This window comes from Paramormyrops kingsleyae, chromosome 12 (assembly GCF_048594095.1).
Source record: "Paramormyrops kingsleyae isolate MSU_618 chromosome 12, PKINGS_0.4, whole genome shotgun sequence".
NCBI classification, from domain to species: Eukaryota; Metazoa; Chordata; class Actinopteri; order Osteoglossiformes; family Mormyridae; genus Paramormyrops; species Paramormyrops kingsleyae.
This window is the reverse complement of record NC_132808.1, coordinates 32,825,619-32,930,952: the sequence shown is the minus strand read 5'-3', so window position 1 is coordinate 32,930,952 and position 105,334 is coordinate 32,825,619. Positions and strand designations below refer to the sequence as shown.

The 105,334-nt window shown below is 47.9% G+C and overlaps 1 protein-coding gene across 3 annotated transcripts; it reads left to right on the top strand.

Annotated features, from left to right (window-relative positions):
• Positions 1–2,832: 2,832 nt before the first annotated feature.
• Positions 2,833–103,118, top strand: LOC111853953 (transcription factor COE3-like). 3 transcript variants are annotated; one of them, XM_023831427.2, is made up of 17 exons: positions 2,834–2,991; positions 3,473–3,591; positions 16,448–16,604; positions 20,680–20,743; positions 21,964–22,019; positions 24,733–24,806; positions 29,303–29,371; positions 70,925–71,006; positions 71,305–71,422; positions 73,500–73,630; positions 74,056–74,182; positions 83,791–83,879; positions 91,774–91,839; positions 92,077–92,251; positions 95,160–95,345; positions 96,713–96,802; positions 99,115–103,118. In XM_023831427.2, exons 1-17 carry the CDS (start codon positions 2,914–2,916, stop codon positions 99,144–99,146), a joined length of 1,713 nt encoding a protein of 570 aa, XP_023687195.1. In that variant the 5' UTR covers positions 2,834–2,913; the 3' UTR covers positions 99,147–103,118. The 3 variants fall into 3 exon arrangements, with proteins under 3 accessions (XP_023687198.1, XP_023687195.1, XP_023687194.1); XM_023831426.2 differs by having other exon boundaries at positions 2,835–2,991; positions 73,497–73,630; XM_023831430.2 differs by lacking the exon at positions 96,713–96,802 and having other exon boundaries at positions 2,833–2,991; positions 73,497–73,630.
• Positions 103,119–105,334: the final 2,216 nt, after the last annotated feature.

The window sequence follows — 105,334 nt, the reverse complement described above, 5'->3', positions numbered from 1 at the left end:
GCTTTGATGGGTATACGGGACCTGGCCTGCCTCCTCGGTTGTGCCAGGAGCTTTTGCCAGGAGATTCCGGTTGCAGTAGGCGGATTACAAGCAGCGCTGGGGTATATCGGGAATTAGGATTGCTGTATAATTGAAAGTGATACACCACTAGGTGTGTGTGTAGCTGCCCCCATATGATTGTCTGTCCCCTCCGCAGGAGCGCGGCGCATGCCATAACATCCGCAGGTCTTAGTTTCTGCTGCGCGCTGTCGATTTAGTCAATTATTTGTGCTTTAGGGCATGTTTGTAAGCCTGTCCATCACCCTTTCGGGACGACCAGGCTCTCACTGCTGACAACGTTGGTATTTACCTGCGAAACGCGTGTGAATGGATGCTAGAATCGTGATTCTGGGTTTTAAATATAGAAGATTATTGAGGAATCCACACACAGAGTTTGTGCAAAAAAAAACCAAAAAAAACATGAGTAAACATCGTTCTTGTTGAATTTCCTTACTAAGTTTAAAGTTTTATACGGCAGCCTAACCTAATAAATTTAACACGGATATTTTTTTCATTAAGAATTCAAGCATACTTTAAGTAACATGATTACAATCTCATTAATAGCAATTATAATAATAATAATAATAATAATTATTATTATTATTAGTAGTATTCTTCATTTTCTTCTTATTATTATTATATTCATACGCCCGTCAAACCTATAATTGGGTTTACAGAATCTAATTTTACAGAAATACGCAACAATAGCTGGGAGTTAGAGATGCGCTATGAGTTATAATGCTCTTTATAGTTTTCATATTTTTATATTGATATTTCAGTATTAGTGTTTGCTATAAAATATACCAAGTGTATATATGCGATGATAATTATTTTCTGAATTACCTTAGTCTAATGTTACGTCGTAAATGCAGTGTGTGATTACATAGCTTTTGTACGCGAAACGTCTTCTTTCATTTGTTAAAATAAAACTGACACTCCAAAAAAATACTGCTGTCCAACAATTAAAAACACGTAGATAAAAAAAAACAAGGAGAATATATAGATTTACATATTTTATTCGCGAGTTTCACGTTTACACGTAGGGCAAATAATTTGCATCTGTCAGAAAATGATCCATTATAAGGATCTACTACAATATTTTATGCATTCGGCAACAGCTGAAGGAAACTATACATTAGCCTCGGTATAAAAACAAAAAGATACACAACGTTCCAGTGGAAATTGACGTACTTCTTAAATTTTTAATTTGTGAATTTTTGAACAACACGCTTCCGATTTCGCGCAACACTTAACAAAATCGGTAAATGAAACTTTGCGTTAATTAGAACCTGAGTCTGTTTAAACCCAATTTGATACTGGCTAATTTAAGAAAGGGAATTGCGCTTAAATCCATTTCTTTCAGGCGTTTTCCACGATATTCCTGTGGGACCACTTTTGAGCTGCAAAGTCGGTAAGACTACAGCTTTATAAATATTTAATCTGGGTTTCATTTCAGTTTTTCTAATTAAGGATAAAATATTGCCCTTGATGAGATACTACTTCGTATCGAGTCAGTTTCATGATATTTGTTTTCTGGCAAGTCAGAATAACTGGAAGTTTATAATTTTAAATATCCTAAATGTAATTGTTAATGGGTAAATACGTATTTGCGTTATCTAATAATAATAATAATAATAATAATAATAATAATAATAATAATAATAATAATGTAACCGTGCTAATGAAATAAATATGACATATATAATAATACAATGTGTTATTTATTATTAAAAGTAAAGTACAAGAAATACAGAGAAAAATGTAGCGATGTCAGTTGTCAGTTGCAATAGGATATAACGGGCTCTTTCAGGTAAATGTCTAAATAGGTAATTGCTCTTATTGATTGTCACTTTATACCTGACCTCTGAAATCTTCGTGTTTTGTACAGCGGCCGGTGACTTCATTATATTGACGGCAAAACACAGCGCATGGTAACGCTAAAATAAACTAGCTGTTTTGTACATATACATCAGCCAGTTAGATGTCATTAAACATATTTGTAGTGGTAAATTCTATCTGCATTTATGTCCAAACAATTTCAAGTATCTCTGCACGAGCGGCATTGATATAGTCTACTCCAGACCCCGGCGTTGAACATGTCAGCAGAGAGTTACTGTATTAAAATTCACGATGGCAACAGAAAACGGGACCGTATTCGGTTCCGTCAGATATTCCATCGTGACACATGATAATGGCACTAAAATACTTTGGATTTTACCGGTTTGTAAAATAATCGATTTGCAATAGTCCAAACAGCAGCTGCATGATGCAAAGGAATATCATAAACGTTTTGTAAAGCGGCATCACCCCGACCATAATTTTCAGAATCAGCGACTAATAGTCCTCATTTGTTACTTATAAGCAATGCTGATTGTTTATTTACCACAAACATCTTTCTCCCCCATATACTGTTAATTTGTGCAATCATTTGCCTGCCACAACACGTAGGCTACTATATTCCCGTTTCCTGATTTCTCATCGGTTAGAACGTTTGTGAATAAAATGTTTTCTGTAGCCTAGAGTTTTATGCAAATTTTGGTATATAACATTTAGACTGGTCTTCCTTACTGTGGCATTAAACACTGGAATTGAGCTCCTGTACAAACGTACGCTTTTTGCAGAGCCATTTACAGTTTTCCTGCTGCACAGATCTGAAATTTTTTGCGGCGAATTTAAAAAATGACGCAAGCAGTGACTCTATCCAATGGGTAACGAGGGGCGTGGATTATATTAAAATATTTTTGCCTTTTAAGGATTTTTCTCCGCCTTTGCCAAGTCCATGCTTGTCCCCCCCGAGAGCCAAGAGCCTCCGAACCCGAGAGAAGGTGCGCTCCGCTGGGACAGAGGAGACATAAAGAGACGGGGAGGGAGGGAATGAGATTTCTTGCTACCCAATCCCCCTTTTCCCCAGGGACACCAAGCCTTCCCTGGTCCATCCCTGCCTCTTGTTTGGTAATCATTTCATTTTACTCCTTTTTGAAGCAGTCGCCTGTTTTATCCCAGTTTTCATTTCACAATCCCGTGCGCGTATGTTCGCCTTCTTCTTCTGAGCAAGTTCGCCTTCTCTCCTCTTTTTCCCGTCAACGAAAAGGTCTTCAAGATCCCGGCTGATGAACGTCCGTTGAGATGCTTTACGGTTCTAACACTTGCCTTTTCTCCCCCCTCATTTAACTTGAGAACGGTTAATCTTGAGTGCACTGAACTTGGTTTGGGATCTAAAATAAAGACGAAAACCCAGAGGGATACAGAGCTCGTCTTTGGATAAGGACCTCGCTTGCTTTCCCTTGTTGCACTTCGGGGAAGATTTTTTACCCCCTTTCAGCTGGTTTTGTTAATCCAGGTGGCCTTGTTTTGAGATTGAAGGAGGATTATTTAGTTTGAATTGGTGTTAAGGAAGAGATCCCCGAAGGCTCTTTTCATGTTCTCCATCCAGGACAGCCTCCCGCGGGGAGCCTTGACCATGAAAGAAGAGCCCCTTACCAGCGGCATGACGCCGGTCCGTTCGTGGATGCAGAGTGCGGGGATACTGGATGCGAACACGGCGGCACAGAGGTAAACGCAGGCGGGCAGCGCTTCGTGGGGCTACGGAAGAAACAATGCAAACTATACTGTCCAAATACACGGTGATGCATCCATGCGTGGTTACGTATGACATTAGGTAGAGGGAGTGTTATTCCCCGTTACGCGTATTATCATATTGCGTTTTTAAATGTGACCAAAATGAGAGAATGAGAGAAATCCTGAATTTAAATATGCAAAAGTGAGTAAGCGAATAATTTTGTTACCCGGGCAAAAACGTTTGCGATCGGCGATTTTTTTTTTCATAAATGCAAATAAATCAAAAAAAGTGGGAAGTCGCCCCTTCAGTATCTTCGAGTCTGTTCGCGCATTTTAATCCTCGGCCGTCGCGTCTGCAACAAATGCGCGAACCGCAAACGCGATCGATGCACTTGGTGGATGCAGAGTTACTTTGGCGTGACAGGCGACGGAAACGCCTTTTGAACGTGTTTCGTGAAAAGTCCTCGTACTTCACCCAAAGGCGGGCATGCCTATGGATAATGTCGCGGTTAATCTCCTAAACTGGGTCCGACGCGTGTTCTCGAAGCTGGCGGGCTGGAGACTTAGACACCGGGCGTGTTTAAGTTGGCAGCACGCTGTTAAATGTCTGCAGCACCCAAAGCCAAAATCACCGCCACTTCCCAGGAACAAAAGTAATTCCAGACCGTTATCCTTTCCCACACGATCAAAAACAAAACAAACCGTCAAGTGGGCCTATTATATTCCATGAAGTAGAAAAAAAGTTAACCGAGGAAATAGTTGCATCCATATTTCTTAATCTGAGGTTATTTTAAATCCATGTACCCTGTGTGTTTGTACATAACATATGTTATGTATAAATAAAGTATACCAGTTGTAACGACAATAATAAATAAATACAAATATTATGATAAATTATTTTAGATGAACTTATTAATGTGATCCATTAAAAGCGCTATTTTATGTATTATGTTTTACTGTATTTCAAATAGCAAACAATTTACAGAAAACAATTTAGATAGCTTTTGTATATTAAACATTATCCTCACCACCGTACACTTAAGATGAATTATTGGAATGATCGTATTCAAGTTCACGATTTTAATAAGATGCTAATAAATAATAAAATATTACAAATATAACACAACTAATTATTACTACCAATATAAATAATGCGTATAGTAATAATAATTGTTATTATAAACTTACATTGACACGAAAGGATGCTTTATTTACGGGGCTTTAAAGTTTAAAGTTGCACTTAAACATAATTTAAAAGTAATACCCTACAGCGGTAAAAACGCGGATGTTTAAAGTTTAATGCACCGCGCGGAAATGCAGAGATTTTCGTGCGTGTAACTAATTCGTAAATATATAATAACGTCTCTAAAGTGCACGTGATATATATACGTTATCATTCGCATTTGTGCTTCCTTAGACAATATTTTCTTTATAGAAATCCTGTAACATACGACTTCATGTCATGTGTCTGTCCATGAATTATTAAAGCAAACGTTACAAACGTTATCTATTGGATATATATATATATATATATATATATATATATATATATATATATATATATATATTTTTTAAATGCATTTGTTTATCAGAAAGTTAACAATACTGCGGTTGTATATTTGGAATCATTTTCAGTGTGAGTTTTTACTATTGCAAAACTTTTTTTTCTTAGCAGTCAATATTTTTGCGATGTATACATTTTTTCGTAGTTCATGCATGTCATCTTATTATTGTAATTCAGTAATTCAGGTCTGAGGGTAGAGCCGACATCCATCTATCTGAATATGTGGGAAAAACTGCGTTTGATGGTCAGTGTATTGTGATGCATTTTACTTTAGTGACGCGGGCAAACTTTCCCTCCTTTATAAGATTTAAAAACGTGCATATTAATTTTATTTGCGAGTTTTTGAGCTCTTCGTGTTTAATATTGCCCCTCCTCCCATCTAAGGCATTATCGGGGTATCCAGGATTATATGCTAGAGCGATGCAAGGTCAAGAGCGCGCAGCTCTGATATACCCCATTCTGCCCTAATTTCAAACCGAACCGACGGCTTTTCTTCAGGAGAGACTTCAGTCATGGAGACTGGGTTAGCTTGGGGGACAGGGGTGCAACTAGGCGAGTGCTGGTTAAGGACACTGACCGATAACGTGGAAGGTTAGCGGGTCACATCCTAGGAGAGGTGCTGCTGTGGTCCTGAAAGGGATATCTCGTAACTTATAAAAAGTCCAGCTGCATAAATGTGAACATTTATAAGATTCATTCTATAATAATAATGATGTTGATGATGATGATGATGAACATGAGACTGTGTAGCACTTGCCAGGATGCATCTCACACTGAGATACCCACAGCTGGGCTGGGTTTAACTCTCATTGACCAGAGAGGGACCCAATGTCTGCGTGGTTAGACAGGTGCCGGGGCTAAAACACCACCCTGTGAAGCGTCGGGCTCCCTGGCCGCTCGACGTCATTGCCGTCACCATCAACCAGGATCGCGGCCGCTTTCTACAGCCGGCGTACCAGGCCGGCACCCTTAAAAAAAAAACACGCCGATGGTTTCCTGTCATGCCGCAGTGAGACGGAACACGGTGGGGAACTTGCTCGTGTGGCCTCTGCCTTAGCGGCAGGCAGCTGTGAGAGATATTGATCGGGATTTGGGGGGGGGGGGCGTTGGTGACCAGAGGTGACAGGAGGAAATGGGACAGGCTGCGACATGACCAGAGGAGACTGGGAGATGAAAAGTAGGGCTGTGGGCTCATTTACAGACTTTGGGAGTGATCTAGCTGGGGATGACATGACAAACAAACAAGGAAGTGTAAGAACGCAGCCCTGCCTTTGTCTCTCCATGCCACCTAGCTGTGTGTTTCATGCAGAACTGTCCCTGCTGAACTCGTTTGTGCTGCACGACTCACGTTATGACCAAACGGCCCCCTTCCTGAGCAGCAGCCCCAAAAACCGGGTGGTAGGACTGTTCCGCTGCCTCTCACTCGAGAGATTCCAGCACATGGAGGGGGTCAGACGTCGCATTTCAAGTGCCCGCGATTGTGGGGGGGCAGAGGTGTCGCACGCCCTTATAACAGAAAATACCAAGTGTTACTGACGCGCGTTTCAGATTCACACTCGTTAATGCGGCCTGTGAAGTGGATTCTGTGCAGAATTATACGTCGCACTGAACGTTTCATGTACACACACCTCAGATCAGTCTGCATGGCTGACAGTTTCTGGGCGTGAAATATTAATACCTGTATGGGGTTATGTTATTATTTGTATCACTGAAAAGCATTTTTTTTGTTTTTCTTTAAATGGTTATTTATGAGAAAACTGATTTTAATCATTTTAAGGCCAAGCAGAAATATTAATGAGGATGTTATGAAATCTCACTCCCTCTAAGATTAAAATGCGATTTCTTTTCTGTTGCACCTCAGAATATCTGTCTGTCTGAAATGCCGTGTGCCTGCTGGAATGATAACTTTGTTTTTCTGTAGACACACAGAGTAGATGACCTGTTTACAAGGTTCGTATGAGAGTTATGTGGTATTTAGATTTGAATAATTGCTGTGTAATCCATGCAGGTCATCGGAAACCGCGTACAATCATTTATATTTAAGGAAACCCTTTTTGGCAAATTCCTTATAAATAAACAAGGAAAATGCTGATTGCGGGGGTGATTCTAAGAGCAGGACTCTGTCTGCCCCGTATTACAAACCCACTAACGTGATGTACTTCAAAAATACCATCTTAGCTTACTAATTATATCCCGTCTTGATTAATCTGGTTTGAAGTCTTGCCAGAACTTTAAATGAATAAACTGTTGATGCCATGAAAATATAACCAATTAAATTAATAAAAAAAAAAGAATAATGACACTGTGGTTGAAAAAATGTACATTTCTGAAGTGGACACAGCCCGGTTCTGAATGTCAGCTGCTGAAAGCACTTTGGAGTTGTTATGGATATAGCTGTTGGTTATATGGTTATAGATACGTACCAAGCCTGCAAAGTGAGTCCTGGGATTCAGTGCCGTGTGAGAGCAGCAGGCTCAGGGGGGGGGGGGGGGGGGCAGACTTGTCTCTCTCCCTCTATCATTTGCAGATTTTTATTTTACCCCTTACAGGACGACAGCGACAGTCTCTTGTTCCCCAGTGTCCCCGAGGCTGCCCCAGACTAGTCCTCTACTCCCCTCCAAGTTAGTTAACTTTTTTAACTAGATCCGTTCGACCGACGCAGCTGGTGAGCAGACTTCACTAGCCCCCCCGCAGCCACATTCCCGGGCTGAGGTCACGCGGATTGTGTCATTTCTGTCGTTGGTTTGCACATGTGGTGAGTAAAAGAAAGCACAGGGATACCTGTGCCTCGGGTAGCACTAGTGAGGCAGGGTGGGGGAGTAGAGCACCTGCAGTCAACCCCCCCATTCCCCAGCCCTCCGTGAGTCTGTCCCCGGCTGGGGCTGGCGTGAATTAACTAAAAAATGTGCTCTGCAGGCTTTGTGTTCCCCGTCACGATCGTTCAATGTGGCGGTACTACTGTGACGTGCGCCCGCTGGCAGGGAGCTAGGATCGCCTTCGCCCCCACATGGCTCAAACCTCCACGCCGTCCCCCCAAACCCTGCTGGGCAGAAGACGGCCTTCGGAATCTTTTCGCGAGACTCTCTCGGTTATTAAACACTCGTTTTTCATAAACACGTTTGTCATCTTTGAACGTGACTTGATTCCCGGTGTTTTGCTGTCGTTTGTTTGTGAAAATTGAACCCTGGTCTTTCCTCACCTGTTACCGCCAGCGTCACGATTCAGCATTTATGTGAAAGTCCTATTACTTTACCTGTCGCCCATAGTCACCACAAAATGATTTTTGGAAATTATCGTGGAACCAAACATGTAGGAACATCTGATGTTCGACCAATAGTTGACCAACGAATTTTATCAGCATTTTTTACTAACAGAATTGGAGCTGGCATGGTTGTTCACTTGCGCTTTTTTCCTTTTGTGAAAATTAAAGGCGAACGTTACAGTGGTTAGATCGTATTACCCGCGTAACTGCCTCCGAACATGGCTCATTAAGCCCAAACCTTGAACGTCTCTGGAGAAATCTGAATAAGAGGAAAACTATCGCGGAAACAAACGTGTTGGGCAGCTGCCGAGAGGCCCGTCCTGCCCGGGTAGAGGAGAGCGCCCCCGGTGGAAAAGCCCGGCAGACCCTGATCTCTGAGACGCCAGATCGGGACGAGAGTTTTGCTTACAGCTGCCGAGGGATGCAGGCGATTAGCCGACGTCTGCGAGGCGGCCTCGCTCCCTGACCCCATTAGTGGCGTACAGGTGATCGGCTAATGCTTTCAGCTGTGGCCTGCTAATTACGAGTGCCGGCTCTCGCACGGTGGCTGGGCCGGGCGGGGTGCCGGGCTGAGACCAGCAGGTGTGCCTGTGACGCACTGGGACGGCGCGTCGGAGGGAAAATCACAAGCGAGGAAATGCTGGAAACGTGGGCCACAGACGCAATGCAGAAGGACCTGTTTTCCCAGCATGCATTTCCTGTTATTGACATTATTATTATACAGTACTTATGATCTGTGTTTTGTGTCAATTTGTGTTTAGTGGAGGGATTTTCATTGCATAGGGAAACTAACCATTTACTTATGAAAAATAAACTTTTCAGTCTTGAATCATATTATTATTATTATTATTATTATTATTATTATTAGCTTTGTATGTCAGTATGATAAGAGCAGGGACTTCGTTTTAATCTCTTTGGCACCATGCGTGACTCCATTTAGATTGTTAATGCTTGGATCATCGCTGCCAAATTCAGCCTTTCTCTAATTTCTCGTCAGCCGGCCTCAGTTACATCCCCTTCCAGGTCATCAGGGAGTTTTTCTTTGCCGCTAATTGATATCGGTTTGACTCCTTGACCGTTCGGTGGGATCGCAGGCCCTTTGCATAACCCCGAGAAATTCCGGAAACGCTCCCGACTCGGAACAGAGCTTTTAACGTGGACACGCTATGCCTGATTGAGAGAGAATGCGCTTTGCTTGGCATATGACGCCTGATTCCTGAATCCTGATAGTTGGTAGCGTTCGGCTGTAATTTGCCCCGTGAGCTACGTTAAATCATTACACGTTGCTAAAAACGGCGTATGTGTCTCACCGCAATTACTAACAAATTAGACATTAGCTGGAAGCATTTAGCAACAATTCGTAATAACCTTCTATGATTACAGGAGCCGTGTGTCATGATTCTGATTCCGGAAAGCTGGGAGATGCCTCTGCTGTGTATATGCATGTGCAGGGATGCAGGGACCCTGTGTTTTATGTGTATGTGTATGACCCTGTAAGTGGCAGACGGCTGCTACTGTGTCTGCATGTATCTGTCTACAGTTAGAATTTAAATATTTAAAACCAAACTAAGGTTCTCACCGTGCTTCTCGAATGTTTCTCACCCATTCTAGAACTCTTATGCTCATTTGCACCAATCATTGACGATAATTAAACTCATAAATGACTATATGTCTATTATTCAAGCTGTAACTTGGCGGTGCCAAGACTTCAGAAGGGTGAATTAGAGTCGGCGCGTTTAAAACTTCTCGTCCTTTATGATCCTTTTAAGATGGAAAAATAAAAGATAAGATAGAAAATGAATGCCCCCCCCCCCACCTAGCTTTGGATGCCCAGCGGAATTGCATAGATAAATTACTGCCACCCCACAAAGAAATGACCAGAAATGATAAAATAAGATAGAATCTCCATATATTTCAAGCATCCAGATTATTTGTCATCTCATCATATAAGGATACATGTGCGCACACATTTGTGTACTATTATGCATCGTAGTATATATACATTATATCTAGTATATATGTATTTTATCTAGTATGTACGCAGTACATCAGGTGAAGGATCACCTTTGATATTGCCACGAAGCTGCCTGCCGTATCCTCGTCTCTGGGCTGAGGGTAAGTAGGCGCTCTATGAAACAGCCCACTCTGCTCCTCGTAGCTAACAGGTACCGCGGGCCTAATTCCGGCTCCCTGTGCCGACTGCCAGCAGTCGACAATCGCAGATGGCACTAAATAGCCAACAAATGGCTGTAAAAGTAGTTTGAAGATGAGAATCCAATTAGGGACAGGCTGCTTTGGACATGGGGCGGTTTGCTTGCTAGGTATGATTCCTGTGCAGGCTTGTTGGCTTCAATCATACCTTCAAGTTCCTTTATGAGTTATGCTTGTGAAGGTAAATGTAAGAGGAAAAGTGCTGGGGACAGACAAAATGACTCCCGCAAGTTAGCGTGCAAGGAATATTTAATCTGCGTGCCCGCGTATGTGCCGCACCCACAGAGATGCCAGTTTTAAAGGTCCGTCTCTAACGCAGAGCCCGGTAAATGCCAGTCGCAGGCATGTGCTGTCTGTGGTCTCCTGCCATTTCTTCCAGTTCCAGCTTGGCCACTCTTCCCGATTAATAATCTGCCTGGTGTCCGTTCGGTCGTGTAGTTCCAGCCAAAACCAGCGGTTGTGCAAGCGAGTAACGAGAAGAAAAAAAATAACTGCGTGCTTCTGGTTTCTTTTAGGGTGGCGAGTTGATGAGATGGCTGTGGCATCTCAGATGGGTTTGGTTTGGAACGAGATGCCTGCAGACAGCCATGGAGATACAACAAAAAAACATATAATAGCCATTGATTTAAATTATAACGCTATATGTAATGTATGGATATTGAATGATTTGGGTTTGTTAGCCAGCTGAGTGTTACGATAATGTGTTGAAATTGGGGGAAAGTGCAGCTGGACCCCCCCGTCTCTTCCTTTCGGGCCCCAGGCCCCTTTGGTCTGTTAAAAAAAGCACAGTATGCTGTTTCTGAGAGAGAGGAACATTTCGAGGCTCGGAGAGCGAAGTGAGTAGCTGGTTGCTGCTAACGCTGTAAACCCTGCCGCTTCCCAGGGGAAGGAACAGCGGGGGGTAGAATGTGAACGGGGTCCGCACGCCTGACGCCTGATTCCCGTTCTGTTTCCCAGGACCGGCTCTGTCAACTGCCTCGTAGCAGAGGGATATAAAATCCTGCTGGTCGATCCGGGGCTGGCGAGCAGGCCATTAGGCTAAAACAGCAAGTTTAACGTTCGCCAAATGCGGCCTTCACAATCAGAATCAACGTTATTCGTGTATAGTTGGTCACAATAACGTAAAATAAAGTAAATTACAAAAATAACAAAGAGTATTAACATAAAGCAACAAACAACCAGCAGTATAGAGCACATACACATAAGCAAAATCTGATATACTTTAATTTATATGTACCTCATATACCTTACTTTATATGTATCTTCTATACCTTACCTTATATATACCTGCTATACCTTACATTATATGTATCTCATATACCTTAATCTATATATATCTCCTATACCTTACTTATGCAGCAGCATCGCGGTACAAAGTTCCTCTTTCGCTAGTGTTCAGGTATCATGCAGATCACAGGCTTGTTGACAGGTGCCAGTCACTATGGACCAGGGGCCTAAAAGAACGGGACAGAATTTTTAAAAGTTGCCCCGGAGCTGTTTATAATTCATCATAATCATTATTTTATTGGCTTGTCTATCTGCCTGGCAGGATGGCATTAGCTAGCATCTGTGTTTGAATGCTAAACAGGAGGCCAAAGAGCCGCCGCACCGATGAAGACAGATGTCGAAATGTGTGCCAACCCGACTACACAGGGCCGAGACAGATGACCCATTTCTGATTTCGAGGTGAAAGAAATGTCTGCAAGATTAAAAAATAAATACCCCCCCCCCCAACAGGAATTTGGTCAATTTGAACGCGAGAGTGTGACCCACCATAGAATTTCTGCTGATGAGATCTTAAAATAATTAAGCAATTAAGCCTTATATTTTTGCTTGCGATTAACTGATAATCTATACTTTCTGGGCAAATTGCCCCCGACAGGAAAATCAAGTTTAACGCAATCGTTCTGTAACACGGTTTTGAGTGATTTCGGCACACCCAGGAAACAAAGCTATCAATGTTTGCATCAGGATTTTAGAAACATCTGCAACTCACGGCTAGAAAATGTCTCGCACAGATAAAACGGTCTAGAGAAATTATAAGACAAGGAAAAAAGGAAATTATCCTGCAGGATAAACAATTCTCCTCCCCCCAGTTGAGCTATTTAAAGCGTCGGTGTCTAGAGAAGAGGCTTCAGCAAGTGTCGAGGAAACGGGGGCTTTCGTTTCCTATTTTGAACCGCGGCGTCTCTAGTGACATCACGGCGGTCTCGGAAGAGGTCTCCCCGGCCATTCCCGGGATTTGGGTTACAAAACAGAGCCACCGCACTCTCTCCGAGCTGCCGTCCCGGTACGCAGCCTCGTCTGCATTCGGCGGTGAGCACGTGGCCCGGGCGACACCCTCTTTCCGCTTGTTAGCTCTCGTTACGCGCCGGATAAGCGCTAAACGAAGTGAGGCCAGGGTGCCCGCAGCCCGCCAAATATATGCGGGACTAATGGCGTGGCTCGTCGTAAACACCGCCCCCCCCCCCGCATATCGCCTGCGCATAACTTATATCTCCCTCACATTCGACCGTGCAATTAGCAGGTAAGAAATTTGGGGAGGGTGGTTGTTTCCTGCTAACTGTCCCACTATAACTTCTCATGTATTTGCTGGAGCCCCAGGGTCAAGCACCTCCCCCAGGGTGGATTTCTGGGGCTTGATTTACCCCCCCTTGGCGCCGTGCTGAAAGGCCGGGTCGCCGACCCCTAAGCGCCGTGTCCGTGTTAACGCTGTTTCCGTTTCCCGGCTCGTTCATTCTCTCAGAACAAGAGTACCGGTGATGTTAAAGACTCTCTCGCCGTGGCCACTCCACCCCCCCCCCCCCGGCTGATTAATAGGGGGGGGCGTAACTGTCCAGCGGCCGTGACAGTTCCGCCTGAACGACCCTCAGCCCCTTAAAGCTCACACTGATCGCTCGGTGCATGAAGGAGGCACCAAAAAAATAAATAATCAATCACATGAATAATTATCCTCAAACTTGATGTCTGTTCTGACAAATATAACTGACAAACCGACCATCGGGTCTCATAGTTCAATGACTACTTATTACAAAAGATGCAATATTATAACAACAACAAAACTGGCTAATAATAATAATAATAATAATAATAAAAAATAAAACTCATCTGGAAAAGTAGGTTGCAGGCAGATCAAATGACAGAATGGCAATTATAGTAATTGTATGACAATGATGATTATTGTTATGGCGGATGACTTGATATTATTGTTGTTGTTTTGTTGTTGTGTTTGTTGATTTATACACGCGTAGCGGGAGGCGTGAATCGGCCCCCAGTGTTCTCGCGGTTCCTCACAGCAGCAGGCCCCCCGGCTCGTCGCAGGACCCTTGCGGGACCCTTAACCTGCATCACCGTCGCTATTGGCCACGCTGAATTACAGCTTCCGGGGAATATGCCCGACTTGTTTCCTGATAAACTTCATTTCATTCTTAAGGCATAGATCCCCTTTAACATAATGTGACATATACATTCATACATGCTTTAAAAAACATTAATAGTTCTTGGCTGGGAATTATTTTTCAACGTATTTTTTTTTTTGTAGATTATTACTTTGTTCATTACTATACAGAACTGTTTATAGACCTTAAAAGGGAGGAAGGACCAATCAGGAATTTTCAGGTTTTTTTTTTTTAACTCCCACATGTCAGAGATGTAGTTGTTTTATTTATTTATCGTTTGCTGTGTGTTGGCCTCTGATTTAATGAGGGCCCCCATATACAAATATAGAAATATCAATTCTGTTTTTATTTAACTGAGTGCAGCACGCAAACCGGCTGACTCACCCATGTATAAATCGACGTGTCCACTATTAAGATAATTAAAATATAAAGCTAACAAGCTTTCGGTGTCGTCCGACTCGACCAGGAGAAAATCTTGGTGAGGGCAGGCAGGTCCTGATGGACAGACTTTTCTGCCGCATGAAATATATCACCGATAGTCTGGGAATTGGTTGGGGGCGGGTTGGTTCTGGAATAGCTAGTTATGTTTAGCGTTATGACACCACATTTGTTTTTGCTGAGGTGACCGGGTACCAGTTTATGGTTCGAGTGTGTGCTTTTTTCTGCAAGTCCGTGCACAAAAATTGACAGCAAGGAAACAAACGGTCAACACTTAAAGGGGATCTCAGACATCCCAGGATGTGAGCGGAATGCCAACAGAGGGAAATGGGAAAATAGGGCGACCTGCCCTTTTATCCTGTGTCTGTAGCACTTTTACTGAAGCACCACACACACACATTATCCTACTATATCACAGAATTTTATTGCGCTACAAATTATTCAGTGTTAAATTATTATTATTATTATTCTTTTTTACTCTTTTGGACAAGTAGAGATATCCGTAACAACATTTTAGATTGCTGCGAAATAACTCACTGGGCAGTCTTCATTCTGAGGATCCTCACTGAGATCACCCCCCCATCTCAGTGTAAATCTGAACCTCAATAGAAAAATCATCCTTTGTCTTAGTTCCCTCAGAACCTCCACTTCAGGAATTAGCTTTCAACAGAATGGGTTACAAATGAGGTACTAAGCATTTGTAATAGGGGTTGAGAAAGGTCAGCGCGGTATTAATAATGCATCTGGGGAATATGTCCACCAACACAGACAGATTTCAGACATCTCTCCAAATAACAAATACTTCTTCTGCTGCAGGAAAACAGAAGGTTAAACTGGCAGAGTTTTTAAAACAATATAGCAATAAATATCTGATTTAAAACAGACAGGTAAAACACAGATTCCTACAACTGTATGGCTTCTTTACGGAATTTGTGGAAGAAATATGTGTTTGAGACGCTGGATGGGTTTTTGGATGCGATCGTCGTGGAAAGTAAGTGCTATTGTGCAGCCTGAATGAAGGACGGCTTTACTGAATTTCTCATTATTTAACCTGTTTTTAAGTGCCTGCAATTTAAGTAGCTTCAATTTAAGCACCTTGAATTTAAGCACCTTGAATTTAAGTGCCTTGAATTTAAGCGCGTTTAATTATGCATTTTGTAATTGCTGCTGTACATCACACGTGTTCTCTGGGAACCTCCGAAAATAACGTTAGGGGCATATTTAGCGACTCCACATAAACCCAGGGAACACGAACGCTAGCCATCGATTCACTTGTCGTTGGGCTGTTTGTGAGAGGACAGCAATTTACACCCGGGAAAAACTGCCCAGAGGGTCGACTGCTTCTGTTTCTGTTTCCACTTTGTCACCTGACGGGCGCAGGAATGGCCAGGCTCCCATGCTGGTCTGGAGGGTTTGGCGGCGGCTAACGGCCTTTCGGAGAAATCCACGGAAAAAGTCAGGAAGAGGGACTATTGATTTAGCGGGCCGCAGACAGGCGGGGAGTTCAGAGGAATTCACGATGGAGGCAGCCGGTGACTGGGGGCTGGGGGCCGGGGAGGGGGTGGGTAGCTGTTTGTAGCTTGTGGCACCTGCTCTGCGGCTAAATGGGAGCCCTCCATCTCTGTCAGCCTCCAGGCTGCTCAATCGATGGCGGAAAAGAGCGGGAAAAGTCAGGATGGAGGGTTTTTTCCGACGGCCCCGGTGCACGGGAGGCAGAGTGGGATTGATCGACAGGCACGTGGGGGTGTGGTGCGGGGGGGGGGGGGGGGGGTGGTCTGGCAGAGGCCTACGCACTAGCGTCCTGCATCCCTCGCGACAGACGGTGACCCCTGGGGCCACAGCTGAGCCAAATGTCAACATTGCTGCAGCAAGAGAGTAGAGGAAGGGAGGAAAAAAAAACAAAACAGCACGCAAAAGCGGATAGGAGGGGCCACATCGCTCACGCCGTGTCTCTCTCTCTCTCTCCTCCCAACGCAGCGGAGTGGCACTGGCACGTGCCCACTATGAGAAGCAGCCGCCCTCCAACCTGCGCAAGTCCAACTTCTTCCACTTCGTGCTGGCGCTGTACGACCGGCAGGGCCAGCCCGTGGAGATCGAGCGGACCTCCTACGTGGACTTCGTGGAGAAGGACAAGGTCAGGTGTGCCATGTCCATCACAGCGGGAAGCTAAATCATCAGAGCGGGGCTCACTCCAGCCTGTGTCTGTGGATTGGGGGGGTGATGTCAGACTGTTGGCACACCTCCACTCCAACCCCCCCTCCCCCCCCCCCGAAGCCATCCCTTTCTCTTGTTTTCGGAGCAGATAATTCTGTTTCTCCTTGGGCCTCTTTTGCGGGATGTGGGGGGCCCTCCAAACAAGGACCCCCCCCCCCCCAGCTAAATGTTTATGGTATCTACACTCTGCTTTTGAGTATGCACACCTAGTATGCACAGTACAGAACAACATCTGATGCTGATATTGTCTTCTGGGTAAATTAAACACATACAGGTGCCTCTTGAACTCCTCGACAGGGCTATATTACTGGAAACCTCTAGTAAGGTGAAAACATATCAAGTCGAATATGAATATGATATGAAAAATACATTAATATATAAATAACTACTGTCACTGAATAAGTAGTTACTATAACTAGCTAAATACCAGTAATTGAAAAGTAATAAATGAATAAGTTTTTTTGTATCATTAAATGTACAGTACTGTTTGGATAAATAGAGAAAAACACTGTATGATACTTCGTTAAACAACGTATGAGACGTTTCTCCTTATGATCGCTACACAGACTGGAAGCGAGGCCAGGCGGACGCTAACATCTCCCAGCAGCAATAGAAAGTATCGTACAGCATATATAGCCCAGGAAAAGATCAAAATTGAAAGTTTGATGAGTACTGAATGTGCACCGCTGTTGGCCATCGTAAGGTGGAAATATCACAAGCGGCACCATGGTAAAGTGAGGAGCATCTGTAATTACGGAGTTTCATCTCTCATTACTTAGATCACGGTAATTTTTATAAGCAGTTTTCCTGTATTCATCAGCTTGATCATGACAAAGCGAAGAAGGAAAAATAGTATCTGTACATATATATCTAAATATTTACACAAACAAATGTGATTCACTGGACTTTAATAAGCGGAAGAAGCAATTAAATTAAAAGACTGAAATTAAATGACATTTGAATAACATTTATTTGGTCTATAGCAAATATTTAAAATTACATAGAAGTGTTAACTTCACATTTAAATAGCCTATTGCTGAGATAGTATAATTTAAAACTTTGCTTTCTTTATGGTGGAATAAGATAAACGGTTTCATTGACATCAGAGACAGAGAATTCATCCGTTTGGTCCTTTCATCCATTACATGCAATTTTTAAAGCTAGCCCTAGTGGGCGCTAGGTAACCCACAGCCCCAAAATGCTAATACCTGATACTTGGCAGGCGACTGCTGGACATCCAAATAGTGCAGTACTCCCGTTTAAGCTGGAGTCACTGTGTCTTTTAGCTAGGACTGTGTCACCACTGCTGATACCCAATTGTCCTGGTGATGGTAACTTAACAGGCATCTTAATTTTATGTTTGTATTTTTTGGTATAATATGGCCCTTCACATTTAAATTAACACACAAGTTCACTCATTCACGAAATTACACGATGGCATCGACATACCTCCGATTTTAATGACTCGGAAATGTGCGCTTAATGAAATGTTTCTACTCAACCCTTTGTTGACATGCACCATTGTTGTAGCATAATGAAGTGTAGTCATGGTGTCGCGCACAGCATTTAATGCGTTTCCTAGGCTAAGCCTCGCCGCGTACCGTCGACCGACGCGTGATGGGGGGGGGGGTGTCTTTTTGAGCGTTTTTAAGCAGCCTGTCAATAGGAGTACTTGAGAACACAATTTCAAAAAGTTCGAAGCTGGTTGACCCGCATCATGTCTGTCAGCTCTGGAACATCTGCACGCAACATTTGCGATTAATATTCCGCACTTTTGCGCAGGGGGACGTCATTTTAGGTAAATAGGCGCACGCAGACGTGCACGAGCACCAAAGGGCTGTCGGTTTACGGAACACGGGTCCATTTGACGTATTACTGGAGAAACATGTGTTTTTACTGATCCTTACATTCCCAGCCCAATTTTTTTTTTGAAGAACTGTCATTGTCGGTACCAAATGTATAATATAATTTGAGTTTTAAAACTGTTTATAATTCTTCAGAAAATGAAATACAGAGAATTATCTCTGCACTCATTCTTTTTTTGTTTTATAAGTAACCGGTTGAGGACTTATTTAAATACCGGAGACATTAACCTCCCCGGATAGCCTTTTTCAGATATGTTTTGTTTACCTGTTTGAACGAGAGCCGGGTTTGTTTTAGTATGAGGTTATGGATGGATAACTTTGCTGGAGGATAGGCGGGCCTCAAGCCAGCTGGCAACGCCTCAGTCCACCACCGTCCCTGCCAACTCACCTCCGGCTCGACCTCTGCGCTCCCTTCCACTCCGCCTGAGGTGTCTGCCAGAGCAGAATGGAAGAGTTGGCACAGAGCTCCGGAGGGGAGCAGTGGAAGGGGGGGACATGTGGGGGGGGGGGGGTGATCGGCTGTCCAGGAGTGCGCTCTGGTGCCCATTTGGGGACGTATTCACCCCCCCCACCGAAGCTGAGCCGGTTGTAGGAAAATCGGCCCATGCATCGAAACGTACATCTGTGTGCATTTAACTGGATTTAGTGACGGCTTTGCTTTCGGTCCATGCGAACATGAAGTTTGTTTCCTTTCACATTCCCCACAGCTTTAACCAAAAAAAAAAAAGGGAGCGTTGGGCAATAGGATGGAACAGCTGGCTTTCAGCGCAGCGATGAGGGAAAATGCGAGATTCCACTGCTGATCTTGCCGAGCACCAGAGCCTCGGAAGTGGCCCTGTATTAAGTGTACCTATGCGGTGCTTAATCCTCCCCTCAGTTTACAGTGGGGGGGGGGTGGTGATGAAAAAAAGCGTTGTGTTTTACACGGAACGTAAGGTGCAGCTGCAAAGTCGTTTAGGTGCAGCTGCGGAGTAACGGACTTCTGGTGGAACGGAAACATCTCCTCATGTTGTGCTCCCCTTCCTGAATGAAAAACTAGCTAAATGTTGAGCAAAAACGTTAAGTATGGCGTGTCAAGGAGGAGGGACTGAGAACCACTGAGTGTGTGGTGAGTGGGGGGCTGGCTGCTGGGGATGTGCAAGCAGCCTGTCTCACACCGGCCGTGTGTCGCTGAGCACGTCCATCCTTGTGGGATTTTTTTTTTCAAGGTACCAACAGCTGTTAGGCTGCAAGAAGCAGACCGGAGCGTTTCCTTTGGGTGCCGTTCGGTTAAAATGCCACCCCAGCAACTCCATTCCCCCCCACCCACCACCACTACCACCACCCCCTCTTTTAAACCTCCCACAGCCTTATGTAGTTCAAATTTTCATACAAGACACCAAATTTCTGGACTTTAAATGAAATCGGATGGATCAGTGATGAGCACACAACTGGTTTGCACCCAGATTAACAAGACTCACCGCACATTTTCAGCACAGGGTTCAGGGGAACAGATTGCTCTTTAGGAGGCTGGGCATAGACGTTCCGCTAAGGAAAGAGGTGCTTTAACATGACAGCTGCAACACTAATGTGCCGACCTGCACACACTCCTATCGGCAAACAACAGCGACCGCGTCCCGGCCGCTGATAAATCTCGCTGATTACGGCAAGGTTATTGCTGCCTTTATCATACTGATGGGATATCAGCGGGTGTGACACCAAAAAGTACCCCGGCACCCCCCTCCCCCCGAGATTTATTTTACTCCACATCTCCCTTGAGCGGGTGGGCTAAGGAATCCGCAGAGTTGTACATGTGAGATTCCGCCCGATCCTTCTCCCACTTGCTGTTCCGGAAAGTGCTGCCTGACCTCATACTTCTGCACTCCCTGACATGCCCCTGAACATGCTGGCCAGCGGTCATTAATCCCGGCTGTCTCCCCAAGGCACCCCGGGCGGGCTTCGGGGGCGGCAGACCAGCGCCTCCCCTGGGATTAGGAGCGGGGCTGCAGCTGGGAGGAGCTAAGGCTGGACCATCCGCCTGCCTGAACCTTTCCCCAATCCCGCTAGCTCGGCGCTCAGTCATGGCCCCAAGGGCCCCCTTCCCTTAAGCCGGTGGGTTTTAAAAGACTGTCCCGTTTTTGTGTCTAACAGGAGTACAACGGAGAGAAGACCAACAATGGGATACACTACAGGCTACAGCTCCTCTACAGCAACGGTAAGGCGGCCCTGACCTGCGGCCATTAACCAATCCCATCCTCCCTGTTTCAGAAGGGGCGTGGCTACAGGATGACACTGTGTGAATCAGACAAGTAGCAACAATGTAACTTTATGTTAGAAACACAAACCTTATTATTCTTATAGGAGAAATATCTTTAAGAATAAAATACTCTAGGAGATTAATATATGACATAGATAAATATGATAAAAAAAATAATAGGAATCCAGCAGAGCTGGTGCTTGGTCCTCTAATAAAATGCCAAAGGTATGCAAGAAAGTAATTCTGACTGACTACATCCATTCAATCAGTGTTTCTCAACGCTGGCCTTGGGGACCCCCTCAAACAATCCACATTTTCGCTCCCTTCCAGCTCCCGGCACACCTGTACTTGGCATTTGGTGTTTTTGATTGTTCAGGTTCAGAGCTGGGAGGAAGCAAAAATGTGAACTGGCTGGGGGTCCCCAAGGACTGGGCTGACAGACACTGTGTTAGATGGGCTTGGGTCCTCATGGCTCATTTTCACTGCGGCCCGATCCATCAGCAGCCTTAAGATAACCTCAACGGTGTGACGTTTCGTGTTGGTTGAGGGGTGGAGGGGGGAAGCAGACTGGGGAAAACTGAGATGTCTGTGTTAGCAGTGGGGGCTCGGGGGGGCAGCAGTGGACATATACACAGAAAACCGCCCTCATGGTTTACCGGAATATGTCTGGCGGTATATCAGCAAGGGCCCTGGCTTCGTGCGGACGGCCTCCCTCCACGGTCTGCCCCAAAGCGGGTCCCCGGCCCGGACGTGCTCACCATCACTCCCCGTGCCCCAGTTTAGCTGCATTAGTGCACTAATGGAGAACGGCAATAGTGATTGATTCCTAATTCGTTTTTAAATTTTAATATCTTGTTATCCTAAAGGGATAGACAACAGGGGGTGGGGGTTCTGGCATCCATGATTCAGGCGGGGACACTGTAAATAATTAATTCCGGCTGAGATTTGTTTGTTTTTGCTTGTGGTGGTGGTGGTGGGGGGGAGGCAGTTACTATAAGCTTGCATGCCTGACAAGTGTTACAGAAAACACAAGTGTACTACTGGGACAGATGCAGTAAGGGAGCGGGTCTCTGGGAAATGACACCCCCCTGCTTTCTTTGCTGCAGTTTGGGTCAATGCTGGGGGGCAGCTCCCCTCGCTAACTTCTGCTGATGCAAGGTCCCTGTTTTCACCCTCAGGAATCAGGACAGAGCAAGACCTGTATGTGCGGTTGATAGACTCCATGACCAAACAGGTGAGAATTTCCTCCCACCCCCCATCTGTGTCCTCGGGGGCCAGGGTGGCCTTACCTTCTGGGATGCTCGGTGCTAAGGGACCAGGCGAGGGTGTCAGGAGGCTCCGGAGACAGCTGTTCTCTCAACGAACTATCTTAGAGTTCACCTAACTCCCGAGATTTAACTGTGAAGGTTACAAGCGCTCCGCATCCAGGGAATGCCGGATTTCCATTTTAGACTGGGAAAAACGAGCAGATCCGTAATATTCCTGAGGTTTCGCGCAGTCAAAACAATCAAGATGCTCAAAGCAATTCACAGAAGTGTCCTGGAACATATCGATTCTGCATGCCGTCTGTAATGAAATACTCATTTAGTCTCCTTCTCTCTTTAAGCCACATAAAAATAAGACAAATTAATAGCCTTTCTTATGCTTTTTAAAATAGTTTGATATTTTTTTAAGAGCATGACCCCTGGAATTGAAGTACCGCTATGCTTTCAGAAAAAAGGGTAAAGATTTGTACCTTTGCTTGTCACTGGGGCTGTACCTGCCACTTATACCCTTAGCTGCAGGTAAATGTACCTTTTAAGGTACAGAAATGGACTTCGATGAACATTTCCGAACCATTGATGGTACATAAATGCTGTTTGTACCTTTGGGATGTTCTTCAGAGTCCATTTCCGTACCTTTAAAGGTTATAGCCCCAGTGACGAGCAAAGGTAACATTTTTACCCTTTTTTATCCATGTCAATTTAATGGAATGTAGATTCTACCAGTGACTTGGAGTCGGCCCCTCCTGATGTTGTCGACCCCCCCTGCAGTACACAGACCCCCCCTTTCTGTCACCCACCCCGGGTCAGCGGTCGATATGGAAACCTCCTGCCCAACAAAGCAGCAGCCTGTAAGACTGATCAATAACCCCTAATGTAGCCTCAGAGGTAGCAGGCTGGAGACAGTGATCCAAACAGCAGCCAGAGTGAAACAACAACATCAACAAAGAGAGCTGCAGGCTGCCGAATACAGACGGGGCGACGCTGCGCCGAGGATGATATGCCACACCGGACCTGCATCACGCAGCTTTTCCAACACCCTCCTCAACTCTGGTCATGTGGTCAGGTCATGTGATCGGGTCATGTGATCTGACCTGTTGCCCCTGTAGCAGATTAATCTGGGTTTCCTGGCACACTTTTGCATAAAAATGAAGCGGGATGCATTTTCTTCCCGTTTCCATATTTACTCTCTTAACACGTTAATTTATTGCGTAAAATGTATCCATATAATCGATTTTGTGGTGTCAGTAATCGATGGGCCCCTCCGAGTTGCTTGTGCACCCTGTTTGTGGCAGGGGAACGGCCCTTGGCCTCGTGCTGGAGCTCAGGCCCGACCGCCGGTCCGACCCGGGGTGAGGACGCCCAGCTGGGTCTCAGCGTGCCTCTTGGCTTATTGGAGAGCAGGTGTGCTGAGAGGACCCTGATTACCGCTCCTGCCGGGACACTCAGGAAATCAGGGACTTCTTAGGGCTGCCACGTGACACTGCCCCCCCCCACCCCACATCTCTCCATGTTTTCACGCCTCTACTCGAGCCCTTCGGGTCGCTCTTATTCTGCTGACCGGCTATGAAAATACGTCAGAGCAGATCTTGGCAGTTGTGATCTTTTGTGGGGAGGGGGGGGGGGGTCACAGAGCAGAGAGATCACTCACTTTACAGCCTGCAGTTTCCATAATGTGTAATTATCAATTAAGTCTGTTTGGGAAAAAATCGTAAAAACGTGACCCTGTGCACACACCCGGACTGAGTCGGCACACATGACGTCAAGTCTCGGGCCGGTATCAGGTCCGGACACGAGGTGGTTCATAGCTCTGATTCATGGTGCTGGCCACCCTCACAGACCCCGGCAGAGAGAGACGTTAAGAGGCCTCAGCGTCCCCCCCTTCCAAGGACCGAGCTCCCTGGACGTAGCTAAAATCACTTCGTTTGCCTCATACTTGACCACATTTCCAAGGCATATTAAAGACGGTTCGTAAACAGCAGCGATCTGACAGGCATCTCTACGGACAAACGTTTACCCAGACCTCGACTGACGATGCCCCATTTGACGCTCCGGTGTTTTACGCAAAGATCCAGACCGTACGTCCTTGAACGGTACCACCGTTACTTATATATAAATATCGACCAATCGCCTTTGACTTCTCGCCCCCCCGCCACCGCCAGCATTGGAAGTTGTTAATAAAAGAGGAGAGGCCTTCACTGCAACGGGAATCAATAATGCAAAAGCCGCTGTTATCCTAAAAGTATTGTCCCGCTGGGTATCCAGTCCAGCCCCCAACGACCAAATGACCATTAAGGGGGATGGAGCAGGGGCTATACCGATGGCCGCGATCCCATAACTCAGGGTACGAGCAGCCGTGATCAGAATGGAGTGAGTGTGGGACTCTTTCTCTCCCGGTAATACAAAGTAGTCTTCCCTCCCTCGTTAGTTGGGTGATGGATGGTGTGCAATTGGACCCGGCTGAGGGCAGCTGACCATCAGGACAGCGTCCCGGAGGGTGGGGAGAGGAAGAGGACCCCGCAGAGGGAGGAGGGACCGTCACCGGGTCCCTGTCCAAGTCCCCCGTCCAGCGCCAACCCTCCTTGTCGTTTTCAGACGTGTCAGATGGCAGCTGGGGTGTAGTGGAGGGATGAACGTGAAGTTGGAAGGGCAGGTTGGGTGCATCACTGTCGCCTCTCTTTGCAGGCCATCTTGTACGAGGGCCAAGACAAGAACCCAGAGATGTGCCGTGTGCTTCTCACCCACGAGATCATGTGCAGGTGGGTGTCTCCCCGCCACACCGCCTTGTCTGACCTCTGACCTTTTCCACCTCTGCATCGGCGTTTGACTCAGGGCGAGCTGCGGGGTCGCGGGCGGAATAAGCACGGTGAGCTCATGAGTAACGCTGACTCAGACAGAGCTCTGTTTGCGGTGCGTCAAACCCTATCAAGACCAGATCGTAATGCGTCTTTAAACCGCAAGTAGGAAGTATCTAGAGTCCCATAAATGTCATTATAATTTTAACAAATAAAATATAACATTTAGGATGTCTAAAATACTGCCCCATTAGTATTATAAGACATCGGACAGTCATATAAAAATAGCACTAATTACAGCATTTAGCGTTTATCGTGGGGGACTAGATCTCATACACACACACACCGATATGCACATGCACGTGCACACACACACACACACACACACACACACACACACAATCATCCTCCTTTACATTCTGACCCAATCAGTTCCCTCCCTGTGCTGCTTGTGTACCAGTCCTGACCCAATTCGGTATCGTGTGTATTTGCACATGGCTGACCTTACAGTTCTGCTGGGGGGGCAGGTGACATGTGGTCAGGAAGGGGTCACGGGGACCCCCCTTGTTAATGGCATCACGCTGGGGGTCGTCTTGCAGCATGCAGTGCAATTACCAGGTCCCTGAGGGCATGCTTACTGGGTGGGGGAAGGTGGGGGGGGGGGGGCGGGGGGTTAGTGGTCCTGCATTGGTCCCATGTTAATAATGCATAAAAGGGGTGTGGGGCTACTAATGAGGGTGGGGGTAGAGATCTGGGGGCTATTGGGTCAGCAGTGCTCCCTTTCTGCTCTTACCTTATCCTGAAAGATCAGGACGCTGTGGTGCTGGACCCAGAATCCCAGTTTGCGATCTGAGCGTACTCCGGGTCCCAGTGAAGGGTATGTGGATGTGAACTGGGCAACTGTAACAGGCTCCTGCTAAGGCAGAATATCCTTATTTTTTTAAGGCCCTTTTATTTAGAAATATTACATGGATGGGAGCCAGCACTAAGACTGATTTAATGATTAAAGCTCTGCGCCGATAAAATGGCTCAGCCCTGCCCAGTAATGAGAAGAAAATGATTAGCTAAATAATCATGGTCAGCTAAAGGCGACGGAGGGAGCATCTCGAATCCGCTGCAACGAATGAACCGCTGACCGGGCCGTGCTCTCGCAGTCCCGGTGCTGACCAAAGACTCCCCCTGCCTACCTGACGGGAGTTACGGTCACATGGCATTAGTGACCGCGCAGACGAGGCCGCTTAATTCGCGGGTGGCCCTCAGCGTGCGCGGGGACGGGGCCCGGTGTCCTCGCTCTCACCGCCCCCCTCTATCGCCCCCTGCAGGCCCTCCGGGGCGGTGCGTAGCGGCCCTCCTCCCGCTGCGTTTCGTCCTTGTGACAGCCGGTTGGCATGGTGCAAAACAGGGGCGGGCGGGCGGGCACAGGGCGGTCGCCACGGGCGAGGGTGGCATGGATTGCGAAAGGCCGGCTGCCAGGCTGGCCCAGGGCACGCCGAGAGGGGCTGCCGTCCGAGCTGCGCGGCCAGCCAGCCAGAGCCGAATGCTGCATCTCATTAGCTTTGGCTAAGGCCTCCGGCTAGGAGTTTGGCTAATTACACCGCTCGCTCTCCCAAAAACAAGCACCGCTTTGAAATCGGCTTCACCGCTCCAAGAGCCTGTAGATGAGGGTCTCCTAAACCGTGCCTTAAAAGTGCGTCAAAGTGACGCGGAGGCACTAGGTGCGTCCTGGATTGCGATTTGGAACAGAACCCTTCAATTATGACCCTCAAAGCTTGTGATATGACCAGGGACAAGGCTGGAATCGCTGACCGAATTCCTAGAAGGGCTTTTTTGTCACATTTTCATAAAGATCTGAAAGGCCATTTTGGCTCCTCTGCAGCTCACGCTAAGGACCAGGGGCCCGGGGACCAGCTACCCATCCCCCCCCAGCTCTCAACAGAACATCTGCCTGTTGCCTGGGACTCGGGTCTGGAGGAGCGTGTTTGCCTTCGTTATCTGGCCCGGGTGTGAGCCTAGCCTGGCCCCGGGGGGCAATGCCATTAGGAGAGCATTATGCACGTACCGTCAAGATTTGTTTTTGTGTTTCGAGGGGGCCCCGGGTCCCCCGAGGCCCCCAGGCGGGCTCCGAGGGTCCTGTTTGTTTATAACACCCTCTCTCGCCGACTGTGGAGGCTGTCACCACAACGCTGCTGCTGGGCTTCCAAAGCTAATTGGTCTCCTGGAACCAGCGCTAATGGTCGGTGCGGCCGGGGGAATACATTACTGCCGTGAGATCTATGGCGACGGTCACGCACTCGCGGACAGGAAGGAAAACAAAAACAATGGCCGGTCGTTACCCTCCGAGACCCGCTGGCGTTTTAAATGAAGTGTAATGTATTTATTCGTACATTGGGGGCCAGCGTTGAGAGCTCTGCGCAAGCACGCGCGTTAAAAACCCCGTAAGACTTTATCAATTAAAAAATGCAAAGCAGCTTAATATTATAGCACCGGACTGACAGTGGTGACTAGGAATGGGATTTAACAATTGTTTAATGTTTCCTCCCTCAGTCTGAAATCGTGTGGCATCGGTAACCCTAAATTGCCCGTAGTGTGCGTGTGTCCTACGATGGATTGGCATCTCATCCGGGGCACCCCGTGTCTTGCCCCAGTGCATTCTGGGATAGGCCCTGACTCATTGTCGGTGCAGAAGTGGTTATGGAAAACGGATGGATAAACCGAACAAAATTTTAAAATAAATAAGCATAAGATGGCCAAAACTATAGAAACACTTTCAACTTTTTAAGATTGTAAAACTTTTCAACTGTTGCTCCAGTTATTTATTTGATCGTCCAATTTGTGATATTTGTAACATTCTTTTATTGTTTATAAATATTATCGCCAGTATTTGTGTTGTAATTTTTAAAGTATAAGCCGAAAAAATGCTAGGTGTTTCTACAATTTTGGCGATTAGTATATAATTTAAAAAAGGTTACAAATAAAGTAGCGTAAAAGAATGGCACAGTTTAAGAAACAATTTGAAATATGGAGAGGGTGTGGCACTAATAACCACGATAATCACATGGAGAGGGTGTGTCACTAATAACCACGATAATCACATGGAGAGGGTGTGGCACTAATAACCACCATAATCACATGGAGAGGGTGTGGCACTAATAACCACGATAATCACATGGAGAGGGTGTGGCACTAATAACCACCATAATCACATGGAGAGGGTGTGGCACTAATAACCACCATAATCACATGGAAAGGCACTCTGATGCAGCAGAGCACACCTGTGATGACCTACACCGATATGTTATTATTATAGGGAAAATATCCCACTGATTGTCTGAGGGAGTTGGTCTGCAGGACGACTACGTAAGGAGAAGTGTAAATCCCAGAGAACGAAGGATTTGGGGATAAAGGGCAAGTTATTTTGGTGTGGGGTCTGCTTTAGCGCTTGGGAGCTAGAGAAGAAGGTGTTGCAAATACAGGCAGTGCCAGAAGGAAATGTGTAGCAGGGGATTATGGGTGGAGCAGACAGAGTAGATGGCAGCGAGTTACCGTGAGGTGATAAACCTGCTGCCGGCATGCCCAAGCTGGCTCCTGGCTGCTCTGCGAGGGGGTGCTGGTGGGGGCTGGAGGCAGGGCTCTGTGATGCCTGAGGTGGCAGAAGAGTCCGTACCCGCTGCTTTGAGATGAGGCTTTCCGGCCTGTGTGTGTGACCACTGTGTCACGCCAGGTTAGCGTGTGTGTGCGTGTGCCCGTGTGTGTGCGTGTGTGCCACATGCCACCACACTCGCAGCCGGGTGGGGGCCGTGGCCTCAGCCAGCCTGTCTCTGGCTCGGCGAGTGACCTTGGCCAGACCCGGCCCAGCTGGAGTGCTGGTTGCGGGCGGGGGCGGGGCGTGAGAGAGCAGCGTGGCGCCGGGTCCGAGCGGCTGCCGTGGCGGCGTGGCACAATGCCGCGCCGCCGGGTCTCCTGCCCCCCCCCCCGCCTAATGTCACGTGGGAGTGGCCTCAGCGAGGCGCCGGAGAGCTTCACACGGCCGACGTGAACGAGCTGCGTATGTCAGACGTCTCTGGTTTCACACTGCATTTTAACATTAAAACGCACGCTGGGTCACCCCCCCCCCCCCCCCGCAAAAAAGCAACGGTAAATGTCACACACACGCACACCTTTAATACAATTATTTTATTTTACACAATACATTAATTATTTTATAAAAAAAAAAATAAACATTTATGGGGTCCCAACCAGGGTGTCACAGGCTTCATGCTCGCTGTGATCTACTGTATATATGGTTATGGATGGATGGATGGATGGATGGATGATGGATGGAGTGATAGCATGAATATGTACCATGACATAGTGACGTACTACGCGGTACTCGGTACTGACACCTGCAGATTCTGCCGTGGTCATGTGACCCGTGTGAAATCATGTGACCTGCGTGCCTGATGGACGTATCTCTATTTCAGTCGGTGCTGTGACAAGAAGAGCTGCGGGAACCGGAATGAGACCCCTTCCGACCCGGTTATCATCGACAGGTGAGTCCTCCATGCCAGCCACCCATTGGGGGGTTCCCATGTACCTGTTTAGTGCCAGCCACTGGGGGGGGTCTGTTCTGAGAGCGTTGTGGGTCACTGGGAGACATGTTTAATGATGGTGACCTTACTCCATGTTTCTGTGCAAACCCCTTTATCATACAGAACGTCTCGCTGTCTTTTCTGAAACTCGTTCAGAGCGGCAGGCTCATCTGTGATATTCACCCACTCAGATCAGTACATGCAAAAAACGTGGAGCCCCCACCTTGTTTATGAGGCCATGCCTGTTGCTTCATAAGAGAGCGGGGTCATTGGCATCTGACTGCGGGTATGTCTGGGGGGGGGGGGGGGGGACAGAGATGTTCGTCCATGGCGGATATAGAGGATATGCCACTTGTGTCTGGTGTGTGTATGTGTGTGTGTGTGGATTATGTTTACATTACATTTTGGGGACCCAATATTCCTCACAATGTAATAAAAACTTGTTATTTTGACGTTGTGGGGACCATTTTCCGGGTCGCCACAAAGATCTGTGAATGCAATCAAAAAACTAAAAGTGTCAAATGTCTGGTATTTTGTTTGGTTACTTATGGTTAAGATTTGGGCTGGTTATGTTGAGATTAGAATTTCCCCAATAGAAATGGAAGGAGAGTCCCCACAAAGATATAATTACAAACCTGTATGTGTGTGTGTGTGCGTACTGGGTGGCTGGGGGTGCAGCCTGACCCCACCCTAACAACTAAGCCGGCAGCGTGTCAGGGCCTGGGGTCTTGCCTTTTAGCATTTCATCACCCCCCGCCACACACACTCCCCCCACCCCCCCCGATAACTCCTCCCATTTGGCTGCTGTCAGGCTGGCTGGGGCACAGCGTCCTCTTCCAGAAGGACGGCGCCCCCCCCGGGGTGCTGGGGGTCATTATCAAATCCTTGTTGGCTCGTTAGCCGTGCCTTGGAGACTGTCCAGGGCGCGGCAGAGAGGAGCCGGAAGCCATGACCCTCCCTTCACGCTTGGGCCGCTGCCGTAAGCCCCGTCCCCCCTACCCCCCCCAAACTCGCCCAAAAATGTCCTCTCACCTCCCACTGCCATGGCATGGCTCCGGTCGGCACTCTGGACCAGGTCACCTTTCAGCTTGAGTCTCTCTGCAACAAGCGGAACCGTTCGCAGACGTGTGCCGGCGCCTCAGATCGGACCCAAGTTCCACTCGAATCGGACCCGACTTCCACGCCTGGATTTACAGCTCTGCTTTTCTGTGACACACGTTGTGTTTCATCACCAGAGACGAGACCGTTTTCACTAATAATGGCGAGTGGAGTGTGCAGTACTAACAATGGCAGGAAATTCTGGAGTAATCAAACATTGGATTTCCAAGAATCAGGGGTGTCACTGAGGCTGATTTGGGGGGGCTTGGGCTATTTAAATGTTCCTTGGCCACCCCAAATAAATGTACACTTATTAGTTGAAATTAGTTGAAATAGTGTTCATTCATTTTCATTAAAATCAGAACCCCATCCTAGCAAAGGCTCAGCCCCCCCCCCCCCCTTTATAAATCTCTAGTTATGTTCCTGCCAGAAATTCAGCATTCATTAAACCCGCTCTTTCAGTTCCGTGTCCACCCTGCCCTTTCTCTATCCTGTCATTCCCTCTCGGGGGGGGGGGGGGCTATTGGCCCCACCCACATGGGGGTGGCGGCGGGGGTGGTGATTTAGGGTCGGCTCGCCCATGCGGCGGCATCTTAGCTCCCTATTAGGAGGGCTGGTATTTATGACCCCCCCCCCCCATTGCCTGCGTTCCCACCCTGTGGTTCCTTTAAACCAACAGATAAATCAGGCTGGGGCGGAGGACGCCATCGCAGCACCCGATGCAAATTATGGCCGTCACTCGTCTCCGTAAAGCGGCTAATGACTGGAATTCATCGCCGCCCTCGCCCGTGCAGATCCTGCCGTATAAATCAGCGCCCGCGTCCGCGTCCCATCTCCGCGCTCCGCATCGCCTAGCCCCCCCCCCCCTCGCCTGGCTAATGCGGGGGGGCCGACTCGACTTCCGCCGTGTGTCCGGATTGATTTAACGCTTTGTGGCGCTGACCCCCCGAGAAGTCGGAGATCTTCTTTGAATGATGGCTGCAATTAGGACCTCGGGCAAACGCGGGGAAAGTGGGCAGAGGCGGCGAGAACGTTCCGGACCCCCCCCCGATAGCGCTCCACTTAACGGCTCTTGCTGTCCCCCCATGCCTTTACAAATAGGGGTGACGCTCCGCCCCCCTTACGGATCAGCGGACGAGCATCCGATGCCGGTTATCAGCCTGTACGTGCAGGTGGACAGACAGCGGGTGGGGCGGTTCATAATGGGTTAAAGCACCCCCCCCCACCACACACAATAAAGCACCAAGCTGGTCGTTTAAATGTCTCCCCCCCATTTAGGCTGGAATTCTGCCGAGCCAAGGCGAAATACGACAATGGCCTGGGTGACATATTACTGGCCGGGGTTTAAAACAGGTGTTATTACAAGCTAATATTGCAATTAGCTCACCCGGCGAGCTCCTCGGCAGGGCTGTAAATTTTCTGGCACCGTCAGGGCTTAACTGGGGCCCTTGTCTAATTGCCCCTACACAGACCTACCCCCCTCCCTGGATAAGACCCCCCCACACACACCTTTTCCTAGAAGAAGGCTCTTTGCTCCATTGTAGTGATTCACAGGAAGGCGGCGTGAACGTGATCAGCCCATAACTTCCTCCCTAATAGCTCAAGACCCTCTGGTGAATTTGGACTGGGTGAGGGAACATACCTGCTCACTAGCCCCACCCTGCTGGTTGACTCTCGCTACCGCAATCTGTCCGGCGTATAGCTTCTCCTTCACGGCCAAAAGGAGGCATGAGGATTGGGAGGGTGGAGGGCCTGGCCATCTTCTGGACTTCCAGAAGATGAAAGAAGAGATAACAGCACCGATCCAGATATGCTAACGCTAATCATAGTTTAAGAGCAATCAAAATATTGCCCCTCAGGGCAAAGACTGAATATAGCCATTAAAAAAATAATTTCCCCTAGGCTTGGGAGATCTACAAGGCCGGAATGATCATGAAGCAAAGGAGGAAGAATGAAGAGATAGACAGATTGAATGGATGAGTACGATTGAGACAGCCGTGGTTGGTTAGGGTTAAACCAGAGGCGTGGGGTGGGGGTTTTGTAGGGGTACTAAGCTCTCTGGACCCTTACCAGCAATACCACCTATTGATCGGGAGGCCACTGCTTTGGAGCCAGCTAGATTAAGAGTATAGATTTGCAATAAAGGGAGCACATTACTCAGAAGCCCAGTTAAAATTGAAGCAAAAAATGATATCCTGAATGAGGTGGGATGAGTCAGGCCATGGGTGAGGCGGGGGGGGATGGTCAGAGCTGGCCGGGGCAGGGGGTGCATTGCATTGTGGGTAGACATTACAGCAGGGAGGACCACCTCGGTTCATGGGGAATCCAGTCAGGAGTACGTGCACAAGGTTACGGGCGTGTATGGGAAGCGTGGAAAGCTTGGGCATTTGGATCTCCTCTGCTAGAGGGCTGCAGAACCCTCTGGAAGGTCACCGCTCCTAAGAGCCAGCGTGAAAAATGATGTGGGGAAGGAAGGGAGTTTCCAGCGGCCCGTAAGACACGATACGAAACTGAACCCTGACCCGCTCGGTGCTGGAGGGGCCCACACCTCTGAGTAAACGCACCTGGCTTCCACCCGGACAACACCAGGGAGGGATCCCAGCTCACTGCTCCCTCTGGTGTAACCGTTCATTCCGTCTTGTTAGGTCACGGTCAGATGACACGTTTGTCACAGGGCCACTGCATTCCCTGCGTTCGCCACCAGGGACAAACTGCCACGGTGGAGCCACCAGCATAGCTGGAATAGTGATCGGTTGCGGGGTGATGCAGTGAGGGGCCTCTTCCCGGCTGATGTTAAGTTTGGTGACAGTGCCAACAGACATGCGGGAGTGCAAGCAGAAATGCGCACGCACACACATGCACACGTGCAGAAGCGTCCTAGAGCAGGGATGAGTCAAAGCAAGAGGAAGCGAGGAACCGCATGGGGTTTGTGTGTTATCCCATGGCACAGGATATCGTGTAACGCGGGCTGGAGCGTGTTGCATTATGGGTAGGGATCGCAGCACAGTTGCTTACTGAGTGAAAGCAGTTCTTGGAGGGTGTATGTGCACGAGGAACGACCTTCACGGACGGCACATGCAGTGGGAGTGGGGCGGGGGGGGGGGGGGGGGGGTTAGTAAGATATACCGGCTGGTATTGTGTGGTTTATCCCCATTCCTCCTTCAGGGGGTGTCCAGTTTCAGCTTCCAAACAGACCTCCAAATAGAAAAACCGTTACAACCGCAAGTCCTCATCGGGCCCATATCGAATGATCACCTTCGGGGATGGACAGACGAGTAAATAAGGGTACCTACTGAAATCACCTCCCGTCACTGCAAACACTGGGAGTCTCCTGGCTTAAATATAAACCAGGCTGTTTCAGCAGCTTCCCCGGGGCCGGATCTGACCCCTTTCGTTATTTGTTCGTCCTCGATCGCAAATCTCGATGTTCCCAAACTGCTCTCGTCCCCCTGCTTTTAATTTGGTACATTCCATTCAAATGCAAAATAATGTTTATTTGAATGATACCAAGGTGGAATTAATTTTATCTTTAGGTGGCTCCCCGTGTCCGCAGGTGTGATTCACAGGTGAGAGGTGCTCATCCGTCGAGCCATATCAGGTGACAGGATCGGATCAACGGTCTGCGTATATTTTCGGTTACAGTAGATTTTATTCCAAGGCCGTTTGTGTTTGTTCAGGTGTCTTAACATATAATATCAGCAAGAGTGAGTTGAGCCCGGATTCTTTATACTCAGACAAGGTGCATCTAATGTAGGTGCTAATCAATAAGTCTTAAATCAATTAATTAAAAGAAGTGATTTTACCTAAATTAAACACACTTCTTTATTGTGAGCTTGCAGTATAAACTATTACGATATTAACTGAGCAGAGGTATATAAAGAAATTCAATATTCAACAATTTACTATCATATACGCAGGAAATGGTAATTTATGCTGGGCAATGAAAATCTTACTATGCACTTCCTACTGATTACCAGTAAACAAGAATACTGCTTCAATAAGACAATAAATACAAGTACAATTATGACAATAAATACATACACACAGTGCAATGTAAACATCGAATCCATCTTATATATACAGTATATATATATATATATATATATATATATATATATATATATATATATATATATATATAAAATACATAATGCATGCATGTAATTCAGATATTATGAGGCTTGGTTGAAACCTTAAAGCTAATTGGACGAGCCCTTTTAAAATCAAGGTGAGCATTTTAATGTTTTAATGCGGTTCATTGGACACTGCTGATCCAATCAGAAGGAGAGGACACCGGGGGGGGCAGCTGTTTGGTTTGGGCAGATGAGTGGACCATCGAGTCGATTAGCCTACGGCGGGGGTAATTCCGAGGGGGTGTGGGTGATGAAGGGGCTGTTTAACTGGGTTTAACGTGATTCAGGTTATGACGGGTCATGTTCTGTCTGTGCTTTATCACAAATTATGCACTTTAGTTATGCACTTCAGTTCAATGCTGAATAAATCTGTATTCCAGGCGACTGTGACACTGAGCGCATATGGAAAGTGCTTCAGTCCTCGTAGGCACTTGAAAGTTACCACTTTTCGGAAAGATCTTGGCAGTGTGGAGACGTACTCATGTCACGCTTACCGATTACACCAGTGATGGCTTCCGCAACTCAGGCTTTAGCCGTGTGGCGGCTAATGGACTGGGTGGTGCTAGCGGCTAATCGTAAGCCGCCAATCGGTAGGAGCCAAAGCTGCCATTTCCGTAAACCTCGGTCAAGAGCAGCTACACAGGGCACCTCTAGGGGGCGCTGTTGGGGAGATGTAATCTGTGGGGCAAATGTGGTAGTTCTGGGTTCTGGGATGGTTCCAATAGAAGAAAAAAAAACAAACTTCACTGGAGGTCGGGCCTTTGAGAAGGACCAGGGATTTTCTCACCGGGGCGAAACACCAGAGTCGCCACGCTCAGCTCCACGTGCCACGTGAACGGGATGCCAATGAGATTCCGGCTCGGATTTTTCTGGGAGCTCACGGGCAAGCCGGCAAGGAGGCCTGTGCAAGACACTGCTGGCATGACGAAAATCCCCCTCTCCCCCGTTTCCGTGAGAGAAAAGATATCGATCCTCTGTGGTGATCCTGCTGTCAGCATATTGCTTGCTCCTAGGGTGTTCAAAGTGCAGGTTCTGGGTGGGGGTGCAATCCGCAACTGTAAACATGCGGTAGGCCGAGGTGACTGGGCTCCGGTGCTCGGCTGGGTGTCTTCACACCCCCCGACCTCTCTGCCATGTCCCCCCTGCACACGCTGTGCCCTATTTGGTGGGGGGGGGGGGGCTTGCTCAGTGAAAGCCCATCTCCTACCCCATCCATGGGAAGCTGTGAGCGTGGCAACCTGGCGCCCCAGCTCCCTAATTACCCCCCCACACCCTTATCCCCCCCCGTTCTCTTCTCAATCACACTGAGGCGTTTGTACAAATTAAGAATTCTGAGAAATCCTCCCCCCCCCATCTTAATCAGGAGCGAGTGCGGTGCGGATAATTGCGCACAGGCGGGCGGTGGGCCCAAACCCCTCCTGAAGGGTGGGTGGGCAACATTCCCAACTGGCTACCCTTGGCTGGGGCACAATGATCTAGATGGTTCCGCGTGGTTCTAGAGGGTTCTATAGGTTATCCTTCTCAGTAATCTCGATGATTTGGACGGTTCTGGATGGTTTGCATTTGGTAAGTTCCGTGCTGATGGCCTGGATGGTTCCGTAAGATTCTGGAAGGCATTTTTGTTGGGTATTTTCCATGGTGTCGTTTTTTTTTCTTTCTTTTTTTTTGCTCGGACTTATGAGCACACTGCTGATAGCCGCTGTCTTTAGTCTTTTGATGGGAGAATCCAGGCCCGGTGCAGGTGGTCCCGGAGGAACCAATTGTGTGGGTTTTTTAAAATGCCCGGCTGTGTCTGTCCATCTCCGCCAATGAAAAGGAGATTCTCAGCAGCTCTATAAATGACCGGGGCTCATTCCTCACCGGCTGGTCGCCTTCCGCTCCGGCTCCTTGTGTATTCCTGACAGATCCCGTGCAGTCTAAAGCCCCACACCCGTTCTGCCGCCTAACCAGTTTCCCCCTGCCACCGCCCCCCCCCTATTTTGTTGGCTTGAGGTGATGTTCAGTACCCCCTGCTTCCTGTGCTCCTCTGGGTATAGCACTCACACACACACACACACACACACACACAAACACAGAGCTGTACTCATATCTTTGTGGGGACCATTCAGTTCTATGGGCAAAACCCTAATTCCAACAATGACAGCCTTATCCAGCCCTAACCTTAACCGTAATTAACCAAACAAACAAAAGTCTTTTGACTTTTTTAGGTTTTTGATTGCAGTCACAGGTTTTTTATAAATCTGAATTTCCACTTTTGGGCACTGAAAAAATGGTCCCCACAATGTAATCTATACCCACCAAACTACCCCCCCCCCCCCCCCCGAAAAGTGTGGTTCGCGCCATGGACACGGCAAGCTCAGGCTGGCCAGGCCTGAGGTGGTGAGATAGGGGAGGGGCCAGTGGTCGGCCAGTGGGGGGTTGGGGGTGCAGACAAAGAAAGAGGAGCAGATTAAGAGAGTATTGATTTTGATATAAAACCCCCGCAATGCGATATGAGCGATGCCACAGTGCGTCGGTAGTGGAGGTTCGGGGCCTGGTTACATCACCCACGACAATTAGGTTAGACTGGCAGCCATCAGTGACCGAAGCCAGCAGAGCCCCGATCCGTGCAGAAAGAGGCACTTTGAGAGAGATAACAGGAGAAGGGGCTATAATGGGCCTTTTTAGTCCTTTATTGTGGGGGGGTATACCCCCCCCATGGGTTTTACTGCAATGTAAAAACTGTCCCTCTCTCGCTCTCTTTGGATTCAAGATCAGGTCACATGCTCCCCTCTAACTGGGGGGGCCTTCTGTCCTGGTCTCTAACTGAGGCTTGCAGAAATAGCCCCCCACCCACCCCCATCATCCGTGCCGCGGACGACATCAACAGGGATGTCTCGACGAAATGATAATCCCCCCCATCCCCCCACCCCCCGCTCGCCATGAAGGTGGCCCCAAGCAGAAGAAACGTGATTAAGGTGCCTTTAAGGAAATGAGTGGAAAGGGAGGCGTTGATTTTTCTTCAGGAGGAGCATCTCAGGATTTGTGGCTGAGCTAGAAGTCGCTGTCGGTCAGAGCCCCGGTGACAGCGGGGTAAACAGACAGAGACGAGGCGTTCTCGGGGCGTTCTCGGGGCGTTCTCTTGGCGTTCTCGGGGCGTTCTCGGGCCGTTCCCGTGGCGTTCTCGGGGCGTTCCCGGGCCGTTCTCGGGGCGTTCTCGGGGCATTCTCTCTTTGCCCGCCCTGCCCTATCGCCGGCCACCACTCGGCCTGCTCGCATCATCTATATTTGATGTTGACCCTATAGCTTTGGCCATCTTCTCCCAGGAAGCGCGCACACACAGACACACACAGACACACACACACACACACACACACACATACACACAGACACAGCCATACGAGCACACAACGAGGGCTATCTGTCTCCTTGTCTACATTTTCACCCCCCCTACACACACACACACACACACACACACACACACAGGCGGACACACACTCACAACACAAATCAATACCAATTTATAATTCAGGATTGCTGGAGTTCGGTTTTTGGTGCAGACCGACTTCCAGCCTTCATAAATATTACAGTGATATTGACTGGGTCCGAATGAATTGGAGATTTTTTTGTTCCCTGTTCTTTCCCTTTCCTTGTTTCAGGGTGCTGGGCAATAAAGTCTGCGTTTATTTATTCCCTTTGAGTCTGAGATGAGAGGCCTAACTGGATACAAATTTGATCCCTGGAATGAAATAAACTAGGTAATAGGTGACAGAGAAAGGGGATGGCGGAGGACCTTGGAAAGCCAGCCAGCGTTTGCCTAAGTGGTACGATCCATCCGTATGCCCCCCCTCCCAGGACTGCTTCCGAGGTGGGGCGGTCCGCATGGACGTCCGCGATGGGTGAAAGCACACTGCTGGGCTGCGGGGGGTGTTGGCGTCTCTGTAACGCCGCATGCATGGCGGCCTGTGATCATGGCCACAACGCGCGTGGAAAGGAGGGTGTCGGATAAGGAAAAGATTGACATGGGCACTGAGGGTGTGGGCCAGACATAATGAGCTAAGGATTAAGTTAAACGTTTATTTTAAATCAGGACTATCTAGTCCAGAGATCTTCAGAAATAGTGCTTGGCTTTTGTCCTGTCGGGTCAGGTGGGCTTGGAAAGTCTGGCGAGGGTCTCTCAATCACACTCACAGACACACATGACACAAGCATGCCTGTGCACGCACTCAGAAACACGCATATATAAGATACACACATAGCTCAGATGTGTACCGAACTCACGCACAGACTCCTTAAGAGAAAGACACATGCCTGACCCCCTCACCATCCCACGAGGAAACCGGCCATTATACAAAGATCAATCAAATCATAAACCTCTGTCACATGCAAAGAAGGGGCCCGATATCAGCTGGCAGGGAGCCAGTGACATGGCGGGCACCTTAAAAGTTTGGTGCTAAGGCTGACACTTTTACCCTGGGCCTGTCTGACATGTTCGTTATACTGCCGGCCACCAGGGGCAGACTGATGCAAGACCAACTAAACGCTGACCAGCTGGCCCTCCTGAGACGTGAAGGAGGCCGGACGCCAGTCTGACAGCTAGTCATGAGCCTGTAGGTGGAATTGGTCTGACGTGGGTTCTGCCCTCCCTGGCCACAACGGGAAGGATCCAGGTGTTTTGTTGCGTGCCGGAGCCCTTGTGACACTCGCAGGCGTGGGCACGCGCTCAGGGCGATGCAGGAAGCGGTGGATTACACTGACGAGGTCACAAGAAAGGGCAGCGGTAAGGAGGGGGGAGAGTTTGGTGGGGGGGGGGGGTGATGGATTCTCCTTTGCAGTCGATACAGACTTCATCAGAGCCCCGGTCTTAATCCTCTCCATCAGGGACCAGGATGTTGGACTAATTGGGCCGTAGATTCAAGCAGGGGAGAGACAGCCCAAGTACAGATGCAGATTCTGCTGCTTTAATTTATGTGTAATAATCAGCACAACTGGGACCGTGAAGCTACTCTATATTATTTCCGAGGGTTTGATCTGTCTTATCTTAAGGGGATCGCGGGCATTATTTCACATAATTTTAATATAACTCGTGGCCCGTGTGTCATCAAGTAAACTCGCTGCCCCTTTAATATATGGATTATGGCTTTCTTTGTGTTACAAATCATCAGGGCGGATTTTCCCCCTTTTGCAGTGTATAAAGACGAGCAGGACTTCCCCGTTTACGGAGGGCAGAGGGGGGCGTGACTTGCGTGCTCAGACCCCAAACGCAGCCTGTCTCTCTTCTCACATGCTGAAAAAAAAAATGAGGCTATTGATTTTTCTGGACCGCAGACAATTTTCTTATCCCCCCCCCCCCCCCTGCACAGGAAAAGTGATATTTTCATCTTTTGACATGTCTAATGACACAGTTGACCGCAATGAGAGCCAGTCCGGTCCTGAACCCCCCCCCCCCCACCCTGATCATCTGCCCTGGAATGCATACGTCGTGGTATTGTACCTAGGCGACAGTCACCGTGGCGATCTTCTCACGACGGAGGGGAATAAGGAAATAACTCATTAGTCCACGTTTTTTGCCATGAATTTCTGCTGTAGAAATGAGGGATTTTTCAATTTAAAAAAAGATCAATCATGAGATCAAATGTGTAAAAGTCGCATGTGAACGTATGTGATGTTTGAGATAACTAGCAGCGTACAGTTTGTTTGCCGGTATTTGGAAAGATTCTGTAAGATGCGGTTGGGGAGTGACTGACCATGTGGCTCAGGGGCGGGGAGTACGGGGGGCCTGGGGAGGGGGGGGGCGGGGGTTCTGGTGCGACTCACCAGTCTTTAACGGCAGTAAAACCCTCTTAGCGGGTAGCGCCATCTGGTCGGCTCCCCCTCGCGGGGGGCGTTAACGTGCCCGAATCTCGGGGTCGCGATGCTTTACTGCCCAAGTCTGCCGTCGGCAGATGGCAGCGGCGAAGCGGCGAGGGGGAGCCAAGGTCGGAGCGAGCGATGCGGGACGGGGGTCGGCTAAACGGCGCGGGGGGGTCGGCTAAACTGCGTGGGGAGGCCAGCGTGGTGGGGGCGGCGCTCCAGCACCCGCGTTTCCGCCCCATAGGCTGCCCGCCGCTGGCATCATTAGCGTGGCTGCTAGCTAAAAGCGTGTTAGCCGGCCCGCTAACGCTAATGTCTCCCATGTCACTTCTTTAGCGTGCACCCCAGTGTTATTACTGTGTACCAGACCTGCATACCAGAGCTGAACGGTGGGCGTGTTGCCCGCTTTCGGCTGTCGCGCGTCGTACGCCTGCTTTCCAGGGGGGTGGGCAGGCAGGGGGCCTTGCAGTCGTGGCATGAATTCTTCGGTTGCTACGCTACGCTAGCACCGCACCGGTGCTGGGACCCTACTCCGGGGAGGGATGGCAGCTGGCGCCGTGGAAACCTGGGCCTGGCTAGAGGGGATGGGAGCCGGCTTCCCTATGTGGGGGGGCTGCTACCGTGGAAAGCCGAGAAATAAACGGCTGATGAAACACCCCGAAAAAAAATTAAAAAGGTTTTTTTTTTAAACTTTCTTCTATGATGTACCACCGCCCCCCCTCCCCCAGAACCTCTTTTTGTACATCCTCCATCTCCATCCACACACCCCCCCCAAAAAAACCTGAGCTCCCAAGACCCCCGTGATGCCTCCAGCAAAAAAACGAGATTGGAAATTAATTTTTTTTTCTTTTTCGGTGGGTGGAGGGACACGTTCATTAAATTTGCTTTTTTTGGCCCATTTCCCTGAGCAGTCCCCCAGAAGGCCACTGGGGCGGCGCTCACACTGCCAGGAAATGCTGAGGAGTGGGCAGGGAAGCCTGAGGTTAGTGCGGGGGGGGGGGGGGGGGGCATGGATGAAATATCCCGGGCAAGAAAAAAAAATCCCAGAGAAATTTAGCCAGCAGAGACTCCCAGCTCAAGGGTCTTGCAGAGACTTCAAGGTCACTGGGATCACAGGGAGGGCAGGGCGTTTGTGACACTCTCTCACCTTCGCATCTCTCACACGTGGCTGTTGCTGGTACTTGCAAAAAAAAAGGGGGGGGAGAGAAAAGGATAACATGTTCAGCAGCTTTGGTGTGTGGAATGGCTGAATTCTGCTGAGAAATTAAACGGCACGGAGTGCGTTACTCCCTCTGGATGCCTGTCTTCACCTCGGATGTGCCGCGGGGGGGAAGGCGGCCGTCAGAGACGCCGAGCCACTTCCCGCCCCCTGGCTCCCTTTGTTTCCCGCTATTTTTTGTGCCGCTTTGGGCCTCTCCGGCGTGCGGGTGTCCGGGAGGATGGCCAGGCTGAGGAGACAGGGGAGACAGGGGACACCCGGGAGGACGGCCAGGCTGAGGAGACAGGGGAGACAGGGGACACCCGGGAGGATGGCCAGGCTGAGGAGACAGGGGAGACAGGGGACACCAGGGAGGATGGCCAGGCTGAGGTGACAGGGGAGACAGGGGACACCCGGGAGGATGGCCAGGCTGAGGAGACAGGGGAGACAGGGGACACCCGGGAGGATGGCCAGGCTGAGGTGACAGGGGAGACAGGGGACACCCGGGAGGATGGCCAGGCTGAGGTGACAGGGGAGACAGGGGACACCCGGGAGGATGGCCAGGCTGAGGTGACAGGGGAGACAGGGGAGACAGGGGACACCCGGGAGGATGGCCAGGCTGAGGTGACAGGGGAGACAGGGGAGACAGGGGACACCCGGGAGGACGGCCAGGCTGAGGAGACAGGGGATCTGTTCTCTCTATAGCATTACAGAGAGTAGCTTTTAACCATTTTTGACTGTGATAGCACACCGTGTTGCCTCATTACCTCTGCTATTGCTGAGATTTGTTTAATAATGGTGAGCTCATTCAGGTTCCTGTCCCACCCTCTATTGACCCCTTGTAGGCGATCTGGAGCTTTCTGAACCCCTGGGAATTGTGGGAAGGATTCCTGCGCAGGGGCCGCGGTCTATTCAAGGTTGCTACGACGACCCGCTGCGGGGCGGGCTCACACCTCTCCTGTCAGATCCAACTGGATTTGCGCCATCTGTTTTGCTCCTGAAAGCAGGGCCGCACTGGGGGGGTGGAGGGTCATTGACGGCCTCGTACACATCCCTCTCTCTCTCGGGCTCTTGTGGCACAGCAGGGAATGGAGGCTGCCCAGCCAATCAGGCTCTGTCCCCACCCATTTCATCGAAGCTGATTGGCAGCGGTGTGTATTGATGGTGCTTCAGCCTATCTTTATCGCTGAGGCCACAGGAAGTCCCGGCCTGCCTTGTATTCAGTGCTGTAATTATAGGTTGGATTAAGTGATTGATGAGACTTTTCTGTTGCCTTACATTTATGATATACATATGTAAGAATACATGTTTTAGTTTATTCCATAAAGTGAATCATCACCAGGGGGTAAGACATATGAAAAGGAATGGATGGCAGGACAGATAATTATTGTGTTGTCATTCCTATGCCGTTAGCAAGTTCATGGTTCATAAATGTCAGTTGTCCTTTGAGCACCTAGACGTACGCAGACAGTACCGTAGTACAGTATGCTGACCAGCAGCTGTTAGTTGGGGACTCTCGTTGACACGTTCGTGTTGTTTCGGAGCACCTCCTCGCCTTTGTTTCTCAGATGGAGGCTCAGGTAAATTGAGTTTTCAAGGTGAACATCCCATTACTGAAGAAGGTTGACAGATTAATTCGCCGGGCGCCTTGCTGCAGTGTGGGTAGAGATAGGGACCAGGCTGTCAATTTGAGAAATGAGGTCTGGCTCCTGGAGCCAGATGGGAGAGAAATTGAACAGCACATTAGCTAATTACTTATGCAAATCAACCTGGTCCCACACCTTAACTTAAGCACTGTGGATGATAGTTGGGCGGGAGTGGTTTTGGATAATACCCAACGCCTCTCGCACCTCCGCCCACATGGGGACAACCTCACAATGAGCAAGATCCACACAAGACCTTGGGAGCCATATTTACAAGCCCATAGTTCAATATTATACAAAATCTTTTGTTCTGTATGGTGACAAGCTTTGCTATTAGCGTACAAAAAACAGGGGTGAACAAACATTGGATGGCAATGGAGTTAATGGACTTTAGAGATCAAGGGGCTACCAAACATTGTATGATGCTGGAGTTCATTGACTCTACAAATCTAGGGGCTATCAAACATTGTCTGGTCTAGAAATTAATGGACTCTAGAAATCTTGGGATTTCCACACATTGGATGGTCTAGTTCATGGAGACCAAGAACATTCTGTGTTGCCATAGATATTAACCAGATGTGGTGAAGTCAGCACAGGAAGACCCACGAGTCTGCATTCTGGAATGGAAAGTGTAGCATAACTAGGTCTCACCTTTCCAGCTGCCAATCAATCGCCTTTCCCCTCCGGCAAAGACGTCTCTCCGACAAACAATCAGCGGAAGACTTTGCCATGGAGAATCCGTGCCTCCGACTTGGTAGCATGCAGGGAAGGTCTCCCTGTGCCGGTTGGGGACTTACAGAGGGCTTAACCGGCTCTATGTGGGCTCCCCGCTCATCACAGGCCGCTAATCCCGCCTGTCAAAACATCCCTCCACACAAATGAAAGATCCGTCTGAGTCCGTCTAATTAACTAATCTGCCCCAGATCCAAGCTGCGGAAATAAAGGGGTGGTGAAATCGAGGCCGCGCTCAGCATGGCATGCAGATCGCAGAGTGCCGGCGGACACCTCGAGGGGAGGGAGGTGCTGGGTGTTTTGATTGGCCGGCGACATTGATCTACACATTGATTCATCGATCCGTGTGGTCCTGCTGTGGGCTCAGCGAAGCATAACCCCAGTTAGCAGTATCAGTGTGTAGAACTGAGTCATGCCTTTGGTTGCTTACGCATCTGGCACTTCTCTAGCGTCACTCACCCTGGCATTGGGTGACACTATAACTGTGACCTGAAGGTTGCCGGTTCAAATCCCAGAATTGCCAGAGTGATGTGACCCGTGAATGAGGCCATTAACCTCTAATTGCTCCAGGGATTATCCGACTCTGCTTTCGCAAAAATTGTCTGCCACTTAGGATAAAAGCATCGGATAAATTAAAAAGAAAAGTGTAAATAACTGCAGGTATATCATAACTGGCACTGCGATGGGTCTGTGGCCCATCCTGGATTGTTCCCTGTCTTGTATCTATAGCTTCAGGGATAGGCTCCGGACCTCAGTGACCCTGCATAGGGAAAGCAGGTATAGAAAATGTATGGATGGATGGATGGATGGATAGATGGATATAATTACTGACTTATGGTGATAGGGGTTCTAAAGACACGCAAATGGAGAAAAAAGTGCAAAATGGGTCTATTGACAGAATTGACGACGAGCAACATGGTACAAGGAGCTGCTGTCTGCAGTTGTTTGTATGTTACCAGGTCTTTGTCCTCCGTCCCGTGGAGCCTGGTCCTTCTCTCTATTTACCGCAGTTATTCTGGTCCCTCTTAGTGGGGTGGGGGGGGGGCATTGAGCCAGCAGAACCAGAGCCAAACCAAGAAGGGTTAACAGTCCTCTTTTCCTCTTTTGTAGTCCGGGATCATTGTATTCAGTTCATAATTATGTTGTGCGTACATGTCAGTTTTTGACCAACCAGCAAATGTCTTCCGTTCCCAGTTCAAAACCACTTTGCACCTAATAATCACATATCATAAAACCAGCTGAAGTTATTTTTATTTTCTACCAAGTAGGTGTGTAATTTTTAATTAGCTTTTTAATTACTCGCAGATGCCTTGCTCTGTTGTTAGCGATCGAGAGCTGCACTCTCGTAAGAGCATAATCTTTAAACATGCCCGGGAATGAGGAGATTCGGGGTGGAATTTTGTTTAAATTGAACAAAAAGCTGCATTCGATTCACATTCCCGCTCTCAACCGAATGCCAAAAAGATAAATCGCATAATAAACTGAGGAACAATAAACAGAGAAAGAGAGACATTCAGTCTCACATGCATTTGATTGTAAAATGTACCCCATATAACAATTTAAATCATGTCAGTGTAATCTGTACACACGGACACATGGTCCGTATTATAATCTGTTAGCGCTCCGCAATTGCCATTGTCGTTTGGAAATGCCTTCGCTTTTCCCAGGAAGAGAGCTAAAGCCCCCCCCCGCCGGGATAACGGGCCTGCCGCACGGACCAGCTGCGTGCTGTTTCACCAGTATTCGACCGTTGGTACCAACCTCAGTTTTCCAGTGGATTCCTAAACTAGCGGTCTCCCTTACCAAACTCCCCATTGCCACAGGGAAGGGTTAGGGGGTGACATTTACATTGGGGGTGTTTCTAGCGTCATTTTCACATGCTTGGGAATATGTAAGTGCGGTAATGAGCTGTAACATGTGGTGAGGTGCGGAGTGTCAACGCCCATCTGATTCCCAGTCCTTCCCTGTTACCATGGCGCCCCCTTTTTCCTCTACAGGAGGAGGGGCTCCCTGGTCTGGACCCTCCCATAACTCTCACAGCAAGTGTGCCATCCCGCCCCCCATTGTCTAGGGACCCTAAGAGATGCCCCAGGAGTCATCTTCAGATGAGCAGAGGGAGAAAGTGTTAGAAAGGCCAGACTGGTGTTTGTGGCGAAGGGGCACAGAGCCGTCATTTATAATGCACACACAGAGGGTGCTGTGTGTGGCCCCCCGCCAAATAAATCCGCTATGTTTTAGTTACTTGTTGGGTGTCAGGAATCGGTCCATCGGTCATTCTGCTGCGTAATTAGAGCCGGAGCCTCGTACGGCAGACAGAATGGGGAAAAGTGCCCTTTGTCGTGGGTGGAGCAGAATCGGTGACATATACCAACTCATCATCATCATCATCATCATCATTATTATTATTATTATTATCTATGAATGGGTTGGCACCCTGTCCTGGGTTATTCCCTGCATTGTGTCCGTAGCTTCCAGGACAGGCTCCGGACCCTGTGACCCTCCATAGGATAAGCAGGTGTGGGAAATGGATGGATGGATGGATGAACTATGAAAGCACATAGCAATATTAAGCTATTTAGGTTTACCTTCATATACCCCTATAGTAAAACTGTTCACCTCAGCTGACTGGTAGAATAGCCCCGTTCACCGAATAAACAGTTATGAATTAATAACATACCGTGAACAAGTGCTTGGTTAAAAATTAAGTTGAAAAAAGAATCTGAAAGTATTTACCAAATTGACTTTAATTAAAAGTTAGGATTGGGACGCTTCTGTCAGGATATAATTGGCGGTGCTGGCACCTTCTTTAGCCGAGCAGGGTACCGCTAGCTGCCTGGTTGGCCCGCAGGCGTGTCTTTGAAGGGTAGAGATCCACACTGCTGAGGGAAGTTTTTTGGCTGGAGGCTGCCTGGTGGCCCCACAACAGAGACGGCGAAGAAGGCCTGGGCTCTTCATGCTGTCCTCTCCCCGCATCCGGACACTCCTCTCCTTCATCTCCACTTTTGGCAGATCACGTCCCGTTTCTTCTCCCGCTCTTCGCACCCGGCATCCGCGCTGGCATCGCCCGCCGGGCCCCCACCGTTGAAGTTTAGTTTCAAAAACTTCTCCCCAATATGTTTTTCATGCCCCCTCCTCCAGTGTACAGGATGCAGTTTTAGATTACCAGCAAATGTTGCTTATGTGGTACCAGTGTTTATGTAGAACCAGAAGGTTGATGGTTCAAGTCCCAAATATTCGGCATAGTGAAATATTTAGTCTTACGAATGTGGACAGTTGTAAGCAGCTCTGGAAGCATCATTTAAGAGATGATTTAGTTCTCCTCTACTGCTTTAAAAAGGAGTACTGAAATGACACTTGCCATTTGCACAAATACAGGTACACTGGAATATTTTGCATAGGGTCAGCCATATATTCTGAAGCATTTCATGGGATTAAAGGCCTTGCTTAAGGGACCATAAGACAAGTGGCTATTCTACCGAGGCCAGGACTTGATCTGACGACCTTCTGATCATAGACACAGGTGCTTAACCCGCTCAGCCACACATCCATTACATCACTCTGTCACTCACTGGTCTAATAACTGGGGAGGGTCGCGATCAATGTGGAAGGTGGATCCGTGTGCGGCTCAGAGGGGGGGCCCAAGGACACGGAGCTCCGTCTCTCTGCTCCCTGCCCCGCCCTCCTGCCCCCCGGCTGCCCTCAGCTTCCCTCACAGGCGTGTCGTATTTACTGCAAACAGCGGTTAGCGCCTGCCGCGATGGGGAGGCGACACGGGGGCGATAGCACCGGGGGTGCGAGGGTGACACCTCTGGTGACACGGAGGCCTGCTCGTGCCGGAATGGGGGGGCAGGTGGGGGCACAGTTGGAGCAGCCAGATGCGCTCGTTATGCCAACTCCAGCGCAACTAATGCGCAGCCGGGGCTATAAAACCTTGCCCCCCTCCCCTGTAAGATCCCTCGCATTTAATTCAGTTCGCTAGCAATCGCACTTATTTAAGGAGACTTTCTTTGCAGTTTGACAGATTTGTTCACATAATTATAGTACTTAAGAAATTAGGCTCAAACTACAGGGCACAACAGCCCCCCCGCCCCTACCCCCCGCCGTAGTCACTGGTGGCTGTCTTTTGTTCCTTTAGCATGCTGTTACAGCCATTGCAAGCCCCTGCCTGTAAGACGGATTGTTCCAGAAAAGGGAACAAAGTGCATAATCTGTACTTGGACCAAGGAGGGGGAGGGAAAAAAAGCACAGCAGATGTAAGGAGGGGTCATCATGGACACAGATTTCAATCCAAATCACCCCGTTGAGCAATCGCATTACTCTTCCCCTGGACATATCTGGCATCCAGCTACGAGTTTAGTTCATTTCTTGGAATCCCGTTCCAGATCGATATAACGTCCACGTTTTATTTCTTATTTTTTATTTTTTTGCTTCAAACCTGGACGCAGAAATGGATCGTGTGAGAACGTTAAAAGTACCCAGGGAGGCGCGATCTTTGCGTCGTTTTGCTGGAGATCAAGTCCCGCTTTCTGCTATTTGGAATGATGTTTGGCACGCATGTCAGTCCTGCTGTTGTTTCAACACAAAGGAATTCCACACGCTGGACCGGGGCTTTCCAAATAACCAACAGCAATGGCAGAGAGCATGGGACGTATCAGCAAGACCTATTGCACACAGACAACAGCAGGTTTAACCGACCGAGACCATGTACTTTAACGCTGATCCAACATGGGTCCTACATGGGAAAACAGTGCTGGTGTGGAGCTGAACTGAGTGTTTAAGACTCAGAACAAGTCACATGTAAATACAGGAGAACCATTTAGGTGGTGCAGACACAGAGGCACTGGCACCTGGCTGGCGGAGGGTGGCTGACTCACCGTGAAACCTTCCAGAATCTGCATGCTAGTGAAAGGTGCCTAGTGATCAGCAGTGGCTTGGGTTCTGGTCCTGGAAGGGACAGGTACCCTCAATAGGGATGCTGGCCCGGGAGATCCAGGTAATGGTCCTGGATTTAGTGACCCGGAACGTGGTGGCCCGGCACATATGCCGCTAACCATAACCTGGTGACGGGCGGATGCACCGGCTTCCTGTGGCTCCGCCATCGTCAGCCAATAGCAGTGTGAGAGATCGCTGTCCAAACCTTGGCGACTGCGGCAACAATTACCTCATGCTAATATTTGCAGGGAAGATACAAAATAAAATAACAGGGCAGAGTCACACATGGGAGCTGTCGTTGTAGGTGCAGGCCGAACAGCATTCGTACGAATTGCAAAAGACCGGCCCATATACATCTTGATTCAGTTAACAATCCTGCAGGATGAATGTCCTGTGGGACTTAAAAAAGTCTTTACAACTAGCTAAAAGTGTTTATAGGTGCGTGGGTCTTTTCCAGCTTTCAAAAAGATGACAGTATTAAGAAGAATACCCAATAAAAACACAAGCATATGTTTAACAGTATAGTTTGCTTAATTTTTTTTATTTTTCCTGACATGTTTCTGTTTTAAATCATGGATTTTTTTTCCCTACAAGAGTTAAGTTACAGTTCTGTTTTTCTTTTTATTTATTTATTTTTTTAAATCTATGACAAAACATCTGATTAGGCCTTCAGCTGCCCAGAATTCGGCAGCTATTGATCTGAATGAGTCTGGAGGCTGCTGTTGTTTTAAGGGAAGTAAGGGTCGGACGACAGGCCTCATGTCTGCCACGGGCGTCACAGTTTCCTTCCTTGAGGCTGCAAAACTTTGAACCCTCTTGCTTCTAGTTAGTCTCAGCATTTGTGCATTTACGTCTCACTCAGTATTATTCTGCATCCCATAAACACATTCAAGGGCATCGACGGAGAGCCCTGAAAAGGACAGTCTCATATCAGGGAATAAGAGACTACAGGGGAGGCTACAGCAAAGGAGAAGTCTTTCTGTGTCAGCCAAACAATATCCATCTTAATTTCACAAACAAAACAAATAAACTGAAACAAACACATAAAACCCATCAGGATTTTGATGTACCAAGGACTACTGTCTTTCACCCTTCCCCCCCCATTTTAGAAAAGACAAGATGAAAGAGAAAATTGGGAGTGTGTAGATTTATCGTGCATTTCATTTATTAGGTTTGATCTGTTCTGGTTGTTTCTTGGTAATAGAGAAACACGATGTCTCAAGTTCAAACAACATACAGTGATTTGTAGGAATTACGTTCCCATTAAACAACAAGCAAAAAAGAGGCTCTGATTTTCACTTCTGAGCGGCCGGGTGCTATTAAAGAATCCCCTTCAGGACTAGAAACCGTTTTCTGGCAGAATGGTAGATAGGGTTGCTGCAGCAGTTATACACAGCTAGACATTTATAAACTAATCTTGATTTTTCTTTTTAAACCCACCAAAAGACAAGCCTGGTGCTTGGATCGTGTCATTTACTGGGTTTGCTGCAGTGACTCATTTAGCGAGCGTGTTTAATGGACCCATTTGGATCTATCTGAGTGTTTTTTTTATCACATAGTCGCCTGTATCTCGCAAACACAGTGACAAAAGACCATGGTCAGAGTGACTAAAATCTTCAGAAAAATTAGACAGAATTTATTAAATGTGCGTCAAATACTTCAGTCTAAATGTCAACAAAATTTACTGGACTGGATTCTAGTACCAGATTCTGATACTGGGAGAGAACTATGGTGCCTTTGGGATGTAGGAGAAAGGTGCTCTTAGAAGAATGGAGAACCTGGAGGACCATATCATGTGCTGAATGACTCCATAGACCAGTGTTTCCCAATTTGGTTCTTGGGGACTCCGCAGTGCACGTTTTTGCTCCTTCCCCGCTCCCTACCGGGAGCTAGTAGGGAACAAAAATGTGGAACGTCTGTGGGTCCCCACAAACCAGTTTGGGAAACAGTGCCATAGACCATGAGAAGCTTGATACCCCTGAGAACACATGCATCTTTCTTGAAATACGACTTTTGACTTTCAGGTCACATGACCTGTGTGGGTTACCTGCACCCCCACAGTTTTCCTGGGGGTTGGGCAATCCCTTCCTTTAAGAAAGAGCTGCAGGGAGAGAGCGAGCCAAACAGGAAGCGGCAAGGAAGGAAAGAGTCGGCGCAGACTTCCTGTCACCCTCCCCACACTCCCCCCCCCCTCAGGGTTGTTTATGAACGCTGGTATCGCAGGTGGCAATCAAAGGCAGGGCCAGGGAAGCGGGCGTAAAACAAAGATTGACACCGACCATACAGTACTTGACAAGCCGCCTGGTTGTGTTTGTTCAGCGAAATTAAACACTTTGGACTTTTTTCACCTGCTCCGGCAGCAGCCGTGCATATGGCCCGCGAGTTAAAAATAAAGACAATGCGCATATATTACCATACATAATGCACAACGACCCCCATTTAATATGCAAATTCCCTGAAATATTACTGAACACCTTCTGTTAGGAGCGAATACATTTGAATTTGCAATTAGAATTATCCTGTATAATTAATGAAAAGCGTCAATTTTTGGCTGCTTAGTAATTTGATTAAACACGTTGATGGGGCACTTAGCAGTCTTGTGGTGCGGGATGCGGCACTGGGGCCCGGGGCCCGGGGCCCAGGGACGGACGGGGTTCGCTTCTCACGCGACCTCCTCGGCCGGGGGTATGGGCGGGTCTGGTGGCCCCGGTTCGCAGGGGACTGGGGACCCCAATTAGTGGGGGTGGGACACAGCCCAGCCATGTGTCCGTGACGGCGATAAACAAATGGCCTCCAGTACATGGTAGGGGGGGTGGGGGGTACATGCGCTGAGGCCTAGTGTGCTTGCCTACATTTTCCTGTGCTTTTCTGCCATCGTGCATTTCATCTCAGAGTGTCCACTGGGTTCCTGAGACGGGAATACCGTATCCCGGATCTGCATGACCTAATGCAACCCAAAGCCAAACCTGATCAGTCTCATACACATCAGCAGCTTTGGCATTTCAAAATTCATAGCAAAATATATAAATATACAGATAATTCAGTGGGTTCAAACCTGGACGCAGTGGGGACTCTCTTAAGTTTTTCTGTTTATTTCTGTTCCTTTATCTGAATCTGCGATGAGTTGGTCCCCCGTCCTGGGTTGTTCCCTGCCTTGTGTCCTTAGCTTCTGGCACGGACTCCAGACCCCCATAGGACAAGCAGATATAGAAAATGATAGGTGCACATTTCTTTGAATATTTCATCAAATAAATGTTGAATAAAAACAATGTTCGGGAAAAATAAGGCATAAACACTTTCCCATGGAAAGACGTTCGATTGCGTTATGCAAACTAACACGAAGGGCGGGCTGCTTAATGAATTATTGAAATGGGGGGCGGGGGGGTATAAAGCGACAGACAGCGAAACTAAAGCAAGCCGACCGGGGGGCGGGTTCCACACCGGGAAATTCAGGTTCTGTCCGGGATTAAGGCACTATGAATGGCTTCCAGCTGTGACTTCCCGGTGATATTTACTCTCATGGAGGTGAAAAAATTTCAGTGCGTCTCTCCAAGAAGTCAGTTTCTGCAAACAATGAGAAGATGGGCCAGCTCTGTCTTGGAGGTCATCAGCTGTGTCTCTAAGCTGTTTTTCAGAAAAGGTCACTGGTGAAACGTGTTTTCAAAGTTCCGAAATCTCCCTCTGTTCCCACACAATGCACCCTCTTATCCTTTGTTCAGATATGTGCTGCCACAAGTACTAATAATATAGTGGAGCTGAGCAATGACCATGCAAATGCAAGTTTTGGTGTTAAAAATCAAAATAAAGCCTATGTAAATACATAGATCAAGAGTCTTTCTACAGTAAAGGGTCTTTACTGCTAGTGATGCCAAAAGTGTTACTGTTCACACAATACAAACCAGACGCCAGAGAATCCAGGGAGATCAGACTCCCACTGACACCACAGAATCCAGTGAGATCAGACTCCCACTTGACACCACAGAATCCAGTGAGATCAGACTCCCACAGACACCAGGGAGTATGGGTGTGACTCACCTCTGTGTCTTCTTGTTTGATGGTTTGGCTGTTGAAAAGGAACAGCGGCGTGATGGCACGCTATCTTACAGGACACAAATCAGCGGCCTGGGTTGTTAGGGGGCCGGACTGGTTTCGTGTTAGCCGTCACCAGAAAGTGCTGGAATCGAGCCAATCGCAGATGAGAACACAGCCTGCTTTTTATGTTTTTTACCAATTTCTTTTGATAGCTGACAGCCCACCTGTGTCCATTTCTTATGGTCATGCTTTGTCCCAGTGGTGTAAACATCTTTTGTGGTAAATAAACAGCTGCATATTCAGTGCAAAGTTAAAACTCCCCCCCCAGGTGTAGCTGAAAGGGTAAATTATGGGCCTACCCTCCAGCTGATACTGAGATAATTATTCTGTTGTACGGGAATCCGGCTGCATCTGTGTGCACACATGTGCGTGTGTGTGTGTTTGCGTTTTCATCCATGTAACCGTGGAGGGTGTCTGTGTGGGTTCGAACGAGGCGCTGATTCCGTTTGTGTCGCGAGGTGGGTGCGATCTTGCTAATGAGAGAGCATCTGGGAAGCTGGATTCCACTTAAGTGTCCGTGCGTTTTCGAGAAGAAACCTGTGCACCTCGCTGCTACCGATGGCATTGTGTGTGAATGCACGTGTGGCGGCACGCGGGTGTGTGTTATAGCGTGATATTCTGTGTCATAGACTGTGTGTATAGATATTGTTTGTTAGGTGTGTAACTGTTGCTAATAGCATGTGGCTAAAAGGGTATGTGATATTGATATTGCCTGTGACTGTGTGTGTCTGTGTGTGTGATTCTGTTGCTAATAGCATATGGGCAACAGATTGCATGTTACTGAAGATGTCTGTAACAGCTAACAGTATGTGTGTCAGTGTGTAACCTTGTTGCTAATAGCCTAATAGCATGTGGCTAACAGTATATATGTATATATATATATATATATATATATATATATATGATGGGTGTGTGTGTACCTGTTGATTATAGCATGTGGCTAACAATATATATATTAATGTTTAAGTGTGTGACATTGTTGCTAATAGTGTGTGGCTAACAGTATGTGTATTAATGAGTGTGTTGCTGGGCGGGTGTGTGTGTGTGTGTGTATGTGTGTGTGGTTAATGGTATGTGTGTTGCTGGGCGGGTGTGTGTGTGTGTGTGTGTGTATGTGTGTGTGGTTAATGGTATGTGTGTTGCTGGGCGGGTGTGTGTGTGTGTGTGTGTGTATGTGTGTGTGGTTAATGGTATGTGTGTTGCTGGGCGGGTGTGTGTGTGTGTGTGTGTGTGTGTATGTGTGTGTGGTTAATGGTATGTGTGTTGCTGGGCGGGTGTGTGTGTGTGTGTGTGTGTGTGTATGTGTGTGTGGTTAATGGTATGTGTGTTGCTGGGCGGGTGTGTGTGTACGTGTCGGAGCTGAATCCGCCGCACCTGCGCCGTTCCACGTGGGCCCCTCTCCTCTGCCTCCCGCGGCTCCCAACCACCCAGAGATATCACCTGCCATTGTAACAGCCCCATATCAATTACACCTCTCTTCTCACCCACTTATGAATATTTATGATATTTGTAATAAAGTGCCTCTTCAAACAGCGGCTTTGTTTACAGAGTAGCAGCCTGGCGGCCCTCAGCGTGCCCGGTCTTTGTAGACTGTAGCGACGGCGGCCCTCAGCGTGCTCGGTCTTTGTAGACTGTAGCGAAGGCGGCCCTCAGCGTGCTCGGTCTTTGTAGACTGTAGCGACGGCGGCCCTCAGCGTGCTCGGTCTTTGTAGACTGTAGCGACGGCGGCCCTCAGCGTGCTCGGTCTTTGTAGACTGTAGCGACGGCGGCCCTCAGCGTGCCCGGTCTTTGTAGACTGTAGCGACGGCGGCCCTCAGCGTGCTCGGTCTTTGTAGACTGTAGCGACGGCGGCCCTCAGCGTGCTCGGTCTTTGTAGACTGTAGCGACGGCGGCCCTCAGCGTGCTCGGTCTTTGTAGACTGTAGCGACGGCGGCCCTCAGCGTGCTCGGTCTTTGTAGACTGTAGCGACGGCGGCCCTCAGCGTGCTCGGTCTTTGTAGACTGTAGCGACGGCGGCCCTCAGCGTGCTCGGTCTTTGTAGAGGCCCTTTTGTCTCCGCCCCTCCTCCTCCGTAGCGCTGAGTGAGTTTTAATTTGCACTGAAACGTCAGAACCTAAAACGTGAAAACGCCGTGTCCTGTGACCTCTCCCACAGCTTCAAATGGTCGTGACACGCTGAAGTCCTCTCCTTGACAAAACGAACATCTCGCTTCATCTGTTGGTTTTTATTTTTGTTTGTTTGTTTTGCACGAAAGTTGCGCTCCGAATAAATGACAGCGCTCAGACAGAAGTCGGTGTCAGCTTGAATGTGCAGACTGTGCGGGGTTTACATACTCTGAATGAAATTATATTTCTAATTGGTTTCCTCTGTGTTTGGAGGTCGCTCCACGTCAGCTAAGCAAACAGATAAACGTCGAATGTGATCCCTTTGTTCAACTACTGATTGGGAAACACAACAGTTTACATAACGATTGTGTTTTTGTAACTAGATTTGGTATAAAACTTCAAATTTCACTTTCAATCCACAGTGTTTCTGTTCTATAGGAGGTTTGAGTGACATCTTGGATTTGAATTAAAATATCTCCCATCAGTTTCGCTTATATTGTCTTTCGATTCACCATCTGACAGGTGATCAGTGAGGCGCTGATTAGTGGAGTTTATTGACTAATTTTATCTTTACTTGCTGAAAGTTGTCCAGTTGGAATCAGTTTTGTTTGGTGTATCTTTTATGAAAATTCACCAAGGTTTTATAGTATGTGTAATGTGTAGAAATGGTTGTCGTTTTATCTCAGGGAAGAACTGGAAAAAAGAGATTTTGGGGGTGTGGGGGCTGTTTGAAAATGTGTAAAATATCTTCCCCGAGTTGCTGCTCATGTGTGCTAAGCTTTGCGGGTGGATGAGAAGTACCGACTTCACTCTTGCTTGTTACCATGTGTTTCTGAATAAATTACACTGTAATGTGATGCGATTGGTGGGACCGGTGCTCGGTCATTTCCTGACTTGTGGCAGTCTGTTTGCCAACAGACACGTTGAGCAGGACAGATCTTGTGACCTTGGAGGTTTGACCTACCTCTGTCCTCTGCATCCCAATGGGTGGCGGACTGTCCCGGAGAGTGCCGACAGGTCACCTCGCCCTCTATGCATTCACCAAGAGGTTCGGCACTGAGGCAGACTGTTGGACCGCCTACGTCCCTGGCGCTTTTGCCCAGGCGGGTCCAGGGAGGCCCAGCCAGATGTGAACATTTCTTGTGGAGCAGAGTTTCCTCTGTAAACATTCATGATAATATGTCATTGTCACAGTGACAGATCATGTTTACATACAACATGTGGTCGTGTGTCGCGCTCTGGCATCAGCTAATACTGTCTTCTAAAATCTTACTGAAAACTTCAGTTGGGAAACATAAAAAAGGGAACTAGATACAGCGGAGACGTGTTTTTGACTAAACGTCGTCTTTCTGCAGTATAGTCTAAGAACGCAAACAATAAGAGGAGGGAACGGCGATGTCGCTCGTGCAGAGGATACTGGCTCTCACTGTGCCGTTAGGCGTGGAGGTCCAGCGACACGCCGAGGGCAGCTTCTCCAGCTTAGAGCTGTCCCTGCCAGGGTACGCAGGGGCCCAGCACCAGATGGCGTGGCGTGTTTGACCTCGCCCCCTCCCAAGCTCTCTCCGGATGCAGCCGAAAACAGGTGCCCCGATCGGACGCTGGCTATGTCGTCCTCTCTGCATTTTTGAAAGAAGAGGTGCTGGAATAGCACCAGAAGACCGGCCATTTTCAGCCAAACTTTCCTCACTGGAACCTTGCTGTTTATCTTCTGGTTTGATTCGTTTTTCCTGTGTCGACTCTGAGCGAAGGCTGCTTTTTGTCCATTGTTTGTGCCGACGTTGTGATTAATTAAACCCACCATCTGATACGTTCCAACGACGTCTGATTCGCCAGAACTTCAAAGCGGTGTAAATTTCATTTACTCTGTAACTATTGCATCATTTGCCCACTTCTCTATAAACATATCTTTGGCTATATATCTACGTTTTTCTTTTAATTCCATCTCTCTCTGTCTCCCCCCCCCCACCCCCGTGATATGCAAAATAATTCTGACAGAAAAATTACTTGAAGCTAGCCCCCCCCGTCACATGATCATGGATCCTCACTCCGATTGGTTCACAGGCTCTCTCAAAGCGTTGTCGTCTGAGCCACACCAGCCAATGGGGAAGTCCAGAGTTTGAAAAGGTTAAAGTGGCATGTGTGATATTAACGTGGAATCGTGGAGCGGCGCCCCTAAAGCATTATTCAAATTGAGGAGTTATTTTTAATTTTGGTTCAATAAAGTGAAACGCTTACCCGTCTCTACCTAGATATTTAATTAAATACCTCCCATGCTATATTAGTTTTCTGACGCTTGCTAGCGTTTTGGAATTCTAATAGCCATATAGAGAAACATTTGTCTGACAGATAAAGTGAGGTATAAATCACAATTCCCCCCAAGTACTATTTAAAACAATAAAAAGCTCTGGTTGACTAGAAATGAGGGGGGTTTTATTAGTTTTTCTTTAAAGAAACAGTGTCCATTTTCATAACCCTTTCTTTCAGTCGGGGTGTTCCTGGTCTGCTGTCCACTGTAACCTCCTGCGAACAGCCAGATGTCTCTCTACGTCTCGCTTTGCTATTGTCTCTGTGCCTGTGACCATAGTGTAATAACACCACATTTGAAATGTGTCACCATTGGAATCCTGGAAATCGTCTCCTAGTTTCATCAATAGGCTACGCCCCAGTTAACATATCAGCGTGCTGCTGTTTTTACACTTGGGGGTGTCTGTGTTGCGGTGGGGGAGCAGAAGAAGGTGAGAATCCTACCAAAACCTGTCCTGGCCGGTCTCCCTCCATGGCGCTGGGCACGGTAGCGTGGGCCCAGTCAGCCACGGTAAACGCTCAGTAGGCTGAGCTAAGATAATCTGCCCATTAAATAGGTACGGTGAGCCTTTATGTCTGTGGTCCGGCTTATGGTCCCCCGGGGCCACCGGTTTCTGCCAACGGTGCGGCCCACTGACACGGAGTGGGGGGAGAAATGATTGTTATTGTACAGGGAAATCCAAAAGCGGAGCGCCGGAGGAGAGAGAGAACAGCCAGCGCAAGCAAAAAGAAGCTTCCGGCACCCTGGACCTTAAGCACAGTATCATTTATTAATGCACTGCTTCTCTTTCCCACTCACCCCTCATATCGGGTAGGGGGGCTCTTCAGGGACCGTCTCCCCCTCTCGCTCTCTGGTGATTAGCTCTCCCATCGATTCCGGGCTCGGTCGGGTTGCCATGATGTCAGCGTCACTCTGCCAGAGGCCGCCTTGGACTTGTGACGAGGTCTGGACATGCCTTTCCAGAGGCCGGCCATGAAAGATCGACGCCTCGGAGAGGCAGAAGCGGAAAGTGTGCTTGATGCTGAGGAACGCCACTTTCGTTTCCTTCCTATGGTTTCTATTTACGCTAAAGCATGAGCGTTAACTTCCTCTGGAAGTTTGTGCGAGGTCAGTTAACCAATGAATTCATCTCCGTATGAAAAGGTCAGGCCCGTAGCCAGAAATAAATTTCGTAGGGTGTCCGGCATAGGTTCCCCTAAGGTATCTTTTGCCGACCAACCGGAGGGGGTGGGAGATTCAAATCCGTAATTTGACTACCTGGCTACGTGCCTGGAACAGGTGAGCTGTCTTGCAGTAGAAAACCGCAAAGCAGTGGGTCCAGCCCTGTCAGTGAGTCTGATTCTTCTACACCAGTGTAGCGTTTGCTGTAGTACCTGTACCATTCGCAATCCTGCGGCCTTCTGGCAGCATGTGCCGGAATTTTTTGCGGCATTCCGACTTTCCGGAATTTTTCCCGGCATACTAGGGCCACATGCCAGGACATTTGGGTAGGGAGCTCGGTCCCTGCCAGTGTCCCGGCTGCATGCCACCACGGCGGCTCCGGCTGTGCCGGGGATTCGGTCCCCGCCTGTTGGTGACGTTGCTTTCGTTACAACCCCCCCCCTCCCAGCCTGGAAGCCTAAAGTGGAGTCATCTGCTCTGCTCAGTCTCCCTCTGTTTATCAATATGGATCCCAATCTGTCCGCAGCTCCTCATTATCGGCCGCGGCTAACGCGCCATGCTAACCCGCCGGAGCGGGCGGGCAGAACGCGGGCCCCAAATGGCCCCTCTGGGCTGGAGCCGGGACGGGTGAGAAGTCTTAACCACCCAACAGTGACATCTTCAATGTGGGGTGGAGATGCTGTTCAAACACTTGGAGTTTCTCCCCGTCAATGTTTTTGTGTGTTCTTTTTTTGCCAGCCGCTCTCCACGCTGAGCTGGGGCTGGTGACAAGGCCCCGGCCCGCAGTTTGAAGTCAGCGGGGCCCGGTGTGAAAAATGGGGCCGTTTGGGCCTGTTTGTAAGTCCTGTCAAGAAGCAGCACCTATGGCCTGCTGGCGAACAAATTGAATGTTTAATCTGGTGACATTCGTATCTGGGCCAAGGGCTAATGTATGTGTCTAAGAATAACCAGGCAGGCTGCGTGATAAATGGTGGGCTATTATAGGCAGTATTTAAATCTGAGAGGACAATTCCTCCTTTGTCGTGGCCACTTGACAGCTTTATTTCAGCACGGGTCCTGGACGATGCTGTCCGTCAATCTGCCTGAACATTTCTCTTCCTCAAATCACACAGGGGTGCTGACCTGACTCAGTCTTTTAGCTCAGAGCGGGATGACATTTGTCGGTATCCCATAATGCACAGGGCCGGGCTGTAGCTTTTCCCAGCAATGGCAGCACCTCCAGTCCAGATGAGGGTGGACTTTAAATCCTGTCAGTTTTTACTCTCTCTACCATCTAATTCTTTTCCCTATTCCACTGCCCCCCCCCCACACACACACACAGAAAAACACAGGCGTCAAATATTTTTGAAGGCGATAATAAATAAATTCACGGTGTGAGTCTGGGACACGAAGTTAATGAGCTCGCTTGAAATTCAATTCGGCCCCAATCGATTTTACGGCCCCCCCTCCTAGGAGCCGCTGGTAGTAACTGTAATATGACTTCATCGCCTTTCGTTCGTCAACTGAGAATTTCCTCTCCTCTTTGTGGAAAAGTATCCTCCATTATTCATCACTTTCGCCGCTTACCTGCCTCCTTTCCTTTCCACGCGAGTCCCGTGATCCTCGGTCCTCCGTGACCACAGCATTCCCCACCTTCCCGGCAAGCCTGAGTCTCGGCTGCGTCGCCGCTCCCTCCGTGGTTTGAGCGGCACTCCGCTTTGCCTTGAACTCTATTTGGGTGCAGATTCTGTTGTTCCTTCATCCTTTACAAAAAATGGGCAGTAATAGCAGCTTGTATAATCGTAGGAGACATAAGTAGTTTTAGCTTTGAAAAGCTTTGAGAGTCAGTATAATTCCCACTTTGCTTTGGTGAAGTACATATAGAGGAAGTTGTGCTGGTTTTTAGACTTATATTCCACCTTTTATATTTCTGTATCTCTCCTAATAGTGGATAGTTGATGAAGCTTCATAGAAATCTGTATGAATTTAGTGGTTAGGCTGGATTGGATGGTTAGATGTTACGAGAATCATTCTGGGGCCTCGGATCATTGGCTGAATCTCCGCTGAGACCTGAGGCTTCCCTCTCGCCTGTATGTATATGTGTGTGTACGTCTCAAAGAAGAGCATGATGGGATATGTGAACTGAAGCATTCCAGTGTGTCTGTACTCATACAGTGTACTTGTACTCATACAGTGTACCTGTACTCATACTGTACTCATACAGTGTACCTGTACTCATACTTGTCTTTTCATTCCATTTAATGGTCAGACTGCATGAAAATCGGTACAAAGTGGCGGCATGGTGGTGCAGTGGTCAGCACTGTCTCCTCACACCCCTGGGACTTGGGGGTCGGAGTCTCTGCTGGGCTCCATGTGTGTGGAGTTTGCATGTTGAGGCTAACTGGAGTTACCAAGTTGCCCATAGATGTGCTTGTGTGAGTGCACACCCTGCGAAGGGTTGGTGCCCCATCTTGGGTTGTTCCCTGCCTTGTGTCCATAGTTTCGAAGGATAGGCTTCAAATCCACCCCCCCCCCCCCCACGACACTGAACCTTACAGAAAATGGATGGTAACTTTGCATATGTTCTGTTCTGGCACTTTTCACCTTTGTGTAGGCAGTTTGTTGGTACACTATAGGCAGATGAAATAATAGGTTATGTGTGCATTAACACATAATGTAAGCAGGATGCAGTTGTTTTGTGCAAACATCAAACTCCGCTTACAGTTTTGGCCAGTGTGGATGGTTAGTCGTCCTGAGTGGACCCCCTCCATCACGCTCACACCCCCCACTCATCCGTCTCCATTCCCCCCACCCCTCCCGGCAGCGGGTCGAACGCCCCCATCATCCAGACAGATCACCTGCCACACGACCATGGGGCTGGATGGATGGGTAAAGGCTCGGAGAGCGCCATTAAGGGTCAGGGTATGCGTGATTCCTGCTTGTGGGGGTGGGGGTGGGGGGGGGGCTTCTGGGGGTCCCTTCGTCTTCGGCTGGTATGTGGAATTGTCACAGCCTCCTGAAGGGTGCGATGGCACTCTCCTCACGCCTTCCATCCTGCCCCAACGCTAATGACTGACAGGGGGTAGTGAGAATGCGGGGGTGGGGGGGAATCAGAGGGAGGTTGGAAAACTCAGCACACTTCGTCAAATCGGTCGCCCCAACATCGGCATTGACGAAAGACAGGGCCCCAGCTCTCCGGAGCGGCCCGTATGTTTATCTGCACTGCAGGAATGACAGAGAGACTAACCGGGCTATTCCTTATCAGGTCCGGCTCTATAGGAATGAAGTAATGTGGTCCCTCATCAGGAAATGATGTCACAGAGTCATATCAGGGAACAAACGTTCGTTTTTGTTGTGGCAACTGGGCCAAAAGACACTGGAGGGGAGAATCCAGAAAGGCGTGAGGAGGTGCTCAGATCCAAGCTACACGTGGATCTGCGTCAGGCCCCGTCTCGGTGCCGAGCTGTGCAGGATGTTGGGACGTCGGGGAGGCGGAGCCTGTGCCCCCCTCCCTCACCAATGCGAGGTCGAGCTGTAGAGCATGAGTTATGGCCTGTCACCGGCACCGTGAGCGAATGTGCTTTTTGGAAGAGAACGTTGCGATAATCCAGACACTCCTCACAACAATTTTCGGGCCCAGATGTTGTCATGGTAACCGCGTCCACAGCTGTGATGCCGACCTATCCAACCTTTGAAAGAAAAGAGGAAAATTCACATGATTTGTGTAATCTGAGGAGGAGCACTTTAAATTACAGTGTGGGTGGGGGGGGGGGAGGAAAAATATGATAGCCGCAGTTAGGCTGTGAATTTGGGGTGAATGGTAACATGGAGGTTTTCACATAGCAGAATTTACCTGTTGTTTTTTTAAGGAAGGCGTGGAAACATCAGAGGAGGATTACATGTTTGAGGGCCCTCTGGGAATTTTTTTCACATTTTTTTTTCTACACTTCTCATTTAGCGAGCATTAATTTCATTAACACTGCTGAGTAAACCATTACTACCAAACACGGGGCCTGACTAAATTAAATGCACAGAAACCCAATTTTAGCAGCAGTCTATCTGGGACAATCATTATCTCGTGGATTCTGCTTACATCAGGTAATTTCTTTTTTTCCTTATAATCTGATGCATCGCCAGCCTTGAAACAAAACACACATCTTGAAAACATTTTCCCTCTCGTTTCTGCGCCGTGGTTACGTTCATTTCAGCCCACGGACGTGTCAGTGCCAATGTACAGCTGCTAATTACATCTCATTGTGTTTATGTTTATTTTATCATTTTTTTGACCGACCGAGGAAGGGGGATTATTTAATATGTAATGGTTGGAGGTAATGTAGGCCTTTTTGGATTGAGTTTCATTATGTGCGCTCGATATTTTGTAAGTAACAAATGAATTGTTCAGAATGGCTCGTAGCTGTATAAGCTCTATTTGTACTCGGGCAAAGTTTGGGGAATTGGGGAACGCTATCATGATGTGATGTTATAGGATAGAGGCGGGGGCCTGAAAACGAGGAAAGGGATGTTGAGGGATCTGCTATGAGGAGAGAAAGCGGAGAGAAAGACTGAGATCCGTTCCAGGGACTGTTTTAGTGCTTCATCAAATATTTAGTTTGATTGTACATGGCCCTGTAATTGCCGGCCCGGCCGGTGAATTATTGATGGCATGGTGCTCAGTGGAGTGGGCCGCGGTCTTGGCGTGAGAAGCCGTATGGGCCCCCCTCCCCGGCTGTCCCGTGGGGTCCCCCCTGCACCTGCGTCACCCGAGTGGGCACCCAGAGAAGATGCACAAGCAAAGAGGCCTGCAATTTTGGAGCAGTGTGACTTTTTTTTTTTTTTTTTTGGTGGCTAATGACGTTAAATTCTGCTGCCAGACAAATTTGTTCATGTATTTTTCAGTGGTTCTGGTGTAAACCAGGAGAAACAAAGGTGGCCGAGCCCGGCGCTCTCCGCAGGGCCCCTCGCCGGCCTTTAATTACGGACCCTGGCCCCATCCCCTGCTCCTCCCGGCAGACCGTTCGCACCCGTGCACCGTCACCTCCCCCCACCCGAGAGCCGGGCGTCCACGCAGAACGCCTGCCACGGTCGACTGCAGGGAGTTGGACTTTAAAAATACCACGTCTGAAATCCTGGTGCTTCTTCTGGGTGTAATAAGTGAGAGACGGGGAAGGGGGGCGGGGCGGGGGGGGGGGGGGCGTGGTCAGGTCACACAGTAATCCCCAGCCTCAATCCAAGCTGTTAAGTTCCCTAACAACTCAAAAGTGAAACAAATTAAACTGCTCTACATTAAATAAGGTTAGAGAAGAGTGCTGTGGCTTTGGTTTTCAGGTTTCTTTATTTTTTATTGAAATCTCTGTTTCCGTATATCACAGTACTGAATGAGTTGAATGGACAGCAGGGATTCCAGCAATGCAATTGCGATGAATTGCATTTTTACATGTGCTGTGATGGGCTGGTAGCCCTTGACCCTCAACTAGATATGAACTAAATTGAAATATTCCATCCATCCATCTTCTAACCACCTACCCTGGTCAGGGTCACCTGGAGCTTATTCCAGTTAGTTTGGCTGGGGGACACCCTGGACGGGATGCCAGTCCATCACAGGGCACGGGGCCGGGGTACACCCTGGACGGGATGCCGGTCCATCACAGGGCACGGGGCCGGGGTACACCCTGGACGGGATGCCGGTCCATCACAGGGCACGGGGCCGGGGTACACCCTGGACGGGATGCCGGTCCGTCACGGGGCACGGGGCCGGGGTACACCCTGGACGGGATGCCGGTCCGTCACGGGGCACGGGGCCGGGGTACACCCTGGACGGGATGCCGGTCCGTCACGGTGCACGGGGCCGGGGTACACCCTGGACGGGATGCCGGTCCGTCACGGGGCACGGGGCCGGGGTACACCCTGGACGGGATGCCAGTCCATCACAGGGCACGGGGCCGGGGTACACCCTGGACGGGATGCCGGTCCGTCACAGGGCACACTCTACATGCAATATAGTCTGACAGTTTTTTTTTGTCTGCGGGAGGATATCGGAATACCCAGAGGAATGCCAAATGAGACGGGGGGGGGGATGTGCAAACTGCACACCCTCAGAGTGGGGGAGGGATTCAAGCACTATTGGTGTCGGGCAAGAGTGACAGCAACCGAGCATCTGACATGCTGGCAAAACTAAATCAAAATACTACCATTACTTTGGTTTTGGGGATTATAAAAATGCAGAGTAGTGTTTAGGACAGTTTTGTGTCCTGAAAATTGTAACTGAAGAAAAACTGAAATTAAACATCAATAAATAAAAAAAACGCAGTGGTACTGAAACGAGCCTATTTTTTAACAGATTCTTCCGGGGGCATCTAATGAACTGAAGCACTTTTATTTCCATTTATCTTTAAGGACTGGAGGATTGCCAAGAGAATGGTGTTTTTTTTGGTCAGATGGGTTAACAGGTTCTGTGGGCAGGAAGGCGGAGCTCCACAGGCTGGGTACAGCTGTGAGGAAGCCCCCTCATCCCTGCAGCACTCGGCGCTCGATTAACACTGCCTGGAAACATCCTTCGCGTGGCCCCGGGAGATAGGTTAGGCTAAGTCAGGCTTACGATTACTCAAAGCCCCATTCTTTTCGGGGGTTGTAAGCGCCCCCCCACTTGCCGCAATTCCTGCAACCCCACTCCTGGGTCATTAGCCAAACCCCCCCTCCTTCAGCCACAACTAAGAACCCCCCCCCCCCCCCCAAAAAAAAAAAAAATCCCACACGTTCTTCTGGGGTAGATTCAGCAGGTTGATTTATAAGGCTTTTACTTCCAGGAGGTGCTGGTGTGGTGCTTGCGGGGGTGTGGGGGGGGAGGTGGGAGCCTGATGTTTGGAGGGGGCATCCGCAGCCATAATTCCTGCCCTAACGTCAGCTGTGCATTAGGGACTGAGTGGGGCTACATGCCCGCCCCCCGCCCCCTGTAATTGATTGTGGGACGCCGTAATGAGGTGATGCCTCACAGAAGTGACGAGGACTCTCTTATCATCCGCGACTGCTTCGCTTTAAGAGATGTGAAAGCCCCCCAAAACTAATTGAGCCTTGGCTTAAGATGGGCATTAATTATGTATGGTGCTTTAATAAGTTTTTTTTTTCTTTTTTACGTGGGGGGAAATACCGTAATGGGTTACAGACAGATGTCTCTGTCTGTCTGTTTCGCTGTCTGTCTGCCTGTCTATCTATCGATCTGCCTGTGTGTCTGTCTATCTATTGATCTGCCTGTGTGTCTGTCTGTCTGCCTGTCTATCTATCAATCTGCCTGTGTGTCTGTCTGTCTGTTTGTCTATCTATCGATCTACCTGTGTGTGTGTCTGTCTATCTATCGATCTGCCTGTCTGTCTGTCTGCCTGTCTATCTATCGATCTGCCTGTGTGTGTCTGTCTGTTTGTCTATCTATCGATCTACCTGTGTGTGTGTCTGTCTATCTATTGATCTGCCTGTCTGTCTGTCTGTTTGTCTATCGATCTGCCTGTGTGTGTGTCTATCTATTGATCTGCCTGTGTGTCTGTCTGTCTGCCTGTCTATCTATCGATCTGCCTGTGTGTCTGTCTGTCTGTTTGTCTATCTATCGATCTACCTGTGTGTGTGTCTGTCTATCTATCGATCTGCCTGTGTGTCTGTCTGTCTGCCTGTCTATCTATCGATCTGCCTGTGTGTCTGTCTGTCTGTTTGTCTATCTATCGATCTACCTGTGTGTGTGTCTGTCTATCTATTGATCTGCCTGTCTGTCTGCCTGTCTACCTATCGATCTGCCTGTCTGTCTGTCTGTCTGTCTGTCTATCTATCGATCTGCCTCTGTGTGTGTCTGTCTGTCTGCCTGTCTATCTATCTATCTGCCTGTGTCTGTCTGTCTGCCTGTCTATCTATCGATCAGCCTGTCTGCCTGTCTATCTATCGATTTGCCTGTGTGTCTGTCTGTCTGTCTGCCTGTCTATCTATCGATCTGCCTGTGTGTCTGTCTGTCTGTATACCTGTATATTTATCGATCTGCCTGTGTGTCTGTCTGTCTGCCTGTCTATCTATTGATCTGCCTGTGTGTCTGTCTGTCTATCTATCGATCTGCCTGTGTGTCTGTCTGCCTGTCTATCTATCGATCTGCCTGTGTGTGTGTCTGTCTATCGATCTGCCTGTGTCTGTCTGTCTGCCTGTCTATCTATCGATCTGCCTGTTTGTCTGTCTGTCTGCCTGTCTATCTATCGATCTGCCTCTGTGTGTGTCTGTCTGTCTGCCTGTCTATCTATCGATCTGCCTGTTTGTCTGTCTGTCTGCCTGTCTATCTATCGATCTGCCTCTGTGTGTGTCTGTCTGTCTGCCTGTCTATCTATCGATCTGCCTGTTTGTCTGTCTGTCTGACTGTCTATCTATCGATCTGCCTCTGTGTCTGTCTGTCTGTATACCTGTATATCTATCGATCTGCCTGTGTGTCTGTCTGCCTGTCTATCTATCGATCTGCCTGTGTGTCTGTCTGTCTGCCTGTCTATCTATCGATCTGCCTGTGTGTGTGTCTGTCTATCGATCTGCCTGCGTCTGTCTGTCTGCCTGTCTATCGATCGATCTGCCTGTGTGTCTGTCTGTCTGCCTGTCTATCTATCGATCTGCCTCTGTGTGTCTGTCTGTCTGTTTGTCTATCTATCGATCTGCCTGTGTGTCTGTCTGTCTGCCTGTCTATCTATCGATCTGCCTGTGTGTCTGTGTGTCTGCCTGTCTATCTATCGATCTGCCTGTGTGTCTGTCTGTCTGCCTGTCTATCTATCGATCTGCCTCTGTGTGTGTCTGTCTGCCTGCCTGTCTATCTATCTATCTGCCTGTGTCTGTCTGTCTGCCTGTCTATCTATCGATCAGCCTGTGTGTCTGCCTGTCTATCTATCGATCTGCCTCTGTGTGTGTCTGTCTGTCTGCCTGTCTATCTGTTTGTCTGTCTGTTTGCCACCTTGTCTTCCTCATTCTCCTGCTCTTTTATCACAGCCCCGATTCTAATTTGGGAGACAGTTCTGGAACAGGTTGCCTTAAACGGGACTTATCGAGGTCAACCTTGCAGATTTGGGGTATTTTAGCTAAGCGGCCATTAAAAAAAGCTTCCCGGTAAATATATCGCTCAGGATGCGATTATGGCCACATGCTCGCTGGCACGATTACATCACATTCGAACCAAGACGTTGCATCATATTTAGTGTGGGCCACTGAGCTAGAGAGGAGAAGCTGATGTGAGATCCAGCACCACGGTAACTGGAGTTTTTGTCATTTTAGGAGATTTTCAGGAGATTTTACGAGGAGTTCAATAAAACTGGGAAGAAAATTTCTGTTTGATAACCACAGGAGATTCTAAACCCTATTTAAGGGGGATTTTTGCCTTGGCTCCCATGAAAAATAATTTCTATAATTCCATTTGACGACTGATTCCATATTTTCATCCACATTTCATGTAAATATTATGTTGCCCCCCCAGCCCCGGGATGGGGTGGGGTTTATAACACTCCAACAGAACAAGTCCAACAGTAACCCCTGGTGATGACAAGTGTGCAGAAGAGGGTTTAAAATGACAGAGCATTATAAGCTAGTCGCCGCACCTAGTTTTCCACCCGCTTTCCCTCCCTGGCTCGTCGTTACCGCAGGACCCTCCCATGTTATCTCTGGGCCTCACAAGCGGTCTGTCTTCCCGGGTAGCTCGCTGCCTGAGGAGGGCATGTTTTACAGGTGTGTCTTGGGTCTCGTCCCCTTCATGTGTAAGGATACTTACTTCGCTACTTGCTGGAATGGCCAATCTGCGAAGGCAAGCGAGTCTTTTTCGAAGGAAGCCGTGAGCTACCCGCCACTGCATTAAGCTAGTAATATAATCCCCAGCTTTTCCAGAAGCTTTTATTCCTCCCCCTCCCCCCCCCATGTCTCGTTCCTCCGAAGCTGGCTGGCAGAGACGCCCGGGCAGGTTTACGTGTCTTCTGAACTTCAAACGTTGCGGGTTGGCACGCGTGCATGCCGCATCAGATGCGACTCCCCGAAGATCCGGTCCATCCCGGGAAACGCGACTGGCTGTCGACGCGCCAGAGTTAAAATATACATTAACGGCGAGCCAATTTAGTGATGAGGTTTCGCTCATTTCGGGATCAAAATTTCCTGGGCTGATGGATGCATGTTCAGATTTCCTGAATGGGAGATGAAGTGTCAAAACCAGTGAAACCATATAATCCAGCATCTGCGTGCCCAGCCATGACATTTACTTTTCTGCACCCTCTGACAGTGATGTACGTCTTTATTAGAGAAACAATGGATGCATTTCAGTACATTTTCATTTGGCGAGTTAATGCCAGGGGCACCAAAAATTTAGGTCAATGTATATATTTTTTAATCGTCCTTGGTGCTAATGCAGAGAATTGCTCTTTATGTACAACTAAAAAAACACAAGACTAATAATGACAGTGGGGCCTTAAATGTATTTGTAATTGGACCATAGCGTTTGTGTCGGATCTGGGTTTCGGTGTCGGTGCGCTTGCGTAATCACTCCACCAGCCCCCTGCGCCCCCCGTGACACGAGCGAATGCCCTGCCTCGGTCATGCTCCAATTTTCTCCTCTGCTCTCCTTTTCAAAGTCGACATCAACATTCAAGTCCAGTCCTGTCCTCTAACTGACTATTTCCTCACCAATCCCCCCCTCACTCCCACCCCCGCCCCCATCCCCACCCGACCCCGGCCCCTCCCAACATCGTCCGAGACCTAAGAGCGGCCCTCCGAAGGGACCGGGCTTTGATCCGGGCCCCCAGCCTCTAGGAGTAGGGCTTGGGATCTTGCATTCCTTGTTAACGCGTGCCCAGGAGCAGATGGACAAGGGCCTGCGAGGGAGAGAGAGCGGCTCTTCCACTCCACCGCGGTGGAGCTCAGCCGGGGGAGGTGTTCGGAGTAGGGGGGCCTGGGGGAAGGGTGTCGGGCCCTAACCGTCCGTCTTGAGGTACTAGAGCCACTGTCCCACATTCGCCCTGACAGAGCTTCAGCCACTCCAGTTTAATTCTTGATAAACATGGCATTACCCTGCCATGAGCGTGCGGGTCCAGTTACCGGCTCGCATCTCCTGCTGCGTTTTAATTCAATCCCTATTGATCCATATCTCTCCTCCCAAGGACTCCAATATCATGTGAATGGAGAGCAGGGATGCCTTCCCCGTATTATTGTATTCCGCGGCCATAAAACACATTAACAGCCTGTGGTTCTCCCCAGATCGAGTAACAATCGATGCCGGCTAAATACGGCGGCCCGGCCTGCTTTTTTCTCTCTGCGCTCATTACAAAATGTTCATATTTCTAGTGTGATGGGACTCTCTCGTAGGCGTCTGTTTGTTTGTTTTTTTTTAATACCTTCTGTCACTTTTTCTTCTCTCAGTGGAATTTTGTTGATATGATGTGTAGACATATGTCTATGAGTTATACATAGATTAAACATATATAGATTGGGAGATGCTGTCTATAGGTGGGCTTCTGTATCAATCACCCCCCTTCTGCTGAAGGAGAGAAAAGGAGAGAAAAATACAGAGCGAGAGAGAGAGAGAGAGAGAGAGTAAAAAAAAAAGGTGACAGATCCAGAAGGCTAGACCTCAGGCTAGTGGGGTTAGCACGTGGCTAATGTGACAAGCAGGTCCATGACCTTGCCCATTGTTAACTGCCAGGATTATTTTGGTCATAATGTGGTAATTCAAAAAAAATAGCAATAAGTGCTCCATTAAAATACAGGCTTATGGTGCCAGAGATGGATGTGTGAAGATTACGAAGGCAGACTGAAATGCATTAAGACAGTAATATATTCTGCAGCATACTCCACCCCCCTGCCCCACCCCCCCTTGGCTGTGGGTTCTTCCTCATTGATATACATTCACAATCAATACCTCTTTGTGGCAGTTAACAGTAAGTATAAATCAACTTTAAGGATGGACTTATGTTTGGTAACTTGATACAAATTAAAACTTAAAATCCCCTTGCAGGATGTGACTGACGTGATCTGACACCTTTTTCACACGTGCCCTGCCAGAAATGATGCCAAGATGAGCCCTTAATCTGTTGTTTTGTCCATTTTCAGGCTGGCAGGCCGTGGAGTTGATGTCTTGTATTGAGTTCTTGTTATTTTGTGTGACATTTCTGTTTTCGCAGTGTACGTTTCAGTGGTACAGTCTCTTCTCTAGAAAATATTAACTTCAAATTTTTTTTTTCTGCATTTGCCAGACTGACGTGGTCTTTAATATATCTGACAGCTGTTGTGTGTTTGCAGAGGGCTGATGTGATGTCATTTCCTGTTTGCAGATTCTTCTTGAAGTTCTTCCTCAAATGCAATCAGAATTGCTTGAAAAATGCAGGGAACCCAAGAGACATGCGACGGTTTCAGGTGGGACCCTCCACCGTCCAAAGCAAACAAATGCATGTGAAGCGTTGATTTAACCACCTTCTGAAATAAAAAATGACATCTGTTTATTCAGTGATTCTTTCCTGAGGTTTTTATTTCGCATGATGTAAGAGTTTTCACTGTAGACACCCAGATAAGAATACTGCATTCTGCAATAAGGCCTAATGAAATATTTAAACACATAAAACAGATCTCAGGTCAGTGCCCATAACCTCTCCTTACTGTCAGCTCCGTTCAAAGACATCCTAGGATTCTCAAACCCACCCGCTCCTACCCTTAGGTGGTGGTGTCCACGACTGTCAACGTAGACGGCCACGTCCTCGCCGTATCAGACAACATGTTCGTCCACAACAACTCGAAACACGGCAGGAGAGCGAGGCGCCTCGACCCCTCTGAAGGTAGGACTCCCACTCACTTGGGTCTGCTGAAAACGTGCTACGGGCTCCATAGCTTCTAAGGGGGCTTAAGACAGGTATCTGTGCACCCATAGATAGGAAAGTGAAGAGGGTTGTATCCCACCTGTAACATGGACTCTTGTATCCACAATATTTACTTTTAACTCATTTATCTGACACTTTTATCCAAATCAACTTATAGGAGACGGAAGGGTTGTTATTTTTTAATGGGAGTTCCAGGGGATTTGAACCCAAGAGCCTTGCATTGTTAGCATAATGCTCAACTTGTTGAGCAACAGTAGCTACTGAAATGTATTGCCCAACATAGCTATAATTAAGGACTGGCAGATCAAAGCAATTCTGCTCACCTGAACTCCAAACTACAAACAAACTAGGTCACGCTTCCCATCCAGTGGAGACGTGCTGGTTCTCCTCATTGTCTCCTCCAAGCTTTGTCCTCTGGTTACAGAACGTTCCTGTCGCCCGCTTGGGCCCCTCAGGAGCTGGGAAAATCTGTTCCGTTTTGTGTGCAAGGCGCTGGCGGGCTCAGGAGCCCCGTGGCGCACGACGTGCATATTTATGCTTTGCGTATCCACCCGGGCGAGCTCGCCGACGTTTCCCTGCGACTCTCCATAGCGCCACAAACAAACAATGGCTCGTATTGTTTGTCGGAGGGCAGGACTTTAACCAGAGAGGCCATTGGAGGAGTCAGACCCGTGGAGGGGGATCACGAAGGCTTTCATCCCAGCCAGATTGCGATGCTTCCTTAAGAGATAAAGCGAACATCTGCTCAAGTCTTTGTTCCGCGTTCCCCGTCAATTAATATTTGACGGTTTCTATTTTCCTTTGTTTCGTAAACTTTATTCACTTATGCAGATTGGAAAGTTCCCCATCAATTTGACCACCGCTTAGCATGGCTGATTAAGTGGGCTTGTGGGGGCGGGGGTGGGGGGGGCTCACTTTTCAAACCGAAGGTTATCATTGCTGATAGCTAAAGGCCTTTATTTCATCGCACTGGTAGGGTCCAAATCAGCCCTGAACTCCCTCCCTCTTTAAACACACATGGAACTCCCACAACACTGGTAAGGACATGTCCCTGTCATCTATACCCAAATTCACTTACTTGCCTCTTTGTATTCGATAGATGATTGTCATTCAGATCTGACCCCTTCAGTTAAGGATTTCTGAGCTGCTGAGCTTAGTACTTAAATAATATGAGGATTATACTGGCATTGGTGTTTAGCCAAAGATCCTGGTACCGAAAGTTCATGGCATGAAGTTAGGTGATGGCATCTACGGTGTCTTGACATTCCTATTGTGTTTCCAAAGGCCTTGCCCTCCTTAGCTTCCAGCATGCCCTGAGGGTGACAGCCGCACTGTTCAGTGCTCTCCTCCTCGCAGTTGGTCTCTCTAGCTCGACACGAAGGCTCCAGTGCTCACATGCGCTGGATGCCGCCCTGACTTTGACAACATAAGACGGCTGCTCATAACCGGCCTGATCAATAGCTAATAACCCAAGGACCGGCTTGTTAATAAGAGGCGCCTTGTCAGTCGCCCACCCTGTCTATGGTGATGTCCGATTGGCCGGTTGGAGAATATCTCCCCACATACGACAGGATCAATTTGGATGGAGATCTGTATGGGCCAGCCTGCCCGTCTGGCTCTGTGCCGGCACAACGGAGCCCCGTTTCCTGGTAGTCAGAGCAGAGGGAGTGCAGGAATTGATCTGACGTACAAAAAATAGCGCCGATCCCAGCCCCCTCCCCCCAGTTCAATGGCAACATCTGGGAATCTGTAATCGTGACCGTTATTAGCTATGGTAAGACCCATTATGGAAGTATATAATAATTGTTATTATTTTATGGTTGTTCTCAATTTGCGTATCAGATATGCAAGAGTGGATTTTAAATTAAATTATATGGGAGAGCACTAGACTTCGGCCGGTTAGCTGTAATGGCTGTACTGCGCTGTATGGACAACGGCGTCCATGGAAACCGGTTGCTAGGCGCATGAAAGCTTTAAAAACACGCAGGTGAGAGCTGTAGTTCTCATGCCCTCCCACCTGTTGTCTCCAAAGCAGCCACCCCCTGCATCAAAGCCATCAGCCCGAGCGAGGGCTGGACGACCGGGGGGGCCACCGTCATCATTATCGGGGACAACTTCTTCGACGGCCTGCAGGTGGTTTTCGGCACCATGCTGGTGTGGAGCGAGGTGGGTGCCCCTCTGCGTGGGGGGGATTTTGATGACCGAGGTGCGGTCCTGGGAAATGAAACACAAGCAGCTGATTTTGAGTCGAATGTCGCTTTGCGTTATTGGTGGGGGGGGTGTTGGACTGTTGGTCTTGGAACCCCAGAAGGTTTTTATTACTCTCCTACCGACCCTGTGACTTTAGTTTTCCCTCCCATGCTCTGTTCTGCTTTATTTCCCATTAAACGCCGATATCTGTTCTTAATTTGCTTCAAATTAACTTGCAATGTCACTGCTAAACGTTTATTAAATGCTCTGGGGCAGGTACGCTACGAAGCGTGCTTTACGACGACGACTCAAACTCGGGCCAGGGAGGAAAGTAGTTTCTGTAATTACAGCGCCTCCCTCTGGTGGCCGCAGTGACCCTTTGTCTCCTTGTCGCGTTGCAGCTGATCACGCCCCACGCCATCCGAGTCCAGACACCCCCTCGGCACATTCCGGGGGTCGTGGAGGTTACGCTCTCCTACAAGTCCAAGCAGTTTTGCAAGGGGGCCCCAGGACGCTTCGTCTACACAGGTTCGACACGCCGCCGCCTCGCCACCCCATGGCCTTTCTGCCACTCTCTCCTTCCCCCCCCCCCACCCCCCGCCACTGTCTTGCGGGATTTTCAGCCTCCCCCATTGTGTACGCCTTTCTGTAAATGTTATTTACAAGGACAATGAGAGGGTCAGGTGTTCTACCACAAATGTTATTTTCCCCTCCTCTTTCACGTCGCCATCTGATGGTCGGTCACTGCTCCCCCCCCCATGCAGCAGTCCGGGAAGGGGGGGCAGATTTCTATCATCCAGCTAAATCGGGCCTTTATACCTCATGTCCGATTATTCACCTGAATAATCCAGGCACCATTCAAAGCAGTTGAAAGGTCAGGGGAAAAAATGACTGTTTAGCATGATAACAAAATGTCAAAGTGTGCACCACAAAGGCAGCCGCTATGTTAAGGGTTTCTGTTAAACATAAGGATTATCTCCCCGCTTTGCTCATTCATGTCATGTATATGTAGCCGGGAGAGACGCCAGCGAGCCCAGCCAGGCCTTTGCCGGCTCTTTTGCGATGCTAATAGCCGATGGCGTTCAGCGATACGGCCCAGCGTACGCCGACATAGGCTTATCCCGAATCGTACCCTTTTACTTCCATACGTATTTACTTCTGGCTTCAGATAAATGTTGAGGGAAGTTTGCCTGGAACAGACACACACAGTAGTTTGTCAAGGAATCAATCAATCAATCCATCCATCCATCCATGGACTGCGGATTCTGGAGGGAGCACTAAGTAACTTTTGGTGCATCATTAAGAATGCAGTGATGAGAAATCATGAAAAAATCACCTAGAAATAATTTAATGCATCGTAAAATAAATTAAAAATTAATAAAAGCCCGAATTATATCGTTTTTTTTTTTTATTGTAAAAAGAAAGGTTACACATGAGTTTCTTAAAAGCAAAGAAACAAGTGGACAGGACTTAAATCTTCTCCCGATGACTCTCCTTTTTAAAAAGCTCCACGGTCCGTCCATCCATCCATCCATCCATCCATCCATCATCCTCTGCTCATACAAGTTAACATCTTGGGGGGGCTGGAGCCTTATGCAAAGAAATATATAATTCTTGTTTTGCATCAAGATAGATTTTATTGCGTTCAATCGACAGCATGTGGTCACATATCCATTAAGACACCTGATCATTTTGCCACGGTCTTGCCGCTGTCTCTCTGGGTGCCCCCAAGGTCTCATTTCACGCACCTATGGTAAACGCGATTAATAAAAGCACACGGGAGCCCCCTCGTCACGCAAACGTATGTTTCTCCCCAATATTCATTGCTCCCTGAACGTGTCACACCTGAATCCGGCAGCACGCAGGCTTGTAAATGGCTAAATTTGCAGGCTATGCATTATTAAACAGGGGTGAAAACATGCAGATCCAGGGCTGTCTCCCCCCCCCCACACCAGGGACCTTCCAGATGCCCCAGTAAGCACATATTTAACCATCCTCCTGACCCAAAACTCAGTGTTATATCAAACAGCGGAGAATATTAAAATCCTCTGGATGAGACCGCTTAAATATTTAAGCACTGTCGTTCCTAAATAATCTGATATGAAAGGAGTTACCCAGGAATGAAAAACACACATCCTTCTTTTTTCATGGCGTCTTGACTCACTGAGTCTAAGAAAGAGAGAATAGTTTGTGTGACACGGATAACGTTTGGTTAAATGGAGAAAAACGGTGCATCTTGACTCTTGACCTCGCAGCTGATTGGATAATCACCTGTCACTCACACGGTTCCTGTCCCCGTGGTAACCAGTAGCAGGGATTTTAATATTCTGGAGGTTTGAAACCTGGCGACTTTGATTTTCATGGCACTCGCCACAGGCAGAGATCAGGCCGCGGTGGATGGGGCGGGGCTTAGCCTTTAAGCTGTCCTTCCCCTCCCAGTGGCTGTCACATGGTGCCAAAGGTCTGTGATGCCCCCCCCCCATGCCTCTGGAGCCCCACGTGCAAAGACTGTGACGTGAAGAAGGGGGTCCTCGTAAATGGGAGAAGGAATGCAGGCACCTTCTGAATGGGATTTATGCTTTTATTGGCCTTCTGATGTCACCCAGGTTCAGGGGTGTTTCTAGGGTTTTATTTATGGTGGGGGGCATAAGCGGGACCATAATTCATACAGAGGGACCAGCCTTATCATTAGCCAGTGATATGTACTGAAACGGTGAGTGACTAGGGAGGGGGCCAATCAGGTCTCGTCTTCTTCCATATATTTTTTTTGGTTTCCAGTGTTTCTGTAGATTCTGCAGATGCCAATTTCCCTGATCAGTGCTGGCCTTATGTGGCGCCACAGGCAAGCTTTACCGCCAGCTCCCCCACTGCCTGATTTTACTTTGTGTAGGATGGGGGGGCACCTGTGTTTTTGCCCTAAGACGGTGCCCTAAGCGGCCGCCTATGTCGCCTAATGGGTTTACAGGCACTGTCCCGGATCTCGTAATCCTTACAGTCCGGGGTGCTTTGCCTTAAGTCCCCCCCAACGTCTTTCAGCACTCAACCCCTCGCCCCCTCACTCCCTTACCTCAGCCGCTGCTCCGGAAAGGTGTGGGTAAACCAATGAGCACAGCCAGGGGGTATTGGCTTTCCGAGTGAAAACACAGCTGTGCGAAAAGAAAAAAAAACCCCACAATCCTACCACCCCTATGGTATCCCACAATCCCACAGCTCCTATGATATCCCACAATCCCACAGCTCCTACGGTATCCTACAATCCCACAGCCCCTATGGTATCCCACAATCCCACAGCTCCTATGGTATCCCACAATCCCACAGCTCCTACGGTATCCTACAATCCCACAGCTCCTATGGTATCCCACAATCCCACAGCTCCTACGGTATCCCACAATCCCACAGCTCCTATGATATCCCACAATCCCACAGCTCCTACGGTATCCTACAATCTCACAGCCCCTATGGTATCCCACAATCCCACAGCTCCTATGGTATCCCACAATCCCACAGCTCCTACGGTATCCTACAATCCCACAGCCCCTATGGTATCCCACAATCCCACAGCCCCTATGGTATCCCACAATCCCACAGCTTCTGTGGTATCCCACAGCCCCTATGGTATCCCATAATTCCACAGCTCCTATGGTATCCCACAATTCTTACGGTATCCCACAATCCCACAGCTCTTACATTATCCCAAAATCCTACAGCCCCTATGGTATCCCACAGTCCCAGAGCTGCTACAGTATCCCACAATCCCCCAGCTCCTACAATATCCCACAATTCCTAGCCTCATGGACTGGCATGGACCTGCACATGTCCCACAGCTTGTAGCGCCACTGTACCTCTCCGATTCGCTAAACCGCCACCATTCGTGAAATGAGGATCGTCACGGTTATCATGTTTGGTATCGGGTTGCTTAATCGCATTGGCATCGAGCGAATGTGACAATCCGGTAAAGTCCACGCGGGGGCCACGACCCCCGGTTACGCCGGCTTCGCATGCGGCTAAAAGCTCCCATCTCCTCTCGTTTTTTATCAGCCCTTTCGCCGAAGGCCCTGAATCTGTAGTCAGGCCACATGCTAACAATTAGGGCAGTTCTGCAACATTGGTCCGGAGGTAAGGAGCGGGAGGTTTGTGGGTAACGTTATTAAAATCTGAATGATTAAAATGGATTTCATTACTACGCTTGTTATGTAATTCCACAATGGTCGCATACTACCCATGGATGCTGTTTAATAGGTATTGATGTGGGTTCTGTGATAAAATTCAATTAGTTTGACCCTACATTACACATTGCTGCAGGTATAATGATACAGAGATGTGCCGCTCTGGATCAGAGGAAGTTTCTGATGAGCTTTTCCAGACGGGGGGTCCAAAAAGTTGCTGGACCAGAGGGGTTCCCTTAGGGGAAGGGAGGAGGCTCTCGTTGGCAGAAACGACCATTCCGTCAACATGGTTGTGGTCTTCATCGACATTGTGTGTCTGTTTTCCATCCTTGACAAAAAAGGCAAAAAAGCACCCCCCCCCCCACCATGGTATTTGAGCAGTTGCCAGCTATCGACAGTGCGAGTGTCACCCCCCCACAACAAACAAAATTGCGCTTCATCTGACATTGTGTATAATTGAATAATTTAATCGTAATAAGCATAAAAGAGTGGCAAGCTTAGACTAAGTTAGGTATTTATTTTATCACTCAAACCCGCAGGACTGGGGCCTGGTCTAAGGTCCTGTCCTGCTGTTTACTGAAATCAGCAGACTCTGCAATCATTTCACCTTAATATTTAATATTAAGCCATGTCAGCTAGTTTGTTTTCGAGCGTCATGGAGCGTTGGTCCCACCTCAAGCCGGGCCGGTGGCTCTGTTCACGCAGACATTCTGGCACTAAGACACGCACTGGCCCTTTAAGAGGCCTTTCCTGGCTTTACAACGCAGGGTTCCTGAGTTACAGTTGATGGTTTCGAAAGGGCATTCCCATAACCTTGGTTTGGGGGGGACGCGGAGCTGCTTTTCCCGCCGCTAGTATGGGAAAACAATGATGGGCTTTGTACCTTTTCTCCACTCTGCCGTGGACCAGCACATGGTACTTATTAGCAAGATATTCCATGTGCTAAATGTCAACTGGATATGGGAGAAGCAAAGGGTCGCGGTGATTTAATCTCGCTGTTTTGTCTGTGCCTCACCCCGACCGAACCGTCCGTGCTTCTTGTCTCGGCAAGACCCCCGAAACGTCCTGCCTCTGTCCGGTAACCGGTAAACAGTTTCGGAAGTAAATGCATGCCCGCGTCTGACAGTGGTCGCCGTGAAATGCCCCGGACCGGAGCCAGTTCCCAGTTTTGCGGTCACGAGTCTTGGTTTTTTTATACTTTAAGGCAGTGGGTGTGGGATTGCTGGTTCGCCCAGATGGAGCAAAGTTAATGACAGTGTTGTCATGGCGACAGGACTGCGATATAAATAAAGACCCGTAACAGCGTGGCCAGAATGACTCAAGGAGCAAGTGCACCTGAATGGAGTTTCTCCAAAACTGCAATCTGGTTGCTCATGCATAATATATGCAGAGATAAGGATCTGGAAGTTTGCTTCCCCAGCTTGCAGATGAATGTCCTGCTCCACTCACTGGTTAGGAGCACCTTACCCACCTCGGTGATTTGAGCAGTTATTGTTGGGGAAATGATGTTCCTCATCGAGAAGTTAATTGTAACCTGTGCCTTGATGAGGTTGAGCAACAAGGACGGGAGGTGCAGCAGGACTGCCTTAGCGTAGCGGCCTAAAACGTCCTCCTGGAAACGGGGCCCTCTGAATCTCAGTTCCCCCTTATCTCGTTACAGGCAACAATGGCTATTGTCATTATCGTCATCACCTGATATCCCACAGGTGATAATATTGTCACTGCTGAATAAAAATGTCTCTGTCAGTAAAAAAGCAGTAGGAGACCTTTAAATAAAATCATTTATCTTTTACTTTCAGTGCCAAACCCACTATAAACTACAGTAATAATCCTGGGATTGAGGGAAGACCTGAATGTAAAATAATGTGAGCAAATTGTTTGATCTTGACAGAACACCAGTGTTCTGAAAGTAGGGGCTAGAATCAGGTGGTGTCACTGTCAGACTGGGGTAACTGCTGCCATAACTGCAGAGTGTTTTCTCGTAATTAAAGGGACGTGTTCCATCAGGGGCTGTACAGTGGTGTAGAGTGGGGTTCCATCCGTCTTCCCCGGAGGCTCCCGCTTTAAAGGGGCGATGCGTCCCGTCTTACTTCGCCTGAGCTGTCAATCACGGTTTAAAGTTCATGAAATTTCTATGAGCATTGATCGGGGGGGGGGGTTGGTAGCAGACTGCGGTGATTGATCGAGCCTCTTTCTTTAAGTTCCTCCTTATCCTCCCCTGGTGTGGCCCGTACATGTCGCACGATTCTCCCGTGTTTGTCTGTCCGCTAGTGAACGCAGGCACGAGTGTGACCGACACCCCTCTGTTCACTTTGCTATGTTCCTGCACTTTCGATTACTGTCCTAAGTGTGAGGTGCCACACATCGGCTGGCTGGCATTTATGCTAACATGCTGTGGTACGTTCGGACTCGGGGACAAAACTCCCCCTCACCATCCCCGGGACACTGGCATGAGACAACCGGGCACCGGTGTCCGTAACGAGCTTGTTGGCGCCTTTTTGGGAGAGTCGTTACTTCAGCTAGTAAAACAAACAGGGTCCCATTTCAACACGTCCCATGGCGCGCATCCCAGAATGCTTTTCTGCTCGCACAAGGGAGCCATATTCCCAAATGTGTATGTGGCCGGTGCCGACATCAAGAGCTATGTAGGGAAAGTCCATTTCATGAATTCTCTGCCCCAGTGCTTACATGGGTGCAGATACATAATGGGCTTCATCTAGGGTTCTGACCCTCCCTGAGGCTAGGGGGCGGGCGAATTCGCTGACTGCCGACTTGATCTGTTTCCCTGTAGCCGTCTGTCAGGGTCTTACTTACTCTTACTTTGTTTTACCTGCATCGGGGGCGTGTAGTACCGCTCTCACCCGAAGATCGCTATTCACTTTCTAAATAGCCGCATTAGCGCGTATTCAAATCGCATTCGCATGGTAATTTGATGAACAATGCAGCGGTGAAACGCGATCCAGATGCATCCCCATCAGCGCCATAAAAGGGGGGGGGGGACGTGGACAGGTGTCAATGGCTCATTCATACACATGAAAGTTGCTACATATTCAATGAAAGGAGCCAGAAATATTGACATGAGTTCGGTTTTCTTATTTATTTATCCAAATGAATGTTGCAACTACACCATTTAGTCATCTTCATGTAGCCAAGACTTTGGTGATCAGATATCTGGGATCAAAACAAACTGCCAGCATTGCTTACTATGGACTTTTATAATGTTTCTGCAAATGTTCCAAACTGCATTTTGCAATGTCTATATATTGATGTCAAATTTCAAACTTAACAAAAATCTGACATATTTACAATGTACATTAAAATAAAGATGAGTGTAATGGCAAAACAAATATATAAGACATAATTTATTTGCCATGAATTAAGTTTATGATATTTGAAGAAATGTGTGATCATGCCCCTAGACCCCAGAGGGTTAATTACACAATAGTAACGCGCTAAATTGACCTAAGGAGCATGGCAAACAGCTGAAGCTGCCAGAATCACGGCCCCTCCACTCTTCCGCAATCGTACCCTCGTGTGTGACACCTCAACGACTCCTTAAGGGGCGTGTCAAACCCACCGTGTCTTACACAACCATGATCGAACCTAGTGACACCAGAAGGGAATCCAGGCCTAAGATTAATATCTCCAACGACAAAAGGATAGTCAGAATCGAAGGAACCGGACGGGTCAGTTTTCGCCAGTTCCAAACAGCCTCATCCATGGAGATGGCATTCAGCGGCCGGCTACTGCTTGGATCACACCCCAGCGGACGTCTGTAGCCGCAGGAGACGAGGACAGAGGGAGATAAATAAATAATAAACACCCCTCGTCTGCCCGCCACCCCCGTTTTCTTCTCGCGCAGTCCTTCCAGCGAACTACATTATCTTCCCACCCCTAATCACACGTCAGGGCCAAAAGTCTCGAAGATGGCTGAAAAATCAATACAAATTACGAGGGAGAAAGTGGCAGTGATGCCTGGAATCGCAGCATATGTTTACACTAAATCAGGCAATCTATCTTCATATCGGCTGTGTAATGCGCGGGGGGTCAGGGTTCGCACTGCGCGCCGGCGCTCTCCAATTACCCGGGCTCTTTGGGAGGGGGATGGAGGGGTTGGGGGGTGGGTATCGATTGGCTGGGGAGGGGGGGGGGTGCGGCTGCAGGCGGCCGGCGTGTCGTATGGGTCAGAGTGCGCTGGGATTTTAATAAGGAGAAGTAATGGGTTTAATTTCGGGGGCCGTGCCGGAGCGGCGAGAGGGGGGTCGTCGGCTGCTGTATGCCTGCCGCCCCGTCGAGAGGTTCATTAGTACAAGCGCTCCCTGTGAACTGTACCTCTCCCTCAGTGCTGCCTCATCTCCCTCCATCTCTCCCTTGCTCTCTCTGTCAATCTCTCTCGTAGTCACACAGACCCATTCAGAAAGGGTGCAGCAGAGTATGGGCGGGTGGGGGGGGGCGGTGTTTGTGTAAGAATCTGTGGGGCTGGTTTCTCCTCCACCACAGTCCTCCCTATCCAACCGTAAACTCTCAGCGCCCCCTTCTGATGTCTCAGGGTACACTGACAAACCTCAGATGTGCCAATGCCACTCTGGATTTCTGGATTTGAGCCATCCCCTGCTTGTTCTCCGTCCCGGGCTCAAACCACGCCTGTCGGATCGATACCCACCCACCCAGGGCTCGGTAAACAGAGAAGGGAGGCCAGGCAAAGTAAACATCAGCTCCTAGTGGTGAGGGAGGACTCGCCTAGGCATATCCCACAGGTCCCAGGTGAACCGTCCCACTCATCCCCCAATCCAACCATACCCTCAACAGGTCCCCCCCCAACCCCCACGCACCCTTCCCACCTCCAATCCCCTTTCTCTTCCTCTGTTCGAAAAACAGCTCAAACAAATTTGATTTAGCTGCTTGCAGGGCCTCATTCCCAGGGAAAAGAAAACAAATATTGTTATAGCGGTAATAACATCTATTTGCGGGGCCGAGCCGAACGGCGGCGGGCCCTTTGAAGGGGCCGTGCTCTGCTGCCATGCCCTTATTCTTATTCATGAAAGCGCCGGTTATGCATATTAGTGCAAACTAGCTATTCTACTCCCCGGCATTTGGAGTGTCAATCATCCTTATGGAATACAAGCGGCACGGGTGACAAAAGCGGAGTGGGCAAGAGGGCTGACAAATTGTCCCCAAAGTCAAATTTGACAGCCTTTTATGATTAATGGGCTTGATTATGGAGAAATTCCTTTAACTCGTTTCCATGTGTGTGTGTGTGTGTGTGTGCGTGTGTGTTTTTTTTCCCTCAACGTTTGAGAAAGAGAAATGTAAATGGAACGGAAGGCAGAGCAGCCGTCTGCCGGAGAGAATGAAATAAAAGTGAGATTCGAGAGGAGGGAGAAAGAGGAGTGGAATTGAATTAATGCGAAACAATGAGAGAGGGATACTTTGGGGGATAGCTGAATTCACGGGGTCCCGCCACAGAGTAGATAAACAAGAGGACGCATCGAGAAGCATTAGTGTGATGCGGATCGGGACGCCTTCGGGAGCGAGGCCCTGGAGAGTCCCTCCATGTAGCGTGCCAAGGAATGGAGTTGGGCCTGACTGATCCCTAAAATATCGACCAATCGATAGGCTGGGTTTGACGGCAGCCATCACTGTCGACGACTGCAGGGTACAATTGTACATGTTTATGAAACAGCAGAAAATAGTACTTTGTGCTTTTTTGGGGTTTATCTGAAAAAGCTAGCCATGCACTAGAGAGGAAGCCATCTTTTTTAGCCATGGTGTGAACTTGTTTTAATGACTAATCTTATTTGAAATCCATGAAGTCTTCTAGTTGACTTCTGTCAGAAAATTCGTACATGTTAACTTCTTGTGGTTTCCGCTGCTTTCCTCACTGCTTAGCTAACACGTAGGACTCGGGCATGAGATCCCATCCAACCCAGGCCGTGTCATTGATTGCTTTTTCTCCTCTCGTTTCCTCAGCCTTGAATGAACCCACCATCGACTACGGCTTCCAGAGGTTACAGAAGGTCATCCCCAGACACCCCGGAGACCCTGAGAGATTACCCAAGGTATGTCACATGACACAGGACGGGCCAATGAAAAATGTCTGACTCATTTTAAATGGATTATTTGGTGTACTTCTTTGGCAAAATTTTCCTTGGTGTTCTCTGTGTCACTCCTGTATGGTGTATGTCTACTCAAGCAGACGCCGTGTTTTAGTGCTGATTTCAGACTCTGATTCTAATTATGATTGGTTCTGTGATTGCGTGTTACACTTTGATTGGTACTAGTTTTTTCCACAAGTAGTTTGACATTTAGTTTTTTTTTTTTCTTTTTTGCAGTGTTGGGTAGCAAAAAGCTTCACATTTATATTATGTATTCAGGAATTACATCAACCTGTTTATGTTGACATATGAGTGTGTATATGCGCATGTTCTGTGATGGACTGGGATATGCAAAGTGTACCCCTGCCTTCTGCATGCTGGGATAGGCTCTAGGGCCTTAATAAGCAGCCAGTTTAATTCTGCTTATAAATGACGTGACATTGGGTTTCAACACTGGAACCTGGTTCAGATAAGACAGTTAGAAGCCCCGTGTTTCATCCCAAAAAATCCATTGACTCCACCACGCACAAGTGCCCGTCCCTGAGAAGTCCAGTGACACTCCATTTAATGCCTGATTTGGTGAGACAACCTCACAAAGACCCAAAAACAAAACGACGCGGTCGCCAGTTCACGGGAAAATTCCCCCCCGCCCTCCGTTCTGCCCCCACCCCCTTCCTGCACCCAGGCAGCAGTCAATTGTGGTTTGTGGTGACAACACATTTCCCTTTATAAAAAAAGACGAAAAGAAACACAGCTGGGTTAAGAAACATAGCCTAAAACAAAGCGGCGAGTTCGGGACTCTGTGAGCGCGTCGTGTTGCTATTCGGTTGCTGTGGCGGCCCTGCATTAGTGGCCTGTTACTTTTTCGCTGCCCTGACAGGATAAAAGGAGAGAGCAAACAGTTATAGGGCTCTCTCTCATGCGAAGACATGCATGCACGCACACGCAAATAACCCGAGGTGGGGGAGCGGGGGGGACGACGACTCCGTAATGCCCCTCCGTATTTGCCCTCAGTGCTTGGCCCAGCTAGTTAGCATGAAAAGATTATTTTCCCTAAAAAGCGCAGTGACTAAGTGAGTGAGATTCCTTTGGGCAGGAAACTGCTGTGGAGGGGTATACAATCAGATGGGGCCTGACAGTTTAAAACAGCTGCCAAATTGAGGCCATTTATCAAAATCTGACATCTAAGATCCAGTCACCAAAAAAGCAGTTTATTTCTAAATTGATGCTAATAGTAAACACACATTGTCGGGCTACTTTGATGATTCCATGGGTGGCAGATTCGGAATCAGCTTTATTTCTCTTCATATTCAAAAGAAAACTCAATATAAATTGGATTTTTTTTTACCCCCCCTCCCGCCCCACCCTTCCTGCCTGTTTGGGCTTAAAAATATTGACTTAACTACCCATAAGAATAAAACAGCGACACCTGGAAGCGGCAGCATCTGGACTGGCGACGCCAGCTCGAGCGGGGGTGTTTACGCGGTGCCTGTCGCTGGGTCTGAGGTCGCCGGGGCGATGGCCTGTGGGGCGGAGCTTCCGTTACCCTGGTGACAGAGTCTCACCCCACGGTTCGGTAGATATCGAGGGAGAAAAGCGGGCCAGGCCTTGTTGGGAAAGTGTGTGTGCGTGTGGTGGGGGGGGGCAGGACTGAGTCACCGAAACGGGGATGGGTAGCTATGGGGGGAACTGGCTTCTGTACAAGCCTCCCTCGCGGTCAGCAAGCCGGCCGTGGGGGGGGAGAGGGTGATTCGGAACCCAGCTGCGCTTGCTGATGACCTTTACTGCTCTTGTCCATATCGTGTTTGCCTTTAATTTCATTTCCAGTCTGCCTTGGCCGCTGCCGGAGAGTTCTCTCTCTCCAGATACGCGGTAAATATGGATATCGTTCAAGATCCTCCACACTATGAAAAACTATTATGGCCCCGTGCTCTGGTCGTCCTTTAAAACATCGCGAAACCTTCACTGGTTCTCTGCAGTGCAGTTCGCTGTAGTTAAATATAATAATTTAATCGTTAAAGCAGATGCCTGTATTGGCCACCATTACGTTTCTGTACCAAGTGATGAAGATCTTTAGAAATGACCGTACTTTAGCTGTCAGCTTTACTAATCCTAAGGAGAGGAGGCCAACATGTAAGAACAAGGAACTGTTTCATTTTCAGGCTCTCTAAAATCCATTTGCATGAATGTCGTGGTCACTGATGGAAGTGCAGTCGTGCAACCCTGCTGCTTTATCCCGTAGCAGCCACAAGGCTGGCGTCCTCTTCATTTTTTACATTGTATTTAATCTCTCTGTCATTTTTATCCTAGGCGACTTACAGTAGAGGGGTTACAGTTTATTTGTACTCTCTGGGATTCGAACCCAATGCTGTACTTGTTGATCCAAAAGTTCTATGCTTGTCCATTTCTTTGGTTTGTTTGTTTGTTTTTTTTTGTCTTTGTTTTTTGAGTGTCTTTTGCTCTTTATTATTTGAGGTGATGTTTAGGATGTTGGTTTTGTTCTCACAAGGTTTGCTCGGTGTACACTGAAGCCAGGGTCGGGGGGGGGGCACCTTCCCTGTTCAAGACCGTTAACTGAACAGACCGTTTCAGTAATATAAAGATCTTAGACACTCCTTACTTCTCTCCTGCCATGTGGACTTGGGGCAGGAGGGTAGGGTGCTGGGGGGGGGTTTGCAGGGCTGCTGGTGATTTATCATTGTTAAGAGGCCTGTCTGTGTGCTCCTTCCACCGGGTCAGCTGACTCGGATCCCCCCGACCAGGCGGCCCTGGGAGCTGTCCCCCTGTAAATGAGCCTGTGGAGAACAGGACGAAAGGTAGTAGGAAGTCACGCAGAAGTTTGACATCTGTGTCACCACCTGTAGGTGGGCATCCAGTATTGCACCGAAGACTGGATCAAAGCTGTCAGCTCCCTAATATCGGCGTGGGCCAGTTTCAGTCCGTCTTTACCCATGTGTGTAAAACCTGCAATGCCCTTGGTCTCCTGTACGCTTAAAGGCCCGGGAACAGCTGGGAGTTCGTGAATATTTTCGGCAGAGCGGCACTGGTAGCCGCCGTGCCGCGGCTCCGAGGCACGGCGGAGATCAGAGTGACTAAGGCGGCAGCCTGGCCTCAGCCGTCCGGCGGGCCGCCACGTCGCCACACGTGCTGCGAGTTAATAAGCCGACCCCGCGACTCTACCAGCCTGCCTTCCCTGCGTCCTTCCATCCCTTCAGCTCCATCTCTCCTGCAAAATCCGCCAACGCGTCACGGGTCCGGCTGGAACCGTCAAGAGGGTCAGATCCAAAAATGCTCCTGGACCGTTCAGAAAGAGATTCCGTTCCCATTGATGGATTTACCTCTGTGTATCGTGACACCAGACAGAAAACTGCTTTTTTAATTAGTAAAATTTCATTAAACCTCGAGGCTTTTAATATGCTGTTTTATAAAAACAGATTTCTGAGCAATAATTCATACCATAGGTGTTTAATGTAGATCATAGAATGAAAACTGCAACTGGAATTAATATTTCCCACTCCACGCTGATTTTATTGTTGAAATACTTTTTTTGCACTCATTCGATATATTTAAGGGTTAACTGGAAAAGACACAATAATGCTGTAATAGCCTCAGTCTGAAGTGTATGCATTTTCTCGATGAAATAGTAATTTTGATAAAGGATGTGCTGCAGTCGATCGGCAGCACTCAAAAGCAGCAGCGTCGATTCTGCTGACTGGAGGTGTCAATATTTCATCACATAACGGCCAATGAGATGCTGCCTGGCCGGGAGGTTGGTATCGCAGCTGTGACTGCGCAGCTCCACGCGGAAATGCGTCACTAGACATTAAACTGGACCCAGATCAGCTGCCTGCTTAAGCTGCAGGCCGGGGGACGAGGGTTCGGCCTTCTGTGCTGCATCATTGACATTTTTTTACTTTCCGGATACAGTGTAGTTACTTCATGTTGTTTTAAACTTGAGTGGGATCCTCGCTCTCAAGAAATTCTGCTATCGACTCTCTTTAGTACCCAGCCCTTTAGAAGGCATGCAGGCAGAAGCTGCCTCTCCTGGATTTTACACCGACGACGCCTGCCGGTCGCCCCAAGAGCATTCTGGGAAGTGTGGGGCCGTCATGAGTTCTGCCATTGAGTGCTGGGGGGGCTTCAGGGAGAGATTAGTGTGCAGGCAGGTGTGAAGATCGAAACCCCCCGCCCTACACCACCGGAGGAAGTCCACAGTGAAGGTACTTCCTAACCCCCCCGACACTCACACGGGGGGGGCAATAAGAGATTATGATGATAACTGGCGGTCGGTGTATTACAGTATCGATCGACTGGAGCTTTCTGTGGTGTTAAAGCACCGGCACGCTGATCGCTGGCACTTACCCTGACAGGAACCCAATGGTGCTATCCCATGGCGTGCATGCTGATGCCCATCCCCCCCGCCCCCAGCTTGTGGTGTTGGGGTAGGGTGAAAGTGGTGCACCCTTTACTGGGGAAATGAAGGTGCTTTTTTGGGGGGGGTGGGGTGATCCTTCCCCGTCTTCTCGCCGTGGCGGAGATCGACAACTCGCATACGCAGATATACATGCGTGACGGGGAGCGGAATCTGAGAGTGACGGCCGCGAGACCGCGGTCACCCTTAAAGGCCACGCGTCTGTCACCGGCTAATGAGAACAGAGTAAGAGGCAGCGACTCGTGCGACACAGGAGTGCCATCAGTGCGCGGGGGCAAAGGGACGCAGTAGGGGGAGGTGGCAGAGGGCCCTGGGCGGGTGGCGCAGCCGTCGAGCGTCAGAGACATTAACTAACTTCTGTTTTGTAATGGAGATTAATGAAGTCAGAGCCAGCCAGTTGGGGTGGGGGTGGGGCACGGGGCGGGGAGTAACTCCTCGGTTCCACAGCGGTGCGTCAGTGGTGCCAGGCCCTGACAGATTGCCTGCTCGTCGCGGATGGCAGAGCGCTTAATAACGGGGCAGGCGGGCGGAGTGGGCACGCGCAGGCTGGGGAACGGGGAGGCAGGAGCCGCACACGCCAGAACACCGTTCCTGGGCCGTGGCCTGGCTGGCCCGGCCTGGCGGGGGGGGGGCTTGGGGGACAAAGCAAGGGCAGAGAGGTGAGCCCAGGACTCTGAGCGGGAGGCGCCGCGGCCCAAGGGGGCCGGAGTGAGGCTGGCTCCGTGGCCCCTGACGTTACCGCTATGTGCCGGGGATGGGGAGGGATGTGCTTCAGCACCTCTAAGCCCCCCCGCCTGTGCCCCCATCCTGCCTGATTTGTTCATCAAACAACTTATTTATCGACGGGATAAAATTCACAATGAGACATCGGTGATAAACACGGCCGTGTCACGCTCACTGGTGTTTCACGAGGCGGTGCTGGTGTGTGAGCACCAGAAGAGCACGTCAGGAGTGATAAGCTGAGATGTTTTTATACGTTACGGCCGGTAATCCCTGCCTGACCAGAGGACGGACGCGGCTCTGTCTGCATGGGTCAATAAAACACTGTATTATGAATTCATGAGTAATTCCTCACCCACCTACACTTTAATGATGGTGCAGTAGTTATGTCACTCACATCTAATTATTAAAATAAAACAGACTAATGCCTTGTTGTAAATGTGCACCAGTCTGTGTATGGGGGTTAATGTATCATTTTTTTTTCCCTGCATATTAATATCATAGCTGTATTTTATTTTTGTACTAAAGTTTTATTAAACAGTAAATATGGTGGTATAATTCACAGCACACCTTCTGTGTCGTACCTCCATGCTACCTGGGATAGGCTCTAGTGCCCCCCACAGACCGAGCCAGGATGGGCAGTTAGACGGTGGATGGATGGATGGATGAATCACAACAGATTTAAGAGTGAATCAAAAGAAATGTCATTTCTGAGGCGTGTGAAAAGCATAAACATGATGCAAATTCTGACTCACCAAAAGTCAACAAAACTAATTTTAAAAATTCACAAAAAATTAAAAAGCATTTAAAAATGTTAAAAACTGCAAAGAACAAGCTAAAAAGTTTTCACGTTAGCCCAATTAATGGTTTCATGTAATTTTTTGACTCGTAAATATCTCTGGCCCACCGTGGGGAGGGTATTTCTGATCGGACACACGCATTTCTGTATTTGCATGACTCATTGCCTGTAGGCTACACCGTGACGCCGCGGCTGCCGGTTAATCCTGCGTTACGTTAATAATTTAGCGTGCCTCGTCACCGAGTCAGCGGCACGTGAGGATCATCATCGTAGGGATCTGGAGATATGAGGTCTGGTTGCCTTTCCTCTCCGTCCTGTGCCTTGGAACAGGTGCGGAGGGGATAAAGGGGATGGAACCAAGTCACATGACAATCATTGTCATGGCGACGCAGTTGAGTGATGGGTGGGATTTCCGAGGTCTTTCAGGATTACTGGGGTCCCCAGGAGAGGTGCTGTACGGGAGACTCTGCTGTGCTGCGGGGGGGCGTGTTGCTCAGGGAAGCCTCTGATCTTTTACGGTGCAATTAGAGTGGGCGGCGCCCCTCCAGCTGTGCCCTGCCTCCCCCTTCCTCTTTCCCCCATTTTCCCTCCATTTCCCCCTCATCACTCTCCATCATCCCCTCTATTCCTATCGTTCTCTCTTCTGTCTCATTCTCCTCCGCCTCTCCCTCCACCTTTCCCCTGTCCTTCCATCATTCCTCCACCTCTATTTACCCGCTCCTCCATCCCCGGTGGTGCCAGGCCCAGCCACGCTGCAATACCCCTGAGACCTCCAGCAGAGGGTCCCACAACACCAGCTCTCAGAAGCCGGCCTGCAGAGAAAAGAGCCTCAAATCGCCAATAATGCCAGTGCATTGCCGACCCTCCCCCCGGCTCCCCCCCACCCATGCCTCCCGTCCCCACCCTGGTGCCCTGACCCCCTGACTCACCCCGACTGTCCAGTTGGCAGGGGCATTATTTATCTGTTTGTGAGGGGGTTGTTATTGTTATTAAGAGGGAGTGCCAGGCGACCCCTCGGGGCAGAGCTGGACGCATTCTTGTCTGTGTGGTGAGGAAACAGCCCCGGGGCAATGGAGCTGCAGTGTCGGGTAGGGCTGGTGGGCGGGGTGGAGGGGTGAATTAGGCAGGGGAAATCCAATAAGCAGATGCGGCTTGCCAGTAATACGCCAGCACTAAAGTGTGGCCTGGATCAGAAGCACCAGGAACGGTCCGAGAACACTTATGCGCACCCCCTGTCTTCAAGCTGTATGCCCACCCACCTGCCCCGCTGCTCCTGCGGCCATTTTGTACTGTGCGTCCCCACGGCGACACCTTCCAGCATCCCAGCGTATGGTGCGGTGTGCCGCAAACTGCCCTGACCGGCGTGTGACAAGTGTGGTCAAGATCAAACCACGTCTTTCCAGTAGGAAATGCTTAATAATAAAATTGACAAAATCAGCCGAACTCCTTTGAAATAAACAGGATATAGCATTAAAAGGCTAAAAATGATGGCATGAAGCTGAAATTCTGCCTTTTGTTAGCATGAGGAGCCAGTGGGAGACACAGGAAGAGGAAAACCCTCTTTTCGGCTCTCGATGGCAGGACTGATTTAGCAGCGTCTGGCAGCCACTTCCTGTGTGTATCGCACATGCGGGCCGCCTTTTCCGCCACCGTCTGTCATGTTCCTCTTCACTTCCTCTCCCGCTGTCACCCGCTATTAGACGTGTGACTCTGTTTCTGCTAAATCAAAAAAAAGAAGAAAAGTCACTGTCACTTAATCCACGCTTTGGCATTGGGTGCTCAGTACGTCACCCGCGCTGTGAACATCGGGCTAGCAAAGGAAACGTAGCATCTTAAAAGCGCAGGGAGGAGACTCGTGGCTTTTTGAGCTCCTTCTCTGAGACGTTCTCCCTGTCCTTCTCCCTCAGGAGGTGCTCCTGAAGCGGGCAGCCGACCTGGTAGAGGCTCTGTATGGCATGCCGCACAACAACCAGGTAGGGGGCCCTGGGGCATGTGCCAGTGTCACTTCCATGCATGTATAACAGAAATGTTGCAGAACCTTAATGATAAACACAAACATAGATTGGGCTCTTTGGCCTCAGGGGTCATGACCTCTGTGATCACAGGTGCGCTGAGGGATGTAGGAGAAGGAATGTAGTCAAGTAATAAAGTGACACTTTACCCCCTGTCCCCCCCGTCCCCCCCACCTCGTGTTTCCCCACCCCTTGCAGGAGATCATCCTAAAGCGAGCAGCCGACCTGACGGAAGCCCTCTACAGCGTCCCCCGCAGCCACAACCAGCTGCCCTCCCTCACCGGCTCGGCCGCCCACTCAGGCATGATGGGGGTCAACTCCTTCGGGGGCCAGCTGGCCGTCAACATCTCCGAGGCCTCGCAGGGTGACCAGGGTGAGTGTTGTGTTTGGGCAATGCTGCCCCCAGTGGTCAGTTGAAGAGATGCAGGGTGCCAGGATTGGCATGACCCCTTCCAGCATTGAGACTGTAAATTAACATGCATGGGGGAGGTGGCGTTAAGTATATCTTTAAGTCTCATTGAACATGAAACAAAGGTGGGAATGCTCAGGGAATTTTCCACTGCACCAGCCACTTCAGAAAACTACCAAAAGTTCAGCACTTCTTTGTGTTGGTTTTCCTGGTACTGCCACTGAATGACATCACAATGCAAGGCGGGGCTTACTTAGTCAGCATAGTTGAGATAAGGCTTTTTCATACCTACATACTGTACGGACATCATAGCATGGGCATTTCGCTAAAACATTTTTGCTCTGCCATAGGAGAAAAAAACTTAGCAAGCTTTGTAGTTTTAATGATTATTTCCCTTTCAAGATTATGTAGTATGTGTTTAAAAAATGAGTTTTAAGTCCTTTTGCATGAGCACTGCATGTGTTCGCGAGACAATCCTTACTATTTAAATTACTCTTAGATGGATTTGTGAAATATATATTTATATTTTAACTCCTTTTCTACTTTATAAATATAATATTTATTACAATATTGCGATATTTCAAAATTTTCTAAAATTCGATCACTTCGTCCATCCGTATCTTACTTTTTTCCCCACTTAGTTTATCATTATTGTGCTTAGAGATTATGCTACCGGCATAATCACTTGAAATGAAACCATTTGCAAGTCCCACCCTAAAGTATCAAAAAATAACCCCAGATGGTTTGGTACTGGAACTTTTGGTACTGGTACTCGACTGGCAGTCAGTACCGAAAGTAAGTTCCAAAATTACGGTTCTGGTGTGGTGGAAAGTGCCCTTAGATACTGATGTATTTACCCTCACAACTGCAACCTATGCACCCCCAATTTTTTATTATTGTGAAAGATTGCTTGTCCATACAGCTTTATATTCACTGACTAGTTTGACTTGATTTGAATTTATATTTATAAAACTCCTTACTGCTTAATGTAATAAAGGGTGCTCAGCTCTGGTTGAACAAGTAATACTGTGCAGGATTTAGGTTTTAAATGCTAAAATCCTGTGAACGAGGAGGAAGGAGGATATTAAAGCCTGAAGTATCAGATTAGTTGATCCATAAGTAACTGAATAGTGATTGTAGCGAGTCAAATGTGAGGGGTAGGGTAGCATCTGTCTTTATCCAGATGGAACCAAGGTTCATGTCCCTCTGGGCTGAATGAGTTCTGAGTGCCCGGTCTGTAGCAAGATCTGGGCCTAACGGTTCAGCCGGATTGTAGCACCTGGTGACCCAACCCCTCAGGGATCCAGGGATCCCGCAAGCTATGGTGCCACCTAGGACCAGAACCTTTGCGCCAACTGTTTGACCCCATCGCTGTAATGGCGCCGGAGGCCATGACGTCACAAACCTCACGGCGACACTCTGTTCACACGTGTCACTGTCAGCAGGACCGCTTTCAGCCGCCAGTCAGTGATGCCGTTCACCGCAAAATGGCTGCCTGTTAGCACGGTAGCTGGTGAAACATTCAAACCGGATCGGGGGGGCGGGGGGTAAATGTCCCGGCAAGGACCCCAGAACCCTGTCACTCCACATAAAGAGCGTGAGACGAGAGCGGCATATAACAAGCTCCAAAACACAGCACCCACGCAGCTGTACATGCGGTAGATGCTGCAGTGTTTCCAGGCTTTGGGGAGCGTTTGCATTCGCTCTTACCCTCAACAGGCCTTAGGCTACACAGCTCAAAATGTCATGGGTCACAGAACTGGACCTTTGGGTTTAAGATAAGCAGAATTATGTATTACTATTAGGAATTATTTTTATTAAAGCTATTTTAATAACTATGAAAACAATCCTCAGCTATATAAGAGCTCTATGAACATTACTGAGTACGGGAATGTGGCAGTGCTTGTGAATTCAAATTCAGCCTTGAACCCAGCTGGGAAAGCTAACCCAAGCGATAAGATGGACCACACTGACAGCAGCAAATGCGATACACAGGACTGAAGACGGGCTTTTTGGCGTGTATGGATCCACAGGTGTCTTAGGGACACGTCCGCGCCAACCGGTACACGTCAACACCATGTGGAATGCAACTGGAAGGTCTGGCCATGAATTGGCCCACGCCCACAGCGTACGAACACTGGTCCAAAAATGCGATGCAGCAATTGTGTTGCACGTGTGCATGCCGTGATGTTAAAGGCACTGCGGTTGGACAGAGGAATGCCCCCCCCCCGCCTAACGGCTTGTCATTCCCGCCTCTCCTCCCTTCGCCTGCTTTTCACATTAACGGCTCAGGAAGGAACACCTTGGGAAATCTATGAGATCATGGGAAAAGGGCTACAGAATTGACTTGAGTACCTAATTACTTATTCCATGCTCTTATTCTGAACAAAATAACACCGAAGTTAAAGGTTTCGCTCCTTTAACAACGCTATCATTATTCTCTGTAAAACAGAGATAATCAGCACATATCTAATGTCGAGATTTAGTTTAATGTGACACTTTAGTTATATTTAAAGCTTTTTAACATTCTGGGGAAGCGCAACTGTTTTTTTTTTTTGTCGTCCTGTTTTCTGTGGGTGAAACTCTTGGCTTGTCTCTCTTGTTGGCCTCATCCTCGACGTGTTCGTGGGTTAAATGAGTCCTCCAGCGCAGTGTAGTGTTCTTGCCTCCCGTTCATTATTCCCCTGGAGTGCCAGCTGACCCTTCCCCTGGCGGCTATTTTCAGTGGCCTCTCCCTTGGCTCTACATGCTAACGTCCTGTCGAGCGATCCACCCCTGCTGCCATTGGACAAGTATGAATTCCTGTCTTGATAGTCGTGTTAAACGAGGAAAGTCTCTCAACGAGTTTTTATGCCTCCTGTCCTACATCCAGGTTACTCCCGCAACTCCAACAGCGTGTCTCCCCGAGGCTACGCGCCCAGCTCCACGCCCCAACAGTCCAACTACAACACCATCACCTCCACCATGAACGGCTATGGGGCGGCAGGCATGACCAACCTGGGGGTGCCCGGATCTCCTAGCTTCCTCAATGGCTCCTCCGCCAGTTCCCCCTACGCAAGTACGTCTTCGGATCTTGGCTGAGACCGTGCCCCGAGCAAGTTTCAGGCGTGAGGCTGCGTGTGGGAGGGGGGCAGAAGGTATCTGCTGTTCTAGGGCTTGCGGCTCCATGGTCTCCTCTTCTCCTGCTATGAGAGAATTGCTGTCATTGAATGAATCGGTTCTTGGGGATTTTTTTTTTTGGAATGAACCCTTTAAGACAGTGTTTCTCAACCCATTCCTTAAGAATCCCCAGACAGTCCACATTTTGCTCCCTCCCAGCTCCCAACACACCTGTACCAGGTGTTCATTGTTCATGATTGGCTATGAGGTGGGAGGGAGCAAAAATGTGGACTGTTTTGGGGGTCCCTGTGGACTGGGTTGAGAAACACTGCTCTAGGACTGTAAGAGCAGGTTCGCCAATAAAAACTCACCTAATCCCAAACACATGGAAGTTTTATAGTAGCCTTGATGCAGAGGCAGCTAATTTGACTGCCTTTAAGGACATTGATGTGATTCACCTGGGAAAAAGGACTCATTTCATTTTGAAATTTTGTAAATCACAGGGTAAATACTTCAGCAATATCCAATTCTCCTTATAATGTTATAGGGAGAGACATAAAATGTCAATAAAGATAACGGCATGGTATAACCATGGGGACACGAACGCCCTTCTGGACGTTTTTTTTTTCTTTTCACTACTGTCACTTGCTAAAAATGCGCTCACAGCTCGCATACTCTGAGTAGCTATCGCATAGCTTGTTCACGGAAGCGTCGTATCCGCGGGCAACAAACACAAAGATGGAAGTCCCCGGACAGGTTGTGCACGGGTGCCCTGCACAGTCCGGAGGCATTCAGTGAAAGCCAAAGTGCCCGGTTCCGGAGGAGTCTGCCATCAAAGGGCTCCCTCAGTGTGTTGTCCTCTTGTATAGGATTTCTGCCAAGCGTAATACCGTTGTTTATTATAGCGGTACATGTCCTTGTTCATTATAGACAAATATGTCAAATGAAATAGCACAAGAATAGATATACTTTGAGTAAGGATAGTGGTGAGGGAGGTGTTTTTTGGTATAATTTGTAAGGGGGCAAAGTTATGGATCAACTTTGTGGCGTCGATCAGCAACTGCATTGCATTTTCCTGCCGCCATGGCAACTCTGTCCCAAATCAAGGCTCCTGTCCGTGTTTATCGATGAAGCGACCCTCTTCCTCACGTGCCTGTGTATCTGTCTGTCTGTCTCAGTCACCATCGCACCCCCCACAACCCCCCCACTTCAGCCTTCCCAAGGAGACATGCTCCATTGCTCTTTCCTCCAGCGCTAACACCTCTTCCTCCTCTGCTGCCCCCGCTGGCCGTTTCTCATTCTCTCCTGTCAATATGATCTCTGCAGTCAAACAGAAGAGCGCCTTCGCCCCTGTCGTGCGGCCACAGACCTCCCCGCCCCCCACCTGCACCAGCACCAATGGGAGCAGCCTACAGGGTGAGCACCCCGCCCCTTGCCTGCCTCTCAGCCCTGCCCACTACTGCTAGTTATTGGTCGATGAAGGCAGTTAAACTAAGCCCTGCCTACAGAGTATTAAAAAGACAAAACAATTCACTGCTTTCATATAGATTCCTCGGTCCTAAAACTGATAGCTTTCAACCTTAGAGTCAGATGTGGCAATTTTTAATATCAAATCCTCTCCCTTTTTGGAGTGGAACCCAGACAGCCAGAAAATGTTTGAGGTAGAACCTTTAAACCTCACAGAAACTCGGCTCGTCCGTCTCATGGTATAAATGGTTTGTGGTCAAAGTTGATCCATAACTTCCAGCTCTCGTTATATTGCTCTGCGAACTGTTTGGTGCTAATAAATTTAACCACATCTGATTGCTTCCAGGTGACAATTGTAAATAAACAATAATATGAAAACCAAAGGAGAAATAGATGTCATATATGTATAATTTATTCTAAGCAGATAATTGGGATGTCGATGCTTGGGTTGTTGAAATGATCAAATCTTTTTATGCGATGTGTTGTTTCAATTTCATAAAAAATTCTAAGCAAATACCTAATAAAACTGGAATCGAAGAAAATGTCTTCCTGCTGATGTCTGAACTTCCAATTAAAATTAATATTTGTGGTTTGAATGGTCCCTTAAAGAGACGCACGCTGTGGCGCTCAGTGGCGTTTGTGCCAAGAGCAGAACTTCACTGGGTACTGTGTGCCCACGAGGCATGCGCTCGCTGCCGTATGCCGACCCGGGTGTCAGCGGTTGTTCGCAAAACACACACGTTTCCTGGCCTTAAAGGCATGTCACCCTGTTACTGTGTTTTAGCCGGTGCTGGCAAAACTAGCTAATTCGTATTCAATTCGACATGCATAAAACTGCCAAGAGAATGACAGAAAGCTGGTTTTGTTGTGAGGGGGAAAAGACTGAGGGCCCTTAAATGAGATTTCTGCTGCAGATTTTGTCATCAGTGCTGTTTTGTAGTAATGCACAGTGATATTGAGTTTTCGGTATTCCAATAAGCAACGAGCAAAACTTATTCACCAGTATGGGGTCTTTAAATGTAAATTAACCTATAAATTATAGAAATATTATATTTGCCGTGCATACATAAAATAATGTTAAATATACTGTAATTTTCTTTTCTTCTTCCCCATGGAAAAGGAAATTGTGGTGAAAGCTCCGATTTTTCTTTTCTCCTCCTCGTTCCCGCTGTGACTGACATTTCCGCGGTTTCCTCATGCGGAGTCATCTTTGAAAGTCTCACAGAAGGCTTAGCCGGATCTAAAAAACAGATCTCCGCAGGCTTTCGGAGAAGTCTCTGTTTATCTACGTTGTGAAATGGGATTACAGCAAGAGCTCGACGCTTTTGTCACCTAGCCCCATCGATCATGTCGATCATATCGTGAAATCTCATTTATTCTTCATTTTCATGTTGTATTTCTCTGTTTATTCTTCTAATTGTGTTTTTAGGAGAATTTATTCAAATAATAAATATACTTGATTGCTGGATGGTAAAAGATATGCTTCTTTCTCCTGAAAATTACAAATATATACTTTTGAGCAGTAAAAGTTGGCTAATTATTGCTAATTTTGGAACTGGATTGGACGGTCCATTTCGTACCCTTTGGAATAGAAATCATTTTCAGTTTTTGTCATGTTCAGGGCCACCACTAGAGATTTTGAACCCCATATTGGACCCCCAACCCAGACCAATCCAATTATGTTCCATATTTTTAGGGCCCCTGTCACTTAGGGGCCCTTGAAGTCATCCTAACATTCCACCCATGTCATTTCAATTTAAATACAAATATGTCTGATTCCTTTTACATTTTTAGTTCTGTGTGTTCATCTGTAGTAGTAATTGTCTGTAATAAATCTATGGCTATTGTATAATGTTAAATGATAATTGAACGATACATGTTTTACACTCAATGGTCTACATTTGGTTTCAACATAATTTGGGACCACATCACCCCTGAACACCGTGCTTCCCTAAACACCCACAGTACCCCCATCGTTTTGGTACAGACGTGTCCCTATTGTCCATACACAGATCTATGCCCTTGAACTTACTGGAGAATCATTGTGTCTTTCATATGCCAAAAAGGAAATGTCATGAGTCTTTATCTAGTTAGTTTTATTTTATCATTTTTGTAGAATTGATGTGACACTAATTTTATTTAGATAAAAAACTGGCCATTTTGGTTTTCTGCTCAATTTATTTGCAGGAAATCTGTATGTGTCGGTCAGGAAGATGTACATGTCGATGTTTTAAATGACCAGCTTTTCGATTCTGTTTCAGCTATGGCTGGTCTCATCGTCCCACCTATGTGAACAGGGGCACCAGGATTTGCAAGGCCTACGTCACAGTCACCTGCCCTCGTAATCTTTCAGACCACAGCATCCCCACCCCCGCATCGCTCCCCCTGCTCCCCCCCCCCGGAGTACAGCTATCCTGCGGTGGAGCACCCAGCCCCCCCCGACCAGCTGTGCCCTGCCAGACTAGCCTCGCTTACGTCTTCCTATCCCACATTTCTGCCTCCGCCGTGTCCTTCCACCAAATGCACTGGCGGCCCGCGTCTTTGTGCACGCCCATGTTTAACTGGGAGAGGGGGATTGTGGGAAAATCTGCTAAAAGTGAGGCCAATGTTTCTGAAATTGAGCACAGTCAGCTTACTGGTGAACACTCCATCCTCTTTATTTAAGAAACAAAATACAATGTAATGCAGGAAATGTACATTTTTTGCCCAGTGAGAAACCGAAGGATGTATAACGTTTCATAATAACATGATCAGTCCTCTTTTCATATATTGGACAGGAGCCGCAGAAATAAGCGTAAGGGGACATTGTCATGCAGGCCGGCCTGATGGTCACTTCCACACTCAGAGTGGGTTATCGGACTTCCCTCTCATTAGCGTTTTATGGTTTTAGCTGGCTGAGTTCCCCTGCTCGACCCATAGTTGCTTTCGGAGAACAGCTCGTAGCCTTCTACTCCACAGTGAATTATCCAGTCACTCTAAGTAAGCCAGAAAGCTTGCTAAGGTCTAAACCTAACTGCTGAATTCATGTGAAACATTTTACGGAGGGCATAGGCAAGTTCCAGACCCTAGTGCATTGTAGGCACATTAAGGGGGTGAGTGTCCCAATACGTCCCCTCAACACCCTGACCCCTTTCTTCCTCAGTCCATTCAAATGGTATGTCACAGTCTAATAAAACACCTGGATAATGTTGGCACAGAGGTCTGGTTAAGTCCATCACAGTGAGGACAGACTGAAACCAGCAAAAAAAAATCACACTTTTTTTCAAGTATGTTATTATCTCTGGAAGAACTGATCGTTTATATCTTCTAAAAAGTCATTCATATTCTCACATCATACAGAAGTCCTAGTTGAACCCGGTGGGAGATGAATGATGACAGGGCAACCCCAAGTCTTTGGGACCAATAGCGTTAGCAAGTGAAATACTTCCAAGACGAAACCGTCCCACTAGGTATCCTTCCAGGTTTGTCCATTTGTAGATTAAAAACTGGGAATGCATCGCTACAATTTGAAACCACCTTTAGCTACCAGAATTATCGTTCAACTTCTTATTGTGTGTTTTTGTATGCATTTATAAGGTATGTTTTGGAATTTCTTTGGTGATTTAGGCCTAAATAATAGTGCGAAATATACATGTAAACACATTTGATGTCTTAAAACCTTTTAGATATTGTAAAAAAAAATAAGAAAAAGAAAACACGAGAAATGACGATTTTGTAAAAAAAAAAAAAAAATGTCTCAAGCGTGATCAGATCATCCTGTTTTTTAAAGCAGGATCTACACTCCACCACTTTTGTATAAAATGCTTTGCAATACTATATTTAACTTTTTTTGTATACAGTCGTTGCCCCGCCCCCTTGCTTTTCTCCCCGTCTTCTGTGTATTATTGTGAGGGGTGCGTACTCATAGTTATCTCTTAATGCACTATTTTAGGTGAGGCACCTACAGGAGAAATGCATCTTAGCAGGCAAAAAAGAAAGAAAAAAAACATAAAAAAGAAGTCTAGTACGAATATGCACCGATATGTTTTTTAACCTTTTTGGAAGTAATTCTCCTTTTTTTCCTGTCATTCTAATTAAAAGGGAGACTCAACTTTTATCATGGAAATTTCTATATTTCTAAAGTTAGTTCATTACAATCCTCTGTTCATTTAAGTCTCATACATACTAGACATATACATTAATGCGATTGTAGTGTTTGGTGAAGCTTTTTTTCCATTTTAAGTGTAATCTGTGCTAAAACTTTATACATTGTGTTTGTTGTATATAAATGTAATTCACATGCTTGTATTGATAATAACTGCTATTATTGGTTTGAAAAAAAAAAAACACACACAGTCCCGGATCCACTTTTGATGGCGGGGGCTTTGCGGAGGCAAAAGTTGAGTGTCCCTTCAAACCAACTGAGATTCCCATCGATGTGATTGTTGTTGTTGATGTTGATGTTGTCGTTGCACACAGTTCTGTATCATTTACTTATGCAATTTGTATTACTGTAATGCAAGCAACTGTCACTCCACACTGATGCAGTGGAATAGTTGTAAAATAAAATAAAATTACAATATATACATATATAAATCGATGCCTTACAATACACCATACTCCCATACGGTACGTTGCATCTTTTGCATTTCTGAAGTTCTCAAAACTGACAAAACGATTTGGGATTTTTGCACCGTGGCAAAGACAAAAAAAATCTAGCAATTGCTAAAGGGAAGTCTTTGTAGTTTTTTTATACATACAAAAGGGAATATTCATATTTGGAGCAGAGCACACACATATTATAGGAAACTAATCGTGTTTCATAAGTACATCTAAACCCTGCGATTCTGTGCACATTCTGTACCGTGTGCCTGTCTGTGGGTCTCCGTGTGTGTGGCACGTCGTAATTAATATGTTGTTTTCAAAGTCTTGATGTTGTGCGACTGGTTGTTATGTGAATTAACTCCCAAAGTGTGAATAGCCATTATGTTCCCTTTAATGAGAACAACAACCATCAATTTGAACCCTACTGGGTTGCAGGGTAAACGACACGAAGGCTGGGATTATTCTATGGTAAAACCCATGTTAAACCCGTGTTGACCGATGTCAGCATAGAGAATGAAATGAGAAATACTTCAGTTTTAACAAGTTATCATATTGATCGTTGTACTGTTACTCTGATTTGGCTGAAGGGATCCATGTAAGTTCCATTATTCTGTATGGCAACAAGTGAGCGTGCAATCAAACTTACTAATGTATGATCTGAAAGATAAAGCTGAAATGCATCATTGGGATAATACGGTAATAAGTACCTGTTTTACGCTATTTTACAGCTGATTGGATTTGGGTCAGTTGTTTATTTAAATTACAGGAGGTTTTCATCCTGGGTTTTAGCACAAAATGCAACTGCTTAGAATGTGATAACTTTCGGTTTATTTTCTCCAGAACATATACAATCATACAAATGTAACATTAGTATAGTTTTTTTACTATTAGTTTTGTTTATGTTAGTGTGTTTTAAATTTACAGTGTATAATAATTCATTGGGTAGCTGCAGGTTTGTAAATAGTTATTACCAGAAAGCTCAGAAGTGGACTTCGGTTTGGTCCTGAACTTTATCAAAGGGACGGGAGTCGCATAAATTTGATAAAGTCTAGGCAGGAGCTCACAGTTTTGTACACGGTCACACAATAGCAATCCTGTCTTACAAAGTACTGAAAAACACACGATTAAATTTATGTATGAGAGGTAATGAAATCCTCTTTGTAGTACTTTCCTCTTTTGTAGTGCCCCCTTAAACATCCCACAAAGACAGCTGTATTCAATATCACGGCTCTCCGAAGCCATTTACAATGAAAACATTTCTTCGAGTCAGATCTTGGCTGACTTGTCAAGTCTCCCGTTCGTACTCATCTCTGGTGCCCTTTCTTTCCATGAGGCTTGCTGAGTTTTTTCCTCAAAGGCTAGTTTTCTGGGCAGTTGTAAAGTTACCCCAAACCTCTGTGGTTTTTCGGGAAGTACACAGTGTCATTTTGTCCATGTTTGGTCCAACGAGAAACTGAAAGATGGCGTTGTTATAGAATTACAAAATATTATATAATAATCAAATTATATAAAAGCACAATATTTAAATAATTTCTTTGCAAACAAAAACTGAGAAAAAAAGTTACAATGTATTCTACTTTTCTTTTCAGTCCATGAACATGCTGTAAATAGGTGCATGCTTTCCGGTGTCCCCGTGGTTTTTGTACAGAAACAGGCTAATAAAGATTACATTTGGCTTGAACTTTCTGTCAGTAATATTGTTCAGACTGCACTGGCATTTCCAATATTACATTAGTTACATGCACAGAACATTATTTAAAGACTTTTTTCATTCTAAAATATGTTGTTACTATTATTATTATTATTATTATATTTTTAATTTTACCATTAAACATTTGATCTAGGATCTTGCAGGGTAGCCCAATCTCCTTGACCTTTTTTTTTAGTTTTTTTCCACCTTCGGGTGTATTTTTAGACATACTCCAGAGATAAATAAAATAAAATTCAAGCTTTGGAGCATAACCACGCAGTAAAACCTGGAGCTTCAACACCAACTGTGTTCAGGGCAGTAAAGCGCATGGTGAGCTGAGTTTACGGGGAGCGGCTGTCTGGTGAGAGTTCGCTCACTTCCTCCTCCTGCCTTGAGTCAACTTTCTGTCGGCAGCAAAATGAAATCAGTCTGGTGATGTGTGTGTTAAAGACAGTATAGGCTGGTTACGGACATAGGCTCGTTATTTTTTTATTGCCGTCGGACAGTCGACGGCTTCACAAAATGATTAGGGGCTGGAGCCTGCAGATTCCGTAGCCCTTCCAGAAATGGGAAATAGACATGAACACAAGAGATAGGTAAATATACATTTAATCACACACACACACACACAGAGCGAGAGAGAGACAGACAGACAGATAGACAGACAGACAGACAGACAGATAGATAGATAGATAGACAGACAATGCAATAGTCAGAATGAAAGACAGTAATAAGAAGTTTTTGAATGGCAGGTTTTGCCAGATTACATTTATGGTGCTTTTACATGAACTTGATCTGTTTGATGCCGATGAAAGTAGAAATGGAATATTTTCACACGTTTCCATTGGGGGGTGTCTGCGTGAACCTAACATGGCCCATACCAGGCATGGCGGCCGGGGGGAAAAGTGGAACTCACCTTGAGCCACTGAGCCTTGCTGTGCTGGCCCCCCGCCCCCCATCCGAAGACCAGAGGCTGGGCTGTCCACCCTGTCCGCCTGACTGGGAGATCCGGTTGATAGCATGTCAACATGAGGAGATGCTTCGAAAATGACAGGAGGTCTGTACTTTGCTAATGGTCCAGCCTACCGCCATGTTGTTTAAACCTGAACTCCCACAGTGAATGTGAATTATGATTTTTAGTGTGTAAAAAAATCACTTTTTAGGACCTAAAACAAAAATCCGTACTGAAGAACAGATATAAAGAAGGGAACTTTTATAAAGCCTAATTTGTTTTTACTGTCCTGGCCTACGTGACAGGAATATCCCATTTTACAGTGTTATACAGTTATCATGCAATTATCTACTATTTCTTCCAAATTACATGCAAAATGTGCTTTCCTATATTGGTGCTAAAGGGCTGTTAGCATAGCAATTTAGCAGGTAGAATTGCCTAATCTGTAATCACAGACATGTGATTACAATGAGAGTGAGTCCTTTTAGCTAAGTGCTAAATTATTTACTGGATTTTCTCAGATAACTAAGGGTTTCTTAACAAATGTTATCCATCTGTGATGAGTTCAGTGCCCACTTTCTGGGCTCGCAGACGCAAAGTTTCATAATCCAAGGCTGCAGTCAGGGTTTAGACTTGTGTTTTATATTAATGGGATCAAGACTAAGGTTAGGGCTTGTAGAAGATAAACTTTTTATGAAACATGCTGAAATCAAAGTTCAAGGTTGTCTCAGGAAGTGAACTGGGGCAAATCAGTGATTGTATAAAGGTATCTGATAATGGTTCCGTACTTCCTCACATTCTGGTCCTTCAAGGTAGATGAACCAGCCCTAGGTGACGAGCATTAAGCCTACAGGTGTGTAAAACAGGAGGGGGGGGGGGGGGTGAAAAGGATGTTCGTTTAGTGTCCTAGATGAACATGGGATGATCAGAGGCAGCAGTAAAGAAGCCATTTTTAGCCCTGTGCCATACAAGGGAGGGGGGAGGTGGGGGAGGTGGGAGCTGTTAGGGCCAGAGTCTCACTGACCCAACAGTGTAGAGGACAGATCGAGACCCGATAAAATATATCCACATTTTCTGAGAAAGCAACACACACAGTCAGTGAAGTTAAAATATTTTTGTCATAAAAAAAAAATCTAAAAGATGGAATCCTTAGTTGTGCTGAATTACCACAAAAAAGTTAACTTTAATATTCATTTAATATTCATTCATTGAATTATTGTTATTTTTTATCTGTGTCATGCAGTATAAGTATTTC

Excerpts from the sequence above, each read along its gene's own strand:
- LOC111853953 (XM_023831426.2), top strand. The coding sequence starts at position 2,914 with ATGAGATTTCTTGCTACCCAATCCCCCTTTTCCCCAGGGACACCAAGC. Across the intron at positions 83,880-91,773 it reads ACCCTGAGAGATTACCCAAG|GAGGTGCTCCTGAAGCGGGC; the intron begins GTATGTCACATG and ends CTTCTCCCTCAG. Across the intron at positions 91,840-92,076 it reads GCATGCCGCACAACAACCAG|GAGATCATCCTAAAGCGAGC; the intron begins GTAGGGGGCCCT and ends CACCCCTTGCAG.